This window comes from Pygocentrus nattereri, chromosome 27 (assembly GCF_015220715.1).
Source record: "Pygocentrus nattereri isolate fPygNat1 chromosome 27, fPygNat1.pri, whole genome shotgun sequence".
NCBI lineage: Eukaryota > Metazoa > Chordata > Actinopteri > Characiformes > Serrasalmidae > Pygocentrus > Pygocentrus nattereri.
The window spans coordinates 4,058,652-4,202,830 of NC_051237.1; the positions used below are offsets into that span (position 1 = coordinate 4,058,652).

The following is a 144,179-nucleotide window of genomic DNA, read 5'->3' on the forward strand; positions in this document are numbered from 1 at the left end:
TAATTACTATGTTTCTTAAAAGTTAATTAGTGGAATGTCTGTCCTTAATATATTTCAGCCAGTCAGGTGTGTTGTAATAGGGTAGGGCAAATAGTTCTGGCTGGAATAATTCCATATAAACTACAGTTTTGAATATTACTTTAAAGTGTAGAAAACAGTAATAAATAAATAAATAAACACAATATTTTTCCTTGAGTTTTATTACAAGTACTTGCTTTTAAATGCATCAATAAGTATCAATCAATCAATATAATATACAATCATATTGTAAGATATTCTAACAGTCCAGCATTTCTCCTTTTGCTTATTCATTTTAGAATTCATTTTCTTTCATTCTGAAAGCTTGTCAGAATTCCCTGGGCCTACTTACGGTTGCTAAGCAATGACTGGACATTGGTGTTTAGGGAATTATATCAAACCAATCAGACTATGATATAATTGAGAAAGTGCATCATATTCCTTTATATTGTGTGAAATCTAGTCTTTACTACATAGTATCTTGCAGAAAGTGGTGGATTAGGATATTTCACTGTGAAATGTAATTGCTGCCCACCACTCTGAGTGTGTGTTTCCTTATAAGTCTATATAATAAAGTAAAGGCACTCATTTACAACTATCACAAAAGGCTACAAGCTGTCAGTCATTCTCATTGACCCTAATATCAACACACAATATTAATAACTAACAGTCTGCACACTTATCATTGTGATATGATGCATACAGATTTCTGTAATGATAAATCTGAGTCTAATTACTAAATAAACCTGTTCGGTATGATCACTATTTTTTGAAATGGTAAATATCTTTCAGATTCAGCCAGGGGTGTGTAAACTTATGAGCAGGAGTGTATATGAGATGGAGTGAAATGAAATGTGTATTATTCCAGAGAGCAGATGTTTGGTCCTGCAGCAGCAGGGCTGCCTCAGGCTCTGTCTGGTGTCAATGCGTGTGTGTGTGTATGGATGCCTCTCTTCTGTATCAGACCTCTTTATTAATACAGAGCTCAGCGTGCTCAGAGCTCTGCGCTCTCTCATTGTTTTACTGGCCTCATACGCACCACTGTTGTTGTTTTCATACATCAGTGTTCCAGGAATACTGCAAAGAGCCAAGTGACTGTGATCCCCCATACGGGAACGGCTCTGCCTGAATAAAGAATGCATGTTTTGATTGACATTAATGGCAACGTAGAATAGCCGTCGTAGGAAAGGGTACCACACAGTGGGGGGAAAAAATATATGGGGAGCGATGCATTAGTACATTCTGAACATGTATGCCATATGTTAATTAGAAAGTGTGCGCTAATATAATTACTGAACGGCTTCATAGCCGTTGGTGAGTATCTCTGCTCTACCTCATGGGGAAAGCGTGGAGTGATAAAGTAGCTGTGCATACATTTTAATTTACTGAGCTCAAAATGGGCAGCATGATGTTGGCAAATTCACTCAAGATGATCTATTGGAACACTCCGGCTGTTCATTACACCTCTCCTTTGTTACACTATTTAGGCCCCTATCAACTTCAAGGCCGGTGCTTGCAGGGGCCTTTGGCGACTACGGTCGAGGGAGGAGGTTTCAGATCCATATTTCAGACAAATGATTGCTAATAGCTGCCATTAGTTGAGGCTCAGGGCCATTTGGGAATAGTTATCTGGGTGTCGTAGTCATGCTGAGCAGAAATATGTTTAATTGGTGTGAGGACTGATCTCCTCCAAAGGTACGCTTAACTGCATGTAGCCTACAGGTAGCAGGACCGTGGTGACATAAAATGAAATGAAATAAATGAATGAGTTAACACAATAGATATGTGTTATGTGCAAATAAAATAAAATTTAAATTAATAAATGCACGAACAAATACATAAATAGAAATAAAATACAGTGAAAATACATAAGTAAGTAGTCAAATTAAAAATGCGTAAATATATGAATTAATACATGAATATAAATGAAATCAATGTAAATTAATGAAATATCTGAATGAATGAATAAAATGAAGTTATGCATAAGTAATGAACTTAAATAAAAAAATGTATTTAGAGCATGCTTTTCTAGTAACCAAAGCACGACAGGTAATAATTTGCTAGTTGTTTGTCTTAGACAGTAAATATGGGTGATGGAAGCCTGATGTCCAGAATTATTAGGTAATTATGTGTATATCCTGCATGCCTCATGTTTGAGTAACATATTAACGCATAATAATCACAACCCGTCTTAATAAAGGAGATACAGTTCACCTCATGGCCTTTATTATCTCCAGACCTTGACTGAGTAAAAAATAAATTTATCACGCCACATGCAACATGAACGTAATCCGAATGGCACTGCTTTGTAATTACTGCCTGAGGCAGTGAGCGAGGACTCTCTGATAAACCCACCCTGCTGCCCCACTCACCACGTCCTTGAGACCGTTTGGCTTTGCTTAATTAGAGCTTGAGCTTTGAAGGTGTGCTGGGAGCCTGATGCGCCGCCATTGTTTGCTTTCTGCATCTTAGGTTCTTTGTTCTTCTCTGCCATTGATGATGGATGTTATAAATATGGAAGTTGAGATTCGTTGAGTTTTCGTGCAGTGTTCGTACGATCATGATTACAGATTGTTTAGATTTACTTGGCTGTAAACTTGTTTACTCAGAGCATTTTAAAGAAATTGCTGTTTGTATGAGGCACAATACAGAAGAGCAATCAGAACAGAGGTGTTTTACACACAGTACTGTAAAAGTTTTATGCGCCTGAGGAATTTTTTATTTAAAAGCCTATTTTTCTGGTCAGTAGGTATTTACATTTTTACTTTAACTTACATTTGCTCATCCATTTCCTCCCCTCTCTTTAAGGAAGCCCAGTGTTATTGGTGGTTATCATCCAATGCCAAGTTTGGCTCAGCAGTACGTCATTAAATGAAATAAAGTGTGCTGGTGATGGAATTATAATCAGACATAAATAATGTGATAGCAGGAATGCTGTGATTGCAGGAATCTGGAGCCAGACTTTGTACTAGCTCACAAGATACTGATTACTGTTTATAAAAACAAGATATTCTTGTTTTTTATTGTACGTGTGTTTACTTTCTTTAATTCTAATGATATATGGTCTTTGTAAAAACTACATAAGGGCATTTTAAGAAAAGGAAGTGTGTAAAAAACATAATGTGGGTTTTTAGGAACGGTTGGTGAATGAGGCCCATTGTGCTTAGGTGCCTAGAACTTTGGAAAGTACTGTATATCAATCTAAAGGCACACTAACAAAAACAGCCTGTTCAAGGGGATGTAGAATTGGCAAATGGCCATGTAGTGAATTATGACCATTTTTGCTACATAAAAACACAAACATCATGAGAAAAATATAATACTACATAAGCCCTTTAATAAGTCTATACGTAAAGGTTCACTATTCTATAGTTAATATTTCGTTTATTCCATTGTTTTTCCAGTTTATTTTATTGTTTTTATCCTGTTCATTGTTGTCTAATTTGTTCTAAGAGAACCTCTTTGTTGAATAGAAGCACTGAAGTCTCCAAAAAGCCCTGAGATGACTTCAGTTCTAGAAAGTTACAGCTCTCCAAGTCCGTGTGGAGTGGATATATTAAAATGAGGATCATTGATTGGTGTATTAAAGGCCTGCGTCTGAGAGGGAGAAAAACAGCTACTCAGTGGCACGCAGAGCAGCCCTGTCTGACTGTGAAGAGCACTCTCCAATCAGAGGAATCTATTGTCTCACATCTTATGCTGAATGAAGGATCTCCTATTGAGCTGCTGGCACGGCACCATGGCTTTGTCAGCGTGATGGCTGCACAATCAATTCCCTTCTGCCTCTCTCCTCGACCGGGCCCCTGGAGCTGCCACTAGAGGGCACTGTGCCTCTCCCGTCAGCCTCAAAGCAATAACAAAGGGCCGTGAAGCCAAACGCACATGAGTAGAATCCCCTTAGCTACAGCAGGCGAAACATCTGAGGATAAAAGTCAAAATGCTATCAGCCTCACTGTGGAAAATGTGAATGATAGAGTCTGTTTGACATTTATCACAGTGAGCACAATTGACATTACAGGCCCAGCCAGTAATTGTTCAAAGTGCACTATGGATGGAAAACCTTTAGCCCTGCTCTGTTTGATGTGTTTATATAAGTGCTGTATCATAGCTTTGTTGGTGTCCATAAGCCACCATTCATGCAGTACCAAAAACAGTTACAGTCATTTTCAGTCACTCCTGATTAACAGATAAAGGCATTAAACAATGGCAAAACAATAGGTTAGTGGGAGCGACGCCATAGAAGAACTGAATATGGTCCCTAAAGAGCATTTCAAGTGATGGTTCTTTAAACAAGCATTTTGTAATTGACATGCAAAAGTGTAATATTTCATGTCCAGTTGAAGTACACATTATTCATTTTTTGTTGATTTATATGTTTCCTGATTTTTTTTCCTGTGAAGAACTGCGTGGAACTTACTTATTGGCAGTTTTGACTGAAAATGTTATGTGTGTATAATATATAGCACAGCAGTGACACTGACTGGTGTGTTAGTGTGTGTTGTGCTGGTCTGAGTGGATCAGACACAGCAGTGCTGCTGGAGTTTTTAAACACCTCAGTGTCACTGCTGGACTGAGAATAGTCCAAAAATATCCAACCAACAGCGTCCTGTGACCACTGATGAAGAACCAACACAAAAATGTGAAGCAACAGATGAACTACCCAAAAGTCTCTGACTTTACATTTACAAGGTTGACCAACAAGGTAGGAGTGTCTAATGGAGTGGACAGTGAGTGGACACAGCGGATAAAAACTCCAGCAGCACTGCTGCGTCTGATCTACTCCGCCACCGCGTCAGTGTCACTGCAGTGCTGAGAATCATCCACCACCCGAATCATAGCTTTGTGGTCCTGTGGGGGTCCTGACCGTTGAAGAACAGGGTAAAAGGGGGCTAACAAAGCATGCAGAGAAACAGATGGACTACAGTCTGTAATTGTAGAACTACATAGTGGACATACTTGGAGCTGATAAAATGGACAGAGTGTAGAAACAGTGAGGTATACGTAGTGAAGAGGCTGGGCAGTACATGTCAGTATATGCAGCTAAAATCTTGACTAAATTCTCCTGTACCACTGATTATTTTTCAGTGTCATTCACAGCTCATTATCTCCAGTGATAAAAATGGACATGCATGTGTTTCAGTTATTCAGCGTATTTAATAGGCTCAGCCATGGCTCACTGTAAGAGAGACGAAAGGAAGACTTTGTTGCTTGGCTCAGAACAAATGAAACTAAATGTAACCATAGTAAAGCTCGGGGCCTTCGAGGTGAGAGCGAGGCAGTGCCATTATTGGTCTTCTGCTCATTACTGGAGTACAGAGAGAACAGCGCACCCTCACATGCACCCTGAGTGCATTTTGGCAGTTTTGGGTCATTCCTCTTTTTCCAAAGTACAAAAACACTGTGTTGTTAAGAGCAAGAAAACACAGAAGAAGCAAAAACTTCAAAGAACAAATAAGCTTTAATCTTGTGTTGTGCTCTTCGAAAGTTTCAAGCCCTCGTAATTACTGAGGCGCATCTACAGGGAATGATGAACCTGAGTTTTTATGTTGTGGAGGGACTTTGTCTTTTCAGCAAAGTCTGATTTAAAGCAAAAATCAGAAGATGGAATAAAACGCAGTAAGTTCACACACTTTAAGAAACAAAATCACCATAGTAATATTAGTTTTTGTAGGATATATTTAATCAATCTAACATGAGGGAGGGAGTTATAGCAAATAAAATCATGGTGTTAGTCACGATAACCAGGGCCTTAAGTCTTCTATTGCTTTTATAAAACTCTTCTAAAAAGAAGGAAAACAGACGAGCAAAGAAGCCCTGAACATTGTATCAAACGTGCTTTGATGTCAACGATTTCTTCCACCTGTTATGGAGAGAACCATAAAACTGTTATAATATCAGGTTCAGCTCAGCTTTTCAACACACTGCTTCATTTTAATGGACAGTTCACTGGGGGGAAAAATGTGAGCTGTGCAAAAGTAATATTTTAAGTCTAAAATATGTTAAACTCAGCCAATAAGAAGCAATTGTGCTCTTTTTTTGAACACCCAATTTAAAAGTGCTCTCAGTAGTTGTAAACGTAGTTGGACGTGGGATATTCTAACTTTTGCATTTGACTGTATCTGTAGTCATATATCCTACCTAAACCTAAAAGCTATTTGAAATTACTATTCATATTTCATTATTTAATAATATTTTTTACTTAATAATGATTTATATGTAAAACCATATAATAGCTTCATATCTGTTTGCAATGAAGAATGTGAGGGCTCGCCTCCCTCTCGTGTTCACCTATAGCAGTGGGCCTATAGGACTGAGCAGATGCTGCAGTGGTTAAATGGCACTCGTGGCCGCTGTCTCTCCATGCTCAGTGTTACTGGGTTGTGTTTGGTAGGTCACATGGCCTGTGGCGAGCATGCTCAGTGAGGGAGGCAGCTGACACCAGCACAGCTCAGGTAGTGGCATCTGGACGGCAGGTTTTTCTGGAACATGCAGTGCCTGTGGCATCCTGCCTCCACTGGCCCAACATCTGTCTCCCACACAGGGGCAGGAGGAACGTCCTTGAGGAATGTGTCCATTAGTACTGTTAATCTCTCTCTCTCTCTCTCTCTCTCTCTCTCTCTCTCTCTCTCTCATGCTTTTTCTCTCTCCTACTCTCTCTTCCACTCTCTCTCCATCAAAGCATTAATCATAACCTTATTACATGTCTGAGTGGTTCTATAGCAGACTTTTCTCTAATAAAAACATTCACAATTAGGCTTTCTCATGCTAGAGAGCACTTAGAGGATATTAAATGAAATCATGCTTTTTGATACAACATAATGCTCTGCAATACGGTCACATCATGAACTATTAGCTTTCTATTTTTTATTTCTACCACTGAAGCATTTTTAATTAAATATCCACCATTCCGTGCTGTAAATCTAAACTTAGTTCTTAGTGAATTCATCAGATGTCATTCCTGAGGGTTGTTTGAATGAGGATTTACATGATCAATCAACTTGATTCACTCAGAACATGCATACATGTTATTATTCTGCTTATTTTTGATTAATTTTTTTTTTTATTTTAGTTTTGATGTCTGAATCTTAAGCAGGGCAGAGAGTGTCCTCAGATTCTCCAGCAGCATATGGGGAGGCTGAGTCCACTCCAGCAGGTGCATGGATGGGGAAACAGCCCCAGTGGCTGCTGCAGTCTTATGTGCTGGAGCTCAGCCAGCCTAATTGGAGCACCTGGCTTAAGTCAACCCTCTCAACCCAGCCACTAATTCTACTGCTTAGTCCAATGTGGAGATCTAAAACAAGAGGATGAGGAGGGCCAATGGCGCAGCGGATTCTCCCAGAGCTGTGTTTTGGCTAGTCTGATTAGGCAGTGACTGACAACAGGAATTCCTGGGAAGAGTGATGTAGAAAAACATATTAAAACATATCACACTGACCCAAAATTCCTCTATCCAGCCTATTGGTGTGAAATCTAAAAGACATTAGACTGGATTGTATTCAAATTGAATTGTTCATTTCTGTGAGAGGGACGGTATTAGTGAGTGCTAACACTGATAACCCTATTTGCACTCACTCAAACTCATCCTCTAACCACAGAAGCACTATTGGTGGGACATATCGTTTTAGTTTTACTAAATTATAACTTACTAAAATGTACTAAACTACATCTGTCTTAGCTATTGCACTCGCTAGGTAGCATACCTGCAATAGAAATGGCAGACTAATTAACCGTTTAAGTTGCCGCATGTATTTAAACACGTCAGTTGTTTCATGTAGTGCATCAGTTCCATCCTTCAGACTAAAGGTCTGTTAATTCTGTAATAAATCACTCATTACTTGAAGCTGTGCTGAACCTGACAGGCCTCCCTGTAAAGGATGTTAAAGTATTTTCACCTCGAAATCAACAAAACATGCAAACGTTCAAACATTTGCATATGTCTCTACACATATATGATGGATAGACACTGAATGGGATACAAAGTAGGGTTTCCGAATAAAGTGGATGGTGATGGTTCTGTATGGGTTTTGCTGTTGACTTTAACTTCCTTGGCAATGTTTTCCATTCTCTTAATATTTGAAGTATCTGAGCATGTTCAGATAAACCAGGTCACCATCTCGATGCTGCAGGCCAATGGCATCTATACCAGAATATTTCTCATCATTCTCATTTGCAAAAACGGATATCTCTGTTTTAATGAATTTCCATAAATCGTTTATATATATATATATATATATATATATATATATATATATATATATATATATATATATATATGTATATATATATATAGTGCATTCCAGGTAAAATCAATTAAACTGCTGTTGTGTTGTTTTGAGTAAGTAAAAAGAAACTCAAACACATATAACTTTTAAAATGAATCTTTTTTTTAATTATTATTTTTAATTTTGCTTTTTGGCAAACGCAGATAACTCCAGTGGTCATTTTATAGTTTCAGAGTTAAACAAAGCCATTTAACGGATTCAAAAACAGTCCAGTAATGGTCAAGTATTTAACGTCTATAAGATCAGTCCTCGGAAAATCCTAAGGCTGACTTTCAAGTGGCTCACTGCTCCCTATATTAGTGCACTATGTGAGTTATGAAATTTTGGCTTTTACAATTAAATATTGCACTTAATGTCCAGTATGGAACTGTGCACACAGGGCTGAACCCAAACTGGTTCAGGTTAGACACACTGTGCTCTGTTTAGATGCAGTAGCCATTATTATAAGACCATTTTGCAGGAGAAGGGCGCTAATTGAGATTCTGCCTAAAACAGTTCATGGCAGTGTTGCATCACCAGACCTGAATACTGTGCGCTGATTCGCTGAACAGATTTATCAGGTTCTGCTCAAGAACAGCACTGGCGTTTCACTGTGAACTTGCAGTACCTTGACAATGGACAATAATGGCTTTTGTGACGAAACCTCTTTAGGGTTCAGAATGTGCTGTGTGTTGTGAATAACCTACCACAGTCAGCTTGTTTTTAAATTATGGTGTTTATCGTTTTTTTGCAAATGAACTCTTCTTTTAGTCTTGTGAGCCCAGACAAGGAACTTCCCCTCTGTATCCACCAGCACAGGCCATTATTTCTCCAGAAGAGAGAGACTGAAAGAGCCCATCTGTAAATATTTATTCAGAATTTATATGATGAAACGGGCGAATGCATCATGTCAGACATGTGGGATCCCTCACAGAGTTGAATAATACAGTGGAACAGCTCGGTCAAACATTTGTTTTGGATGTGAGAGGCTTTGATGGCTGAGGGTGGATGGATGACTGGGAGAGCGTGTGAGGAAATGGCTCAGAATGTGTGTGGGGCTGTTACTGCTCCAAACAGCAGCACCCACCTTCACACTGGCTGGTGAGGAAACATATGTTCTTAAAAAAAGGTGGCAAAATGCAACAAAATACACTGTATGTTCAAACTGCTCCTGCTCAACCATCATTTCTGCTGAAATCTAAGGTATTGATAGGGACTGGCCCACTTTTCTGCAGTTACCTCTACTGGGAAAACTTTACACTAGATCAGGGCACAGCTACATGCGACTCTTTTACTGCCCTGTTGTGGCTCCAGGGCAGAATCAGATTTTTAGGTTAAAGTAAAATAATCCCAGTAAAATAAAGTTCTGCTGATCATTCAAGCACAATAAATGGTCCTAAACGCTGGAGTTAATGTGTAACTGCTAATTCACCCTTTAACCCTGAAGAATGGCACACAGACAACAATCTTGCCTAGTAGCTAACGAAACAGCTGAGACAAAGAGGTAAGATGAACATTGATGATTTGCAGATGAATACATTTATTTGTATTTATAATCACTCCAGCTGATTTTCTGATACGTTTAATCTGCAATGAGAAAGTCACAAAGCAGAAGTCAGCTTCTCATTCGCCAGCTTCTTATTTGATTCTTCCTGTCCCACCTTAAATGGTGTCTGCTGCAATCGAAAAAGCTGTGAATCTGACGTTAGCTTCAAAGTCGAACATTGAGAGACACTTTGCAAGAAACTCTTCTACTTTTGCAGAAAAGTTTCCTGACAGAGATGCGAGAAAAGCGGCTACAGCTGAGCTAAAGCTTAAAGCAAAGTAAAGTCCGCGTTTGCGTTTATATTTTTGACCTCATCCTAGTACATTAGCACACACTGAGACGTATTTTCAGCCAAGATGGTAAAACATTGCTTCAATAAAATGTGGCTGCCAAGTTGGTTTGATTTTTGCTGAAAGGAAAAAACAGATCTTTTAACATTTGGGTTACTGATCCCTGCTGTCAGAACAAAATCTCATATCTCCATTTTTCAGTTTTTGACAAAATTTGAAAATGCCTGTTGCCTTTTACATTGTTTTTTATGTTAAATTTTATTATGAAAGAATCAAAAGAAATGGCTCAAATTTGCTTGGAAAACAATCTCTTTTCCATTGATTGACAATTAAAGTGTTTTTTTTCCTTCTCCTGTAAAGTTATCATTTTGATATTGAGATTATTCCATGATTAAAAATGTTATTTTACACACACACACACACACACACACACACACACACACACACACACACACACACACATATAAATAAATAAATAAATATATATATATATATATATATATATATATATAAAATACATTGAAACTTTGCTGGAACAATGATTACTCACCTATGCCAGATATGGGCTTGTAAGGTGATCCAGGCTGTAATCCCTGCATTATGATTCATTACAAACCACTGTTTTTGATTGTTAAACAGTGACTCATGCATTAGGCCTGATTTTCTATGTCTGTGTTAAAGTCAGTGGAGGATGGTGTGATGGGTCTAGTAGTGTGCAGGTGAAGATGGGAGTAAGGTGGTCTGGGATGCTACTTTGTTTCACAGGGTGTTAGCTGCAGATATTGAATTCAGTGAGTGTGGGTGTGTGAATAGGCAGATGATGTGCTAACCTTGACAAGTCTTGTTCATCTTCCTTCTGTGAATCTGTAGGTTTTTGTTAATGTGCTTTGGGAGGCCCCCGTGCTCAGATACATATTTCAGTGTGATTGTAAAGCATCTGGCAGGCCTGGGTGTGATCCTGGTGTGAAGATAAAGGTGTGTTTTAAATTTCAGCATTAAACACTTCAAAAAGTCCAGCGACAACTAGTTTTACATTTTGAGAATCTCCTCTATATATTAACATTCCAGAGAGGGTTACTGTTATCAGATCTCACACCTCAAGTGTGACTAAGGTAAGCAGTTTATTCACTTGGTGGAAATCCATATACTTTTTTTTTTACAAGGCTCCAAGGCATGAAATCTGACAGCATGAAATATGATTTTGCAGCCTATTAAACCCTTAAACTCTAAAGGGCTGTGGCCTCTACAACCACACAACTTACCTGTAGTCTCATAATAGACTCTGAATAGTGAATAGTTTATAGTAAATTAGTATTAAACAGTAATTATAGTAGGTACTGCATAATTTGTAGTAGATACTCAATTACTGTACAAGCAAAAGAATATGTTCTTATTTCCTATTTGCTGTCATTATGCTTTGTTATTTAAATGTCATTACACATTTAATTACAAAGTAATTACACAATTAATTCTGAAGTTTTCTACATTGAATTACATTCACATTCAATTTGTATATTCTATTATTTTGAGTCTGTTACAGAGTTTAAAAATTACAAAGACATAGAAAAACTGTATGAGGCAGTCATTAGTAATAAGATCACATCGTAATGAAATCTCTTCTACTTATGAACATTAATATGATATTCACTGAAAGCCTTGAATCTGCAGTCTGGAGAGAATTTCTCTGCGTGTCATGCTTTACTTCAAATGAACTGCTGTTACCTTTAAGGCTTAAGCTGCACTAACCCAGGCCTGGGTTTTTATTTTAGTCCTCTTTCTCCCCTGTACCTCCAGAGAGCACCTGCTGGGTGCAGCTCCTCCTCCGCCCCTCCCCTGGTGCCCTGTGAGAGATGGATAGCACGTCTGTCTCCTGGGCCCTCATCCAGGTGTGGAACAGCTGGGGAAGACCGCGTTGGGGGGACAGCGGGGAATGCAGGGGGAGGGGGCGCTCTGCAGGAGCTATAAATTGCACAGGAACTCTGGGTACTTAACACCGGCACGGCTCCGCGCTCATATTAATCATATACAGGTGCTCAGGTGTGTCCTGTCACTCCTCCGGCCGTCAGCTGCACTTATTCACCTCCCCTCTCTTTCTCTCTCTCTCTCTCTCTCTTTCTCTCTCGCTCAGTCTCTGCTGTGGAGAGAGGTGCACAGGGCAGCCGAGGCCAGGCCGAGCCCTGCTGATTTATGACCTCTCTCAGGTCATTTATTCGGTGGGATGAGGTGCTTCACTAGCCTCTCCACATGACATTTCTCTCATCTTCCGCCCTCTGAGTGGAATTGCTGCCACGGTGTGCAGGAATATGAGTGAGAGGAATTTCACTGATAATCTGCTCATACAGAAGAAAAATATGTGTGTTATGTATTTCCTATATCTACAAAAAAATTCTTGAAAATATCACTCCCAAATGATGCAAGCATCATCGCAGCCAGAACAAAACCTTGTATCTCCAAATGATAATGTTTCAGAAAGCAAAGGTTATTCTAATTTAATAATAACTAAATTAGTAAAATGTATAATAATTTATTATTTTTGTTGGACCATTTGCAATGTTTACACAATGCAAAGGGCAACTAATATTTTCGAATGGTATAAAAAAATTATAGATAGATAGATGCACAGAACGCTCTCCACCACACTTCTGTAAAATAAGGTGAGGACTGAGCTCCCGAGTCCAGCACGCCTCAAACTTCTGAGGAAGTAGAGGTGGTGATGTGCCTTCCTGATCAGGCTGGAAGTTTTATTACTCCAGGTAAGATTGTTACTTAGGTATACACCCAAGTACCTATAACTGGAGACCACTTCCACTGCAGATCCTCCAATGTGTAGAGGGAGGGGAGGGATGGTGTTGCCCCTTCTGAAATCCACAATCATCTCCTTTGTCTTCTTTACGTTGATGCAGAGATTGTTCTCACTGCACCAACTCTCCAGGTGTTCCTCCTCCTGCCTATAGCCAGACTCATTACTATTTGTGATGCATCCAACCGCTGCCGTATCATCCGTAAACTTTACAATATGACAGCCTGGATGGATGGCTGAGCAGTCATATGTGAGCAGTGTAAACAGGAGGGGGCTCAGCACACAGCCCTGAGGGGAGCCGGTGCTGAGGATGATGGTGGAGGAGGAGATGTTGTGTCAGACTGCGGCCTTTTAGTCAGGAAGTCCAGGACCTAATTGCGGAGAGAGGTGCTCAGTCCAAGTGTGTGGAGTTTGTAAGCCAGGGTCTGGGGAATCATGGTTTTAAAGGCCGATGTGAAATCCACAAAGAGCATACGGACGTAAGAAGGTGGGTGAGGGCAGTGTGGACCACAGAGGAGATGGCATCCTCTGTGGATCGTTTTTTTTCGGTACGCGTACTGGTGTGGATCCCCAGTGACGTCAATGTTGGCTTTGATGTGGGGCAAAACCAGTCTTTCAAAGCACTTTGTGACTATCGGGGTGAGGGCTACTGGCTGATAGTCATTCAGTCCAGTCACTGTGGAGCTCTTAGGGACTGGGATGATGGTGGCGGCCTTCAGGCAGGTGGGGACAACTGCCTGGATTAAAGAGGAGTTGAAGATATGTGTCAGCACCTCGTAGAGTTGGTCTGTTATCCGGGCCAGCAGCTTTGCAGGGATTAATCTTCTTCAGGATCCTCCTCACCTCAGTTTGGGTCACGCTGAGGGGCTGTTCTCCAGATGGTGGAGTGAGTCTGGTGCATGGGGGTGTGTTTGGGTTCTCAAAGTGGGCATAGAACTTACTGAGAGCATGAGGCAGTGAGGGGTCCCTAGGGCACTGTGCATCTCTGGTGTTGTAGTCTGTGACGCACTTGATGCCCCACCACATGCTCCGTGGATCCTGGGAAGAAAATGACCCTGGTTCTTCTGAGCTTATGCAGCTTTGGCCCTCTTTACGCCTGCTGTCAGCTCTCGTCTAGCTCTCCTGAGTTTTTGTGAATCGCCAGACCTGAAGGCAGCATCCCTGACTTTCAGCAGAGATCGGACCTCTGCATTCAGGGTTACTAATTCGGGTAGCACGTCACAATCCTAGTGGTGGTGACATCCTCAACCCACTTGCTGATGTATCCGAGGACAGCAGATGTATAATCCTCTAGGTCCAGCTCCCCGTCATGCATAGCAGCATCCATGAACACCTGCCAGTCTGTACACTCAAAGCAGTCCTGCAGCACAGAGTCACCATCGCTGGGCGGGCCACACAGTAATGGTCTTCTGTGTGGGTCTGGAGTGTCCCAGCGAGGGATGGTAGGCAGGGACCAGCATGATTGATATATATATATATATATATATATATATATACTATATTGCCAAAAGTATTTGCTCGTCTGCCTTCACATGCATATGACCTTGAGTGACATCCCATTCTTAATCCAGAGGGTTTAATATGATGTTGGCCCACCCTTTGCAGCTATATCAGCTTCAACTCTTCTGAGAAGGCTTTCCACAAGGTTTAGGAGTGTGTTGATTGGAATTTTTGACCGTTCTTCCAGAAGCACATTTGTGAGATCAGACACTGATATTGGGCAAGAAGGCCTGGCTCACTTTCTCCACCCTAATTCATCCCAAAGGCGTTCTATCGGGTTGAGGTCAGGACTCTTTCCAGACCAGTCAGGTTCTTCCACACCAAACTCGCTCACCCATGTCTTTATGGACCTTGCTTTATGCACTGGTGCACAGTCATCTTGGAACAGGAAGGGGCCGTCCCCAAACTGTTCCCACAAAATTGGGAGTATGAAATTGTCCTAAATCTCTTGGTCTGCTGAAGCATTAAGAGTTCCTTTCACTGGAATTAAGGGGCCGAGTCCAACTCCTGAAAAATAACCCTACACCATAATCCCCCCTCCACCAAACTTTACACTTGGCACAATGCAGTCAGACAAGTACTGTTCTGGCAACTAAGATTGATTAATTGGATTGCCAGATGGAGAAGTGTGATTCGTCACTCCAGAGAACATGTCTCCACTGCTCTAGAGTCCAGTGGCGGTGCTTTTCACCACTGCATTTGGTACTTTGCATTGCGCTTGGTGATATAAGGCTTGGATGCAGCTGGCTAAAGAAACCCATTCCATGAAGCTCTCTACGCTGTTCTTGAGCTAATCCGAAGGCCACATGAAGTCTGGAAGTCTGTAGTGATTGACTCTGCAGAAAGTTGGCAACCTCTGCTCACTATGCACCTCAGCATCCGCTGACCCTGCTCTGATATTTTACATGGCCTACCACTTCATGGCTGAGTTGCTGTCGTTCCCAACTGCATCCACTTTGTTATAATACCACTGACAGTTGACTGTGGAATATTTAGTAATTTCACGACTGGACTTGTTGCACAGATAGCATCCGATCACGGTACCATGCTGGAATTCACTAAGCTCCTGAGAGCGACCCATTCTTTCATAAATGTTTGTAGGAGCAGTCTGCAGGCCTAGGTGCTTGGTTAATTAGATGCTTGGTTATACAACTGTGGCCATGGAACTCACTGGAACACCTGAATTCAGTGATTTGGATGGGTGAGTGAATACTTTTGGCAATATAGTGGATATATAAATGTATTGTTGCCCTTTACATTGTGTGTAAATTTCATGATGAATGGACCAAAAGAAACAGCCCAAAATGACTTGGAAAAAGTTCTGGTTCCCATGGTTACCATTTTGGAGGTTTTCTTCTGACAACAATGACATATATTCACCATTTGTTATTAGAGTAAATAAAAAGAAACAAAATAAATACATTGAAAATGAATTTTTTAAGTAAATTATTTTTTTGTAAGCTATTTTGAATTAAAGTTTGGTTTCAGATTTGTTCTTGACGCCCCTGTCATCACACGGATTTGCTCAATTCCATCATGTGATTTAGTTTAAAAAAGCATTGATTAGCTGACGCAGGTGTTGGATGATATTACAGTTATTATGGGGGGGCATGAGGAAAAGTATGAAAGTGTTTAAACGAACACATTAGTATGTGTAAAAAAGTGCTTAATGTATTACTGTTATATATATGTTTTCCACTATTACTGTAAATTTCTCAGGTGCTTGAAACTTTTGCCCAGTACTGTATGTTCTCATATCTAAAAATATATGTGCAGTGTGGAGAACCTGCTGTACTGTTCACAATGTGCTAAAATCAGACATGGAGGATGAACAAGCTTGGAGAACACTGCTGAAGAAACTTCAAGTTCTTCAAGTTCAGCAAGTTCACACTGTTCTGAAGAGCATGACATACACTGCTGAAGACAAGATATGGAGAACACACTCTTCTGAAGAACAGACATGGAGAACACACTGCTGAATAACAGGCATGGAGAACACACTCTGTTGAATAACAGGCATGGAGAACACACTCTTCTGAAGAACAGACATGGAGAACACACTGCTGAATAACAGGCATGGAGAACATGCTCTGCTGAAGAACAGGCATGGAGAACAGATTCTGCTGAAGAACAGGCATGGAGAACAGACTCTGCTGAAGAACAGGCATGGTCAACAGACTCTGCTGAAGAGCAGGCATAGAGAACCCTTTACTGAAGAACAGACAAGGAAAACACACTGCTGAATAACAGACATGGAGAACACACTCTACTGAGGAACAGGCATGGAGAACACACTCTACTGAGGAACAGGCATGGAGAACACACTGCTGAATAACAGACATGGAGAACACACTCTGTAAAAGAACAGGCATGGAGAACACACTCTACTGAGGAACAGGCATGGAGAACACACTCTACTGAGGAACAGACATGGAGAACACACTGCTGAATAACAGACATGGAGAACACACTCTGTTAAAGAACAGGCATGGAGAACACACTCTGCTGAAGAACAGACATGGAGAACACACTCTGCTGAAGAACAGGCATGGAGAACACACACTGCTGAAGAACAGTCATAGAGAACACTTTACTGAAGAACAGACATGGAAAGCACACTCCTGAATAACACATGGAGAACACACTCTGGTGAAGAACAGACATGGAGAACACATTCTGCTGAAGAACAGGCATAGAGAACATTCTGCTGAAGAACAGGCATGGAGAACACATTCTGCTGAAGAACAGACATGGAAAACACACTGCTGAATAACAGACATGGAGAACACACTCTACTGAGGAACAGGCATGGAGAACACACTCTGCTAAAGAACAGGCATGGAGAACACACTCTGCTGAAGAACAGACATGAAGAACACACACTGCTGAAGAACAGACATGGAGAACACACTCTGCTGAAGAACAGACATGAAGAACACACACTGCTGAAGAACAGTCATAGAGAACACTTTACTGAAGAACAGACATGGAAAGCACACTCCTGAATAACACATGGAGAACACACTCTGGTGAAGAACAGACATGGAGAACACATTCTGCTGAAGAACAGGCATAGAGAACATTCTGCTGAAGAACAGGCATGGAGAACACATTCTGCTGAAGAACAGACATGGAAAACACACTGCTGAATAACAGACATGGAGAACACACTCTACTGAGGAACAGGCATGGAGAACACACTCTGCTAAAGAACAGGCATGGAGAACACACTCTGCTGAAGAACAGACATGAAGAACACACACTGCTGAAGAACAGACATGGAGAACACACTCTGCTGAAGAACAGACATGAAGAACACACACTGCTGAAGAACAGGCATGGAGAACACACTCTGCTGAATAACAGGCATAGAGAACACTTTACTGAAGAACAGACATGGAAAACACACTCCTGAATAACACATGGAGAACACACTCTGCTGAAGAACAGGCATGGACAACAGACTCTGCTGAAGAACAGGCTTGGAGAACAGACTCTGCTGAAGAACAGACATGGAGAACACACTCTGCTGAAGAACAGGCATGGAGAACACACTCTGCTGAAGAACAGGCATGGAGAACACACTCTGTTGAAGAAAAGGCATGGAGAACAGATTGCTGAAGAACAGGCTTGGAGAACACACTCTGCTGAAGAACAGGCATGGAGAACAAACTCTGTTGAAGAACAGACATGGAGAACACTCTGCTGAAGAACAGGCATGGAGAACAAACTCTGTTGAAGAACAGGCATGGAGAACAAACTCTGTTGAAGAACAGGCATGGAGAACACTCTGCTGAAGAAAAGGCATGGAGAACAGATTGCTGAAGAACAGGCATGGAGAACAAACTCTGTTGAAGAACAGGCATGGAGAACACTCTGCTGAAGAAAAGGCATGGAGAACAGATTGCTGAAGAACAGGCATGGAGAACAAACTCTGTTGAAGAACAGGCATGGAGAACACTCTGCTGAAGAAAAGGCATGGAGAACAGATTGCTGAAGAACAGGCATGGAGAACAAACTCTGTTGAAGAACAGGCATGGAGAACACTCTGCTGAAGAAAAGGCATGGAGAACAGATTGCTGAAGAACAGGCATGGAGAACAAACTCTGTTGAAGAACAGGCATGGAGAACACTCTGCTGAAGAAAAGGCATGGAGAACAGATTGCTGAAGAACAGGCATGGAGAACAAACTCTGTTGAAGAACAGGCATGGAGAACACTCTGCTGAAGAAAAGGCATGGAGAACAGATTGCTGAAGAACAGGCATGGAGAACAAACTCTGTTGAAGAACAGGCATGGAGAACACTCTGCTGAAGAACAGGCATGGAGAACAGATTGCTGAAGAACAGGCATGGAGAACAGACTCTGCTGAAGAACAGGCATGGAGAACAGATTGCTGAAGAACAGGCATGGAGAACACACTCTGATGAAGAACAGGCATGGAGAACAAACTCTGTTGAAGAACAGGCATGGAGAACACACTCTGCTGTCGACTAATGGCTGGAGGTGGTGCTGCCTCTCTGAATGTTAAAGTTTTATTGCACATCATGCCGACTCTCATAAACACAAACTTTGCATTTGAGTCAGCAAGAACAGGACCCACACGTCTACGGCCCAAGCTGTGCTTCTGAAGAGGGGGATCCCTGCAAAGCATCAATCACGCCTTAAACACACAGTGGGTGCCATGCGGCCTGCTCCTCACTCAGCCCTCATCAGCCATCAATCATCTGAGCTGCGCAAACCCCAGAGCTGTGCATGCGTCGGCACTATTGGCCCTCACCTGAGCTTCAGGGAGAGCCAAAATGGGCCCAAAGCAGATTGAAGAAGAGCAAGAGATACACCCCCTCCCACCCTGCCCTCCCTGACTGCTGCTGTACATGATCCATCCATTAGAAGAAACCCTATAAGAAGAAAAGAGCTTTTTGTTCCTTCGTAATCTTTGGAATCCAGTCTCCATAGCCCACGATAAATGCATTTATAACATGTTATATGGCTTTCATAACAACTTGCATTGTGAGGCATAAGCTTTTATAATGTCTCCTAAGTAGGTATAATTTCATGCATAACACTTCATAAAGCAAGAGCATGTGACTTCATAACGTTAGGTTCTCTGTGTTATCAATTTACTTAACTGCTACAGACTAACACCTGTAGCCAGCTTGTCTTCCATTACAGTTCCCAGTTAGTTAGTCAGTACCAGATCCAATACCTACAGTCTTAAGTAGCTATTGTCTTAATCCATACATTTACTTGGATGTATGTCTGGTCACGTACCACAACCTTGTTATAGTATGTTGTGCAGTACTACAATATTCATGCTTACAGGGATGTTATGAACAGATATTATAAAATGTTATGAAACTTGACATTATGAAGGTATATGCTCTTATTTTGTAATATGTTCTGCATGCAACTATACAAGCTTGCACTTATAAATGCACTTATAAAACTATGAATAGTGTTATCTTTTATAGTTTCTATCTATCTATCTATCTATCTATCTATCTATCTATCTATCTATCTATCTATATATAAAATTCATTTTTCGTCACGTCAAATGGTCAAATGCAAAAGTTTTGGCGCCCCTGGTTGCACTTTTTTTTTGTTGATTTTACTAAGTGAAAATAAGTTCACATGCCCTCTCCAGAGAACACACCTCTACACATTTTAGTGCAATTGCAATTACAGTTTTTTTGTTGACTGTAACATATCGAGGGAAAATAAAATGTGGCTTGTTTATATTGTATTTTTATGATTTTCTTCCAATATGTAAATTTTGTGTGCTACAATTTGCATAAAAATGCCATGTATCTTAATTCAAATGCAAGATATGTAGCAATCAATTATTTTCAGGCCTTACAAGTTGTACTAATTGCCAGTGATAACAAAAGCATAGTATAATTTGAAATGAGTAATTTCTCAAAAGCAGCTCATAGAAACAAGCAGAAAAACTGAAAATGCAGATTTTAAACTTTCAGTTGATGCCACGTTTGTTTTTTAAAGTAAAAGAGGAGATATTTTATGATTTTTTTTTTACGTTTTTGCCATGTTTTAAATCAATCCTGCCGACGCAGAGTAAAAATCTAAAGTAGCAGGTCTCTAATTGTCTGGAACATAGATGAGTTTCACTGCACCTCTGCTAGCAATGGACCAACTCAGTTGTAATTAGAGAGAGATGGGTAATGCAAATATTCAACTTACACAGACAAACAATTCCGAGGGCATCTTAGCTGAGTGTGGCTGACCCCAGCCCCCCGGAAGAGTTATCAGAAGTTGATTAAAATGACTAATACAAACAAAAAGGGAAAAAATAATAGCATGACAATTATTATAATCATTATATGTATTAATAAATTGTTACTGATGTGCACAGTGTTAACAAATTGATCAAACTCTCATTTAAAAGGGGACTCTCCCAATTTTTCAAACTTTTGACATAACTCAATCACACAGATGTAAAAGAAATGCTCTGTTTTAGAAAAACATAGTCAGAACTGTTCAGCGTTGTGGGTAGGAACCAGGCGTCTGAAGTATTTAATGCCTCTCAAAGCTTCTTTACAGAAAGAACTATTACACAAAAGTTGCAGATACTCAGCCTGAGACTTTGTTTTGTGATAGTTCTAGACAAGGTTTTGGCCTAAAACATTGGCCTAATCATAGTGGAAAGCCAAAGTAGTATGCAAAGATATTTTTTCTATCTTACCATAATCAACACGACATATAAAAGCTTGAAAAGAATATGTAGGTTCACTGGTTGTTTGGCATAATAACTAAAATGATATATTTACATATATTTACTTGTGATCCCTGGTTTCTATCACCAGCACAGTAAAGAAGTCTGTAAGCTTCTTTACAATAAAGCACTTCCCATCAAAATCTGAATGGCTTTGTTTACATCTCAACAACTGGATTATGCGGAAATAGAAAATATATGAAAAATAAGGTGTTTTGTTTTGGTTTACGGTTGAGCGTTAACTAAACTACTGAAGTCCATTACAAGGAAAGCATCTACACTGGATTATCCAACTAAAATGCTACCATTGTTTTTATGAATGTTAATTATAAATATGAATAACTATTCATTAATCATTTAATGAGCAAATGATATAAAGTCTTGATTGTTTCAGAACTTGGCAGTTGATGATAATGCACTGTTTACCTGAATTTGCTGTAGTTCTATATATGATGAATAGTTCATAACTGAGGTTTAGTTGAACTTAGAGTTAGAATCTGTCTAGAAACTGAAGCATCTGTTGCTGCGAACAACTTTAGTGCATTACATGTTTCTGCAGTACAGTAGTGCCCAGAGGAGTGATGTAAGAGAGAGGAGTCATTCTTTTCCTCCATATAAATCTGGACCTGAGCTCTACTGGCCACTAGAGATAAAGGGACAGTCTTCTTTTGCTTTTTTTCAGCCTTGCCCTATTCATCTGCAGGGCTGCATGAGGCCATTAGCTGACATTTAAGCAGAGCTTTTGTCCTTGCCAAAGCAGACACACTATCTCTCTCTCCATTCTGTCCACCTCCTTCCCTCTCTCTCTCTCTCTCTCTCTCTCTCTCTCTCTCTCTTTCTTTATATTTCTCTCTCCTGTGTGGCCTACATCCATTGCGAACGGCTCTGTCTGGGATGATGGAGAGCCAACCGCATGCATCATTCAGGGCCCTGTGCAGAGATGTACTGCCGCACTTCCTTAATAATGTCATTTTGGCTGAATGGTATTAACAGATTACCCCGGCCCAGGGCAGTGCAGCATGTGCTGGAGAAAGATAACCTTGTGTTCTGTAATTTAATAGGAAATGTTTTTCCCACCACCTCACTGGAGCTCCAGTGCAGCTCTTTTTTAACACCCACGTTAGCGCTGGGCGGTGATGTTAAAATTCAATATTTCCCAAATGTATCACAGTATGATGATATTTAAGGGTGGTTTTACATGAGAATATTTTCATGCAACTTTCGTTGCTTGAAACCTACATGAAAATAAATCGCCCTTGAGTTGCATAATGTGAAGTGCCTGCAGCTCACTTGAAACTTACTTGCAACAGTTGTGAGCGTCTCAACTTTATGAAATGGCTTTAATGAAACAACCAATCAAAATAATCATGCTGAACGACTTACTTTAAAACCATTGATTTCTAGTCCATTCTACTACTGTATAAAGAGTTTGCTAAGCTGACATAAGCTGGTTGGAAAGCTAAGAATATTAGCAGTACAGGGTATTTGTTGCTCATATTTTCACATGCAACAGAGAAAAACATAAACGTAGCTTATATTGTTGTTTCTTGTCAGCAAAATTAGTGTTAAGCTATAGTAAGATAGGTATTTAGCCAAATTAGTTGATTTAGAGTAGCATAAAATGATTGAATTGATTGGTTTGATTGAATTGTTGGTTGTCATGGTTCCAGCTGTTCAAGCAGGTGGATAAAGGACTGGTTCTGGTTTGGGTCAGTTCTTGTTTCTGAATGTACACTGGAAAAAACTGTCCTTAGAATCCTGACATAGTTCCTGTTTAGTGGGCTGTGTCGATCTAGTGTTTCACTCAAAATTACACCAAAATGAACCTTACACTGTATTGCAAACATTAACCAGACAGAAGTAACATCTCCAGACAGTAAACTGAAGCCATGAAATCATCTCAAAATGAGAGTAAATCACAGAAAGTTTACACCTGCGTATGTATTGTGCATAAAAGGCATCATACCACAGCGGTAACAGCTGAAATGTTAAGTATTAAGATTTGTCAGTGATGCCAGAAAAATGTAAGATCACTCTGAATGGCTTCTTGTATGAATATCTCAAATATGTCAGTGAAATCTTTTATATTCATGACAGCTTTGGTGAAAATACTCACAGCTTCATGTCACAGACGTCTGTGTCAGTGGTCAGTGTTACTCATGAGACATTCAATGAGTTTAAAATTGCAATAAAATAACAACATTAATGCAATATTTGTCATTTTCTACCTACAGTATGACTTTAAATCTAAAGAGGCAAGACTGTATTTTAGAAAAGCTCAGATTTGAGTCATTTAGTCCGGGTTACAGTCAGCTGTGTTACAATTTTACTGATCAGACTATGTTTCACTGTTAAATTCTACACATAAATATTCACTCCCATTGCTCATTATTGCCAAAACTGAATATCAGTATAGCTGGATATCAGTGGTGGTGCACCAGTGCAGATGATACATCGCTCAGCACTACCACTAGCCATGTTCCTCTGATTCCTCTGGAGCTGCTGTTGCTGGTGTTAGCAGGGCGGGGAGGTGAAGGCACATTACACGATAGCCAATTCCCCAAGGTTTCCCAATGAGGTGTTAGGAATTACTTCCACGTCTCGTGCACGTACACGGAAGTGTAAACCGACTTAGCTCCAATCAGCCAGCACATCAAAGAGGCACTCTCACTTAACTCCCACAGGAAGAATGCGCCTTTTTTCCTTTCAATCTCTCTTTCCCTCGCCATTTTTCTCCTCCGCCGAAGGCCTACAGTAGTAATGTTCCTCGCCACATATCTCCGGCTTCATGAAAGCGCAGCGAAAATTCTGCGACGTAGTTTGATTTAGAGAGAGAGAGAGAGAGAGAGAGAGAGAGAGTGAGAGAGAGAGAGTGAGAGAGAGAGAGAGAGAGAGAGAGAGAGAGAGAGAGAGAGAGAGAGAGAGTGAGAGAGAGAGAGAGAGAGAGAGAGAGAGTGTGAGGAGGGGGAGAAAAAAATGTAAACCATTTAGAGGCGAACTCTTTATGGAGTTTAATCCCGCGTTCCATCCCTGGAAGCTGAATTTATATCCCGCATTAGCTATCATCACGCTGGAGTATTGCTCTTCTTCTCCCTCTGTGAGCGTTCCAGGGCCTGACGATGGGCCTATCACTCACTCGCACGCGCGCGCTCTCACACACAAGGCATTATGGGTTTATCTCATCTCGCACAGCCTGCGCGGCTCAGTCCTCCAGGCTACTTTACTAATAACGTATTCCTTATCAGGCACTCTGCACCTCTGCCTGTGATCAAAGACCCAATTAATGGAGCAGGGAAAGGTGAAGCATTCAAATAATGGAGACAGCTGTTTTTCTCTGTTTGAGAAAATCCATTTGTATTGTTATCGGCCGAGAGCAGTTCTCCAGACCGTGCTTATTTCAGGCGCTGTCTATTCTGGCAGCGTGATAAAATAAAATAATAATAAAAAAAGGCTCACAATGTGTCTCATTGGTGAATGGCAGAACTATCTCGTCGTTCTAACTCATCCCTGGCTCTATCAACTTCTAAGTGGTAATAAAGGAAGATAAAGAGTGGACACGGTTCACAACAGAGCCTCTTTAAAAATGTTTTTTTGTCCTCTTCAAAGGGCTGATTGTTAATTTTTCTGAAGGTTGAGCGATTGTGAAATATGGGGGTTAATTGTGATGGGGTCCGGGCAGCGGCAAAATGCCACATTTACAAAGCCGTGCGCTGGGCCTGGTCTAATTGCCATGTTAAATGTGTTGCCCTGTCAATGCTGTCACCTTTGAGAGGAAACGGGGCCGAACACTGGAAATTTCACACATTAGGTAAAATATGAAGGGGAGTGGGGGTGGGGAGTCGGAGGGGGGGCAGAATTAAGTGACAATTTCAAATATAGACCTTCCCCTCTAATAGCCTCCTCTTAGGGAGGGCAGTTAAAAACCTGAGGTCATTATGAGAGGCGGACAAAAGCCTGCCCTGTCTTTACCGTAGCTGTTATAGCTCAGCCCTCCAGCTGAAGACTTACAATATAGGTTTGTTCATTATCACTGGGTTAAAGGTTGAATACAGTGAAATTACAGTAAAGAATGGATTGCAAATTGGAAGGCGAGTTTAATGTCACACCTGGCGCTCTAAGCTTTTATGACCTTGCTTCAGCTCTCTTTTCACATCTACGTTAAATTTCCTGACCCATGGACAGGACAAATGCATTCAATTCAATTCAGGCCAAATGCATTGAGTTTGATGCAGTCGTATGGAAAAATGTATGCCTACACTCACTGGCCACTTTATTAGAAACACCTAACTGCTGGTGTGAGACTAAAGCTCATCTGTTGCTGTTTTACTCCTCGAATGCTTCATCACTGTACTGGTCATCTTATAACCCTTCAGAATTACATGACAATTTCGACTTAAATTGTTGGACATTCTGCAGTTATCTGATTATTCAAATGGTCATGTATACACCATACTATGATCTAGAAATCTGTTTATGAAATCTGATAAAGAGGTTGGATTAGAGGTCAATAATCACAGAACAGTGCATGTGAACTCTTACTCCAATTTCTTTCAGATTCCTCAGTCTGCGCATGTGTGAAAACAGATGGCGGTACCAGAAATAAGTAAGCAGTGTTGCTGTGAGAGGCATCAAAACGCTTGTGGAGCAACGTTAACCAACTTAATGCTTGACGAAATGTAGATTTTTTTCTAAAAGTTATGTCAAAATGTCCATATTTTCAGGTAAAGTGGTGCAATGTTTTAAAAAATGTGGCATGAAGTTTCATTACATTCACGTCACGTCGTCTTCTGTGAGTTTATTGGCTGGTTGTAAAGCAGAAATCCGATTTCTGCCTGACTCATGTAAACCAAGAGTTTCCCATTATCTGATTACTCCACTGCAAGTAAATGTGTTGATCAGATTACTGACAAATTCTGATTTTCTGGTTATTGGATAATTGAGTCCTTGTAAACGCACTCAATGACGTGTATAAGGGTCTAACTTTGGGAATACTGGAGTGGTTGAACAGGACTTTTTATCCGTTCTGGGAGTCAAGAATCCAAAGATAAGACATCTCAACAGCTAGCAAGCCTTTGGAAATATGCAAAAATATAACAATCTAATCTCACCACAAGAATTCCAATCTAAACATGTCAGAGTTTTAATGGTTGGTTTTACACGTTTAGAGAACCAACCCCTTTTATCATGTAATATAATGGAGTATATTAACAATTATTTCTACTGCTTTGACAAGATATGCATATTAATGCTTTTATGCATAAATTACTAAAAATATACATTTGAATATTTTACTTGTCAAAACTGCATAAAAGATCATGTTGTTTTATCTGAAGCCCATATTTATTAAAAGTACAGAACTTTTACAGTGAACAGTGTAAAAGAAGTGAAATACAGGCAAAGAGCCAATTTTATGAACATTGATTATAATATAGCTGATTTGATCTCACATCTTTCACTCTCTGCCTCTTTTCTTTTTGGTGTATGACATAAAAACACAGTTTTATTGTTAACACAGAGCTAATGTCAGGGTTCCAGTTTCTGGTCAGGGGGCAAATAAATGCCTTCAAATTAAAAAGAGATCCATAATTACTTCACAATATCTCTAAATATACATTTTATAAAGACAACACGACAGCCACACTATTGATACAGCTCATTCCATATATTACACGGCAAAAATAATAATCACAAGCCTAATAATTAAAACAAGGAATATGGTATATGTCCTTTCTGACTCATGTACAAGCCAGATGTGTTCAGAGTTCAATACAGTTTTATTGATTTTCTAAGTAAAAATAAGTTACACATCCTCTACAGAGAACACGCCTCTGCACGTTTTAATGCACAGTTACTATTTATTTACTGACTTTAACATATAAAACATCACATGTTGCTTGTGGTACATTTTATTATTTTTTTCCCCAACATCAGCAAATAAATCTAACCGAAAAAAGGCAGATATAAGTGCACTCTCTGTAGGGGATGTGTTATTTTCACTTAAAAAATCAACAAAAACGTGTAATTTCACCTCATTGGGGTGTGCATTAATCTTTTTATTTACTAATTTGCCATAATTGTTTATAATAATTAAAAAATAAACCTGTGGAAACTTGTCGGGGGTCTGGAGGCTTAGAGGCTTTCTAGGTAATTTAATATTCCTACTTTCTAAGTATTTTAACTTTTTTAAAAACCTATTGCTTATCATGTCAAAGTCACAAAGTCAGTGTGTCAGAAATTTTGAAAAGAGATTTTGAGATCTGTCCTTAACAATTACTATAAGTAGTATGCATCTCCACATAAGTCACATTTCACTGGACGAGTGAGTGGACATACAAGATATGTTGAGTGCATATTATAGTTTACAGCATCGTCAGCCATTCCTGCAGCCATTCAGAAGAACAGCTGGGCCAAAAATCAAATACACACAGTTTTTAAACCAAGGCATGCTTGGTGTCTGAACCCTGCTCCTTTAGTTCTGCACTGGGGCTACAAGGCTAACATGAGCAAATGGAAGTTTATAGATCAAGCAGCTTCTATACTGAGCAAAATTCTAAATGCGGCACTTTTTACTGAAAGCATTTCACTGAGACCCTGCGAAAAACAGGGCAGCTCGTGAAACAGAATTCCCACATTAGTATCTGGTGTGACCACCATTTGCCTGCAGCAGCGCAACACATTTCACTTTTTTTTATCAAATTGCTGGAAAATGCATAAAAAGTGTTGTTTTTATTTTTGTTCAGTATGAAAACTGCATGCGCTAGTGCCTCAAACCATGTCGCTAAGTAATCTCAAATAGACTAAATTAGTTATAACAAAGTAATAAAACAAGCTCTGGATAAATAAATCAATACAGTCACAACAAGTGCCCGGCGTAGGGTTCTCCTTTAGCAGCTGTAGCCAGTCAGCAGCCTGTCCACACACTCTGTCTCTCTCTCTCTCTCTCTCTCTCTCTCTCTCGCACACACACACACACACACACACACTAACAGCAGGCCATGTAGGAGGAGAACAGAGTGAAGTACACAGCACCTCCACACTTTTATTCCCCGTGGGTTCAGCCCAACACCATATGTGTAATATAAATGTGTAGCAGGTTTACAGTGTGAAGTCATTGAAAATGTGTTATTTTATGTTATTCACAGTAAATGAGCAAAGACCAAGGAATCTGGGGTTGAAATGATAATAAATAATATTGTTTTCCATTGTAAAAACATTGAAAACGGATCCCACAGAAAAAACAGATTTTTGGCTGAACTGTTGTCTTCAATGGCTGATTACACTTGGGGTGAAATAGAAAATCTGTGCAAATCTGATGAATGTGATACTAAGAGTCAGTGTTACAACATTTAGGTGGTGTAATATACTGTTCACGGATGCTCTCTGGGTCCCACATTGCATTGAGTCAAACAGAACCCACACGCTTTAGTGCAGGTATTAACATGTTTATTACACAGTAAAGAGTACAACAATACCAGAATCATACTGCAAAGATTCACAGACTGACAGACCATTGATTATAGCCCCCCAAAAAAAGAAAAAAAAAAAAAAGAAAAAAAAAAGAAACGGAATAAACAAGAAACCACAGTTCTGACATAGTAGACTCAAAAGCTCAAGAATATACTGACAAAGAGTGATGAAAGAGCACACCCCCAGTGTCAGTCTACCATTAACCTGTGGATCATGTTTCAATTAAGTATTGCACAACGACTTTCATTTATTTTTGTTTTTTTTGTTTTTTTTCCTTTTTTTTCACAATAAAAATTTCTTAGCGCCCTTAAGCCCACCCCTCCCTGCGCCCACCCGGCTAATCAATTCGCTCTGTTTCCTCTGGCCTGTCCGTCAGCCAAATATTTAAATCACTTTACAAATTGCAAAATGCATGTACAGTCCCCCCACTACCGCCCCCCCCCCACCCCCTTACATATTGGCAAAACAGGCATGCGCAAAAATGACCAGCCTTCTTCTTCTTTTTTTCCCAAACACACCTCATGTTTAGTATGATTCTAGAACATGAACCTAAACGACACTGACAAGCGGCCTAGCGTTTCTTACAACAGAGGAAAAAAGAAATAAGGGGGGGAGGAGGGGAGAAGGGGAGGGGGGTTAAAGGACTATATCACGTATCTCACTCGACCACTTCTTGAATTATACTGTATATCAAATGGAGTCAAAACTCTGAAATCATTTTTTTTTCACTTTAATTTCTTACTTACAAATCAAACTCAGCGCGATCTGCATGTGTGACAAGCATAAAGGAACGTAAAAAAAGTTTTTTTTCTTTTTCAGCATATTTATTCTATTCATTAGTTTTTTTTTCTCTTTATGAGGTCTGCATTGTTACCAAGTAGTGATATGGTTTTGCAGCTGTATGAGCTTTTAACTTTGGATTTTAGTCCTGTTCTCGCGTGCCCATTTGGTTTGACTAGACCAGTTTCTGCTCAGCGACTGGTGCTCTAAACATGCTGTCAGAGGTAGAGTGAGACTTTTTGCCACAGAAGAAAAAAAGGTCGTAGCAAAACAGACATATTGGAGAGAGGGACGGAGGAGAAAGAGCTTTCTAAGGTTTTTTTGTTGTTGTTTTTATCTCCCGCAGTACATATAGTTTGCTTTACCCAGCTTGCCCTGAATACGCTGACCACACTAATTGTATATACTTTTCAAATACAATACATTAGAGTGTTTGTAGACAGCTTGGCTGCCTCACAGCTTCTGTGATGTGAATGGGTGTCAGACACCATTGTTAGTTTTGTTTTTTTGGATCGTTTCACCTCAGCAAGTCTAGAGAGAAAGAGTAAAAGAAAGAGAAGAAAATGAGAGAGAACTAAAGGAGGAAGGGAGGGAGAGAGAGAGAGAGAGAGAGAGAGAGCGAGAGAGAGAGAGCGAGAAAGCCCAGAGACAGCTCAAATCCAGCCTTTCTCCAAGACGTTTAGCACCATGGTTTTCGGGGAGAGTGCTCCCAGTGCCGAGGGATAAGTGCTCATAAAGCGTCCCCTCTTCTTTCTAAGCCATTGACGAGGTTTTGTTTTGTTTTCGTTCCTTTCGTTTAGGTTCAGGCAAACAGTTTTGAACTTCAATGGTCTCTTACTATATTACATGGCTTTACTGTATCATATGAGCTGATACGCTTCAATGTTTGGATATGTTCTTCATGAATGTGTGTTGCTTTAGTTGGACTATTCCAAATCCCCCCCATTGCCATGGCCATGTACCCTTCTGGGGTGATACTCCAACCAGTTAAAGCTGATGAAGCCAAAAAAAAAAAAATAGCTGAAGGAGAACCTCATTAAGGTGGGGGTTTGTGCCACCTTCTCTATTATTGCTCATTAGGTCAGACCACTATCTTCTAAACCTTCAGCCATAGCTACGCCGGCTTCAGTGGCTTTGTCTCCGTACGAGCTGAGCAGGGCTGGTCTTGGCTCTGGACAGGAGAATGTTAAAGGTTTTCAAATGGAAAGGTGGTTTCCCCTGATGAACACTCGGATAAAACAAAGAATAAGTCACGGTGCATTTGAGTGAATCTCTTTTTTCTATGTTTAAATATTGGATAAAATCAGGTTTTGGTCCTTCATGTCTGTCTTTGGCTGTCTTCCATGTTAATTCTTTTGTAATACTGTGTAACCTGGTGCTTTGCAGTGTTAAAGCTGTCTGTTTTACACCTCTGCATTTGGAAAGTTAGTTTCGTAGTGTAATTTTTTTTGTAGATTTTTTCTTCTTTTTTTTGTATAAAACAAAACAAAAACCAACATATATTACAACATTCAGTAATGTGCATGCACTGTAACTATTCAAAGCAAAAGTTATGACTTTCTGCTATTGTGTTTAGGACAAAGAAACATTACTAACAAAAGCAGGTTGTGAAATTGTTTTCCTGTTTTTTTTTTGTTTTGTTTTCCTTTTTACAGAAAATAAAAAAAAAATCACAGAAGCACTACAGAGAAAATCTGTGACGTAAGGCTCTCTATCGAGAAACTCCAAAAAAGAAGCATGCTGAGAGGAACTCTGTGACAGTGCAAATACATTTATGTACGTCCCATGTACAAAACATTTATGTTAGCATTCCATGTAACATGCTAGTTCTCAGAAAAGATCGGCGTTAGACTGAAGCAGCAGCTCTGAGAGATAGCTTTTGTCTTCGAGGACAAATGGGGGAAAAGCGTCCTTTTTTCTTCTTCTTTTTAAAGAACTACTAAGAAACTACCACAAACACTCACAAATAGGAAAGCAGCTCAAGATAGAATGTTATTTTGCACCAGCTAGAGGGATGAGCCTAAAAGGTATGACCGTGGTTTTAAGCATCACAATTGTCCAACACGTACAATAAATAACCATTGGAGACAGTACAGGACATAAATGTTCAACACAATGAAAGCTAAGAGGGGGAAAAAATCAGAAACGAAACGAGGACTGATGGTAGCGCTGGAGCTGGGCAGGACAAGGACGAGGTCTGGAGTGGCTCCAGGAGTGGAGGAACTCGCCTGCGATGTACTTGTGGGACATTTTTTTTAGCCCTTCGTTCCAAGCCGCTGTCATAGTGAGGATCTGACAGTCCTGCTCGGGTGGGCTGACGACTTCACGTCCTGTTTGGGGGCTGATGGAGTGGAATCGAGACCCCAGGTGCATCTTTCGCTGTGGAGCCGTGTGACGTTCCGCCAAACACACGGGCTGCTCAGTCCTCCGTGTCTTTACATTCCTCCGCGAAACAGACTTTTATTTCTCAGACCACTGACCTGGATTCGATCAAATGTCTCACAGAAGTTTCAGAAAAACAAGGGATGAACATCTGTGTTCCTTTACAATCTGCTGCACATCTGCACACTGTGCTGAGGGTCTGCAGAGTTCAGTAAGTAACCCAGAGATGCCATCCATCTTCCACTCCATGGTGTCCTGCCCTAATGGTTTTTTTTTTTCCATTGTTTTTGTCTTGGAATACTGTCTTTTTTTCTATCACATCTTTGTGTCTTTGTTTACAACAGCTGTGAAGTAATCCCTTGGTTTGTTGTTTGGTAAAGTGTCTTTCAATGAGGTCAACTAGTTTCATATCCCAGCTACTGGAGAGGGGAAGGAGCATTGAAAACAGAAAATAAACAGAAACTAAATAAAAAAACAAAAAATAAAAAAAACAAAAGGGGAGGTCAAATGTGCTCATCCAGAGGTCTCAGCTGTCTACTCAGTTTCTTTTTCTCATCTTATTTACAAGAACATAAGAGAGCAACGATGACAACGGTTAACATTAACGACAATAATCAATAGTAGCTATAGTAACAATAAAGGACACTGAGAATTTTTTTAAAACAAAGAATATCTTTGCGTTCTCTATCATGGCAAGTCAATATGACCTGATATGGACCTCCGCTGGGTGATCGTCACTTTTTCTTTGTTAGCATGTTATCTTTACCATCTTTGAGAAAGCGAGGCAGAGAGAGGGCAGTCCCAGAGGGCTGTGAAGGTAGGTGAGGTTGCCTCTGGCTTTAGCGCGGCGTGGGCTCTATGGTGGAAGGGGTGCCAGGCGTGGCTGAACGGGGCGTGGCAGCGGAGGGAGTGTCTGCTGGGCTGCCTGCGCCGCTGCTTGGGGTGGCTGAGGAGCTGACAGTAGCAGGGGTGTCTCCCTGCTGCTGGGCCTGCAAGGTCTGGCCGCATACATGGTGGTGCTTCTCCCAGTCCTTGTGCTGGCAGAAGGAACCGCAGTAGCGCGCCGTGTTACAGCCGCTGCAGGTTTCGCTCGCTTTGCGCCCGCAGTTCCAGCAGCTCTGCGAGAAGAGGGGACAGGCAGAAGGTTAGAAGTACAACCTGCAAAAACAAAGCTTTAAGTCTGTCATAGGAAATTAGGAAACAATACAGATGAATGGTGGATGTGCTACATCTTTTTTATTTCAGAATTACAAGGAATTTATTTTCCCTGACAAATGACCGCTTTGAGGGTTCAGAGGTTGAAAAAGTGACTCATGATGGCGTCATCTGACCCTGTTGGTAGAACATAAGGACACATTTGTTACAGGTTAACTCCAAAATGCTCCCAGATTCCAGCGCTACTCAGGTTCCAGCAAGGGCCTCTTTGTGTATGTCTTCAGGCCAAATAAGAGCAATTATGACAAAGTTCTGAATGTGGAGCAGAAACAGGAAGCCAGAGTTATAAACAGCTACCGATGCGATCCTCCGGGGAGATGTGTGCATAAACACAGCTCACGCAATTAAATTCAGATGTGTGCCGCGTTTCCCCCACTAACTGATTAAATGAGCCGAACCCCCACTGTGCTCGGTAACGGCGTGCTTCTTTCCTCAATACCCTCCCTGACAAAATCAGTACCACCTTAAGTGTCCAAGTGTCTTATTCAGGCAAAGGAAGGGCAGGCCCTGCCTCAGGTGAAGAGTGCCATGCTGTCTTATTCTAAATGACACCAGCCTGCATGAGGAAGTATCTAGGACATGATTTAAATCTACTCTCATGTTAGTTTTCTAACAATTTCCATGAACAAAATCATTCACTGAACAGATTCCTAAGGACATAACTATACCAACCTGGAACACAGAGCATGGTAACTGGTATTAAAACATGTACAGGAGTTTGGGCACAACTGGATGTTGAAAGGAAGGTAGTATTATTATTATTATTATAATTATAATCAGTTCTGCTGAACCACCTCCGGTCATAGTAGATTAAGTATAATCATGCTGCAAGCTAAAATACCAAATCTGTTTTGGACAGTGTGCATCAAGAAGGAAAATGTGATTACACAGTAGCTACACTTCTTTTGAATTTCTGTGCAAATTGAAAGCATTGAAGTTAAAAAACATAAAATTGTTTGCAATTTTCGCTGCCCAGCAGCTTCTTGTGCACAAAAATCAGCAGGAAAAAATGCCATAATTAAGTTTGTCCCATGTAGAGGATGTGCACCTATATTCCCTCAGAAATGTAATGAAATGCAGTTTGACCAGGGGTGTTCAAAATTTTGCATATGACTTTTATATTTACTTCAAAAAATACTATTAATATTATTTTTTCATCAGAACCATTACATGGGAGGCCCCATAGAGCTGTGTTTTAGAAGGATTTTCTAGATATCGCTCTCTGTAAGAACTGAAAAGTGAAAGCGTTCCTTTAAAAAATGCTCGTCTCCTCCTCAGACCAGCTCTGCATCCCCACCATGCTGTTTGTGGTTTGTAAGAGGTAAATCTGTCATACGGCACTAAATTTATATATTAATGTGTTGTAGCTTTTCACACCATTTCACTTTAATGGATGTTGCCATTTTTTTTTCCAAAACATATTTCTATTTCCATAGCTTAGAGTTACAACCTTTTTGAAACAGTAACACTTTTTAAGTGTTAAAACATTTTTGAAGCCTTAAACTGATTATCTTGTCACATTTGTTTATAATTGGGCATTTTACCTTTAAAATCAGGTATATATTAGGTAGCTGTTAAGTAGGTTAGATACCTCACTTGAGTCCTCCTGTTGGTTGATGACGGACAGCGCATCCTCAGCCGCTTGTCTCTTAGCTTCAGCCACAGTGCGCTCCATCTTTGCGCGCTCGGTGCTGATCATCTCGTGAGCTTTGCGTTCAGCTTCGGCTACAGCCTTCTGCAGCTCGGACATGGCCTGCCTCTTCACCTCATTCACAGCCTCTTCTGAAAGAGAAACCACAGGACCGTGAAATGCCTTCCCCTACTCAACCTCTTTAATGATACTGCCAGACACGGACATCAACATATAGCTGTTGCCCTCATAATTCAGTATAACAACACAAACTCAAATGAGATTTAAGTAATTCATCTAGCCAATAGACAGACGGCTACTTTCAAAATGTACATATCTTAAGAGTTACTTATTGAAGGAGGATATAATCAGCCCAAAAAACATTGTGTAATTATTTACTTTTTTGATCCTCCATCTCATTAAAGTCCTTTTCGAAAACTAATTGCAGGATGTTTAATTGAAGTATTGGTCTGATTTGTGGGAAAACTGACAAAGGGCATTTTGGGATTAATTAGAAACATTCATTTTTGTTTGAACATCACTGGGATTTTCTCTGTTTGATGAAGACAAGTAAACAAGGAAAATAGGACAATTGTTTTCATCTTGCTTCAAAAACAATTAACTGAAATAAATAAAATCTCGACAACACTGCCTCAAAAAACAGATTACAGGAAGGGTAATCAACTTATTTTTCACCTACAAAGCATAAAGAGTTTTTTTTCTGTTGACTGACACTTTATTGGTGAATTTTGCATTGTTATTGCATTGATGCTAAATACTTTTGACACAGAAATTCATCTGAGCGGCAGGACCAGGAGTTTTTTTTGTTGTTTTCAGCATTCAAAACTGCACCTTGTCTAATTATATATGCAAATCAGGCAATTTATATTTAAATTATGCATTTCAATTGTGCTCCCAGAGGCCCATGCAGTACAGGATATGAAAACTGGTAGGACACTGCATGGAAAGAGTATGAATATTCATTGCATACTGTAAAGAGTTGGTCTAAAACAAAGGGTTGATCTGCATCCACTCACTTTTTAAACCAGAACAGGTACTTGCAGTGTTCTCCACGTGATACATGTTCAATCACTATAAATAGGGATGTGCTAGACTTGAATTCCATGTTCATAGTGTATATCCAATAGCAAAGGAGCACAGAAGGGAAAAAAGCATGGACATTGTTCAGCTAAAGTGTCTGGACGCATTTGAGTGTCGTTTACGGGCTAAATTGTCATGAATTAGATTGTTATGTAGATGCGTTACTGCGTTATGGTCGCGGTCACACAAACCCTCCTCCTCAATCATAAATGTGATTGCTGTGTGATTGCAATGTCGGATTACAAAATGGGGACCAATTTTCATCCGGACTGGACTGAATTGTTAAACCACGGTGGTTTGGTGCATCGAGTCCTCTGTTTGATGGGTTGAGGTCACGGAAAATGAACCATGTTCCCTGGTACGTTTTACTGTGATTATATTCCACCATTCAAATGGAATTTCAATCTGCAGTGATTCGTGCAGGGTGGTACTACAATGTTGTGATGGCAATGCCTCAACCAAAATGAAGACCAGCTCATAACGTTTTTCTTAGACTAGATTAGCTAGATTGCCCTTATGAGGCCTTCAATTAGACCACAGAGCAAAGATGCCAATTGCTTCAGCAGATGCCTTTAAGTCAGCAGAAGCCAGTGTAAACAATCTCCTGTTAGAGTATCCATCATCTGCCATAGTTCACCCAGAACACCTACTCTTTAAACAAAGCCTTTTAATCACGCTATCTATTTTTTTAACTGACGCTCAGATAAAATGGTGCCGCTGAGAGAGGAGAGCCAGCCAGATCCTCCTGCTCTAATAGCAGAAGTAGTTAAGTGCTCTAAAGCCTGGGAGCACTAACGCTCTCTGATCGCTTGCTTTATGATCTAACGTCACCGCTGGAATGTGTACAGGAGCCCTGCTACAATAAAGTCTCAAAAGGCCACTCACTGTAGAGCCTGCACACTCTTCCAGAAGGTAGGAGGAACTCCAGGACTCAAAAAATATTCCAAAAGAATATTCCAGAGATCTGGGAGTGTTCTAAAGTGCAGCATGACACAAATTCACAAATTTCAGCAGCACTGTGCGCTGACTGCGTGATAAATTGACTAAAAAGCTCCTCATTACTAATGGCCCAAATGATTTCCCCTTGAATTTCCCTATGCATGTGCGTAGGAGTGTGTGGGGGACTTGGGGGGCAATAACAATGGGACAAAGAGGGCTTATTCACCTGCTTTCTTCCAGATCTCTTCGGGAACGTAGCCGGATACTGGCCTGTGGAGCAGCTCCCGGTGGATCTCTGACACACAGAAAGAGGAACAGGCTCTTCTGTTATAACTCACCTCTATAAATCACCAGAATACAGTACTTGAGAATGTATTCTATTCTCTGTGTATTTTAAAATGCCAATAGTTATTAATTAAAGGGCTCATATCACATAAACCCAATTTCCTTTGCTTTTATAAAATATGAATTTGATGCAGCATGTAGACATCGTTAAGTTTCAAAACATATTATTCACTAACCAGTGCATTCAGTCTATATATGGAAACTATGCTGTGAAAACAGCTTTTCCTGAATGGACTTTTTCTGTGATGTCACAAAAGCCAACACATTTAGGTATATTCACCTATTCAGACTACAGCAGTTTAACCCTAACCATAACCCTAACCCTAACCCTAACCCCACCTATTTTCGAAATATGTTAAAAATCTGGAGATGAGAGGTCTTACACACACATACACACACACACACACATACATGTATATATGCCTTGAAGGATTAAGAGGTATCAATAAAAATCAAGACTGCTTCTGCTGCAGAGCCCTTTAATAATTAAAATTATGTTTTAAAAAATAATATTTTTCTGTCTCGACACCAATTCTGATACGTGTACTCAGTGCCGACCCAATTATTGTTTTCAGCTTCTCCAAAACAGTGCACCTCATACAGTGTGTTTTACAACTGAGCTCATTAAAAAATATGATAAATCCATTTAAAGATTTTTAAAACTGGCACACTGGACAAGCATTTCATGTTTAACAGTATTCTTTTTATTTATTTTGCTGTAAGGCACAACAGAATAAGGAAAGCCCTCCTGCACAAGGCTTTTACACTGATGAGCTGGCAGAGGTGCTTTTATTTTGACAGGCTGCAGTGTTTTGTACAGAAATACATGGTACATTCATGTTTGAAACTCTACTTCTTAAGAAAACAACAGTTCGCTTGGATTGCTATTCATTCATAATTATTAGCTGTATGTCGAACATTCAGTTGTATTAGTAAAGACACAAACTGAGAATTTAATGTATTTCGTGTTTTGGAATGCACTCTTCCATTTTAAAGCTTTAGACCTTTCATGTCTGGCCATTACCTCAGTGCTGAAACTGATCCAGTGTGTCACATCGGTGCATCATCAATAATTATTAAAACAAGAAATATCTCAAGCAGTTTAGTCAGCTATGCTTTACACAGTGGTTTCCTGCGTTTGGACAGTGCATGGTATTCAGACATTCATACTGTTGTGTTCACTGCTGCTACCTGTGGGGTTGCTGTCCTGGCTGGCAGGGCTCTGCTGTCTAGACTGGCTGCTGCTGCTGCTGCTGGAGCTCTTCTTTAGGTCCTCAGCATCACTGTAACGGCGGATCCAGTAGTTGAGTTCCTCGCGGTCTGCCTCCTGACACCGCCTCAGCACGGTCAGAGAGCGCCGGGTCTTCTCCACCATGTCCATGATGCAGTTTAGCAGCTGTGGACCACAGATACGCTGAGTACAACAGCACAGTGCAAACAGTACAAAAGAAAAAAACTGGAAAAAACAAGAAAAAAACAAATGCTAGCTGTAGCTTAATATAATTCACAAACTTTACTTGGAGTTCACGGTATTGAGCTATTTCAGTCGTAGGAAGATTTGATAAAAATATCTGACTGTTATCATCAACGTCATATCAACATCTCGGAACTTTTTGTTTGTTTCAATTATACATCATTTGAAAACACCATTTTCCCTTTATATTGCATGAACATATTATGTTGAAAGAAATGACTTTAAAATAAAACCATGGTGCAGCAAAGGACCCATGGAAAACCAAATTTTCCTCACTTTTTCGGAATGACGCGTTTTAGCCCCAACAATGCAGGACAGCCAATAAGAAACACTTACTTATATAAGTCTTAAAGGTACAGTAACAAAAACAGTGTGTGTAATGATAAAGGATAAAAAGAGGATATGGGCCCTTTAAAACACATGAAATATTAAGAATACTCTCCTGTAAAATGACCATTTCAGGCATACAGGTTTTGTTACAACAGTAACAATATGCACACAGTCATACAAAGACAGACATCAAAAACGCTTTTCCATTTTGATTAAATGAAACATTAAATCTCTACCTCTCTCCCACTCACAGACACACATACACGTACGTGCTTTGAATAGTAATAAAAAAATGTTATTACTTTTCTTACATGGTCAAGGTGCTTCCACTCCTCTGCCCATTCTCTGTCTGTAAGTCTGTGATCAATGACCTCCTCCTGACGTGAGCCCCCATGCATCCCTGGAAGACAGAGACAGAGAGAGAGACAGAGAGAGAGAGAGAGAAAAGGAGAGAGATCAGAATGAGAAAAGACCGGACTCATTGCTATTTGTACCATGATTTCCCATTTCTCCTACTGGCCCTCAGCAGCGGAGTCGTTTCATAAAAACCCGTCTGTTTCAGCGCTATCACTCAGGTCCTTCATGACACTCACCATCTCTCACACACACTCACACACTCTTCATCGCTCCCACTCTGCCCCCCTGTCCCACCACCCCCAATATACTCTCATTCTTCACTCTTCTCCACAGTGCTGCCCTGTGGGCACAGTCTCTCTGTTGGTGGAATTAGGCCTGCCAGGCTCAGATATATCTCATTCATACATCATAGAGAAGCACGCTTATGTATTTTTAGCACATTTTTAGCCCTATTGGGCTGTGATTTGTCAAGCTAGTATATATATGTGTGACAGATCAGCTTTAAACGATGTTCCTTATTCCACGTGTTTTAGGTTTGCCTAATTTCATTTCTAAAAGGACGTGGAGTATATGAGGCATCAACCAGAGATCGTTCTGCTACACAGGCTGTATCTATACATTTAGCAAAAACTTTTCACAGCATCACAAATAGAATATTTTGAATATTTTTCAGTGTAGGGATGTACATGATTAACAGATTAACCATTAACTGATAAAAATAAAATTGTTTGACCAAATGTTATTGGTTACAAAAGCTAATTCTGTTTTATTTCCAATAAACAACAGTTTCTATCTGAATATATTTATATATATGGGATTTTCTCTTTGACATACAATTCTGTTTCTGTTTTATATGCACTGATAGTTTGATAGGTTGCATCCTTAATTCTAGGCCTATGGTTAATGTGTAATTGCACACTAACCATGGTTGGTTACTGGCCAAAAGAATTCACCAATATTTATATCCCACTGATTTTGGACTGTTAAAAGTGATTCTTTTGCGTTTCAATAATATTCACTGGAGTATGTGCTCCCTCTCCTTGGATCACCACCTTATCGTGGTGGAGGGGTTTGCGTGCTTGAATGATCTTAGGAGCTATGTTGTCTGGAGCAAAAGCTCCTGGTAGGGTCTCCCATGGCAAACTGGTCCTAGGTGACAGGTCAGACAAAGTGTGATCCATAATAACCCCTACGAAGACACAAAAACTGGACTTGTGTACCCTGCCCGGAACAGGGTTACCGGGGACCCACCCTGGAGCCAGGCCTGGGGGAGGGGCTCGCCAGCGAGCGTCTGGTGGCCGGGCATTTACTCATGGTGCCCGGCCGGGCCCAGCCCGAAGGAGTTACATGAGTCCCCCCTCCCATCGACCCACCACCAATGGGAGGGGCAGTAGTAGGGGTTCGGTGCGTTGTGGATCAGGCAGTGTCCGAAGGCGTGGGCCTTGGCGTTCTGATCCTCGGTTGCTGAAACTGGCTTTTGGAACTTGGAACGTTACCTCACTGGCGGGGAAGGAGCCTGAGTTGGTGCGCGAGGTTGAGAGATACCGGCTAGATATAGTCGGGCTCACCTCAACACACAGCTTGGGCTCTGGGTCCAATCTCCTTGAGAGGGGCTGGACTTTATTCTTTTCTGGAGTTGCCCATGGTGAGAGGCGGCGGGCAGGTGTGGGCTTTCTCATAGCCCCTCGACTCGGTGCCTGTATGTTGGGGTTTTCTCCGGTGGACGAGAGGGTAGCTTCCCTACGCCTTCGGGTTGGGGAACGGGTCCTGACTGTTGTCTGTGCTTATGCACCGAACAGCAGTTCAGAGTACCCAGCCTTCTTAGAGTCCTTGGCAAGGGTGCTTGAAAGTGCTCCTCCTGGAGACTCTATTGTCCTACTGGGGGACTTCAACGCTCACGTGGGCAATGACAGTGAGACCTGGAGGGGTGTGATTGGGAGGAATGGCCTCTCTGATCTGAACCCGAGTGGTGTTCAATTTTTGGACTTCTGCGTAAACCACAGTTTGTCCATCACGAACACCATGTTTGAACACAAGGATGTCCATAAGTGCACATGGCACCAGGACACCCTAGGCCGCAGTTCAATGATTGACTTTGTAGTCATGTCATCGGACTTGCGGCCATGTGTTTTGGACACTCGGGTAAAGAGAGGAGCTGAGCTGTCAACTGATCACCACCTGGTGGTAAGTTGGATCAGGTGGTGGGGGAAGATGCCGGTCAGACCAGGCAAGCCCAAACGTATAGTGAGAGTTCGCTGGGAACGTCTAGCAGAAGAACCTGTCAGATTGATCTTCAACTCACACCTCCGTCAGAACTTTGACCAGATATCGGGGGAGGTGGGGGACATTGACTCAGAATGGGCCATGTTCCGTTCCTCCATTGCTGAAGCGGCTGACTGTAGCTGTGGCCATAAGGTAGTTGGTGCCTGTCGGGGCGGTAATCATCGAACCCGGTGGTGGACACCCCAGGTGAGAGATGCCGTCAAGCTGAAGAAGGAGTCCTACCGGGCATGGTTGGCCTGTGGGACACCAGAGGCAGCTGGCAGGTATCGACAGGCCAAGCGATCTGCGGCTTCAGTTGTCGCCAAGGCAAAAACCCGTGTATGGGAGGAGTTTGGTGAGGCCTTGGAAAGTGACTTTAAGTCGGCTCCGAAAAGATTCTGGCAAACCGTCAGGCGACTCAGAAGGGGAAAGCAGTGTGCCACTAGCACTGTATATAGTGGAGATGGCTGCTGACTTCAACTGAAGACGTCATTGGGCGGTGGAAGGAATACTTTGAGGACCTTCTCAATCCCACCGACACATTCTCCAGTGAGGAGGCTGAGTCTGGGGACATGGGAATAGGCTTGTCCATTACTGAGGCCGAAGTCGCTAAGGTAGTTAAGAAGCTCCTTGGTGGCAAGGCTCCAGGGGTGGATGAGATCCGCCCTGAGTTCCTCAAGGCTCTGGATGTTGTGGGGCTGTCTTGGCTGACATGCCTTTTCAACATTGCGTGGACATTGGGGGCGGTGCCACTGGATTGGCAGACTGGGGTGGTGGTGCCTCTTTTTAAAAAAGGGGACCGGAGGGTGTGTTCCAACTACAGGGGAATCACACTCCTCAGCCTCCCTGGCAAGGTCTATGCAGGGGTACTGGAGAAGAGAGTCCGGCTTATAGTCGAACCTCGGATCCAGGAGGAACAGTGCGGGTTCCGCCCTGGTCGTGGAACACTGGACCAACTCTTCACCCTCTCCAGGATTCTGGAGGGTTCATGGGAGTTTGCCCAACCAGTCCACATGTGCTTTGTGGATCTGGAGAAGGCATTCGACTGTGTTTCCCGGGGTATTCTGTGGGAGGTGCTTCGGGAGTACGGGGTACATGGCTCTTTGCTACGAGCCATTCAGGCCCTGTACAAACAAAGCTGGAGTTTGGTTCGCATAGCCGGCAGTAAGTCAGACTCGTTCCCAGTGAGAGTTGGACTCCGCCAGGGCTGCCCTTTGTCACCGATTCTATTCATAATTTTTATGGATAGAATTTCTAGGCGCAGTCAAGGGATGGAGGGTGTCCGGTTTGGTGACCTCAGGGTCACATCGCTGCTGTTTGCAGATGATGTGGTCCTATTGGGGACATCAGGCCGCGAACTTCAGCTTTCGCTGGATCGGTTTGCAGCCGAGTGTGAAGCGGCTGGGATGAGAATCAGTACCTCTAAATCCGAGACCATGGTTCTCAGGCGGAAAAGGGTGGAGAGCCCTCTCTGGGTCGGGGATAGGCTCTTGCCTCAAGTGGAGGAGTTCAAGTATCTCGGGGTCTTGTTCACGAGTGATGGTACAAGGGAGCGGGAGATTGACAGGCGGATTGGTGCTGGGTCAGCAGTGATGCGGGCTCTTTACCGGTCTGTTGTGGTAAAGAAAGAGCTGAGCCATAAGGCAAGGCTCTCGATTTACCGGTCGATCTACGTTCCCACCCTCACCTATGGTCATGAGCTTTGGGTAATGACCGAAAGAATAAGATCGCGAATACAAGCGATCCTCCGCAGGGTGTCTGGACTCTCCCTTAGATATAGGGTGAGAAGTTCAGTCATCCGGGAGGGACTCGGAGTAGAGCCGCTGCTTCTTCACGTCGAGAGGAGCCAGCTGAGGTGGTTCGGGCATCTGGTTAGGATGCCTCCTGGACGCCTCCCTCGGGAGGTGTCACAGGCGAGTCCACATGGGAGGAGACCCCGGGGAAGACCCAGGACACGCTGGCGCGACTATATCGCCCAGCTGGCCTGGGAGCGCCTCGGAATCCCCCTTGGAGAGCTGGTGGAAGTGGCTGGGGAAAGGGAGGTCTGGGCTTCATTGCTTAGGATGCTGCCCCCGCGACCCGAACCCCGGAGAAGCGGAAGATAATGGATGGATGGATGGATGGATGGAGTATGTGCTCATTTTTTGGACAAAAGTCTTAAAAATCCCCAGAAAATAAAAAACAAATATTGTGTTTTGTTTTTAATGCCTGCATTCTACTACTGTGTAAATAGTCCCTCCAGCCATATCTGTATATTCGTGTGTTTCTAAACATAATTATACATTAAAATACTTAGACAGAACGAAATTATAGTGAAATCTGAGGAGCACTGAATTGTTTCCTAAGGAACTATAATCAAATCTAATCATGATGTCAGTTATGTACAGAAGCCCCTCCCTCCCTGAGCATACCTAGTGGCCGTGGGCGTTCACGGAGCTCCCGGTGGTTGGGGTGGCGGTAGGTGTCTCTGTAGTGGTGGGCGATGGCCATGTCATCCAGGCGGTAGTGCTGTGGCGGGGGTGGTGTGGGGTGAGGCAGGCCGTTGGGCTGGTAGGAGAGCCCATTGGAGGGACTGAAACGCTGCCCGGGGCTGATGGTGCAGGGCCGTTTGCTTGGGTGCTCCGGATGAGGTGGCTCCCTCTCAAAGCCATTCTCTTTGGTTCTGTAGGGAGGAAAAAAAGAATGAGAGGGGGAAGAATGGGTGTTATGAAAAAGGAGAAGAGTAAAGGAGAAAAAAGTGAATGTTGAGCACTGATGGTGTCAGAGAAGGTGACACTGAGAAGGATGCCTGTGAAGACGTGGTGTTGTCTTCGCTGTTCTCTAGTTTAGGCAAGAGCATGTTTGAAAACTGCTGAAACTGCTCCTGAGGCAACATGGCTTTCTGTCATTCCTACCACTGAACATCACGGCACATTACAAGCAGAGATGGACAGAGAGCTGTATTTTCACTACAAAGGATGTTTTGTTGGTGTGTGTGGTCTGAAGACCTTAAAGGATGTTCGCTTGTATGAGTCACAGCACACTTGACCCCACACAACCCTGCTGCATGGAAACCCCTGGAGCTTTGGCACTGCAACGTCCTTCACTCCTTTCATGTGTCATTGACCATGAGTAAAGTGTGCACTTGTTCTGATACCTGCAGGTGTGTGTATGTCTGTGTTAGGACTGAGAAAATGAATCAATTAAATCAAGAACACAGATGAAAACCTTGTAATCAACTAGCTTTTGGTTAAGCCTGACAATCCTTGCAATTAATATGTAATGTTCCATCACTTATTACGAACACAGACAGTGGAGACGGCTGTGCAGGGCAGTGCATGAACAAAAAATATGGAAATAATCCACTTGTCTAAAAAGATCTTTTACCTGTGAAGTGTGGAAAGTTGAGCTCTCTTGACATAAAGGCATGAACAGAAAACACACAGGATGATGAATAACTATGAAAATATGTTACTTAAACCGTAGTGAAAAGTGAAAACAGAGTCTCATTGCCAGCTTTTCAGCTAGTTCTCTTTAAATTAAGTAGAAAACTAGACAATGTTAACTGAAGGAATTAACTGTATTTCAGTGTCATTTAAATTGCATGGCTGCGATGCTATTCTGTTACCATAGTTACTTTCTTAAAATATTCTTTTTGTGCTCTGTGTTTTGGCCTCCTGTTCACACAAATACGTTCTAGGTCAGTGAATACTGAGCTTTTGGCAAACGCTCACTTTAGCAGAGGGTTTTTAAAACATTTTCTGTCGTATTTTGTGTAACTTCTCTTTTTGAAAGCACTGAACTCGCTTCTGCTCAGTGCTGTTTTGCTATGTTGAGCAGGTAAGTGTCTTGCACGTGGTCAGTAATACCAGGTTTGATCATTATCCAATCTGTTTCTATAACCCCATCCTCTATACTTACCTCTTATTTTTCTGTGAGGATGATTTAGAAGACATGGCAGGTTTTTTTATGTTTTAAAGAGCATTGTATAAAAAGAGAAATTATTTTGTAAATGAAACACTGTACATAACTGTAATTATTTAATGCTAATTACTGACAAAGTAATAATATTCTTTTCCCCCGATTAACTGATTATGGAAATAACCAGCAGCTCCTTGTAGCTCTACTGTGTGTAGGATGTGTGTTCTGAGGCTCTCCTCCCCATGAGGTGAAGCTCCCTGTGTTACTGCGCAAACAGACTGAACTTCCTAATGAGCCACTTTTATGGACTCCTAATGCTCATCCACCGCACTCCATATGCTTCCTAGAGCCCCCTTCCCCCCAACACACACAGCTCCACACCTATGAAATATTACTGCTTTTCTTCTACCTGCCCCTCCTCCAGTTTCACACACTGTAGCTTCCAATTCAACCTTCTTCAGCTTTACATCTTACAGTATTCAAAACACTGCACCAGGCCTCATATTGACCATCAACCAAAGATATTTCAGAGCTACCATGCCTAAACCTAGGAGCAGTGCACTGGACAACTCAAACACTACACTTGTAATTCCATTCTAAGTATCTATTAACATATTGACCCAAACTGAAGGAAACAGTCCTGGTGATGACTGAACGATTAACCGTAAACCAACAAATAAACAACTATTCAACTAATGCTATCGGTTAAAAAATATAACTTAGTTTAATTTCATTTCCAATAAGCATTATCTTCTTTTAGAGATTCTAAATCATATGCATGAAGGTACAGTAGCCTCGAGGCCTTATTATTATTTAAGCATCCAGAAAAGATAGTGCTGTTTGGGATCACTATTTGGGAATATAGAACTTTTAGTAGCCCATCATATATTTATTCCAGTCATTTAGTCAAATTTTAGCATGTGGTATTACAATTATGAACCAAGGAACACTTACACCTATATACATTAACACACAATTCAGCCGATGTGTGCGCTCGTAAGTGTATATATAAAGTATTTTACTACATAGCTCAGCCAATCAGATTGCAGAACTGGAAGTTCCTGTTTTATAACTGATACTGTGAATGAGTCGTGTCATTTTAGGCTTGTTAGTTAACGATTAATCACTGACTAATGACAGTTGGTTTCGGTTAAAAGAATTCTCAAAAAAATCTAATTCACTCCAATTTTCTCCCTCATTTCTCAAAGCAGGATTTTTTCCCTTTATTTTTTAAAACACAACAGTCACCTGGGGAATTGCAGTAAATAGCCTAAAAGCAGGAAAATTATTTAATAATTTCAGACAGCTTGCAAAAGAAATTTCATCTTCCTCTACATTCAGATATTTCTGTTGCATCACTAGAGATTCATTGAATCTAAGCCAAGCTCATTTAAATTCAAGCACTTTTTTCCACCTTCTTTACTTATAGACGCCATGCAGCACAATGGAATATTTTATTCAAATAGGTGTCCTCACACATTTCTCTTTAAAATGAAGAGAAAAGCACTATGCATGCATTCTGGGGAGCTCTCTCAACTCTGTAGGCGTACTTTCCAAACCTTTTGATATTAATCAGACTGCACTGGCCCTACATTGTACCGTGTGATTAAGAACGCAGTAGATCCCATTCAAATTCCAATATTACGTTTGCTCTCCTCTCTGCTCATAGTGCAGCGAGGCGAAGCGAGGCGTGCAGAGCTAAGCAGAAACAGAAGCGCTTAGCCAGCCGGATGGGAACTCTGCCTCATCTGTATGTGTTATCAGCCATTCCCCCAGGCTCACCTCACCAGGCATTAGAGTTCCCGCAAATACGCAGGTATTATAGAAAAAAAAGAGCAAAGGAGGACCGCATGCTTGGTGCTTGTAGCCACTGGGACTTGGGGTGATATGTATTAATATCAGATCCTATTTTTTAAATAAAAAAGTACATTTTATTTATTTTTTTGCACTGAAAAACAGGAAAATGTGCTTTTCATATTAAGGTAAGAAGACATTTTTTATTAATTTTTTCTGTGCTTTCCTATAAGTTTAAAACAGACATGCAGACTTGAGGCTTGCTTTGGTCTGCTAACCCAAACTGGCCTGCAGGACTCGCTGCCTCTTTACTTAAGCTGCATCCAAAACCACACTACATATCATTGCTGTCCAAAAGATTTTTGTCATCATCTGAAAACAGCAGTGGCCTTTGCCTTGATGATTGGACCAACAGAAATCCTCTAAAATCCCTGCATTAATTTTTGTTAAAAGTAATGATTTTTCTTGCCCTCTCCTGTAAAGTTACCATTTTGGAGATTTGGACAGGGACAATATACTAAACACACTACAAACAAATGTGTACTCCCCAGATGTGTCTCTCTCAGACTCTCCTCCATCAGAAAGCAAAGTTCTGCCTCATTAAGGTGAGCTGCAGAGAAAGTCAATGGTCCATGATACTGCAGTATACAAAGAGTGACTCACTCTAGCAAACACTAGCCAAGCTCATCTTTAAACATGTCCTTCTGATCCAGCAATTAGGGCTCTAGTCTTCTAGTGCCAACCACTGACAGCAAAGGTAAAGGCCTGACTGATATAGTTACTGGACAATAATACTGAGTGACACCAACAATGTTAATTTATCGGTATCTGCAAAAACCACACCAATAAAGCACAGATAACTACTTTGTAACAAACAGACCACACTGATGTAAGGAAAGCCATTCGCTTTTGAGGTGGTGTCATTATCATCTGTCACACTTTTTAGACACTGCTACAATTCCAGTCACCACCTGCTCATCTTTACGTCACCAATACAGGCTGTCAAATGATGACACAGGTAAAAATAGCAAAAATGTGTATTGAGCCACAGTGAAGAAGCCAACATGTTTTTGTTCATTACAATTCTATCTTTGTTCTCTTCGGTCCCAGCAGAGCAAACTGACCTGTCTGGCGTCCTCCTCTTGCCATTCTCATTGACGTCCAGCAGCAGCTCGGAGGAGTCGACGGGGGATACGATGCTGGTGTCCAGCAGCAGCTGCTCGTGCTGGGCCAGATACTGCGCCGGGTTCTGCTTGGCCAGCCGAGCGCAGTGCAGCAGCTCCCTCTGCAGTAGCGGCAGGTTGGCCTGTAGGGGGAGATAGCGCTTAGCTCTGGCAGTGCACCAGTCAGACAAAGACAGCATGTCACAATGCACTTGGCCACATTCCAGTGTTTTTACAAGCATTGTTTACCCATTACAGTGATTGTGGGGAAGCTCTTTGGAGGTAAAATCTGCGGAGCCACGGGCCTCACTTTGGTGCTTTCTTGCTTAGCGTCGTCTCGCCTGTGACCCTAACCATGCATTAGTGCTTTCAGTCTTCCCGCTGCCTGGCACCGGGGCATGTAAAAATCACAGTCAACATGGAAAGTGCCATCTTCAAAGCAGGTGGTTTAAGAGTGGCCAGCATTATCTCTTTTTCTCTCTCTCATTTCCTCCATGTCTCTCTCTCTCTCTCTCTCTCTCTGTGCTGATTACTAGGAGGTGAGCTGGCTTTCTCCAAAAAGCACTCGGAGGCTTTGCCACTTCAAAGCAGTGCGAAAGAGGAGCATTTTTACGGCAGATGAAAGGTTTTCATAACTCCCCATCCAGAAAACAGTGTGGGCATTACAGCAGCCAAACAGCGTATAAGGCACCTGCACAAGTGCACTCTTTCTTTTTCCTTTCTCTCTGTGAAAGTAACCATAGTGCTCCATTTCAAAGACATCATGCTACTAGGAGCTGTGAACTGGACAACCCTTTGAAAAATATGCGTGAAGCGTACTTCAAACTCCATTCCATATTATTATCTAGGGTCTATTATGGAAAATAAACTTCAGTGGTGATAGTGACACGAGCTGAGAAAAGGCTGCCCCTGGTCACTGGCTGGCTGAGGTAATGGTGCGTTAACAGCTTACGATGGTAATTACCAGAGGGGAGAGAGATTGCTTTGACTCCAGTGACCTCAGATTTTCATTAACTGAAGGTCATCACAATTAGTGACAGGTCACCCTCAGTGGCAGCTCATGTAGTGAATTATGTATTTAGCAATTATGTGCACAAAATGTCCATCTATTAGACTTCGAAAGCCTGTTCAAACAATTTATGGTTACTCTTTACTGAAGGGTGGCATTCATAAGGCATAAGACTTTATAAATCTGTCATATCAGCTGAAATAAACCCATATGAACCCATTTATGAAGGGTTTTTCCACAAGAGTCACATGGAAACACTTTCTGAGGGGAAAAACGAGGCTTGTTGGAATCAGCCTTTATGAATGGTTGTGTAGGTTTATGTCAGTTGTCATTATGTATGCAAATGTAGGTGTAGGTGTTTAGAATTTCAAATGCTATCCTTCAGTAAAGTGGTACCCCAATTTGTTTAGACACACTGGCTAACCACTGTACACTAGAGGTGGGCGGATATTTTATTGTTATTTTATAGTGATACAAAATATGCTTTTCTGACCATTTTATGGATATTTTCTGTATATGAACAATGCATGTTTCATTAAAAAAGACAACATAATCAGTCCTTTTTAACTGGTTTTCGTGCAGAACAGTATGTGAAATGTTGAACAAAAACCTAACTTTATTTTTTTAAGGATTTACTTTATGTAAACTGCTCAGTTTTACCCTATTTAAAGCATAAAGGATATTGATCAATAACAACATTGTATTTTCTTTTTTACTTAGTAGAATTTTATGCTTTCTACATTCATTTAAAAGCAAATAAAACAACTTTCAGTTTTTAGTTTTCATTCTCGGTTATCACTTTCATAATTAATAATATACACGAAAGTACTTTCTGAGAGACTGAGGAAATATACTGTTTAAATGGTACTTAAAAGCTCTGTGCAGTCCTCTGTTTTTGTGTGGTCCATTAGCACACAGCTAGTTGTTCTAACTACTGTATCAAAGACAAACCACAAAGCAATGAGCCACATATCTGCGTAATCCTCACTTCCTCCCACTGCTAGCATGTGGTAGAACACTAACCCTGCCCTGCTGTGTGAGTCCCAGAACAGCCTGGCTCTGTGCTTAGGAGAGACATGTAGTAAAATCTTCATGTTCCAGCTCAAGTCTGACATCTAAGAAAACAGCCACTTAGAAAAATCATACACAAAAAAAAAAACTATCAACACAAAAGCAGTCAGCTGGTATTGACTCCAGATTACATCATTAGCATGGTGCGCATTGCCCTTCCAGTAAGCACTTCTCCACAAACCCAACACTGAAAGGAGGGTCGTTAGATGACATTAGCCTAATGAAAAAACGCCTCTAATGCACATTGTTGCAGCTGCGCTTCTGTGCACTTATAAAAGCCCCTGTTCCCACAGCCATATGGTATTTGTCATTAAAGGCTCCTTTGAGGAAAAGCACTAAAATTAGATGAGAGAGAGAGAGACAGAGTGAGAGAAAGAGAGCGAGTGAGTAAGAGACAAAGAGAGAGAGGGAGAGGGAGAGAGAGACAGAGTGAGAACACAAGTTGCATCTTTGATAGCACCCCTCCTGACTGCATGATACAGTAACCATATGGCGCGGCGCGGAGAGACGGAGCGGGGGGAAGTGTCCCTGTATGCTTCCCTGCATCCGTCAGCGACCAGCACAACCCCTAATGGGACCAATTTCTGCAGTGCACAGCCGCCCAGGGCTGCCAGTGGACAAGACGAAATGCCGGAGAATGCCACTCGGCGTGAAAGGGGCCATGTTCCGCTCTCATCGAATGAAGGGACCCCATTCCATCATCCTCTTGTGTAGTAAACAACTTGGACTCGAGCCATTTCCAACAACTGCTTATTTCATTGTTAAAGTGAGAACGCGTGTGCGAGTAAAACAGACTGAGAGTGCATGCAAAAATGTGTGTGTGTGTGTGTGTGTGTGTGAGAAAGCGAGAGAAAAGGAGGGATAGTGAGGGGGGGAGGGTATGAAGGTTACACAAAGAGGGAGGTGTGCTGGTGTGCTGTATAACAGCTGTCATTTCGAAGCAGATGAGGATGAATGAGTCCAGGTTAAGAGCGGTGGATTTAGCTATATTCAAACAGCTCATGACAAGCTTATCAGCATCTACACACAATCAAGCAGTATATACATTACGGATGTAATCATTTACAAAATGTATTATTTAGTTCGATATGATACAGTGGGGTGTTGATTCAGTACATATTCTGTATCGTAGAGCATTAAATTGTGCCTTATGCTAACACCCTTTTTTACAATAGCTATCAAATGCAATTGCTCACTAGCAGCTCAACACAACATTTCATGCACAAAGAGCCAACAGTGTTCTAGCTAAACTGATAATAGTTAATTGAAAATATCCAACCAGATTTCTATTTTACCATTGGAATGGCAACTAAGGGGCCTGCAGAAATGATACTATTTCCAGTCTTTATTTATTACAACATTTACTAGTATAAAAGTGCAATATTAGAGACTTACTTACTCCACTCAGGCCTGTTTCTTAGCAAAATAGAAACAATAAAACCATGCCATCCCTGAGTTAAAGTAGCCACAAGCTAATGCACAAGCAACACAACAAGACGATAAGTTAAAACATAATATTGTCATCTATTTGTAAGTATTGCTTGCCCAGTGTAAATACTTCTTATCGCACAACGCCATTTGACATTATTAATGCTTTACAAAATCAAGCCTAAATGCGATTTAACCCATTTGCACTCATGATCCATTTATTTCCCTAAGCATTTCACTTTAAGTGGCCTAACATAAACAGACACAAACCACTCTGAGCTGTAATGAAATAAGTAGCCTAGTGACAAATGGAGTGAGACCAAGGCACAGGCTGGTGTTCTTTCAGAGCGGTGCAGCAGCTCATGTTGCTCTGCTAATGGTTTCAAACGTGCGCTCCCCTCCAACATCTACCATGTGAAGAAATCGATTACCAAACAGGGGACTCCATCAGGCAGTTTGAACAAAAAAGAACGCATTGTGCTGGGAGCCAGACCGCACTTGCACTATTACACTGGGGGGCTTGTGTGGGTTTACATCCCTCATTTCCACATAAAATATTACCAAAAAAAGGAGAAACAAAAATTAGGTCCCAGTGAACAGGAAATTCAAGGTCTTTCAACTCATTTAGGGAATTCATGTATCCATTTATGTCGGCTCCTTTTCCTCCCTGAACTCAGAGAAAGGGAGGGATAAAAAAGCAAAAAAAACAAAAAAAACAAAGATAAACTAAGAGAAAAATGCACATCTGCGTCTCAGCTCCAGAGCTGTTTAAACGCTTTCCAGATCGTTGGCTTGTGCAATACCTTCAGAAATGGGATGACAAAAGGTCGGAGCGGGAAGTTCGTCGCTTCTTGCAGCTTAGAGTGGAATTCCTCTATGGTTAAAGTGGAGTTCTAGAGAGAAAGAGAGAAGAAGCACACGCATGATTACATGTGGAAAACATTATGTGATAATATTACTTATTGGAGGCCAAACTATATCCTGCTGCAGATTGAATTATTTGAAGGGTGAATGGGAGGCATATGGAGGGCCATGTACGTGGATGTCTGCCATGGCTGCTCCTAACGTGTGCAAATATTGACTGCAGCCCAAGTGTGAACACGTACATGCACGTATACCCCGGTAATAACAACAATGTCAATGTTAAACCTTAAAAGTTAACTGCGCCTCTGGCGTCTGCCTAAAAGATACAAGATAACGTACATCTCACAACACGTATGTAGCAGGCCGACGGCTGCTTTACATGGGGATGGAGGAGAGGCGGTTTGATCTGTTTAATAAGGATATTGCTTCTCGCTAGTCTCTGATCTCTGCCGAGCTGGCATATATCGCCCCTTCCAGCTGCTCCATGCCTGCCGTGCAACTCCTATCGCAATGAAAAAAAAAAAAAGAAATGACTAATTTCTATCTCCCACTCTCACTGCTCTATCTCATTTTAACAGACTGACAGGATGGTGACACTATTTTCAATTTTCAAGATGTTATTTCCAAGAAGGAGCGTGAAAAAAAAGAAAAAAATAGGGAAGCGTGAGAGAGAGGGAGAGAGTGCATTGGAGAAAAATACACAGCTTTTTCCTCATTTCCCAGACCTGAATTTTGTTACATTAGGCTTACATCTGTTCGCCCAGATTGCAGCGGCCTGTTTTGACAGCCAGAAAGCCTCCTGAGCTTTTCTCCAGCATCGCCGGCGCTAATTAAGTGTGTCACTCTTTTCAATAAGGCAGAGAGGGGAGCGTATTAAAGAGAGCTATGGAAGCCAAGGGGACACAAGGAAGCCTCTGCGTGTAGACACTGTGAAAAATAAACAAACATACGCCAAAAAAAGAGCCTTCCTTCAGAGAGGCTAATTAAAGCGGCCCTCCTCTGGTAAAGGCACGGTTATTTTACCACTACTTACTTCGTAGCTAGATATTATTCGTACAAATGCTTTCTAAGCTGGAGCTGCATATTCCAGCAGCTGGATCTGAGACCAGGTACTGTATGTCGCTGGACCCAGCTGCAGACATCTATATCCAATTTGTTGGATGAGCTACTATTTTTTCTCATAGCTTTTGCTGCAGACAAGACAAAATCCTTAAGAAGTGAAGGAATAACAACACAAGCCCACTTTTGTTGTCTGTATTCGCCTCTATGAGACTGCACATGGCTGTGTTAATAAGACATCTCTTACAGAAGCCTGTTTTTTAGTAGGCGCATAGAAATAAGATGTTTGAGCTCAAATATGTGATGATCCTGGTCCCAATCCCTTGTAATAATCCAGCCTATTTTGCATAAAGATTAATTTGAGAGTTGCATAACGATTAATGTTGAGAGTGACTAATATCACTGTTACCCCTATCATTAAATAGGCTCTGCGGTGCATTCAGTCAAGCTCACTGGCTTGGATGAGATACAGACATTAGGATGTAACTTAAGGCTAACAGTTGCTTCCTATCATTTATTAGTTTGTGTTTTTGGTCCTTTTTGCCCAAAAGAAAAGAGCAAATGTTGATTGTTCAGACTTTTGTCCAAAAGTCTGAACCATCCACAAAAGTTTTCACACTGCAAACAAACCGACACATGGTTCAGTTTGATCCGGACTGTGGCCCAAGGCACCTTTCACACCTGCTGTTATGATTCGGACCAAACTGCAGTTTGTAGGTACAGCAGGTGTGAAAGCAACCTTAAATTACAAAAATTATTATTTGTAAATCTACTCTGGCACGGAATGTTACACCACATACGTATGACAACACTGATTGTTAGAAGGGTCTACCACCTGGCCTGAATAAGGAAACACTAAATATAATTCATTAAAAATTGTGTGGACTCACCACGAGGCCCAACACCAGCGTGCGGACGCGCTCGCCAATCTCGGGTGAGATGTCGTTGCCAAACTGCTGCAGTGTGGTGAGAAAACGCTTTAGCTTGCTCAGCTGCCGGGCTCCGCAGGCTGGTGGGAGCTGCTGATTGGCCAGAGAGGAGGAGGAGGATGATGAAGGGCCATTGCTGAAAGCATTGGGTGGAGAAGGGGCTCCATTCAGCGCGGTAGGAGAGTGACTGGTGCCATTTGTTACTAAAAAAGCCAGAAAAAAATAAGTCATCATAATCAAGTATGACAACCAAGATGAGTCCAACATCCCTGATGCTTTTAACCCAGTCTATTAAAGGGCCTACATCCAAAGCTGTAAAAAGCACTGTAATCAACTGCCACTCCATGTATGACTGGGACCCACTGATAATGCTTCCTCAAATCTCTTGCAACACAGCAGCATTTGCTTCCAATCAGCCCTGGTAGCCTTAAGGGTGTAGCCATGTGCTCTTGTACTGCAAATCAGACATATGAAATGTAGCAGGGGAGAATGCATGTGGTCAAACGTGCCCAGTGTGATGATGTGAACCATACGCGAGGGGGGATCCAGCATGGCGTCAACGTCTCTCTAATGAGATTAGGCTGTGTGATAGCCTCGCCTGCCTGGCCTCTCTCCAACAGCACAGAAACGAGATACTTCAGCTGCATCTGGTAACAATTACATGGGGGGAAATCAAAGCGCTTGCTTTGTTAAACCTTCAGCATGTGTAATTAGAGTCTGCCTTTAAAAGGCTCCTCATTGCTTTGGAGCCAGCTTGCTGTTTTTTGTTTTTTTTCATAAGCGCTAATTGCAGAGTCCGAGTGATCTGTTTTTTAGGGATCTGGCACCAGAGAGGGAGAAAGGAGCATGTTAGCACTGCAGACAGCACAGCACTACTCAATTACCCTCAGTCAGGGTTGTGAGGGAGCAGTGAGCCTGGCTTTGATACGGAGTCGCTCAGGCAGTCCCCTGGGTTCTCATGCGTGATGCTCTCTCTCAGACACCAGTCAGCAGCCTGCTGGAGACAGCAGAGAGCAAGGCTGCTGCTGCACAGCCCCTCAGTACTGTCCAGTACATTGTCTGCATTTAACAGGTGGAATTTTTGTGATGTGTGTTATGTATGCAGGTGAAAAATGTCGTTCACCTGTATTGAAATAAGAAGAATCCTAATAATCATAATCACTTATAATAATATTCAATAATTAATTTTTTTAACCAATATAAAATTTTCAATTCATTTTCCAACATAAAACTTGGTTTACAGGGACAAGGAAAAGCTGGGAGTGCTAGAGTTTTAACCAGGATTTATGTAACTTATACAGTGACACAGTGTAAAATGATATGCCAGTTTTGCTCCGTTTAAATTTTTTGTTGAATTTGCATACCAGAATGTGTTATAGACCAACTGTTGTTCTGGACCAACTTCATGCAAATGATCCGAGTGGCCACCACTCAGATTGTTGATATGTGGCGTGGTAACTGCTTCATGCCAATAATGAAGTTACATGCTGAGATTGAGTGCTCAAACACGCCAAGGCAGAGATATAATAGTTGAAAAAACAATGTATTCAAAAAACGGGGCACATTATTGTGGTAGTTGATTTTTTTTAATTAAATGTTAGCCTGTTCTAAATTTGCTTGTGTTGTAGTGACTTGCCTCCCAAAGTGTCGAACAGCTGGTGAGGGAAGTGAGTCAACTGGCTGTACTGAAAATACAGCGTTAAGCCTTGAATAATGACTGCAGGTTTTGAAAATATACATTAAAAAAACTATTTAGTAATAATAATCATTTGCTTTGAATTAATAATAATTTACTTTAAAATATTTTTTAAAGGATTTTTTAAAATAATAAATATTTTTTCAGCATTTAAACCACATTGAAATCTGGGGATGCTGCAACCTCCTCAAAAACTCCACTTCCCACATTTCTGTCATTGTTTTTATGATCTATATTCCACCATAGTGTAAACAGTTCCTTCACTCATTCAGGCATGTCTATGTATTCAGTGTATTTTTTTTCTGAATTTATTTTGAAAATTATCAAATAAAATAAGATTTCAGACATCAGATTTCATGATGTACTGAACTGTTTAATACAGAAATGTAATCTGGTGAGTAAAATTAGAGATTCACTTCATGCCTGTGTGTGCGTGTGTGAGTGTGTGGTACTCACATGTGGTGGGCGTGAAGGAGCTGGTTCTGGGAGCTCCTTGAGTGCTGGGGGGAGGAGGCATGGTGGGTGGAGTTAACCTGGACTGTGTTTTCACATCGGCAGGTGAGTCGGGCATGGTGGAGCGCTTCTCAGTGCGATCTGCAGCAAGAGCGAGGGCAGAGAGAGCGAGGGCAGAGAGAGAGAGAGAAAGGAGAGAGTTAGCACTGAACTGTGATACCTACATTCTCTAACATTATCAACCTCAGTTACAGGACTTGTGAACCATCCACAGATAGGGAGTAAGGAAGGAGAGAGAGAGATGAAGAAGAGGACAAAATAGAGCAAATACTCAGCAAAAGAAAACATTTTAAATCCAAGACTTAACATGGACACATACATGTTGATTCATACTGGTCAATATAAAGGTCACATATGTTAAATCAAAGCAAACTAAGAGGGGTCACGATGGAAAGATGCTTCTACCTAAGGTGGGTGGCTGGAATAAGAGGGGAGGCAGCCCCCCCCCCCCTCCCCCATTCTTGTGCGCACACACACACACACACACACACACACACACACATACACTCTCTTCCCACAAGCAAAACCACATGTATGTGTGTGAGAACATGAGGGCATGTGGATGGGGCAGTGCTGTGGCAGACAGGGGGGACAGAGGGGGCTGGAGGAAGAGTGCAGTGAGAGAGGCAGCGATAGCTTAAGCCTGTTAGATAAGCAGGGCTTTTAAAGCTCACTCTTCAAGCAACGCAACAGCTCCATGACGACTGCTTTAGTCACGGCCCTCTGGAGCCAGTCGTCTCAGAGAAAATGGAGATGTCACACTCAGGGCCTAAAGTGTGTTGTCATATTTAGAGGGTGGATTTCTGGGTCAGTGGTGATGCTCCTGAGCCATGTGGGAATCAGCCAAAGGATTGATTAGTTGCTACACATGTATGTTACACAAGTTTAGCATGTTTAGCATGTTTCTTGATCGATCCAAGGTCTTCTTGCCAAAAGTGCAACGCTACTCAGGAAATGAGAAAACAGATGCTACATTTTAGCAACATTCACATCTGGACTAAAGACCTGCAGACTAGTTCACATGCACATGACGTCATAAATTCCAACATGAAATGGCAAACGTAATACATTCCAGTTGTGTGTTATAAAAATAGTCCGCTGATTCTTTAACAAAACGTGGTGTTGACCACATGCCCTCGGCGGCCAATAGTGAAGATACAAGACATTCCGACAAAATTAATAGTGTCTTTGAGCCCTTATAAACAGCCATGCAAACTAAAAACAGAGGGCCCAGGGGGACTTAGCGCTCTCTTTCCCAAAGAAAGGCTGTTCCCTTCAGACCAGCAGACGCCTGCTAGAGCAGAGCAGACGAGATAAAGAAGGTGGGAATTTCAACTCTGCATACCTACCATTTCTCATGAATCTCGTCTGTGCATCTGCGTGTGAAGTTGTGTACCCTAAACACATATGAGTGCGCACAATGGTTAATCTGGCTCATACCTGCTCCCCAGACAGGTCCAATCCTCTCCGTTGATAACAGACTTAAACAGGCAGTCAGTAAAAAAACTGCTGGAGATCCTTCTCTCCCTCTCTTTCACCTATTTGCGCTCTCTCGGCCTAGAAATGATGATCATTGCATTCCAGCTTACATGAAGAATATTAGGCCAGACTTTATTTGAAGGCTACCTTCATAGGGACTTTATAACACATGCATAAGCATTGAATGATATATTTATAACACAAGACTTGAGTGTACAGTACTGTGCAAAAGTCTTAGGCACCCAAGACACATTTTCAAAATCTATTTATTTGTGTAGTTTATGTTTATTTGCTGAGAAAAGTGTTAATATTTGAATAAACTAAATGTATAGAATATAATGGATGTTTGTGTGTTTCTTTAACCATTTCCAAGCCTCTCCTTGAGGAAGCCCAGTATTATATGTAGTTATAAAGCAGCTCCTGGTTTGACCAATCAGTGCTCAGTAAACTGCGCTCATGATGTAATTGATGATATTAACGAGTCTCTGTGGCGGCTGTGAAGGTGTCAAGGAAAAATATGGACACAAGAAATGCTTGTTACATTTTATTGTTTTTATGTTTATTTGAATTATGAATACGACTTTATTCTAATGTATATTGTGATAAACTCACTGCTGAGGGAAATTGTTAAAAAATTTGCTTAGATGCACACAGTGCTGTATATATGAATAGCTTATACCATTATTCACTATACGATATAAAATGTTTTGTGATGCAAGATCTCTTAAAGGTCTCTTACAGTTAAGTGATGGACATTTGTTCCATTTACAACACTCTTACGAAGTATTATTCCCAAAGAATAGGACTCATATGGCAGGGACCTTGTAAAAAGTCCCATATATCAGATGTTTGTAAGACTTTGATGCCCTTAAATTTAAGTCATGATTTTCACACATAGTTTCCATATTCCTATACAAAAATCCTACACTTGAGTAAAGAGATAATTGGTAAAATTTTGTCTGAATTATTTAGTATTATTTAAAAGTAGAAGTCCCCCTGTCTTTCTACTCGAGTACAGAAGGACAAAATGAGTTGTTTTTAAATGTAAACGTATCAAAAGTAAATGTACTACGAGTTAGTGCAGTTATTGCAACATATAGGCTGCAGACATGAAAAACTTAGATAACTGTTCTGCAGCCACAAATATCTTTTTAACAGAAACTGTACTTTTGTTCTTTGATTAAAATTGATATATAGTGTTCTTAAGTAGGTGTCTGCTGTATAGGTGGGAATGATGCTTCATAACAGTATTATAAATAGATGTCTGTCACTTTAAATCAATGTTAATTACTTCATAAAACATCTTGTGTTATCTTGTGACTACTGGAATAAGCTGTCTATAAATATACAAGCTTTGCTTATGACATATACATTATTCATACATTATTTAGTGCTTAGGCATGTTTTAAAGTCCAAAAATAGCCTTCAAATAAAGTGTTATGGATTATTCTGTAAATAGCACTTATAACACTACATGACACTTGCATAAGCCTTTCATAAACATTTACTCTCATAAAGGCTCCTTCGTCATATCACTGTAGTAAATGTTATGACAATAACACGTTGATGCTTGATGGAATGAGCCTTTATAAATGTCTATGTAGGTTTGTGTCAGCTTTCATGAAAGGCGTGTGTGAGTGTTATGTAGCCTTATGCCTTATGAACAGTGGTCTTCAGTAAAGCGTTACCCAACATTCTTAAACCCTCTAGCACCAAGCAGCATTGCCTGAAGATTTTGTACACAATAGCTGTTAACTCATTCATGTCCAAGTAAATTTAGTATGATAAGCAAAAATGCTTTAGAACTTGTTCAGATTGGTTTATAAGTATGAAAAGACTAATTAAATATGACAAACGAATGACAAAAACAAACTTGTTAGCTATGGTTTGACAGAATTTTAGATTTATGCTCAGGCAAGATGAAATGAATGGAAATCATAGGTTAAGGAGCAGTTAGACTAGGCTAGACTACTGTCAGCAAGAAGCGCTTAAATTCACATTATTCCATGAGGAGTTACTCCTATGAAAGGGACCCTAAGAAAAGTCTCTAGTTAAGCTTTGGCACTCACATATTCCACGCTAAGCCAGGGACGGATCAAATGATCTAATTTTGGCTGTAGTGAGGCAAGAACACAGAGCATCTGATGAAAGATCCTAATTGGGGTCTAGAGGGACTGGTGATGGAGAGGGACAGGATGCAGCACTGAACCTTGATTTAACATTAAGATCCCAGCATGCGGCCAGTCATTTGCACTAAAATGTTAAAAACATGACTAGCTCTGACGTTGATGAGTCACTCGAGCTGCCACTGTGACAGTTTCGAATGAATAAAGGCGAAACACACAGAAACATTTAAAATACCAACAGCTTGTGTGATTACTGTTATTAGAAGGCCTCATCAAAAGATTCAGCAAAGGAAAGATGACAGAAAAGGCTGCTAGAGATGGACGAAGTCTACGGTTTTAAAGAATCAAGCTCAATTTAGCTTTGGACCAGGCAGCAGCCCTGGGCAACATCAAAAGCTGCTTTTGCGTACCCATGTGTAATTGGGGATTAACACCTGGGTCAATGTTATGATTGGACTGCGGAGCAGAGGAGGCAAACACAACCCCGAAGCACGAGAAACTCATCCCTGCTCTACGCTTGACAGAGATGGACGATAAAGTAATGGGTTAGGCTTTAATCCACACAACCCAGCACACATACAAAGAGAACGTAGAATGGGAATCAGACCCCATGGAGACACAGGGCTGAAGGAGAAATAATGAAAAAAAGAAATAAAATAATGGTGTGAATTTACAATTTGTTCTCCATCAATATCTGTCAGCCCCGCAAAGCTGGAACACATGGGACTGTGCAACAATGTGAAAATTACATCTTCCCTTTATTCAGACATATTCAGCCCAGCATAATTCCTTCAGCGCATTCACATTTAATATTTCATCGCAGAGGGTTTAAATGTGATGCGTGCGTACAGCGTATGCTTTGCCTTTGTTTGAGCGAAGTTCTAGTCATCATAATACCGCTCCCTTTTCAGCAGATACACCACTAGCATGTGAAATAAAATCCACAGAAATTCAAGGAGAGAAAGAGAACGGAAAAATGCACCGCAACATCTGCTCTCTTCTCGCAGTAATCTCACTTCATCTCCACCACAGTAAGTGCAAAGTGCAAGCAAACAATAGAGCAGTAATGATATGACTCATTCTCAACAACATCTCACTAAAAACTCCGCGTCTGACAAAGAATGGCTCGTGCAAACGCAGTCGCACTTATGGCTTTCATTACGCTCAAAAGAGATCTATCAAATAACATCATATAAAAAGGCTTCTTAAAATGCTTCTGAGGTGTCCTGTGTGCAGATAGCTACCTACTGCAGGTGCAGAGGCATCTAAACGAGCTCTCTCTTTTACAGGCACTTTAAACAGGCTCAATCAAAAACTAGAGCGTGCATCATCCCTCACTGATTTGACAGAGTTAATCACTGGCATAGAGTTAACGTGCACGGTCTGTTTGTCTGCCCGTTACTTTTCCTTTAAGAATGGGAAATCGGTGCATGAGCCGCACAAATGAATATTAGGTGGCCTGCGATGGTTATTGATGCAGCGAGAGATTTAATGCGGCTCCCAGGAAGGCCGATGAAGTGCTTTCCATTTTCCTGTTCGCCAAGGTCTTTTATTACTTTTCAAAAGAGCGCTAGAGTAATATAGATCGCCTTTAAACGCCACAGCGAAAGGAGCCTTAAAAAGCACAAACAGCCTCATCTTCACTCCATGCCTTGTCATTTTTCATGAGCAGTGAGTGCCAGTCAATAGCTGCTGCACTCAGGAGCCACTGGGTACCACAAACAGGGCGTCTCTCCTCAGCAGACCCTACAGCAAAGGTGAAAAACAATACACCAGAGCCTCATACTGTCCTTGTCAAACCCAGACACCTTGTTGACATGTTGTATTGTTTACCTAGCATAACATATACAAAATCCTCTATCATGGGCACCTGATGGGGGAGCAACTTTCAAACATCAGTCAGCTATTTTGTCTTCATAAATATTTAATTATATAAGGGTGTAATAATGAATGTTTGCTGGGAGCGTTGAATGTGCGGAGACAAGTAAGATTTATTAAGTGCAAATCCAAAATCAGGGTCAGAACAATCCATGGTCAGAGAGCCAATACATAGAGCAGGAGGGACAGACATGACAAAGGACACAGAAATCCAAATACTTAACAAAACACTTCGAACAGAACAAGCAAAACATCCAACACATCAAACATATCCACCAAATCAAACAGACCAGCAACCACACAGCGGAAAACACAGGGCTTAAATACATCAGGGTAAACGAGGGACAGGTGGAAACAGGTGGAGACAATCAGGGGTGGAGTCACAAAACAAGAGGGCAGGACTAAAAAACCAAAACAAAGCACACGGACAGGACTGGGAAGTAAACACAACATGAGCACATGGACAGGACTGGGAGGGGCTAATCATGACAATGAACCAGTGTTATGTTTATTGTTTTTGAAATTGTGGAAGTTTCCTGATGTAAATAAGACATATTAGATTAGAATGTAATTACTTGTAATTTCAAATTAGCAAGCTTTTATTTCAACATAAGTCAATGGTAAGTATCTTGACAAAATAAGTTGTTTTGAAAGAAGTAGCTATACCTTGAGAACATGAACTGTAAATTCAACATAATCAGTAAAAATCTCAAGAAGAAAAAACATTATTTTGACAAAATCAGTCAAAATCTGAAGAAAGCAATCCCTTATTTCAAAAAATAAAAATCTCAGTATAACTATAAAATACTGCCATTATTTTGACATCTCGAGAAAACAAGCAAAGAGTTTGTTATATTCAGCCATAACTGGCCACAATTCAGTAAAAATAAGCCATAATCAGTCTGTCATTCACAGTCAAAATCTCAAGAAAATAAGCCATTATTTTGACACGATCAGTCAAAATCCTAAAGAAATAAGCTGTTATTTCTATATAGCAGTCAACATATTCAAAAACTTAAGAAGCAAAGTCACAGTTTGAGATAAATTTTTGACATTGTTTCCACTGGAATACAGTTTCCCATTAGAATGCTGGCAGTATATCATCTGTACTAGTATAGCAGGTTGGCGTCACATAACAATACTGACTTTTAGTTTCAGCAAAAGAAGAAAAAAAAACTTAAAAAGCAGAGCAGGATTTCACAAACGCTCATGTTTTCAGACATTTTCAGCTTATTTTTGGGAGCATAAAGGACCCAAAACACATACATAAGTACACATTGTAGAGTATATTCAATGCCTCTGACCTTTAAATACTGATATGTGGTGTGCTGATATAAGAAGCTTTCGTTCGAACAGATGATGATATTTTAGCTAGACTAAAGAAAACACCAGTGATGTTTAGCGAGTTCTTGTTTTAATATTATTGTTTACTAACTCATGTGGCTTTACAGAGGCTGAACGCTGCTGGAAGAGCCACAGGATTTCTCCAAATCAAGTCAACAAATTCTCTGCATAACAAGGACAAATTGGACAAAATGTTTAGTATGTTCAGAAATGTTGTAATAATCTCTCCCAAATTTCCAAATTCCATAGATTTCCACACATCTGACATCCACTTTTTAGCCTCAATTCTGCCACTCTGTTTCCCGCATTGCGGAAATCACAAGGCCCTACAATACAGTTTAAGGTTCAGTTTGATGGAATTTTAAGAGAGAACGCGTTCATTAACTTTATTCTTTCTAACTTAAATCACATTTTATACTCTGATACTGCAATATGTTTGGAAAATACTGTCCTACTGAATTTTATCAATGCTCCCCAGCACTACCCCAGCTGAATCATCTGAAACATCCAATGGTGTGTAAATTAGCTAGTCTCATACAGGACTAACCGCTCAGATCTGGAAGAATGTTCTAGACCTTCTGCTGTGTTTGTTATCTGTCCCTTGCAGTCGTGTGTGGATGGAAATCAGAGAGGAGCTGTGAAGGCTGCTACTGAATGATCCTCCTAACAGGATTTGAGCTGCTGGATCGGGCCTCTGCTATCTCTCTACCTCAACATGGACCCACCGAACGATTGCGTATCTTCACTTGAGAATCGCTGGAGTGAGGAGGCAGTTCAAACAATAAACAACAACAAAAAAAAATGTTCAAATTCAACCAAATTCTATAGCAAGAACTGTGAGTCATTAAAACAATTATTTTTACCTCCTTTCATCTAAGGCGAGACACACCGAGGGCATCCCACAGCGAGAAACCAATGCTTTCAGTTTCATCATCCTCCACCAGCCCGATTTGGTCCTTTTTATGTAACCAGTCAGCGTCAGATGGACCTTTTTCCTCTCTAACATGAACAGCTAAAGCCCAGTGCTGCTCTGTTTTTCTTATGGTCTGATATCGCATGCTTTGCCATAGTTGCATATCTGTTACATCACTCACCGCAGTGACTGCACTCAGTGAATTCTAGGATAGTTAAAATAGATGTCGATGTGCATAGAGTACAGAATGAAAACTTCATAAAGTTCATAAATAAAGCACTATGATCAATTTACTCAATACATATTAAAATGTCGGTACAATAATAATCCAAACTATCTTGAATAGGCACAAATTCGAGATGGATGGCAAGGAGCCAGTTCCTCCTAACTGCATTGTCATTTTGAGAGAGTTAGGCTCAAACTAGATTTATCCTCCCACACAGCAGCTCCTGCAGTATTCACTCATCTTCAGTAAGTTAGTGCAGGAGAAGCTTTGTGTAATCTAGTCTTCTCTGATAACAGTGGCTTATATTAGGCCCACTGTGAACACCTTGCACACATCCGCTCTGCTCAACATGAATTAAGATTTCACTCTCCTGTAAAGCCCGTCCTAACTGCTCTATGCAGACATCCACATCGCTGCATCCCTGTAGGTCAGTGCGAGAGCTTCCTCAGAGGAAATGTGTTTCAGCGGAAGCAGAAGCACATTGGCTACACTGGTATTCCAGTATTGGTGGAAATACCACTTTACAAAAACTTAATTGCAATGCATTTTATTTAAATGGTTAAAATACAATACTACATAAAATCTGAGACCACCCCAGTCAAAGCAGACTTCCCAGTCAAAGCGGACATTAAGTACAAGGTATTCATCTTCAGGAGAGATTTCTGAGTGCACAATATATAATATAGGGAAGGGGAAAGTCAAAGACAAATAAATGAAAAAAAAAAACATTATCTCCAAACCTTATTGCAAGATGACATCAGCGCTACGATACAATGAAAGAATCATAGTGCTTTCTGCCGATCCTTCCCCTGTGAAAATACAACTCAACACTATGGGTCTGAAAGGATATGCAGCTGCCAAGAAGCTGTTAATGAAAAAAGCAAATAGACAAAAAAGAATGAAATCAAACAAAGAAGATGCTGATGTTCTCAGAACAGTGGACTGACCGCCCCAGAGTCCAGACCTCAACATTAATGGCTGTGTTTAGGATTACTTGGATTGTCAGAAGCAGAAAATGCAACCAACTTCTACGACTGAACATTGGAGATGTGGAAAAATATCCCTGCGGATTTCTTTGAAAAACTGAAAACAACTTTCTGGGAAGAACAGAAGCTGTAATGAAGGCAAGGATGGACAAAATATATACCGAAAAAACATCAGCATTATATTTAGTCATTTTTCTTTATAATATTTTGTTAATAAATCTGCTTTTCAAGACGCCGAAAAATGAAAAAACTTGTAATTAATGAGCATTTTCAAATAAAGGGCTGACTTTTTCACATCACTGTACAAAACTAAACAAACGTTTTCATTCTGTAAATGGTGCTTCTGTCTGGTTAACACTGACAAAACTATGTACGGTTCCCTTTGGTTTCATTTTAAGAGCTGAAAAGTTAAGCAGGCTATGTAAGACAAATCTGTAAGACATTCTTTAAGAATCAATATGATGGAAGCATGGATTCAGTGACTTGAAAATGATTTGATATAGAAGTATATTCAGGAAAATATAACCATAATTAACTTTATCAATATTGTCCAGTATCACGTCTTGCTGAAGGGAAAAGCATGACACATAAAAGCCACAGGGAGCCAGTCAACTGCGCGCTAATGCCGACAAGATGGCAGCGGTTCAGCGAGGGGCCGCTGCCGGCGGGCGCAGCCTCACACTCATCACAGAGAGGTCAGGTGGTGAGAGAGGGGGAGATGGAGGGCACCTCTTGCAGGAAACGCTTCACAGAACACAACCAGCAAATATACGAAATGACATGACAACAGCACCGTTCCAGCCAGGCGCTGCGCCTCGACTCGGCGCAGGCATGCGTTAACAGACGTACAGGATGGTAGGATAAGGCAGGGAGGGTCTCAGATAGATGGAGGAGATAGAAAGATTGAGGGGTGTGAGAGGAACATTGAGTCGTCAGATAATTGGAATTCAGATGCTGTTTCGAGTATCTGAAGCTCAGGGTGAAGTTGGGGGAGCTGGAGGCTTGCATTGGTATGCAAGTGCGCTCTTCCCCTCCAGAATACATTATGAACCTGCCGCACGCCTGTGCACCATGCAATCATCTCCGCCAGATGGAACAGCGCGCCGAGCGTGGCCCATCAAACCCCTTCTGCTTGTCAGAGAAGATGTATGAACGCCCCCGCCGTCCTGGAGCTCATTCCCCACACTTATTCCTCTCACTCTCCCTACAGCAAGGCCTGTCCCCTTGGACCTCTATCTAACTCTGCTCCAACCCCCCCCCAACTGTCTCACTTTCTCTCCCTCCACATCCCTCCTCCCGCCTTCCCTCTCTCTCCCCAAGCCCTCGCTTTTCCAGACCGCTCCCCAGGCACGCTTGTTTCCTGATCCTCGCTTGGCCGGCGCCAGGTGGTGTGCCGTCGTTCCATTCCGTCCCATCAAATGACGCGAGGGCTGAGGGGACCTTCATCAGCCTGTGCTCACTCAAGAGTTACCAACCCACCCACTGCCGCAGCTCCAAGCAACCTGGCCACTTTAATATTTAAAGCGCCAGCATGCCTCCGCTGCCAGCCTTTATTTCCTCCTCGCATCAAACTCAGATGCTCATAATGTTTATAAATCCTGCTAATGCAAACTACCTCAAAACTGTAGAACAGGGACCACTGCTGCACTGTAAAGAGTCTGCACCTTTCAATCCTTCACTACATAACTACATAACAATATCTATTAGCACTGGCTAAGATATTACATTTGTAAGCATCTATAAACAAATTTATAACATGTTATAATGCATTTATAAGGTATTACAAACATTTATAAAAATAATTATACAGATGACTTACACTGAATGACACTTTATAGCCATTTTCCTTATACGCTAAGAATTGTTAATATAATGCATTATAAATAGTGTTAATGTTATACTGTCAGTGGCAAAGAAGTCAGCGTAAAGAAAAATACAGAGTTTTTTTTACAGGATTTCCTGCTTTTAGGGCTGCATCTTCAAGGCTTCAGTCCTGAATATTCAGATGCTCCAAACAGTGCTAATTTCTGCTAGTATTCTATTGGACATGGAGTGTTAAGTTAGCGCCAAGCTAACAGTGGTGAACATTGACTTTCCCACACTGGGTAAAACACTGATGGCAGCACTAGTTTAAAATCTGATATTTGAAGCATGTAATGCGTTTTATAGTGTGTGTTTAAGTGCTCCAGTAAATTCTTCAACTTGAAGCCTCACTCTTAACACTGGAGGAGGCTTTAGTACTGTACACTTCACTTTACTTAGACAAATACGACTTATGAGCTCTTATAATTTGTTATGAAAAGTACTTATAATGTATTAGGTTAACAATTCATAATGCATAATAAGCGTGACTATAACTTGTAATGCATTCTGATAAGTATTTATAGCCACGTTGATAATGCCTTATGAATGCATTATAACATGTTATGAATGTGTTTAGACACTTACAAACATGACATTCATAGACAGTTTAACCGATATTGTAACTATCCCAAAAAACATCTTTTTTTTCATTTTTTGACATAATTTGAGAAAATCAGCTTCCCTTTACAATGTGTGAAAATGTCGTGATGAATGGACCAACAGAAACGCTCCAGAATTTGCTTGAAATGAGATCTCTATACACTGACCTACTCTGAAAATTAGGAATGTTTATGCCTTCCCCTGTAAAGTTGCCATTTTATGTAGTAGAGGTAGGTGACATGGCAAAAAATACAAAATCACAATACCTGAAGATACTTTCACGAAATGTATCATAATATTTCATTCACAAATTTTTTTTCAGAGGTTTGACAAAGTGATGCCATATTGAAAACATACTGTGAACATACTGTGAGTACAGTGCGTGTTTGTAATGTGTTGCATATTGTTCTGCAGACAAACATAAATCACCAGAGAAGCACAGATATGGGAACTGTGGGCTGATATCCAATATATTTCATATGTATGTGCTGATGCTAACATATAAACATTTAAAAAACTGGTACTAGATCCACTTGGATTAGCTTTACAGAGAAATGTAACACTTATAGCTGTTGGGTTACAAATGCAGTGAAATGAATAAAACGCAGACATTTTAGCTCATTAGCTCAGACGTGCCTAACTGTTTTGATCTTCTAGAGTTTGATAAATACATCAAATATCAGTTTGAAATATTGTCACATCTCAGCATCTGTTCGATATGTTTTTGCACATCTGCCAACACCAATGTGATTTCAGTATCACTATGGATCTCTGCTAATTACGCTCTCTTAAAATGAAACATGCAGTGGGTCATTGTTATTAAAGTACTGATGATATCCATGATGTTCTCAGAAAAGTATATAGTGATGTAATTTATCATTGTAATGTAAAAAATATCATGTTGTCCACTTCTGCCCAGTATATTGGTCTCTTTTCATTCAAACAAACGTATTTTTTCTTGACAACGTTTTGCTAATAATCTTGTTTAAAGCAATTTGAGATATTCAAATTGCGAAAACTAAAACAAATCATACTACCTAAATATTACAGTAATTCTGGAATCATTCATAGTAGACATGATAGTAGATGTTATATCAGAATCAGATCAGTATCTACAGACATTTGCTTTAATGAATTGTTCATCTAGGTGGATCTCGTCCCAGTTTTCTAGATGCTTGTTTGTGTATCGGTGTCAGCAGATTTGCAATTTGCAATATACCATCCCACAAAAAGGGATGCATCCCCAGTACTTACTGAATAAGTCTGAATACGATTAATTTCTGAACAGCACACTCAAGGTTCAAGGGGTTAAGGCTCAGATACACTAAGCAGATGTGACAATTAAATACGTTGTTAGAGGTCTTGTGACAATGTGTTGAAGAATATGAATGACACCTGCCATTTCAATGATGTAGTGCAAAAGCAAAAACCTGCCTCACTGCACTCTAAATTTCATTCTCATTCCCTTATTCTACTCCTCGCAGTACCAAAAAATCACTGAGAGGGGGCAAAATCAACACCTTTACATAACACTACATTTACATAATGGTATGCCTGCTTCTTCTGAGGCCAGTGCTGGTGTGAAGGAAGTGGGCATCACTGAGTGGACATGCACTGCAGGTCCGTAATGTGGTGCAACATGCTCCCAGTGCAGGCACACAGGGCATTGACAACATAAAGACTTCTCTCTGCCATAAATACGGACGATGGAGAACCATCTGCTGATACGCTTCAAAATAGAGACTCGTGTCTGAAAATGAAAGAAACTGACCAATAAAACAGATGCAGCGTTTAAGGGCGGAAGTCTCTCTCTCTCTCTCTTTTTTTTGCTCTTCGTCGGAATGGATTTATAGTAACGTCTGTTTTAACCATCTGCTGAAATAAGACCCTATTGGCATGAGGCACAGAGGAAGAAAACAAGTGTTGAGGAACAATAAAAGTGATTCACAGTCCCCGTTATGCATCCGTTGAAATCTCAGAGATTTGTGCTGTATCTTGTTGCCAGGCAAAAAAGGGAAAGAAAAAATCTTTTGAGAGCTTTGTAAGTGTAAGGCCTCATGGGGGAACTTACAAAAATGAAAATAAAGACGGCTTGTACTGTAATCTTCCCCCCTCTCTGCCTCATCTACGAAAAGACACATAATTGAAATGGGAATACGACTTTGCAATCACTCTACAAGCGGTCCTGCAATTTCCAACGTGTTTTGAACAAATAGAAAATAATTATTTACTAACTTCTTATCTGAAGAGGCAGAATTGGAGCATTTGTCAATAAAAGAGCTTTTATACCAAGATTAGTGCTTTCAAACGCTAATCTGAAACTCATCCAACTCTCAAGTCAATGACTCACTCAGCTTCCTGGCACCAGCAGATGCCAGCTGAAGATCGTGAGAGGGAGAGAGAGAGAGAGAGAGAGAGAGAGAGACAGAGACAGAGTACATGCAATGTGCTCTACCTAGACACATGGCTTAGTTTGGCTAGGCACCAATGTGCTGTTTGGCCTTTTTTTTTGTTTTGGACCCCATGAACATTCATTAACAAAGCAAAGTCAGACATTCCTGTCTGTGATTTACTCACAATTCAGGAGTGACACAGTGTCACTGAAAGATTTTATCACTGCTTACTAGGAATGTGAGAGTAATCGTATCGGTATCAGCAGATATTTGCTTTAAAATAAAACACTGTAATGATTTTTTACATTCAGGAAGAGCAGAACATTCAGGCAACATTGAGCTATTGTCTGCAATTTAGTCATTTTACTGCATTCACAACCCAATTTCTTAGTAATGCTGTTTGTACATTTTAGAAATATTTATGCATCAGCAGATTTAACATAAAAAAAAAATCAGATATCAGCATCGACAATTCCCATATCGGAGCTTGCAGGGTACATCCATAAAAGTATATTCTTTAGTATATAGTTGCCTGGATTAACAGTGCCACCAAACGAGCAGAATCAGTGGGATTTCAGGGCACAGGTGTATATGATCCAATCCGTCGCATAAGGAACTGATGCCTTTGTTTAATGAAGCAGCTTGAGACCACCCCAGAGGTTTGCCCTCTCTCATTACTAGGGGTGTAACTATACACATCACTTCAGGTTTGCCATGATTTTCAACTCAAGATTTAATTCAAGTTTTGATATTTGTTTAATCTATAGGTTATATCTTCTTTGATTATATTCTGCACACACTTGTTTGGATCAGAAAAATACACACTTTTACAACAAAACTAAAGATTTAAAAAGTAGCAAAGTAGTGCTACTGAGTTATAACAACGTCCTTATCGGAAAGTCTGTCCACTCAGTGGACATCTTGGCAACACTGCCGAGCAGTTATTTCCAGTCATGTGACACCAGACTTCAATATCTTTAAATGGGGAGAGACCTAAAAACTGAAATCCAAATTACTGTTTAAAAAATTTGAAATCTCTTGTAAAATCTCACCAATGGTCTGTAGTGTATGGCTTAATAACACACAATAATGTGCTGTCTTGGGTTGTTGTGGCTACAGATCTCCACAACTGAGCCCAAGTAGATGGAGGTTTTTCCCGCTTTTGGTGTAACCAGCAAGCCGAATGACTTGGGTTACTGAAGGGCTGACTTTCACTGTAAACAGTTGCTATGTTGAGCGTTAGGAGCTTTCTCATTAACTTTCCATCCAATGACCTGTCTCCTCCTTTATAACATCTCTAGTTATAAACATACAGACAAAATGCACTCAGATGCCTAGTTTGGATCACAGAGAGTGATTTCCTTTAAAACGTTTTCCTTTCGGGGATAGTTACACGGGGCTCATATCCAACACTTGTCTGGTATTTAATTTCACTTATTTTCTATGTATCAAAAATAGTCATCATTCATTTTCACATAACCATTTTCCAATCTCTTCTCATGCCTTTAAACAGGCTGTTTTCTGATGGATGTTTGTAAATGACCTCTGTTCTGATTGGCTGCCTGCCCTGGCTGAAAAACTCCTTATAACTTCAGTGTGAAGGTGGGGAGGCAGGCGGTAAACTGCTGTAAGCTGAGTAGATGGATATATGTAAATGTATTGGTTTTCATGATATCACAGAAACAACTAATTCAGAACAGTTGTTTTGGCAGCTTACTTTCCAGACATGGACTGGAAAAGATGTTTTGAAACTTTAACCATGTTTATATACCAATGTTTACATACTACATCAAGCTATTTTATGTTTACAAAAGTGAGAAAAGTTCTGTTTTCCATGATATGAGCCCTACAAATTGACACACAATATCAGATTGAAATCGTTAACACTCCTGCTCATTACCCACCTCACTGTATGACCGTGTGAGCTGCTGACCTTAGTCTACTGGGCTATCCTCTGTCCTTATGGTGGGCCACTGTGATCTCCTGGCAACAACTGCACCGCTCTTACAGCCTCTGATGTTAAGACAAGTCATGTCCACGGCAATAAATGCCAAATCAATTTTCGACAGATAATAAAGAGGCTCATGTTTTACATCAGGGAAATGCTATTTTACTACACCTAAAAATGTGAGCTAATAATATATGGCCCAGCTAACTGAAAACACAGCTATGTGATAAAGAAAAAATAGAAGGGAATAAAATGTGAGCGAAAGAGTCTGAGAGAAAGAAGGGGAGGGGAGTTAAAAAAAAAAAAGGAAAGAAAAAAAGAAAGACCTGGCGGCAGGATGACGGTATATTTCTGCCGGGACCGGGGTCTGCAAGTGTTTTGAAAATATCACATGACAGAGGCCATGTGTTAAAAATTAGAGCGAGTTAAGTCCTGTGCTCAGAAAAATATGTAGACAATTTATGAAATGCAGGCCAGGATGGAGATTTACTAAGTAGAACCAGATTGAGAAAACAACTAGCCCTGTTCACCCCCCCCCCCCCTCCACCCCCTCACCCCCCTCACTGTGTGCACACAAAAAAAAAACCTCTCTCTCTCCTTCTCTTTTCCCTTCTATCTCTCTCCACCCCTCCCCTCCATGAGACCTTAAAAAGGATCTGAGTCACATCTGGCAGGCTGGAGAAGCAGGAGATGGTGGTGGGTGACCTAACATCAGGGCACTTCCACCGTGAGTGCTTTTGTGTTTTTGTGCTGGGAGGCAGTGGCTAGTTGGTTTGCTAATGGCTTGGAGTGGAAAGGATTGAGGCATAGCTTTGGGCAGTAGCTGCACCCTAAACATGCTGGCTGCCATCACAGCTCCTTAATGGCTAAATGCACTCTGGAGAGGTTGTCTGTAACACTTGAACTTGGGGCAATGGCCTTGTTTTCATTTGCTCTGTCTATTAAACTCAACTTGGAGAGTTGGATACTGTCTCTTACGACTGTCTGTGAACTCCATTTGAACAAACAGCCGTGCTCATGCAGTATGTTTGTTATGGCTGCTGGAGACTTATGGACAACAACCTGGTCTAATACAGCTCAGAAAAGTGAACTTTTGACCTATAGCATCTACAGTGGCAGGAAAAAAAATGATGCACAGTTTTACAGCTTATGGCTGACTCAAAAATGAAGCTATTGCTGCCATTTAACTGCTGTTTTTCTTCATCAATAACATGATTTCTTGGATGCTATTACATTTATTATATATATTAAACACGTGACCTTACAAAGCCAGAAAATGTGTAGACTTTTATGCAGTTTCTGTCACAAACTACAATTCTGAACAAAAAAAAATTGCATGAATAGTAATGTACGATGGGCATCAGTTTGATTTCACTATTACTCTGATTAACCAGACTATATGAGCAAACACAATCTGAAAAAAAAAAAAAAAAAGCCATCATACACACCAGTTAAGGTTAGGACTGTAGCCCCAAGCCAAGAATCATTTAGGATCCTTTATTTTACAGAGTCTATCCACTTCACAGAGACAGACTGAAATCTGTTTACGCTAACTGTATAGGCAAATCTGCAGTAGTGTTCTGGCTAATGCAGAAAGCACAGGCAGAGGGAGCTCTGAGAGCTCCAGTCCCTGCCACAGATGGACGGCACTGAGTCTGGCGCGGCGCCAGTGAGCAAACAGATTGTCCGTCGCCGAGGCCTGGAGGAACGGTAGCTCCAGTGCAGATGGGTGTCCGAAATAGACCAGTGTCAGTTCTGCTCAAGTGTCCCTGACCTGGCACACGCTCTCTCTCCCAGCTGCTTCCTCCAGACCCCTCCAGCACGCACACACACACACACACGTACACACAAACACACACTCCAACTGAATACAAAGCCATTCATATGTTTAGAAAAATGCCTTTTTGAGAGCTCTAATCGAAAAGATGCAAAAGCTCTGACTATGAAGGAACACAGAGTAAAATGTATAACTGCAACATTCAATTTCACATGTCCTTAAAAAGTATCTCATTTCATTCTTTGTGTTTTTTTTTCTCTGGGGTCTATATATCATTACTGTGTGGTTTTATGTCTCCAATAGTCATAATTCATTTGGAGATGACCATTTTCCAACCTCTCTTGAGCTGGAAAATGGTTGTCTAGAATGTGTCTTTAAAAGACAGATATAAATGATCTATTTTCTGACTGGATGTCCTGTAATGTGCTTCATTCAAAAAGCAGGATACATATGGTGAATGTATATGTTTTAGTCCACATATGTGCTATTTATGGACTGGGGAGTGAATATTTGTTTTGAGACTTTAACAATGTTTGCATACTACAGCAAATTTTTAAAAAGTGAGGAAAATTTGTTTAACTCATTTACTGGAGCTTTTTTTAGCTGAATAAATCTATTGAATAGGCTGCCACTCTCTGCCTCTCCAGTCTGTTTTTTGCTGAGCCTCAACCTCATGTTACACTGATATAGATAAGGCTCTCTATGATATAGACTAACCTTTTTTAGGCGTGAGAGAAATGGGAGACAGATAAAGAGAGAGCGAGAGAGGGTGAGTAGCGGGTGGGTAGGCTCAGGCTGGCAGAGTCAGAGTGCCCATGGCACACAGGAGAGCAGCATGGCGGGCAGTGCCAGCAGAGTCTGTCTCACAACACCATCTGTGAAGACCAGAGAGCATACAGCACTCAGCGCTGCCTACAACCTCCATATACACACAGACTACCAGCTGCCCTCTCTCTCTCTCTCTCTCTCCCTCTCTCTCTCTCTGCCCTCTTCCTTCTGTCTCCCTGCTTCCCCTTCTTGCTATTCCACTTTGCTTCTTCCAAATGCAAGCATTTCATCTCCACCCATTATCCTCCATTTGTAACTATTATCTCATTCTCCAGCATCCATTCTGACAGCAGTGTAACATGACAGAGCATAAATAGGGCCAGGAATGTGAATATACATACAGAAGCACAGGGACATACTGTAAGTACACCTATAAAAGGGGTTCGATGAATTTATTTCCACATTAACTATATCCAAAACTGAAAGATTCAAGCTTTACACAAGCAGAAGCAAAAATGCTAATAGCAAAATCTCAAGGGTTTCAAAGGGAGGTATGACCAGTTAGGATATTTGAATACATTAAACAGAAAAAATATTAAAAATAAAAAAAGGGCAAATGCGACGTTATCCAACCAGGAAATGCCATTCATTCAAGCTTAGTATATTCTGAGTCACAAAACGCTGCTTTTACCAAAAGGAATAACATAAATGACCATATCTGTTGGCACCTATTGAATATTTTAAAGGTTAAACTGAGATATCAGTAGCAACACCAGCAGTATTGGTGTCATTGGATGGGAAAAAGTGGTATCAGTGCATCCATAATTTGAGTCAAACTAATTGAAAGCAACATTTTTTCACTGTACCTTACATAACTGAGCTAATCCATCATGTTTTAAATGATACCTCAGCATAGTTTGTAAGTTGAAACAGGCAAAAAAACAAAAGACTATTGAAGCCTCTCAGCATAAAGAAGTTCCTCTAAGTTATGAAGCAAAATAAGTACATGAAAGAAAACAAGGACTGAAACACTCACACAAGTACAGTACAGCCTGTATGGGAGTTAAACAAGAGCAAAGGCCAAAATGCCCCCACAATGGATATTTTGCTTCTAAAAGATATAAAATAACAATGTTATAAATGTAATTAAAATACAGGCTGCTGTTGTAGCAACTGATACTGACTCCAAGTATTCTGAAAAATTTTACACACACACACACACACACACACACACACACACACACACACACACACACACACACACACACACACACACCTCACACCTCACCTGGCATGCTGGAGTGGTGATAAAGCCTGCCTGGAAAACCCTGTATCCAAGTGCCCTCTCTTTGGCTTTTTCTCTTCCTCCCTCTACTCTCCTCTATCTCTCACTCTGGGTGAGGGGCAGATGGAGAACTGCCACTAGACTCTCTCCTGTCTGAGCACAGGGACGCCCAGCACTAACGGGGGCACGTGTGGCCACAGGGGCCTCGCGCTAACACACACATGCTCACACATACAGAGTCCTGAGGCTGAGACAATGACAGCCAGCACACACACAGGCACTGCCTGCCTCCTCTACTGTCTCCTCCCAGCTGACCTGAAACAGCCATACACTACCGAACATGATCACGTGAGAAAAAAAGAGAGAGCAGAAATAAGGGAGGAGAGAGAGAGAGGGAGAGAGAGAAACAGAGAACCCAAGAGCAAGAAGTTGTAGACTATTAAAAAACAGTAAAGTCAAAGAAAACAGTGGAGGAACACGGGAACATAAGGGTGGCTCGAACTGGAAGGTCAGAAAGAGACACATACATGATTAACATTCTCTTTACTGTAATATGTCTCATTGTCATGAAAATTGTTATTCTTCATCAGGCCAGCGGCTCTTTACATTGTGTTAACATTTCATGATGGATGGACAGAAAAGGTCTAAAATTATACTGTATATTTTAAAAGATTACAATAACATCTTGTTATATTAACCTATCTTTAATTTCACATGTAAAGCTGATTTAGAGAATTGAACCAAACTGAATTCATCAGAATTTAACTGATGACTAAAACTGAACTGAACAGAGCAGAACTGAACTGAACTGTATCCAACTGAACTGAGCTAAACTAAACTGAATTTATCTAACTAAACAAAACTGAATCAAATCAAAGTGAAATTAACTGAACCAAACTGAACAGAACTGAACTGAACTGAAGTGATCCAAACTAAAATGGGTCAGAGGATGGAAGAATGCAGATAAAGGCAAGGCTGCTAAATGTTGATCTGAAAGCTGAGGTTGGGACTAAATCCTGGGTTAGACTCTTCTCTCATATGCTCCACATTAGCTGTACTGCTCCAAAAACAACAGCATTCAGGCCACTTCTGTGATTTCACTCACATCTGCTCCTGCTTACGCAAACTCAGTTCAAATTTTTACTACTACACCCAGATAAAGCAACATCTGATGCCGGTTAATATGTGGCATGCTTGTATCTGTAAGGGTAGTCAACTCAGACATAAAAGAATGGATCTTATATACCAGATTCGTACATTAAAATGAATACTGCAGTTACCGGAGTGCATCATTTGCAAGGCCTGCCCCACTGCCTATATATCTGGGCCAAAGAAAATGTAGGCACACTGCGTTCCCCATCTGTAAGACCTGAGCGGCATCCTTCCTCTAAAACAACACCCTCCTCCCCTGCCCCCGCTCCCCCTCCTCATCATGTCAGTAGCAGATACAGCTGCAGAAGCAGCAGCCTCATTAAAAAAAGAAAAATCAATTTGGAGAGTCCTAACAAAGGCATTCGTCTGCTGCCGCTGCTGCTGGGTTTTAAGTCTCTAGAGTGGCACTGCCCCCCTCCTTTCTCTCCCCCCTATCACTCTCTGCTCTCCTTCATTCTCCTCTCTCTCTCTCTCTCTCTCTCTCTCTCTGCCTCTCTCTTTCTCTCCTTCTTCCCAGTCTGCCATCACTGCATGTGATTAACATATGTCTGGGCTTTCAGTCCCTGTCAGCTTGAAGGCATTTCTCCCAGCCGCCTTAAACAGCAGATGAGCTCCATGTGGAGAAAACACTACACACACAGAGAGCGAGAGAGCGAGAGAGAGAGAGAGAGAGAGAGAGGGAGAGAGGGAGTGAAAACGAAACGGGTGCAGGGTCTGATTTTTCCTTTTCCTCTGTTTAATAGCATCTCACTCTCTCTCGCTCTCTCTCAAACCTTTCTTTCCCTCAGCCATTCACCTCAGCATCACTTCTGTCTCCCTCGCTCCCTCCTTTTCCTCTCTCCATTCTTCTGTCTCTCTTCTCTCTCCCTTCCTTTTTCTCTCCTTCTTTGGCTGGCTGAACCGTGTACATTAGAGAATTAAACAGCAGAAGAAAGCATCAGTGGTGTTGGTTTGGTAGCCTAAATGTCACACAATACAATATAATGGAGTAAATAGGAGGCAAATAAGTGGTTCTAATTAGAGATGCTTATGATACCCAATGTTCCCCGCAGCTGGGGGTGAAGTTAGCTGCAAATGAAGTTAATTTGTAAATAATACCAAACATGACTGAGATGCAACCTGTAAAAATAGAACACAACAATGCTGTATCAATTGCATGCAATGCAATATGTCTAAGCCATAGCTACACATAGAAAAAAATAACCTTTTTGAAAAGTAGTACTAACATTAAACACAGAAGGCAAGTCTAACATTGAACGCGGTAGGCAAGTGTAACGTTAAACATGGTAGGCAAATACTAACGTTAAATACGGTAGGCAAGTCTAACGTTAAACACAAGTCTAACAAACACAGTAGGCAAGTCTAACGTTGAACACGGTAGGCAAGTCTAATGTTAAACGCGATAGGCAAGTCTAACAAACATGGTAGGCAAGTACTAACGTTAAATACGGTAGGCAAGTCTTACGTTAAACACAAGTCTAACGTTAAACACAAGTCTAACAAACACAGTAGGCAAGTCTAACATTGAACGCGGTAGGTAAGCACTAATGTTAAACGCGATAGGCAAGTCTAACGTTAAACATGGTATGCAAGTACTAACGTTAAATACGGTAGGAAAGTCTAACGTTAAACACAAGTCTAACATTAAACACAGTAGGCAAGTCTAACGTTAAACACGGTAGGAAAGTCTAACGTTAAACGCGGTAGGCAAGCACTAACGTTAAACACGGTAGGCAAGCACTAACGTTAAACACGGTAGGCAAGTCTAACGTTAAACGCGGTAGGCAAGTACTAACGTTAAATACGGTAGGCAAGCACTAACGTTAAACACAAATCCAACGTTAAACACAGTAGGCAAGTCTAACATTAAACACAGTAGGCAAGTCTAACGTTAAACACAGTAGGCAAGTCTAACGTTAAACACAGTAGGCAAGTCTAACGTTAAACACGGTAGGAAAGCACTAACGTTAAACACAGTAGGCAAGTCTAACGTTAAACACAGTAGGCAAGTCTAACGTTAAACGCGGTAGGCAAGTCTAACGTTAAACACGGTAGGAAAGCACTAATGTTAAACGCAGTAGGCAAGTCTACTGTTAAACGTGGTAGGCAAGCACTAACATTAAACGCGGTAGGCAAGACTAATGTTAAACACAGTAGGCAAGGCTAATGTTAAACACGGAAGGTAAGACTAATGTTAAACACAGTAGGCAAGGCTAATGTTAAACACGGAAGGTAAGACTAATGTTAAACACAGTAGGCAAGGCTAATGTTAAACACGGAAGGTAAGACTAATGTTAAACACAGTAGGCAAGGCTAATGTTAAACACGGAAGGTAAGACTAATGTTAAACACAGTAGGCAAGGCTAATGTTAACCATGGTAGGCAAGTCTAACATTAAACACGGTAGGGAAGTACTAATGTTAAACACGGTAGGTAAGTCTAACATTAAACACGGTAGGCAAGACTAATGTTAAACACAGTAGGCAAGTCTAATGTTAAACACGGTAGGTAAGTCTAACATTAAACACGGTAGGCAAGACTAATGTTAAACACAGTAGGCAAGTCTAATGTTAAACACGGTAGGTAAGTCTAACATTAAACACGGTAGGCAAGACTAATGTTAAACACAGTAGGCAAGGCTAATGTTAAACACGGAAGGTAAGACTAATGTTAAACACTGTAGGCAAGGCTAATGTTAAACACGGTAGGCAAGACTAATGTTAAACACAGTAGGCAAGGCTAATGTTAAACACGGAAGGTAAGACTAATGTTAAACACTGTAGGTAAGTCTAACATTAAACACGGTAGGCAAGACTAATGTTAAACACAGTAGGTAAGGCTAATGTTAAACACGGAAGGTAAGACTAATGTTAAACACAGTAGGCAAGTCTAATGTTAAACGCGGTAGGCAAGTCTAAGAAAATCTAGCTACAGATGCAAACCTTTGCTCAAATGCAACTGACAGTTGAATAAAGCCAAACCCTTCACTTACCATGACACAAACACAGACCGGCCGCACGTAGTTATGTCCTGGCATGTGAGTGTTTAGGTTAGCAGTGTGTTAGCATGCGCGAGAAAATACTCGCTACATTCATGCGCGTTCAGCACTTCCAACTACACACACCTCTCTTCAGCACAGTACAAAGCCTACAAAGCCTGAGGCTCCCCTTTGCCCCTTCCTGCTAAATGAGTACATTTCTAAAAAAGCTGCCACACTGTTGTCTTTACTTAGAAGCAGACATGCCACGCAAAAAAGTCAAGCCTTTTCTTAGTCCACTCTGCCAGTATGCCTTTTTAGAGGTCCAGGGAGGAGTGGAGAGTGCATATTCGGCCCCAGCCTGATAAACGGCTGCTTTAAGCAACTGGCTGCATTAACAGACTGAAAGAATAATAAGAAGACAATGAGAGAGGGAGGAACAGTCGACTAAAGAGGTTCCACTGAAGCATAGTATTTTTTTTCTTTAACTGGAGGAGCTTGCCTTTACCAGGCTGAATGGGAGCTGGTCTGTTACTTTTGTGTTGAAAACTTGACGACCTGAATGACTGTGGCGCTCAAAACAGATGACCCTAAATGGCCAAAGAATTTCACATAAACATTGGAGAGTAAAGAGAATGGTTTTGACTCAAGCTGCTTATGATACAAGATAAATGTGTCTTCAACCATACATTTGAACTAAACTGCAATAAATATAACAATGAGATGTAAACAAAGTCACTCAGAGTGGTTTACAATGAGCCATTTCACATTAAACACATTAATAGTGGTGACAGAACCCAGGGGTCACAATGATGACTACGTAAATATAATCATTTTATTTACTATCCAAAATGGCCAGTGAACCTGCACATGTTTTTATGCAATACTGATAATGGTAAAACAGCAGTAAGTCTACTTTTTGGGGTACTACTTTGCCTAACAACACCCTGTATGTATCTCTCCACAGTTTTAAAAATAATACTTTAAGCCAAAACTTTTTCAAAACAATTGTAAAGCAATGTTACAGACATCAGGTAGTGTATTCATAACCGTTTTGTAATAGCCTTCTGTGGGCTTTTAGACACGCTTTTAGAAACTATTTCAGACGTCTGGTTCCTATCACCACCATTGTGAACAATTTTGACTAAGTTTATCTAGAAAAAAGCATCTCATCACATCAAACCACTCTGAATGACTTTGTTACACCTTATCAACTGAATTATGTACTAATTTAGAAAAATAACAGAATTCCCCCCTAAGCACTGCTTTAAGCAACTTACTGCATTAACAGACTAAAAGAGTAATAGGAAGACAATGAGAGACGGGAAAAGTGTGGACTAAGGGGATTCCACTGGAGCGTAGTGTCTATTTTTTTCCTTTAACTGGAGGAGCTTGCTTTTACCAGCCTGAATGGGACCTGTTCTGTGACTTTTGTGTTGAGAACTTGAGGGCCTGAATGGGCGCTCAAAATAAGGAGCCAATGAGCTCTTGATGAATGATGGTTGACTGCCGCTGCTTCTCTTGGCCCTGATCCCATGAGCTGGGGTCCGGGTGGGTGGAACGGCAGTGTCTGCGTGCCCCCCATCGTCCCGCCTCCAGATGCCCTGTTACAAACGCACACATTTACCCCACATATCCACACACTTGCTTGACCTGTGCTGGAGGGAGACGCGAGAGGGCTGTCCTTTGTGGTCTGCTGACACAGAACAAAGGGGCCGAATTAGTCTAGCCTTTCCTCTGCCTACTCTCTGCCTTCGCCCGGCCCAAAGGGCCCGATTTTCCACACAGCTGGAAGCCATTAGTGCTCTATGACGAGAAACCCGCAAGCAGGGCGGCCAAAGAGTACAGCACAATGATAGAAAGAGAGAGGGAGAGGGTGGTGGTGGTGGTGGTGGAGATGGGGGGAGCGGCCGTCTGTCTAACCGAACCCCTAAAGAGCACAAGTGCCCATTAGGAAAGTGAGAATCGCAGCGCAAATGGCTCAGTTTCAATCATGGCCCCAGCACACTCGGAACACACCGTGGTATACCCAAAGACCCTGACAGTCCAAATAAAGGAAAAAACAGGCTTCTTGAACTTAAAATTGAAGGACAGACTTTTGTATTTGTTAATTTGTCTGTTTATTGAACTCACAAAGCAATCTCAAAGGAGTGCAGTATATATGAATTATGTCTTACTCATAGCTCAGAGCCAAAAAATTCTGTCAAACTACAGATTTTGTGTATATCACAGTCTACACCACATTTGTGTTTGTAAGTAGAGCAGGAGACATTTTATTAGATAGATGGATCACTTTATTAATCCAGAGGGAAATTCTTCAATTATTAGGACTGTAACAATATACTGTATTATATTGTATTCTTCAGTATAAGCCAACTCAGTATGCACAGGTACCAGACTGGAGCAAATAAAGAGCTGTTTAACATTGAATGAAGCATAATAAAAATGACCCAAGTAAGCCCGGAGACCCTCCCACCTCTTCTTTACATCAAATTCGTGAGCAGGGCAGGAAAGTACACTACTCATAATCTTGTACATGCTTACGCAATGTTCTAAAATACTGTACTTTTATAATGCTGAACTGCTCTAATACAATTTTGTATATTATTATAATAAGGATTTTAGGCCCTCCTTATCTTTGATGTTTTAAAAAAATGCATCAAATTCATGAATCAAAACACCATCTTATCAAATCAAATAATGAATTTTGTGAACGGTGACACGCTTATTTAGCATGATTCAAATTTGCTGAAAAGTTATTGCTGTATATACAGTTTGTTTTTTTGGAAACAAGTCAGACGTCCATATTTGGACCAGATACAGAGAGCAAGCTGAATGTAAACGTGGTTCTTTACATAGCTATATAATTAACAACGTAATTGTGTTACTATATTTAGCAAGTACAATAAAATGGTCATAATAACTCTGTTCTTATAAGACATAACATTCAGTAATTTACAGCAAAGGCTGTGATGTTTCATGTCCTGTTTATATTTCTGTCTGATATGCTGATGGCACCGAAAGACAGAAGGCGGGAGCAGACTTGCGTGTCCCATTGGCCGGTGAGAGGCCGATGAATAGTGCTGTAACTGAGGGTTTGAGATGTTGAGCCATCTTTTCTAGCCATCCGCTCTTTTTTCTCTCTGCCCATCCACCGTGCTGCACTCAGTGTGTGTAGAACTGAAGCAGTAAAAGGAAGATAGGGACAGCCTGTGTGTGCGTGTGTATTTGTGTGTCCAGCTCTTCAACCATCTGTCCACTCTGGTGTCCCTGGGTCTCAGAGCAGGCTGCGGATGAGGGCTGTTACACTCGCTCTCTCTCTCCACTCTCTCTCTCTCTCTGTCTCTCTCTCTCTGTCTCTCTCTCTGTGTCTCTCTCTCTCTCTCTACCTCCTCCACATGGCCTTGCTAATCAGCCCTGCCCTCATTCCCTCCTCACCTACAGTCACCCTTCACTTAGTGCTGGCTGATATTGACAAAATTCAATATGACGATATTTTCCAAGGATATCATGGTATCAGGTGATATTTAAGACTGTATTAATAAAGTGACACCATGCTATCAGAGCGCTACTATCCTGTGCTAAAATAATGTGTTACACACCTTGTATAGCTTGTTTTGAGTGATTTGACTGATTTATTTTGTTTGGCTTCTCTCACAATTATAACAAAAGGAATCTCATGCAGTATCATAAACTAGGGATGCATGATGATACTGTAAGTATTATCATGTATCTGTATCAGCAGATCATTGCTTAAATAAATGATCAGTATTGGACAGATAATGAGATTTGACTGATGTTTGAAACTTCTGAAGATTTCATTTCATTTATTCATATAATTACATGTATAACACTATAGAAATAAGCCTTAATAAATTTCTTCCTACTGCTAATCCAGGTGGATCCCGTTATCAATCTCACCATGTCTATGTATCAGGAAATATGCACAAGGCAATTAGGGCAGTTGTGGGCTGGAGGTTAGGGAACCAGCCCTGTGACCGGAAGGTCGCCGGTTCGATCCCCTTGGCTGACAGCCCATGACTGAAGTGTCCTTGAGCAAGGCACCTAACCCCTAATTGGATAGGGCTGCCCACTGCTCTGGGCAAGTGTGCACACTGCCCCCTAGTGTGTGTGTTTACTAGTGTACATGTATGTGGGTGTTTCACTGCATGGATGGGTTAAATGCAGAGGTCTAATTTCACAGTGTGCAAACACAGTGACAAATGGTTGTAAATTCTATTCTATTATCGAGTGTCAGCACTGGCCCGCAGCTCCCACATCAGTGCAACCCTATGGAAATGTTACCTAGATAGGAAGCAGCTTTCCAGAAAGTAAAACAAGAATTTCTTATTCCAGTATAACAAGAGCTCCTCATTTATCATTACTGCTATAACTAAAAATCAATATGGCTGCACAGCATTAATATCGGCATGGATGATTTATTGCCCAGCACTACCTGCGACTGATGCAACAGTACACCATTCAGCGTATCTGCATTTGCAACACTTCTGAGTTGAGTTAACTGTAGCAGAGGACGCAGGCAGTTGTGCTAGACAGGGCCGATCCCTCTCTTCTTCTGCTGATTCATGAAAGCCAATTATCTCATCAGTCACAAATCAGCTCTCTCGTTTGAACAGGAGCCAAGTCGTGCTCGCCGCGCCGCCGCACTGCTGCCTGAGGTGGGCTGAGCACCAGCACTCCTCTCTCAAACATGCAGCACAGCTCATTTATCAAACCACCCTCATGTTTGATACAATTCAGCATTCTATCTATTTTTTATAGAGGATGAAATAGAGAGAGAGATAGAGACATGGCTCAGTCCGCTAGGTTTGCTCACTAGGTGGCGCTAGTGGTACACACTTCGCTAGGTAAACCTATCCTGAAAAAAAAACACACACACTGACACCCACACCCACAAACACGTACACAGTTTCATTGTATTATAATAATTCCTACATACACATCATGCCGCGTGCACACATGCGGCGCTCCGCTTCTCAGAGCATTTACACACTACAGCGAGGCTCAAAGAAATCCACCCTGAAAAAAACCATACACACAAACAAGCACTGGAATTTCACTGAAGTGTAAAAATTCCTACTTAAACATCTTCTCTCATCCATGTTATTGAACGGGAGGACTGCTGCTTAGGCCTGAACCAACTGATGATGATACAGGGAAGTAGGGAAGGGCATTTCAGTCAAATTTGTTATTTGAAATTGTGAGGTATTATATGAAAAATATTCTAACAATAATATTAAAAAGGGCATGGAATCATGGAAGAGATAAATACTAATTGTCTGTTTAAGCTTTGAGTTTGTGAAGAGTTTCTGAGCTGATGCCAAACCTGATAAATTCCCCGATTGATTTTAGTTGTGCTTCAGCTCAATCTGATGTTCCTCAGTGCTTTTCTATGATGCTTATTATGTGCTATAGCTGTGCTTTGTATCTGTTACCTGGCATCAGATGGCACAGTGTGAAGGTTCTCGTCCTGTGTGTGGTAGGTAGCCTTTAGCTGACTGTAGTAGTGTTTCTATTCTTACTTCTTTGCATTAAATTGATGAGAAACTGACTAAATCATAAGACGCAGGCTCTTCACTTCCCTCTGGTGGAGTGTAGAGTTCATCATAATTTACTCCTCAAGTTCTCAAACTATTTGAATTTTCGGACTCATTTCTATTGGGAAACGATGACTACCAAGTGTAAATGTCAAAAAACGCACCTTCTATGGCTTAAAGTTACAAAAGCACATATGTCTCATAATCTATTTCTTTTTTAATGTTTTTAATATTTTTTAATGTGTGGTCCATGTACCTGATAAACTGTCAGACCTCAGAACATTCTTTGGCAGCACTAGGCAGCATTTCTATGCTATGGTCATGCTTGCTAAATGGATATAAGTGTGTTACTGCCTTCCACAAACGGAACATGAGGGTACCAAACAAAGTAAGAACAAAGGTAGCTTAGCAAGTTAGCCAATTTCTGACAAGAAACGGAAACAATTCCTCGGTTTAAGCAGCCTATACTGTGGTGTTACCGCATTACTTGCTGTGCTGAAATGGATTAGTGTAAAGGGTGCTGCAAGGCTCCTCCATCTATAGGTTAATAGCAGCCTCTCAGGCAATACCTGTAGCACCTTTTTCCTGTGTGTGTTGGATAACAGCTTGCCTTCCACCACATGTGCCTGCCAACCCCCAATATTATCGTCAATCAGTGATGGCTAGGGGGCGTAAATGAAGGATGGTATACTGCACACAGTCTCACAAGCCTAGTGCTGCTGTGACTTGTCAGTTATTTCTTTTAGGTTATCTACAGCACACACTGAAGCGAGAGGAAAAAAGGGAGCAGATAAGACCAAAAAGTCTCATCAATCTGTTATTTTTTCTTGATATCCCCATCACTAATAACAAAAAGAGAGCAAAAACAAAACAGGAGGAATCTGTCAGTAGGGCCAGGGCTGGCTGGGGGGGTGGGGAGTGAGCAAGTCCAACAGGAACAAGCCATTCCTGGCCCAGCCCTGTTCCACACAATGGCCTGGAGAATGGAAGGAACCGCGGGCCCGGCAGAGATAGGCTGCTGTCAGGAACCAGGACGGACAGGGCCAGGCCTCGCCGGGCAGGATGTCGCTGCCGTGGGACCGCGCGGCCCCTGATATCCCCCGTTCACACACTCGCTCCTCCAGGCCGGGATGTTTTGATCCTCAGGTAATTAAAGTCGGAAGCCCCAAGGGTGGGCAAGCTGGTGGCCTGACCTCCACTGTCCTGCCGGAGAGGCCGGACCCTCTATCTGTCTTCCGCAAGCCCTGCCTGGGGCATCAACAAGCCTCCGCCAGCCTGCCCTCTCTCTCTGGTACTCGCTGTCCCCATCAAGGAAGACCCAGTGGAGGAAAAGCACTGTGCAGTGCTCAGGAGTTCCCCTTCATGCCACTACTCTAAAAACACAACACTGACCGGAAGAGATACCCTCCCACCCCACAGTACATGAACCAAGAATGTTGTTTGACCTGAAACTGAAAATACATCAGCATTAGCTGCAAGTGCAAGTTGAGTAAACAGTCTGTACGCAGACACTACTAGGGGCAGGCAATATGATGATATTTATCATTACTATGACAAATTGCTGTGGAAACATGATAATAATGGAATCATAGAAGTATTGGCAGATAATTACTTTAAAGATTATTGACATAATTTTGACAAATCCAGATTACATTTCTCTGTAATTTTAATAAAGTTTTTGTGTTGGCATTGGTAGATATGTGAATGATAACACAGATCAGATCGGTCTACTTTCAGTACTGGTGCATCCCTATAAATCACATCATAACATGCTTTTTGTCATATCATCAGTGCTTAAAAACATTTTTCATTGCAAAGGAAGTATAATTAGTCCTGTTTTACTGTTTAAAGCATCATGTTTGTTGCAGCACAGTAGGTGAAATTCATTGCACCAAAATGTTTTTGATAGTATTTCTTAAGTTTGGTGCTATTGGTTCTTTTCGTCTATTCCAACTTATTAGACCTCAAAAAAAAAAAAAAAGAAATATCACACTGCATATTGTAAATTATTATTATTATTATTAAAATATGCATTGTAAAATCAGCACTCACCCCAGACTACTTTAATTGACTGTATGGAAATATGTAGCATTAATTAAGCTACTGCAACTATATTTTAGGCTATTGATCCCACAGCAATGCTTTTTCATTAGTCTTAAAAATAATACTATCATTAGAGCTGCACAATGTTATCTGTTAACTGATATTGCAAATCAGCCCTTGGGATTCCATTATCTGCAATATGCAGATTAAAAATGTATTTAATTGTATGCTGTCAGCACTTATTACTGACAGTGCTTCTGTATGAGTCAGAATAATGCAGGCCTATCCTTTATATTATCACATCAAGGAAAAACAAGAAATATTTTAACATATAATATTTGCAATATGTTTTGCCCTTGTTTATCATGCCCATGTTGATGTGTTATCACAAGCAGCATAAACTAAATATTGCATATCCACAAAACCAAAGGCATGGATCTGACAGGTGACATAATAAGTAAACAAACTTCACTCATATAAATAGGTTATACACCTGCTGCCACGGCAAACACACTGAAGGTCAGCTGAAAAGTATCCCTAAAGAGGAGAAGATGAAGGCTTGTGGCAAAACTGGCCCACTGACCCGACAGCCTGGCCAATGCCAGCTCTGGCCCACTTCACCTCGCTCCACACCACATAGCGCCTCCGGCCGCCCAGCCCGCTGCTGTTGCCATGACAACAGGCACTGCAGATATGTGGTGAGGTGAGCAGCCCTGCCGAACTGCAGGAGCACCCACAGAGCCCATTGTGTGTGTATACAATACACAAAATAAAGTTACCCTCTTCCCCCGGCGCAAGAGAGTGAAAGAGAGAGAAAGAGTGAGACAGTTAACAGTTGCACGAGACGAGTCTCAGAATCAGAGAAATGTATTGCCATTAATAAAATATGGCAGCAGGCGCAGCGATGGATAAGTTATGTTCAACCTCGCCTGAATCAGAATCGCCTCATGTCTGACTCGTAAAATAAAACACTGTCTCACAGCATATGTGCACCATTAGCATCCCTCGCCCACTGCTAAGAAAGCCTCTTACCCACTAAATCAAACCCGCAGACGGCATGGGGGCTGATGAAGGTGGGGGGAGGGCGAGTGAGGAGAAGAGGGAAAGAAAGAGAGAGAGATGGGCCATGGAAAGGAGAGGGGGGGGGGGGGGGGGGGGTGAGTCACCACACAGATGATTTCTGGTTTTTTGCTATCTTCCACTTCACACAGCCATGGGAAGCCAGGGCTGCAAGGCAGCTCTCCACAGCTGAGATAAAAACAAAACAAAACAAAACAAAAACAAGACACAACACAAAATCCAAAGTACATAACAAAAAAAGAAGACATCGCTTCTCATTTTGAATTCACTGTAAATCACACATAGCAGCCTCTCCATCTTGCTGACATATGAAGTAGTGAGCGTCTCCTGACTGTGATTCCACATCAATGCAATGCTAATTCTGCAGGAGGGGAAACAATAAAAGTGCTGGTAAGGGTACACAGCACACGTGTGGCTCATATGGTTTCTGTTCTTTGAACTGCAGAGTAAAAAAAAAAAAAAAAACATAAACACATGCTGCAAACTCAATCTGCTTTCCTGTAGACATACGGGCTGGAGTAATAGATAGAAAAAGAAAAGAGAACAAAAGGTAAAGGTCTAGACTTTTCTAGGGGTGTAAAGATGAATAAAATTGATAATTCAGTTCGACACGATACAGTGATACATTTTTCAATCTGCGATATATTAATACATTTAGGTTTTCATTTTCAGTTTATTACAGCATTCAACACTATAAAAGCACAACCTTATATGCGAGTATGCTTTTTCAGCCTACTCTCAATTTTAAAGAGGATATTTACAGGCGAGGCATGGTCTGCCCTTGGACCATGTGGACTTACTTCTTTGACTTTTATTATATTTACTGAGTACTTTATATGTTCCAGTCTGTTGAAGGTATTGTTTAATATTTGCATGTACTGAATTGAGATTCTACTGAATGACACATTGCACTTTTTCACTCCTCAGTCTTCCTACAGCAGTATTTGAAAGGAATGCTATTCACACATCCAGTAAATGATAGAGATCTACCTGAATGACATGTTTCTCAAAGATACCCTGGGCCAACCAAGCTCTAGTTGCTTCAACATTACTCACAATGCAGATTCTTTGCTTCAGTCACACCACTGCACCAAATACAGCAGCCTTGAACCCATTGACACTGCATTATTACATACAGCGGGCCTTCTAAACTGTCGCTGAACCATAAGTCCAGGAGAGAGTCTTAAAAACACATTACAGTGCTGAATATGGTATACAACCACTGTGTCGTCCACTCAGTGAAATTAGGGAACAAACCCACACATCTACACATGATCTCATGTGATCCATCTGACTTCAAATTCTCCCTTTTCCATTCCTCCTCTGCTTTCTCTGCTCCTCCCTGCTCCTATACTTCTGCGGCTTCTGGCACAGAGGCTGTATGTCTGTTCAATAGCTCTCTCTGTCTCTCACACAGACACACACATAAGCGTCTCTTTCTCGTTGAAACGCTCTCCTGCCCCATGCTTTCCTGCTCCTCCCCAGTTTCCTCTGCTGTGTCCAGACTAGTCCTGGCTGGTGCTGATACAGACCCAGCCATCAATCTGTAGCCCATGTCAGTTTCACACAGTAGGAGGCCCCACCTAGCTACATGTACCTATCTTTTAAGGCTCTATCTCTGTCTGACCACTCACACCTTCCACCCTCCCCATCAACCCCCTCACCCAAATTCTCCTAGGCTCATACCCACAAAGCATCTCTGAGTAGGGCTGCTGATCTAAGATCAGACTTATTGTATATGTCCAAAAGTTTCCACCCATACCAATTAGTGAGCAGACTCTCATTTGAATGGGATGCTCTGAAGCAGCCACACATGAGCCTAAGGCCACCATGCCCAAGGCCAAACACCAGCCAGAGAGGCATAAAGTCCGGATGCAGTGAAATTACGAAAACTGAAAGATTTTTAGCCAAAATGGTCCAACAGGACACTTTTCAAAAGGGTCAAAATCACTTTGCAAATAATTTAATGGCAATGAAAGTCAGAGCCAGGTAATGAAAATGCTCTTTTTTCATTCTCTCTTGGACAGTTTGAACCGTGAAAATGTCGGCCATGTGGAACCGTTTCATGGTACAATGGACCTTAGACAAGCAATTTGTAAACACCGTTCATGCTGAGTATCAAGAATTTCTGTTAATCACTACTATAACATGTTCTCTGGAGTGATACAGCTCCATTAAATATCTCTGGGATCAATCAGACTGGAGTTTGTGATTCAGACCTGATCATCAAACATCAGTGCCTGACCTCACTAATGCTCTTGTGGCTGAATGCAGTCAAATCCTCACACCAGTGTTTCAACACCAACAGGCTAAAGAGGCTGCAGCAACGAGAAGCAAATTCCCTTTTCCATCCCTAATTCCCTTGATTTTAGAAGAAACGTCAGATGAGCAGGTGTCTGCAAACGTCTGGACGTATAGTGTACATGGTCATCTTAGTCAAAGAAAGCAGTGCTAGGTGCTATGTGAATAGCATCCCCGGGGTCAGCTCCAGCCGTATTTAATCCCCTCTCGCTCCCATCTACATTTCACACGCTGTCATGCGGTTTCCAGTCGGATCAATGCCTGGCTCAGTCTCTTACAAAGGCACTAAACACTGACTGAAGCCCATTCAATAATCACACTGACCCGCGTGTGTGTCTCGTGCGGGGACTATAGTCCCCCTGTCTGCCGCTCAGTCCACTCCTCATCGACCATAATCCACTCTGCAGCTTAACTCTATTTCCATCTCATCATGTGTGATAGTGCATTCCCAGAGGCCCTCTAGCTCAGTCACAGCGAAAACACTTCCCTTTTCATGGCACCGAGGAGCTCCCCTCCCACCCCTCCAGCCCCCAACCCTCGCCCAGAATGCAGATAAATAATTGAAAACAAGTGTGGGGATTTGCCAGATTGTAAGCTTCCTTTCATATGTTAATTACGCACAAACAGTTGTTTTGAATAAAGGCATTCTTGTCTCTCCCCTCCTCTTCGGTCCCCAAATCCTACAAGGAGAGAAATATGGTGCCAATCGCAGATAAACCCCAACTCTACATTTATAGCTTTCTAATCCATCACACGCACACACACATACACACAAACAAACACAAACATGTGAGCGCCTCCAGCACTCAGCTGACGCAAAGGGCCTTTTCAGAGAGTAATGCTTGGTGCCGCGTGGCAGGAAGGGACCAGGCAGGAGCCAAAGGGATCTTAATAAGCATGCCCCGTGTTCGTCTCTTCAATCTCTAATCAGCCGTTGACTTTTCCGTTTGCCTCGTCATTAAAAGCAATAGCCCGAGGCCACATGCGCCAAATGCATTTGTCTCTTTAGCAACGAGGACCTTGCGAGGCTGTGGCTGGAGAGCGAGGCGCGTGTCAGCGATGCGTGGTGTGTCCCTGCTCTAGGTGACACATGAGGACAGCGGCTTTATCTGTCCCACACATCTGCCTAGAAACTGGCATTCAGCAGGCTGCTGCTGTATAATAGCTGCCATGTGGCTGTTTAGAAGGATTAAATGAGTGAGCAGTTCAAATACTGTGACTTGCACGGCTTGTTTTGATTGCTGTAGGACAAAATTTCGAAGGTGATGCAACAGAAATATAAGACAGTTGGCACAATCTGCAGGCAACACTGTCCAACACTGAGATAACAGATGTCTCACATGCACACTGACATTATAATGTAGGAGGAGCTGATGGGGTGATAGTAAAAAAAAAAAAGTTTAGCATACACAAAATTGCAGTTGCGCCGTTATATTCTATCCCTGTGCAGCTGTGAATTATTATGTGGACAATTTAATACTGCCAAAGAGGAAATAGCAGATTAAGATCATATCTTTGCAACACTGCCAAAGTGTGCGCACGTTCCTCCGAGAAGGGGAACAGCTCGAAACAGACGCATCCTTTCATGTGCCAAATGAGACGGCTGTGAGCAAAGCAGAAAGAAAACTGCTGTCTTCTCTTTCTCTCTCTCTGTTTAAAGGTATGGGAGGCGCAGACGGGGCCGTGCTTAAAGGGATGAACTGTTCCCATCACACTTGTGCACCCCTGAACGCCCTGAGAGCCAGTCATTTGTCCAGTCTCTGAGGGAATATTAAGACCAGACCGAAAAAAGTCTTTACAGTTATGGAAAAAATGAACCGAAAAGGAAAACACACAGCGATGCACAAACTCACCCTCTCCCCGAAAGAAAAAGAAAAAAAAAGGTTATTACATTTTGTGAATGGTATGGAGTAATGGCAAGCATATGCGGAGATCTGCGCTCAAAGCGGTAGTCAAGTCTAAGCTAATCGCACTAGCAGAGCTGGGAACTCTTGTCCTATAAAGAATACTTGTTACTGAAGTATTGCACACTAAACCAGATGTTGATAAAGAGACATAAAGACAGATGGAAAAGCAATTACTGGCACACACAAGACACCCTGAAACAACTTAAAACATTTCTGACCTTATAAGGCAAGATAGATTTATATGCTCTGCCATTTTATTGCTTCATGAGAAGCCCTTCCATGTTCGGAGTATGGTCTTAATCTTGACTCCGCAGTGCTGCTCACCGCAATCTGCACTTATTTAAACACTGGCACTGGAGTGTATTTTGGGAGGGATAAATCAGAGAGGGACTACAAGGGCATGAAATAACACTCACTGCAAATTCATGCAGCAGGCACTCAGAGTTCATCTATACCTTCCTCATCTCTGCACGTTAAAACACGTTGGTCAGCAACTTTACTAGTAGTGCACCGCTCTGCAAAATCATTGGAAACTTACCTGATGCAAAACCTTAACACGCTTTACAATGAGCAACAGCAATTCAGTGATACTTAGCTGTGACAACTGCTCTTCTTATGGTACATCAGACAACTCCTAAATCATTTCTAAATGTGTAATGGTGAGTAAAGCTGTTCTTACTAACAGTTAATTAATCTTTTAAACTGCAAGTTCCCACATATAAGCCATCAGTTTAAAGGGGTTAAAGCCAGCTTTCCTACCAAACGCACAATGCTGTGAGGAGGTAGAATGGTTCTATGGGTCAGGCAGCAGCCACAACCTCAGGCCTTTACTGGCTGTGTCACGCACATAAAGGTTAATTGATACGCTAATCCTCTTGGTGGGTCAATACAGCATGGATCACTGTCCTCCACTCACTTCATCGAAATCCCTAATGATTCTCTCCTACTCAGGAAAAACTGCCTCTAAAAGTGGAACTGCTGGATTGCTTATAACAATATTCATTTGGTAATTCTGATGTGATTTGTTTCGGATGTCAATTCGAGATTCACAGCAGGCCTGGAGACAGTAAACATGGTTTAAGCAGATTATGACCTTTGGCCATGACCTTTCAAACAGTAGCTTATACAATTAACAGAAGGCAGCTGATAGCTCCCATCTTCACAGTGTTTACGGTCACATTTTTGCATTGCAATGTATTCTGCCATGATATATTGGTAGAGCCATGTGGTCCAGGGGTTGGTGATGTGGGCATCTTAGCTAACTGAGGCTGAAGAGAAGCTCCATTTGGTTGAAGCAGTCAAAGAAAGCCCTGGGAACAAATCAGCCAGCTTGTTAACTCTCTTCTCATGTGTGCAGGGCAGTGACTCGGTGCACAGCTTGTGCCAGAAGCCCTGACCATCCTGGCAGGGGGAATTCCTTCCAAGCAGTTTAAAAAAAGGCACATGAACAACCGTAAACAGGATCCAAGACTCGCTTTGCTCTCCATCTCATGCTTTCTATGAAGTTCACACACAAGCCTCTGAGGGCAAGCACTTAAGATCTGTATCATCTTCCTTCATTCTCCAGTGCAGTCTCACATTACCAGTCTGGAAGTGATCCCACCTGCCTTGTCTACTAGTGTGTCACTACAAAACACAAAGAAAAACACTAAGATGGTATTTCTTCTGCAACATGGCAGTGCATCACCATTGGCGGCTCTTTTTGATGGCTGACATGCTGTTGTGTTAAAGCGGTCTCTTCAGTCTTTCATGGAGAGATGGTGATAACATAGGGAGATAATGCCAAGTAATTCACCACAATTCCCTATTCATCCGAATACACTTCTAATGCGTCAGGGGTCCTGCTCCATTCAACATCAAGCTGCAACAGCCGTTTAACAAAATGAACCCACATTGAAAAGAAGAGGTCCACCCCCCACACCCCAAACCCCCCAACTCACCCCCACCTGCACTTCTCTTTACTGTTTTCTTCCATCCTCCATACCTCCTCCTGCCTCTACCACTTTAGGACTGTTTTATGAATTGACTCTGGTGCAAAATACTTGACGTTGGGCATTCATTTCCGAGGCGCCTGCTGATCGTTTGCCAACACTCTTCCTGTGAGCTCCTCCATATTGCTACTGTCCCACCACAGTGTCTGTGACACTACCTGCCAACTGCAGATAGGCCCCACAGCACTCTCAATCCATTTTAAACTAAGTCAGTCACAGAAAGTAGCAGGCCATTGAAAATGGGCTATATATAAATATATTTTTTATTAGGAAGTTATTCAATAGCAATTTGATTCTCTAGCACTAGAAGAATTTTTTGTGGGGAGTTTTAAACATGGTATAATGCTTACAGACCATAAACTCTCTATAAAAAATGTGTACGACAATTGTGTTCCATTTTTTTGCCATTTATCCAGAGCTAGTGAGTGATAAGGGCAGTTCTATCCATCCATCTTGTTCTCTTTCTCTCTTTCTCTGTCTCTCTCTCTCCTTTTCTCAGGGCGCTGTAATTGACTGAATATGTCAATACGTGAAGTGAAAACACAGGGACCTACTGTCTCTGCTTATTGATCCAGAGCTCTTGAAGGAGTCGAGCCTCAGGGCACAAAACAAATCTTAATTACACTCCTCTTTACTGGGCCACAGAGGCCACCCTTTTCATAAAATACATATCAAAATCCATATATCACATTTATTGTACAGAACAGTACAGGTGTGCTGTATAGAATAATAACACTCTAATATGATTGTGAGGGCAACGAATGTTCCTAACTATCCATCAACAATGCATAAGTGAGCAAGTGAGCTGTACCTACTATTTCTGTTGCCTCCTCTGCAGCTTGGCTGTGGTTCTCAGTGACCTTTGCAGAAAAATAAAAAAAACACCCTTTTTATGAAGGGGTTTTATGGACATCCAGCAAGAAGCTTAGTCCATCCCTCAGCAATTGTCACCTCATAAAGAAAAGAAAAACCCTAATCAAGCCATTACACGGCCCATATTCTCCACCAATCAAGCCTTTACACAGATATACCAATACATAATGCTGGTCATCTGCCATTCTCACCTTCTCTGTGACTTAAAACTGCCCTGGATCCACAGACCAAACCCAATTACAGATAACAATGTGCTAATCTCTGTTCCCAGGGAGCGAGGAGCCGGGCCTGGAGAGGGTTAGAAACTGCCGCAAGGCTGACACGCATGCCAGATACAGCCTGAACGACAGACCCTGTCTTTCCTCGCTCTCTCTGCCCTTTCTCACACACTCAACCCTTCTATTCCCCCTTACCCAACACATTTGCACGCCTGCATGCCCATGTGCAGCCACACGCACACGCCCCTGCCATCCTAACACCTTCACCATCCTGAATCTTTTACCCTTTTACAGCTAATCTTTAAATGTAAATTCTGTGACAGGAAAATAGAGGAGGTGCGAGATAACAGGTTACATCTTCACTCCTGCACTGTTATCGCGTTCTGCATCACTGAAAAGCACCTATTCAATAAGATTAGCTTCTGGCAGAGTGCACGGCGACACACCGCGGCTTTGTATTCATTAAACACACATCCCCGGCTTATCTGAAATAAAAAAGGGGCTTGTCAGGATGGCACATTGTGTGTGAGTCTGAGGGGAAGGCAATGTGCATTAGGGCGATTACAATATCAGCCTGGTCCAGATGGAGGCAGGAAAATAAACAGAGAGAGAGAGAGAGAGAGAGAGAGAGAGAGAGACAGAGCAGAAGGGGAGAGCAAGAGAGAGAGAGACAGAGACGGAGAGAGGGAGAGGAGGGGAAGACAGGGAGGTGTTTTTTTGAATGTGCGTGACTGTGTGAGAGAGATTGTGTATATTATGTATGGATGCGAGAGAGAAAATGTGTGTGCGTGTGTGCACGCACATGTCGGGGTAAGGACGATGGAGAGAAAGAGACGTTAATTGGTAAATGAGTATGGGATTAACAAGAGAGGAAGAGAGTGAGGGAGTGAACGAGTGTGCGTGTGAGAGAGAGAGAGAAAGCGAACGAGCAAGGGCAGGCAGCCAGGACACCTGTCAGCTGGAGCAGTGGAGCAGTGTGTTGTTTGGTTAACCCTGGACCAACGCTGGCTCCTCACTAGCTCACATATAGTCTGTAGCCCACAGCCTCTACCACAGCCTCTCTGCTCTACAACCGTGCAGGAACAGCATTTCCTCATTGTTTTATCCAAACCAAGCAACTGTATTTTTTCCAGTTTCTTTTTTTTTTTATTTTTCCGACACTATATAAAAACAACTGCTGCCCTTAGAAATGATCAAAAATTACTTGGAGTAAAACCTTGTTCTATTAGGGTACACGTTACCATTTTGGAGATAAAAGATTAAGTTATGACAGCAATGTCTTGCTTTTGAAATCTAGATCTAAGAATCACTTTGTTTGCCTCAATGCATTTATTAATTCACTCGTTTTCCATAAATGACAATACAAATTATCCAACAGTTAAACAATATATCGTTTCATTCACTTGGCCTGAGCTGCTCTGTAAAAATGTAAACAATGGTGAAAACATGTATAATCATATTGTATGGTGTTTATTGTGCATTTTATATTTAAAATTCCATCCTCACACTCCTTCACTCACTCATCTCACTTGACATCGGCACGTGATAAAATTCTATAACCAGCGGTCTAAATTCCTCTTGCGAATAAATTTGTAACCCATCAATGCCTCGTATCGATCTGAAGCATAGGTTCTAGGAGATGGCATCCACATCAATAATTCATCGCCTGCCCTCCGCAGCAACTGATGTCGAAGCAAATCGACAGCCCTCACAAAAAGAGGGCTTTATCCCTGCACACAAAAACATCTCCCAGCCTTCACTTCCAGCCGTGGGTCGAGTGTGTCAGCAAGTCCGAATGTGGTTTTCAATGAATATAAAGAGCCTCATACATGACAAAGCTAAAAAAAAATCCAGTTTTTTTTGCAGTGTGTACTGTTTCTAAGGTGAATTCCCTAAAAACACAGCCCACAGGGTGAACAGGACTTTAATTTCAAACAGTATCATTCTTTTTGGATTGTTACAACAGCTTAATCTCGCTATTCATACTCTCAACCTACAAACCACAGTCAATACAAAGCATTTCTCATTGCCAGATTTGCTCTAAATGTAAACTTGGCAGACAGCAGTTTGACTGCCTGTTTTCACAGTCAAAGTGGACAAAGACAAATAAGCAGACCGATTAAACAAGCTAAGTGTTGGTGTAAGAGTATGATGGGAAAATAAGTTAGTTTATATAAGGGGTTAACGATTGGGTGACATTACTAATGAAGTGAGTCTCAGACTGCACTGATAAGATACTTGGCTTTTGGCCAGAACGTCTGTAGTTTGTCACTTAAAAACACAGTAATTATTCAACAGCAAATGTTTTGGTGTATGCATATAAGGCAAACAAAAACCATGTACCCCACTCCAGTACAACAACTAATATGATTTATTGTCTTAAATAAACTTATTGACTCAATAAAACACTTTTCTGGATGATGCAAAAAAGAACATCACTTTTAGCACTGCTTCAATCTAGAATGAATGAGAAAATAAACAGCTGTTTTTCTAAATAGAAATAAATGGTTCTTTGGAAACTGTATTGGTTCCCTAATCAATTCAAGGTTCTATAAAGTACCATTGTTAGAAATGAGATGAGTGGGCATGAAGAACCTTTTGTAAGGTTTAAAGACTCTCTACGTTAATATAAGGGTTCTATATCAATTAAACATTTTCCTAGAATGATAGAAACCAAGAAACATTCAGGACCCTTCATTTTTAAGTATAACCATAAAATAAATATGCAGGTATAGTCACACTTTAGCACACCTACAGCAATATGCACTGGTGTAGGCACTGGACCAGCAGGATGACCCTCTCTTCATTAGGCCATGGCCGTGTCTGGTTTCATGCGCTTGACCCACATGGGGCCAGTGGAAGCGGGGGAGAGGGGAACAGGTGTGAGGCAGGCCGGCTGGTGGCTGTGCAGATGGCCTCAGCCAGAGGACGATGCTGTCTGCTTCTGCTGCCCCAGCCAAGCCTGGCCTTGTGCTGTTTAAACAGCCTCATGGCCAGATAACACACACACACATACACACACAACACTTATTTACTGAATACTCACCTCCAGCCAACCTGCTTCATGTTTGACTTTAATTAAAACTGTCCCTCCGATCTCAAAGGAGAAAAGTGGACACTGACAGCACTGACGTGGTGACCAGCCTGATATTGAGTTCATATCGTTCCTGTCAGCACTGATGTACATAGCGCATCACGATCTGTCAGAGCTATGAGGTACAACACACAGGGTACGAGCAAAGAAAAATAATTCTTGACATGACAGCTTATCTACAATGTTATACAGGCACTTATGGACTTCATGTCTAACATTAGTAACTGCCTAGAATACGAGGCTGGCTTTTTCAATGTAAAATAAGGGACTTTTACAAAACCCCAATGATGCATCAAATGCAAGTCTAGCGGATCATTTTTGTCCATGACTCAAACCGTGAGAACGGTTATACAGTTTACAGACAAAACTCTCAGCAGCCTCACCAAATACCCAAGCTTCTTTTTTCATCTGAAAAGATACACTGATCGCCACAGCGACCAAGTTCCCAGGGAGACAGAAAAAAAAATGAAAAGCTTTTAATTCCAAGCAGCCCAAAGCCACGTCTCGCTTTAATTTCCCCATCTCCATCTCTCTCCTCAGTCACGACGGGAAAGTGGAAATAAAGACCAGGGTGGATCAGAGACCACAGTTGGACGGCTGTGAGGGCAAAGAGCCGTTTGCAAATGCGGATGGTCTGAAGTGGAGGCGGCAAACTAACCAGCAGTGTTTGTAAAGCTCCTTAGTGTCTCTTCTCTCTGTTTAGGACGCATGAGGTCATATTTCCAGCGTTCAGAAGAGAAGGCTGATGGCAATATAAAAGGCGTTCGGCTTCAGTTACTATGGATTACAGTCGTTGCAGTTGAAAGTGGACGGTAGTCTGTCTAGTTTAGTACAGTCCTGGTTACAGAAGGGATGGATACTGATCAGCAGACTCATTTGACTTACTGCACTACCATTAACACAGTGTACTGGAGATTTTACGGAAGAATATTCACATAAAACCCAAAGTGTGCATGTAGCCCTGTGGCACTACACTAAGAGGATTTATTGGCATTCGACCTCACTGCGGAGATAATTATTTACATTTTGGTATTGGATATATACTTAACATACAGTTTAAATCACATATTAATATGAATTCAAGAGATTTTAAAAATATTTTTGTTCCAAAATAATGCACACGAGAGAAGGCAAAGGAGACATTTCTAAAGAACGTCAGCTGCTTTATGGAAAATGGTAAAAGGAAAACACGATTTTAGCTAGTTTTTGCAAATCTGTGGTCATTAAATGTGTTATGTGTAACTAGTTATTTTTTTCAATGTACACCTCGCCATTAGTATAAACGTGAGTTACCTTTCACCTTTCAGTGAATGAAAGTTACAACGAATGAAACCCGTTAACCTAATAAAGAGCAAAAAGCTAAAAAAAGGCATTAGCGAAAGCTAACGTTAATTCAGACTGCTAACTAGCATGAACAGTAACGTTAGCTCTTACGGCGAGTTAAATAAAGCTCATTCACTCCTTCACGTCTCTCACACTTTAACCCCAACAAAGACGGTTAAAAATGCAGGATTAAAGATGTTAAAGTGAGCAGAGCCGTTAGTGCTGCTCCGGCTGAGTAACACAGGATTAGCTCAGAGATGAAGCGAGAAAACACCGGCGCTACTTACACTGAAGAGAGGCTGAAATTCCCACCATGCGTTACGCCGTTAACGAGGGCAAAAATATTAATCCCCGGTCCAAACGGTCCGGTAATGTGTCGTTGTTTGTGTTAGGTGAAGTAAATGAGCGTCAGTCCCGCCGGCTGGAACCGACTTTAACGGTAACGGTTCCCTCAGACGCGTCAGAGCGGTCCGTTAAACTCCAGCGAGGCGAGGAGCTTCGTGCGCCGGTCCAAACGGCCCGTCTGGTCGTGCTACTTCGCGTTTCTCTTCGTTTCGCTGCGCTGGATGAAGCAGACTGAGGCTCAGTCCGGTCACTGTGAACCGTGTTTGACGCTAACGGTCGCGCTTTCCTTCGACACGTCACAGATGTCCGTTAAACTCCAGCGAGGCTCGAGATTCGAGCTCCAGTCCGCGAGCGACAGAACGCTGCTGCCCCGGTGTAAGGGTGAGTAGGTAGGGGGGGCAGGTCGGTGTCTCGCGCGCGCTGGTCTAGTCCACTTTTTCCCTCTTCTGCTGTCCTTTAGCGGTGCGAACGAAAACAGCACGAAGCGGCTTCCTGTGCTGGACGCACGAGCGGTCAGATGCACGGCTCGCAGGATGCGCGCGAACGGAGAGTGGCTTCGTCCGTGGCGCGCGGGCGCTTTTGCCTCCTGCTCAAGTCCGCGAGCTCCGGGAAGCTCCAGGTGCGGAGTGGGCGGGGCTTCGCAGGGAGAGGGGCGGAGATAACAGGGAGCAGCTGAGGGGGAGCAGAGAGAGGGTGAACTGAGGGAGAAGAAGAGGGGCAGAATGAACAGAGGAGAGATTATAAATTACCCCGTTTCTGTTTTGGGGAAGATGAACGTGTGTTTATGTGTGCTGCACGCGCTCACTTTTTCTCTGTCTCGATTTCTTTCTATTATCTCCCTTTCTTTTGCATTCTCTCTCTCTCTCTCTCTCTCTCTCTCTCTCTCTCTGATCTCTCTTTTCGTCTTCTCCCTCTCTCGCTTCCTTTTCTTTCTACCTCCCTTTCACCCTCTCTCTTCCCCTGTCTCTCTCTCTCTCTCTCTCTCTCTCTCTCTCTCTCTCTCTCTCCCTCTGTCTCCTGCAATAACTCAAGGCAAACACTTTCCTCTTCCATCTGGATCTCATCTCGTCCTGCCCAGCCAGGGAAAGCAGAAGCTTCGTTTACAGCCTGATGATAACAGCCTCTTTCACACAGACGCTATTGAAGTTAATGCATCACAGACTCTCTCGCCGTCTCTCTCTTAACCCTAACTTAACCCATAAATTGTATATTCCAATTTAGGACAAGCCACTTTCTTATTTCCACGGTGCTTTCTGGCTCGCCTCAGTGTTTGTCTTTATAGCCTATTTCCTATGCGACAGACTGCATCCCCAAATATGGTCTCTATAGACTTCTGCTTAGTGTATTTTCCTTCATTTAAACTACTAGGAGCTTTACACGACGTGTGAACTGAATAATACTGAGAACGAATACATTATATGTCTAAAACATTTGAAGACACCAACTCAACCAGCGTTTCTTCTGAAATTAAGAGTAATAAAAGAGAATTCATCCCCACTTTGCTACTCCTCTGTGAAGGCTAGAAGACTAGATGTTTGAACACTGCATTAGTGAGGTCAGGTACTGATGTTCGATGATTAGTTCTGCATTACTCCAACTCATCGCAGAGGTAGAGAATGGAGCTCCATCACACCACAGAACGTTGTTCCACTGCTCCACAGGGATTTATACCCCTCTAGCTGACAGTTGGCATTGGGCATGGTGAAATTAGGCTCCTGTTCGGCTGCTTCAGAGTCACATTCTCTTAGTGTAGTGTAGTGTCACTGCTTTTCTATTGAGATTATACAAGCAGTTGGAAGGCATGTCTCAGCAATGAGTTCACTTTAAAGAAGGGAAAATACTTTGCACACATAGAGTAGTTTAACACACTTTTGTGGTAGTATTTGTCCAGAAATAAGAGAAACATGCTGGCAGAAGAGCAGGCCTGTCCACTATAATCATTTCTGCTTTACCCTGGTCCTCTAATCTGTTTGTGACTTGGCGTAATGCATCCTGGGAGACCTGCAGAGGGACCATACCTGCGAAACTGACATGAGCTTTCTTCTGAGAGTTTTTTGATGTGCCACTCATATTCTTTGTTCTTCTCAGACAAAGCCATCTTGGTGAGTCTCCTCTTCTCTGAGCTGGTGTGCTGAGGACAGAGAGAGAGAAAGAGAGAGAGTGAGAGAGGAAGAGAGAAGGTGAGGTCAAAACAGCACAAAAACACACACACACAAACACACACCCCTACACTGCGTTATCACAAAGACTCACTCTGCTCCCTTTTGTACCCAGTGTGCGTCTGAGAAAAGCTGCTCTCGACAATCAAACAGCAACATCTTGACACCGGAGGCACAGGGACGGTGGTTGAGGAAACCTGCAGGGGAAAGGACGGGGTTTGAGAGGCTGCCGCGGACACTGATAACACCACCGGAGAGCAGGAAACACACACTGCGCTGTTTTTGCTGCTGGTGGAGTTCCTGGAAGTGGGCCGCCCAGGGCGATGGGCCATGCACACACAGGATACCTCGCCTACACGGGGGGGACAAACACACACACACTCGGCCATGCAGGCTTCCTGCACTTCCCCATCTACCGGAGGGCCACCTGCGACCAACATGCACACACAGACTTGTTTTTATACAGTGCAAGGACATGGAGTCATACCTATACCTTACATGTGTTGTAAATATGTAAGTACCTATATGCACTAACAATATGACCTATATGTGTTATATACTGTATATTTGTTTAATTTTCTCGGCCGTTTACCACAAGTTATTTATTTTTGTGTCAGAAGAAAAGGTGGAAAATGTATATTTAACATAGAATTACACAAAAGACTCAACAACTACATATTTGAGCATTTGTTTCAGTATTTAATGTGTCCACTGTTTGCCTTTATTACAGCTTCTATTCTTTTCAGGAAATTCGCTTTTTTCCAAAGAAATCTGAAGTTTTTCAAAGAAATCTGCAGGGATATTTTTTCCATACCTCCAAAGTTCAGTTGGTTAAACCTTCTGCTTTTCACAGTCCAGTGAAGGGTGGGCTCTGGGTTGGTCATTCCATTGTTCTGATGTGCACTAGCAGTTTCTTTGTCTGATTTGCAATCAGACAAAGTTGTCTGTTTGTCTATTTCCTTTTCTCAGTAACAGCGTTTTGAAGCTACACATCCTTTCAGACCCATAGTGCTGAGCTGTCTTCTCACAGTGGAAGCAAGACTGGAGCTTGATTTTCACCTCTCTTTCAAAAATGTAACCCTTGTGTAGTGTTGATGCGTTTGGTACTCAGTGGTCAGGTGGAACCACAACATCTTATATATATATATATATATATATATATATATGTGTGTGTGTGTGTGTGTGTGTATACATAATCATTATTAATTAATATTCTATACATTTTGTTTATTCAAATATTAACACACACTACACAAATAAATAGATTTTGAAAATGTGTCTTGGGTGCCTAAGACTTTCGCACAGTACTGTATATATATATATATATATATATATATATAATCATATAAATAATAGTGATTTTATGGATGTTTAACCATTTTCAAACCTCTCCTCGAGGAAGCCCAGTATTATATGTAGTTAAAAAGCAGCTCCTGGTTTGACCAATCAGTGCTCAGTAAATTGCGCTTATGATGTAACTGATGATATTAACAAGTCTCTGTGGCGGCTGTGAAGGTATCAAGGAAAAATATGGACCCAAGAAATTCTTGTTACTTTTTATTGTTTTTTATGTTTATTTGAATTATGAATATGACTTTATTCTAATGTACCTTGTGATAATCTCACTGCTCAGGTAAATTGTTAAATAATTTGCTTAGATGCCTAAAACTTTTCCACAGTACTGTGTATCTTCAATGAATTAGAATGATCAATTATGCTGTTGTGCAAGTTCATTTTCTCGTAACTAAACCTCAAATATTAGAAAATTGATTGTGGTTGTTTTGAAGGGCGTCATGCACTTTTAGTCTAACTATAAATGAAAAACGTACTGAAATGTAATAAAATGCACTTCATAAAATTTGTAGGTCCTCTAAGTTGGCCCTGTTTTCCTATGTTCAAAGTCACTTTTGTCACTTTTGTCAAAAACAAACAAATAAACACACACACACACACACACACACACACACACACACACACACACACACACACACACACACACACACACACACACACACACACAGTCAGGACCCCTATCTCGGAACTGTTGATGATCTGTTGATAATAACAACAGAATGACGCTGGCCAAATGGGTGTGTTGACAAAACAAATCTTAATCTAGGTTAAAAGAGGCGGCTGTGTGAGGCAGCACAATAAAACAAGGCCTAACTCTACAGTATACTGCTCCAGGCAATCATCACAACCCTGGTGACATCCTCTGTATTACACAGACAAGCACATCATGCAGTTATCATAATTTGTACTCTTGGAAAAACATCCATCCAGTATGTTAAATTACTGTCTGCAAATATACAATATATCTTACACTGTTGTAATATGAATCAAAGAAACTGTTTAATTACTTACACTTATCTATATTAAATGTACATCTGTCTGTATTTATCTTTATTTGCTTTTTTCAGCTCTTTCAGGCCCAGAACTGCATAGTATGTGAGGAGGTCACCCCTTACATATTCTGCAGTTCTGGGCCTGAAAGAGCTGATAAAAGCAAATAAAGGTAAATACAGACAGATGTACTCAAGGTTTTTACATCCTTCACAGCTCCAGTGTGTGTGGATTCTTATTGAGCTGAATGTATCCTTGATGTAAAAGTCAAAAGACCCAGGTTTATGGTTGTGTTTCTGCATCTGCTGGAATTTCAAAGTACTTCCATACAAAGCTGCCCAATATTTTTCAACTAGGTCATTCTTGCTCTCATGGGCTCACAGTATACATACAGGTACAAAGTATATCCTGTGAATAACTTCCCAAAGCTCAATAAATAGCCAATGTATTTTGCTAAAATTCTCCTCTTTTGAGGTAAATTGGGTTTAAAATTCAGTAGAACTTATGAAAGCAAAAAAACTCAACTATGTTTTTGCTGAAAGAAAGCTAACAACTGAGCGAAAACTAACCTAGCAAGCGTTATTGAGCTATGTAGCTAGTTGCCTGTCCACCTGTCTGTCTATATGTTCTACAAGCCACACCAAAATTCCTGGACACACATCCAGCAGTAAGGTTAATAAGAATCTTGGCATCTTTAACACAAGAAAGGCCAAAATGGTCATTGGTTATTACTGTTGTTATTAGATCAATATTACAAAGCACAAAAAAGTGTGTTTATAGCTAACAAGGCCATTACCGGTCTGGAAATATCTGGAAAGAACAGGCAAATAGTCTACAAAGCACAATCCAGAATGAAATAAAACAGTAATAATACAATGGAGATTGGACATTATAAGCTATGTCATGCAAACTCATCAAATCTTTAAAATACGCTATATTTCCAAAATGTATTCACTCACCCATTCAAATCATTGAATTCAGGTGTTCTGATCACTTCCATGGCCACAAGTGTGTAAAACCAAGCACCTAGGCCTGCAGACTGCTTCTACAGACATTTATGAAAGAATGAGTCGCTCTCAGGAGCTCAGTGAATTCCAGCATGGTACCGTGATCGGACGCCACCTGCGCAGCAAGTACAGTCTTGAAATTTCCTCACTACTAAATATTCCACAGCCAAATGTCAGTGGGATTATAACAAAGTGGAAGTGATTGGGAACGACGGGAACGACAGCAACTCAGCCACAAAGTGGTAGGCCATGTAAAATGACAGAGCAGGGTCAGCAGATACTGAGGAGCATAGTGCGCAGAGGTCGCCAACTTTCTGCAGAGTCCATCGCTACAGACATCCAAACTTCATGTGGCCTTCAGATTAGCTCAAGAACAGTGTAGAGAGCTTCATGGAATGGATTTCCATGGCCGAGCAGCTGCATCCAAGCCTTACATCACCAAGCTCAATGCAAAGGATGAATGCAGTGGAGTAAAGTGGACTCTAGAGCAGTGGAGACGTGTTCTCTGGAGTAACAAATCAAGCTTCTCCGTCTGGCAATCTGATGGACAAGCCTGTGTTTGGTGGTTGCCAGGAGAACGGTACTTGTCTGACTGCATTGTACCAAGTATAAAGTTTGGTGGAGGAGGGATTATGGTGTGGTGTTGTTTTTCAGGAGTTGGGCTCGGCCCCTTAGTTCCAGTGAAAGGAACTCTTAGTGTTTCAGTACCAAGAGATTTTCAACAATTTCATGCTCCCAACTTTGTGGGAACAGTTTGGGGACGGCCCTTTCCTGTTAAGACAAAACGTCATGTAAAAGTATTTAACAGTGTTCTCTGGTACTTTAAACTTGGTCTTGTTAATGGTCTTGTTATGGTGACTAATGCACTGATAGATTCACTGTTGTTTGGAATGAAAATGTTTAACCCAAAATCCTTAATGATATTAGCTGTAACAGCTAATTGTGGCTCTGGTGTAGAGAAGCAAGGCCTTTGGAGAGAAGACGTGTTTCGTTTTAGATATTACTGCAAACCGTATGGCTGCTCCAGCTAAAGGGGGGAAAGCTAAGTGGCAGGAAATTGACAACAGCGTCTACCTCGGCGATAATGTAATTAGTGGGCCTTTCTCCAGAGCCTCTGCCTAATTCACAAACCAGCCCCTGTCTGCAGCCTGTATATTATGGGATCATTTTTCACACTTTGTTCCATATTTGATGCTGCTGACGTGAATCAACAAATCATGTGATTTACAGTGGCCACGTTCACCTCTTTCTTCAGAGAGGTAATAGATAAAAACAGGCAGACCCTCGGACACGGCCCAACAGAGCTTGCATTGTGCAAATGAAAAGCAGGGTGAAAACAAAACGGAATCATGTTTCCCCACTGGAGCTGTTGCGAGGTCGATAGGCCTAATGTGGCAGATATATAAGTCTGGCAGTGCTGTAGTTTGGGGCAGCTGTGGGATTTTGGGGGTGTGTCTGAGTATCCGCTGGGTTCGGGCCTTTCTACAGCTCTTTTTGAAGTGTTCACATGTGAAAAACATCTCACAGTAACACATACACGTCTGCCTCCCAACAACCCTGTTCCCCTTGGCGATGAAAGTTGACAGACAAGACACATGAAGTGTAACGTTGCTTTGCTTGTCAGTCTCTCTCACACACACACACGCAAAAGAGAAGCAGTCTGTCTGAATCATGCTTGCTGAAATATAGGGCTCTAGATGAGAGACGGCAAATTAAATTGCCAAGACCTGCCTTGTTGTAACAACTGGAAGTGCACTCAATCAAATGACTTTTCCATTTGTAGCAGGAGGAACAGTGTTTGCAGAGCAGATGAATTAAGAAGCCAGATACAGTTTTACACACCACACACACACACACATACACACTGCGCAAATACTGTTTAAGAAGGTCAAAGAGCTTGATGAAGAAAAAATTGCTTTCATCCATGGCACATTTGTCAATATGAGGAGGATTTGTGAATATAAACGAAGAATAATCTCTGCAAAAACCGACAAAAATAATTCATTTATTTATCATGAAGACATTATACATTTGCATAGGACATTGTGCTAGGGAAAAACGAAAGAAATAAATAGGTATAGTAATTGCCTACGCTAAAAAGAGATAATAAATAAATGCTGCAAGTTCATCAGCTTTTGAAAATTGTGTATGAGGAAATTGTTAAGACGCAAACAGAAGACCTATTTGAACTGGAGTTTTATCTGGGGAGGTGCTGTAATTTAAGTCTCATCAATGAGATCTATGATTTTATTCCAATAATAATCTACCATGTACAATTTTTTACAAGTCTGATGAATAACAATTCCAGAGTGAATCACCTTCTATAACCTGCTGAACCTGGAGCTCCTTCAGTCGGCAGTACTGGTCTTTTCCAGATAAACTTCACAGTAACGTAACAATAAAAGCTGTTAATAGACATTGGCAACTAAAAGGCAAGGCTTAATGGAGCTTAACTTGGCACAGTTGGGCAGCGTGTGGTAAGTTGAATAAGCTACTGTTATTAGCCTAATAATCTTCTGTCTAAAATTAACAGGATATTTTTGTTGTTTGTTTTTTTAGACCCAGTTCATTTTAATTGTAATGTCGATATGAACATATGATGTTATCATACCACAACCCGAGCACTTCATCCTGTATTAATCGGGATCACCAATTCCTTTCAAATTACATCAGTGGACCTCCACTGGTAAAACTAATCCAGCTAGAATAGGGCAAAAAAGACGTTATTCTTCAGAACAATGGGCCTCATTCACCAATATCTTATCTTACGTTTTTTCTTAGTTTTGTTCTTGAGAAAGGTAAGAAAAAGTTTACGTCAGATTCATGATGTGTTCTTAAACTGCAGAACTGTTCCCACTTTGTTCTCTTGAGTGTGTGCAGATTCTGGTTTTACCTAAGAAAAAAATCCCAAATAAGAAAACATTGGTGAATATCAGAATCTTTGTGAAAACCATGCAAGTGAGTTTTAAGAGAAATTTTCTTCTTAAGGACAGTTATTGTATGATTGTATGATGCATATTGTAGATAGGAACCAGACACCCAAAGCCTATAGTTACAATTACATTATGCAATGCCTGAGACATTGTTTTGTGGTAGTTTTGAGAAGGTTTTGGCCTAAAACGTATTATTTAAAATCTATTCATGGAAGAGAGCTACATGTAGGGTGTTGTAAGGCAAATCAGTGCCGAAAGAAAACATGTTTTCTGATTTACCATTATTTTACCATCGTTTACACCAACTGCATATCAAACTCATTTGGATTGACTCATTTTTTGAATAGCTAATAGAATGGCTGTTTTTTTGTAGCAGATGTTACAACCTCTACTTACTGTCACCACCACTGCAATGAGTCTAATCCAAGCTTCTTCACATTTCACATCTAACCTCTTTGTCTTTGTTTATACCTCAACCATTGAACTATATAAGCATTTTGAAAATTTGAGTGTTAATTCCTTTTAGTTATACCACACATCTACATTTAATCAAATAGATAGCATTTATACACTTTATCGCAACATAATATGCAGTTGCAATAAAATAACATTGCATAACATATTTTCAACTTGTCAAACATCAGAACTGTTAGAAGTTTTCAGGTTATGGAAAAATAAATGAATGCGATTCAGGGCATTCTATTTAAGTATACAGATATACACAATAATAAATACTTCACATATTATATTTGATCTATTATACTATGGTTTTATGTGTAAGTGCCAAGAAAGATAAACAAAGCGAAGCTGAAGAGAACCCACTGTGTAGCAGAAATGCCGGCAATAAATACATGCAATTTAATGCCACGAGTGACTCCATGTTGAGTAAACTGCCACATGCAGCATGCAGCGTAAGAGACAGTAACTAAGTGCCAGATCCTGCTCACGCTCTGTGATGGTGGTTATACACAGTAGCAGTTGGGGAGAAGGGAGTCCAGCAGACGAGTCATGTGCACAATACATCTGACTTTCAGAGCGCCTGCTGGTGCCCTGGGATGTCCCACAGCTGAAAAGCATTCTGTGAGTGCGGTGGTAGCGGAGCGGTGGGGGGCAGTGGGGGGTCGGTAGCGATGGGGTTGTGGTGGGGGGGCAGTGGACGGGGGAGATGGGGGGGGGGGTGAGTAGAGAGAAAAAGAAATGAGAGAGAGAGATTAAATTGAGACAAAATTAAAATAATTTGAAGGAGTAATAAAAATACTAAAAAAAGGAAGGAGAGAAAGAGAGATGGAGAGAGAAAGAGAGAGAGAGAGGGGTAGAAAGAGAAATAGACAAAAAGGAGTGAGAGGTATACAGAGAGATTAGAGAGGGGGAGAGGAGAACAGAGAAAAAGAGAATGGTAGGTAAAGAGGGAGAAAGCAAGCAAGAAAGGGAGGCAGAGTGACAGAGAAACAGAGTGAGTGAGAGATATTGAGAGAGAGAGAGAGAGAGAGAGAGAGAGAAAGAAAGAGAGCGAGAAAAAGAGAGGGAGAAAGAAAAAGATATTGAAACTAAATAAAAAGAATTTGAGAGAATAATAAAAGTACAGAAAAGGATGGATAGAGAGAGAGAGAGAGAATGAGAGAGAGAGAGAGAGAGAGAGAAAGATGGGAAGAAATGAAGAAAGAGACATACAATAAGAACCTAAGACCTAAGTAAAGAGTGCAAGAGAGAGAGAGAGAGAGAGAGAATGAAAAAAGACTGTAGAGAAAGGAATAAAAAAGAGAGAGAGAGATATAGAGAGAGATAGGAGAGGGGAGAGAGGGGAGGAGAGAACAAGAGATTTGTAGGTAAAGAGTGAGAAAGCAAGAAAGAAAGAGAAGCAGAGTGAGGGGGAGAGAAATAGAGTGAGAGATATTGAGAGGGAGAGAGAGAGAGGGAGAATGGAGAAATGATGCCGCCAAAGGTTGAGCTGATTGGCAGTGTCGCTTCTCGCCATTCATCAAAGTGCGAACCACAGACTTCCAGAATCCTTCAGCAGATGGAGCGGCCACTCAGTTTAAACACCTGATATGAAGCCATCCGTCATGCTGTAACGCGGCAGTTGGGGCCGCAGCTGGGCTCCCTGCGCAGCTCTGGCGGGACGGGCGCACAGCCTGAGTGCCTGAGTGCACCCGTGATGGACTGGAGCCAGGCAGGCTGCACCGCACCACACACACTCTCCCCTGATAGCGTTCACACAGCCCTCCACTGGACCATGGAACAGGTGGGAGAGAGAGAGAGAGTGTGAGAGAGTGAGAGAGAGAGAGAGAGAGAGAGAGAGAGAGAGAGAGTGAGTGAGAAAATAAATGCATAGAGGGCTGGGGGATGAGGCAGAGCAGGGGATAGAAAAACACACACAGCTCTCTCTCCTGAATACCAATGATACTGAACCCTCTGTACTGCAACAACAACAATATATCCTCACAGTATCTTTCCTCTTCAAGAAATAATCCACACTGTAAACAGTGACTCATTGATTTACTTGATTCAAATGTGTACATCATGTTTACATTGATAAAACATAAGGACAATTTAAAGACAATTTCATCTTTCAGTTTACTTACTTTTGATAATCGTGGTGATTTTATTTGTGTGGAAATTATGTATAATATTGTGCAAAAGTCAGAGATAAAAAAATGTATTTAACTTTCACACAAATGGTACAAGATATACATTTTTGAGCAGAATGCAGGAAGGCAAAATATTGCTTATAAGTGTCCTGTGGTCTGACGAGTCCACATTTCAGATTGTTTTTGGAAATCATGGACGTCGTGTCCTCCGGGCCAAAGAGGAAAAGGACTGTCTGGATTGTTATCAGCACAAAGTTCAAAAGCCAGCATCTCTGATGGTGTGGGGGTGTGTTAGAGCCCATGGCAGGGGTAACTGGCACATCTGTGAAGGCACCATTAATGCTGAAAGGTACATACAGGTTTTGGAGCAACATCTGCTGCCATCCAAGCAGCGTCTTTTTCAGGGACGTCCTGCTTATTTCAGCAAGACAATGCCAAGCCACATTCTGCACGTGTTACAACAGTGTGGCTTCATAGTAAAAGAGTGCGGGTACTAGACTGGCCTGCCTGCAGTCCAGACCCGTCTCCCATTGAAAATGTGTGGCACATTATGAAGCACAAAATACGACAGCGGAGCCCCCGGACTGTTGAGCAACTGAAGTTGTACATCAAGCAGGAATGGGAAAGAATTCCACCTACAAAGCTTCAACAATTAGTGTCCTCAGTTCCCAAACGCTTATTGAGTGTTGTTAAAAGGAAAGGTGATGTAACACAGTGGGAAACACGCCCCTGTCCCAACTTCTTTGGAACGTGTTGCAGGCATTAAATTCAAAATGAGTGAATATTTGCAAAAAACAATAAAGTTTATCCGTTTGCACATTAAATATCTTGTCTTTGTAGTGTATTCAATTGAATACAGCTTGAAAAGGATTTGCAAATCATCGTATTCTGTTTTTATTTATGTTTTACACAACGTCTCAACTTCATTGGAATTGGGGTTGTAATTTTGGACCACTTTGGGTGTTCTTCTTATCATAAGATTTTGTCCCAACAGCAGCGATCTATCTATCTATCTATCTATCTATCTATCTATCTATCTATCTATCTATCTATCTATCTATCTATCTATCTATCTATCTATCTATCTATCTATCTATCTATCTATCTATCTATGTGTTGCCTTTTCTTTCAATTTTTTGAAAGAAAAATCATCTGCAGGGATATTTTTAAGGTGCAAAGCTACATTTTTCTGCTTCTCACAATCCACATAATCCCAATTTCAGCTTTACACTCTATAGTCTATAAACTCTTCCTCCTCATCTCACATGTCCACTTTCGTTGTTCTAGTGCTAATGTTCTTCCTTTTTGTTTGTTACACAGTAAAGTGCATCATTTGTACTCTGTGGTATTTTTTCACATGCTCAGCTGCTCTTTGTCTGTGTGTCTCGCTCCTCTCTCTCCATATATAATATATGAACACGCGCCCACAGAAAAGAGCAGAATGCGAAAGCTGTCATTAGCCAGAACTCTGCTTCAGGCTGTGCGGAAGCCTTGAGTCAGAGACCTAATTTGTCAGCGAAAACAATTAGTGGGGAATGATCCGTTACATCGGTTTTAATGAGTACAGTTGGGTCACTCCACTAAAAGTGGCAACACAAAAAGGTCACAGTGACGCCACTCTTGTACACCCCCCCTACACCCCAACACAACGGGGGGCGATGAAGGAGGAAAGAAGTAGACATAAAAGCTGTAACTGCTCAACTTAACTACGATGTTGTGCGTGTCGAAAAATTCATAACACTGTTTCAGATGTGAACTGCACTATAAATAAATTAATAAATACATAATTAAATAAATAAATGCAACTGCAGTCCTTCGTCTGTGAGCAATCGCGAACGTTCTCAGTGAGAGGTTTGCTTGTCAGTGCCCTTGGCGAGGCCTTTACAGCACGGATGATAGAGACGGTGGGTGCTGTAGCTATGGTAACCATGACTACCATTAGACTACATCGGATTCTAACTTTTGTTGCCACTGAATGGGATTTTCTGCTTTTGGTTATGTTGTTTTGTGCCAGGTGTCTGAAGGAAGCCTTTTGATTGTCCTTGTTACAAATGAAATAGATGGCTTATATAGAGAACAGAAGCAAGGATACTTGTACACTGGGAAAAGCGATGGGAAAGTAAACTCTCTAAATAAACAAATATACAAAAAAGGGCCTTAAAATCCAGGTGGCAGATGTGTATAAAATGCCTTCAAATTCAAGCCATCAAAATTTGCTTTTGGGCAAATCAATATTTCATGAGGTTTCCATCCTTGGAAAAAACACGGGCTCTGGCTTGCCTAATTGTGGGGGTATTTTAGGTCCTCTTTTCTTCTTGCCATCCTTGCTAACATTAAAAGCCTTCTCTGCTTTTAGAGATGGGGACGGTTCCTTCAGCTGCCTGTCTCTCATGGTCTGTGTTGCCCATTAACCGATGTCAGGCCTTAACTATACGGAAAAATGTTCTTTATGTCACGGATCACTGCCTAACCTTTATGAACGCAGCTTGTCTCGGGCAAGTCTCATAATCACTCCATCCAGGACCTTCGTCTTCTTCAACCCTGCTGGCTGTCTGAGGGGGAAAATAGCACAGAGTCACACTTACTCTCTCTCTCTCTGCCATCACCCAATATCCTCGAGAAAGGTTTCTAGAATGCAAGTTATATCAGAAACAGCTTTTTTACATACGGACCCAGTTTCAAAAAAGTTATCACAGTATGTGAAATGGAAATTAAAACTGAAAGCAGTGATTAGTAAATCCACTTTGACCAAAACAGTACAAAGACAAGATAACTACAACTTCATCATTTTTGTAAATATATACTTCTCATGAAATTGTTGCCTGCAACTTATTCCAAACAGGGGCAATTTAAGACTGGAAACATTGTTAAATGTTGAGGAAACAAATGAATATATGTGTGATGTAGTCAGGCTTGGTTATAAAAGGATCATCCTGGAAAGGCTTAGTCCTGAGCAAGGATGAGTCAAAGCCCACCGTTTTGCCACAAAATGTGTAAGCAAGACCGTCCACCTGTTTAACAACATCCCTTAATGAGCATTAGGTATTTCATTTTCTATGGTGCATTATATTATCAAGATTCAGAGAATTCAGAGAAATCTATTGACACACAAAAGCTAAAAAAAAACAACAGAATGTCCATAATCTTTGCTGTTTGGGCTTGAGCTCATCTGAAATGGACTGATGCACAGTGGAAATGTGTATTGTGAAATGTGAGACCACCTTTGAGATTTTTTGTGGAAATAATTGCCGTTTATGTGTTCTCAGGTCTAAAGAAGTAAAGAGCCATCAAGATTGTTACCATTGTAAAGTTCAAAAGCCAGAGTCTGTCATGGCACGATTGTGTAATACTGGGTAACATGCTTGGCTTTTACTCTGCCTTTTAGACATCATCTTCTTCATGGACTTCCATGCTTACTTCAACACAACAACACTCAGGCATGTTCCACATAAGTTACAACAGCCTGGCTGCATAATCAGAGAGTGTATGTGCTAGACAGACCTGTGTGTCTCTTATTGTAAATGTGCTAGACCCGCCTGCCTGCTTACTATTGTAGATATTACAACAAAGGCCCAAAATGGTTGCATAGCTGAAAGCTTATATAACAGCATAATGGCAAAAAAATCTGCTTTCAAAATTGGATCAATTGGTGTCTTCAGTCCTCAAATGATTTTTAAGTGTTGCTAAAAGGAAAGGTGATGTAACACAGTGGTAAACATGCTCCAGTCCCAGCTTTTTCAGAATGTGTTACAGGCATGAGATCTTGAATGAGAATATATCAACACAAAGCAATAAAGGTTCATAAAGTAAAACCTCAAATATCATAGTTTTGTATTTCTTCAATTTAATACAGGCCAAACAGTTAGTTAACAAATGAACTAACCTCTGTTTCTGTTTTTATTAGCATTTCACAAGGTGTCCAATGAAAAATTGTGTTTGTAAAAGAATGACAACGATGTGCAGAAACAGAAGTTTTATTTGATGGAATTAGATACGAAGGTCATTTTCTTATTCAGTAAGGTGAACAAAGCAAATCATGAATCACAGCTGAACCATGCAAATTACAGGCTGTGCAGCATGTAAACTATGACAATATAGTGAAGGAGCAGCACTTTGCATGAAATAAACTCTGAAAACCCAACATGAATCAATACCAATGGGCATGTGTCCATCAGCGCGTTCAGAATAATCAATAACAACAAAGAGAAGCTCAAAGAGGCTTTAAAATGTCGCCTGTGGTTGCCATGGGAGTTGTACACTTGACTTAACACAGACAATGTCCTGTGATTGCTATTACATTGTGAGAAAGTACAAAACGGTGAGATTCCACTTCGAAAACTGATTGCGCTTCAAAAAGTTTGTGACGTTGACAACAATACGGATCAGAACGTTGGGAGTTCAGTGAAGTGAGGCCATGTCGAGTGAGTGATAGCACGCTAATGAAAGAACGGCTGCTTCGTCTGATCTGGGATGTGAGCAGACTGACTAGAGCTGTCACACACAAGCTCTGGCATTTTTAGACGTGTGGCCGCCGATGAAAGAAAATGTCACCGCAATGTGTGAGAAGCCATTACGTGAGAGAGGTGGAAAGTGCTTGATGGTAATAACGCACTCAGTAATTAAATGAATATGACTGCCAAGTGCCCATGCCACTTTGAGAACAGCCAATTTTTTTTGCCCAAAGAGATCACGCAATTATTATCAAATCAACGTGGGGGAGAGCTGGAGAGTATGAAAAATGAACTGCTGGTGTAATCAGGCATGTCTCATTGACTGGAGCCATTTCGTGGTTTGCCATCCAAGGTGAGGGTGACCCTCAACACTGTAGCTAAACTACAGGAGAACAGTAATATGTATGCTGTGGCACAACAGGTATGGATAATGGTCAATTTTGATTTTTAAGAAGTTAGGATTCCAATAATCAATAATGCCTATAGATTATGATCACACTGATACAACATATCGCCCTGTCGTCTATTGACATCTTTACTGGAGAGGGCAAACATACTACTAACTTTTAATATAAGTTCTTGTAGAGAGATTTTATGCAATGTGAGTTTGGAGCAGTTCTGTTGGTCCTTTCATCATGAAAATTTACAAAACTAAAAATAAAGGACAGCTGCCACGTTCCAATGATCTTGAAAACTGAAAATCAACAAAAATGTAGCAAAATATTTGTTTTGAATAGTGGTAATATGTACCATGGATATTAGGTGATATCAGCCAATTATTTTTGTAAATATTTTTGCAACTAAAAACAAATATGCTCTACAAGCAAATAAAGAAAATAATGCTATTTTTATGCTAATATTGACCGAACAAGTAAAAAGTTCTAATAATTTTATTTAAACAGTGCTGTTGATCATTGGTAAACTGTGAATAGTCAAATGTGATTATCATATTTCACCCACAGAGTAAAATTTTTGAACAAATTTGTATGACATGTATCATATTATATTTGTATTATATTTAACAACCGTGAAAATTAGAATAATAATAATAAAACAAGACAGAATCTGAGAACAGTCAGCACATGGTTCTACTACTGTAATAAACATGTTTGATTGACGACCTAATGTCCATAATGGACGCATAAAGGGATTAACAAATGAATATGATGATGGAATGCTAGCATGACCGACTGGACAAACAAACGAACCTGACGAACCTGAGAGATAGATGGGCTAGCTTAATAGTTCAGGTATGCTGTTTAAATGAGCTTTCGCTTGGTTGTCAGCTTTTACTTACTAAGTTGCTCAGACTTGACCAGAGAGGGACAGTGGTGAGCACCCAGTTTTATTAAAGCTTTGTGGCAGGACAAGCCTCATCAGCCTTATGACTGGTGAGGGTAATTAGCATTAGAGCCATCTCACAATCAAAGGGGTGAATTCTGACAAAAATGAATCCATCAATTATTGGACAATTGAACATTATTCATAAAGAATACTTACATACACAGTGTACATAGTACATGTGTACTGTGTGACCACAAGATCAAGTCTGTGTGACTACAAGTTGAAAGTGGGTCCAGTGGGGCTTTAAAACTCACATAATCAACAGAAACTCACAAAGTCTTAAAAGGCCCATATCCTACATATTTATTATATTTTATATGCCTGAAGTCTATTTATAACCTTTTGTGTGATTTGTTTGCACCATAGATTTGTAACTCATTTTACGTGACCTGTTCCCAACATTTCAGTATCCAACAGTATTAAACAAGCTGTTTTTGTTACTGTGTACTGTGCTTTGATGTTCTGTTTTCTGCCTTATTAAAACAACAGCACAGGCTGAAACACTCTTTATAACTTCCGTAATTCATTGCATGGACTGTATAGGCAACAACATTTACATCCTACATCACAAGTTTATTAAAAAAAAAAGAAACTATGCTTTTCCCATGATATATGCCTTTTAAATTATTTAAATACTGCAGCATAAAGGGTGGGGCTTCCCCTTATGCCTTAGAATGATGAATGCTTTTATTATTAATTAGCAGTTTTTTTCTTTTAATTCTCAAATAAAATCAGAGCTGTGTCTTCATGACAATATAAAATGAGTCACTAAACAACATTTTTTTATTAGCAGAATTTACTCCAGTTGCAATAAATTTGCAAAAAATATCCCCAATATTGACCAATTTTGTCAAATCAATGTATTGGTTGGACCCTGCTGGGCACACATGAAGATTCACAAGAATAAAGACAGCGCTGGCTATTCAGACCAGCTCGAGGATGGACGTTTCTGGCTGTCATCTGATAGCTCTTGTCCTCTAGCTGCTAGATCAGGCCATTTCCCGCAGTGAGAGCAGTGGAGAGAGGAGATAAGGAGATGTTCTAACAAAGAGCCGTATTTATGAACTCAGCCAGCGCCCGACACATGCAACAGTTCCTCACCTCATTGTGCTGCTGCTGCTGCTACTGGATGTTATCTGTTATCTCCAGAAATATTATGGAGAGAGAGAGAGAGGGGGGGGGGGGAGTAGGAGTGAAACAGAAAGAGAGAGAGAGAGAGAGAGAGAGAGAGCGAAAGAGAGCGTGTGTTAATGAACGGTACTCACAGTTGGACAAAGCCACCCCCCCAGTGGGATAATTTCCACTCAAAATCCCAATCAAAGCTCTAGAAACACTTCACCAACAATAACCCTATCAACCATTAACTCATCGGCTCCTGGGGAGTGCTTTTTTATGCCTTTTGTTTCTGCCGCTCCATCCTTTTGTGTAAGCTGTTATTCAAAGTGGCCTGTCAATATTTTAAAAAAAAATGACGTCTTATCACTCTTTCAAAGGATGTTGAACAGAGATTTGTGTTGGGAACAATAAACACGTTACAGCACCTCTCATAACTAACAGAAGCATCAGCAGAGCCCTCAGCGCTAGCGGAGTGGTCAGGTAGGTTGTTATATTTTCTCTTTGGTCTCTTTGTCTACAGCAGATCTGTTAAGAAAAAGAAATATTAAAAGATACATCTCTTATATATCTCTGAAAATTCACATGCAACAGAAAATAGTTCCATCTGTTCTCTAGAATACTGAAATGTCTTCCATGGCTCAGATAAACAAGGCAACAGCTCAAAGGTCTTGGGTCCTCTAACCCCTCAAAGATGAGCAGTAGCTCCATGAGGTCAGGCTGTTCTTTCTGACATGTAAGTTATTTGATCTTTTTTGGGTTTAGACTTCCCTCGCATATTAAAAAACGCTGTTGCATGAAGCATCTTGCTTTAGTTAGGTAAGTGAATTTCTAGGTATTTTACTGTAGTTTTCTATTATCATCATTGTTGTATTTTTATATCTGCTGTTGCTATGGTGACAAATAATGAAAGAAGTGTAATTTGAGCAACAATTTAACCGTTTTACTTGCCAACATAGAGGTTGTCAAAATCTTTTTGTCTGTTATTCTGCGCAGAATATGAGTAGGGGTCCTTTGAAGTGGAAGAAAGGTTTAGCTACACTTAAGGTATGTGAAAAATGAAAAATGAAAAATGAAAAAAGAAGATAATCTTATTAAATGCTACATTGTGTTGTAACTCACTTAATGGAAAACTTTATTAAAAATGTTTTATTCAAAATGTAAGGAAATACTAAGTTTATAACGGCATGCTTAATATATATTAAGGCCAAAATTCTGTATTGGTTTTCTGATTATATTATATCATATTATATATTAATATAGAATTGAGCAATAATAAGAGACTTTGGTCACACCATCACTGAGATTCAGCTTGCAACCTATCAATCTGAGTTTTCAGAAATGGTAAAGAGATACAGGCAAAATGGTACTCCTAACAACCACCTGCAAGACTTGCTATACCATCAAAACGGTCACCATCAGAAAAACAGCACTCAAAGTTTCATTCATGAGCTACAGGGACAAAATCAAGCTTACTCTTGCTTCAGATCTGAACAAATCCGCAGAAGTTTCTGTCTGTCCTTCCACTGTGAGAAGACAGCTCAATACTAGGAGTCTGAAAGGATGTGTGGCTGTCAAGAAGCCCTTACTGAGAAAAGGAAATTCTGCAAATCAAACAAAGAAGCTACTGGTGTTCTCAGAATAGTAGACTGACCACCCCAGACTCCAGACCTCAACATCACTGAATGTGTTTGGGATTACTTGGATGATGAGAAGCAAAAAATGTAACCAATTTCAAGGGCTGAACTTTTGAGGTGTGGAAACAATATCCCTGCAGATTTCTTTGAATAACTGAAATCAAGTATCCTGAAAAGAATAGAAGCTGCAGTTTTGTTAAAGGGGGTGCACATTAAATACAGAAACAAATACATTTTGTTGTTGAGGCTTCTGTGTAGTTTTCTGTTATGTTCTATGTATTGTGAATACATAGATCCATAAAAAATCCACTCTGTATAAGTCAAACATAACGATGTCAAAGAAATCGAAAATTTAACAGCCACCCACAAAAATTCACTTGCATGAGGATTAGCCTTTCATTTGATTAACTGACATCACTGTTTACTCAGCTACAAGACTAAAAGTTCATAAATAAAGCACTTTAAATTGGCCCTTGTGGCCTGTATTAAATGATCATGCTAATGTAATACCACAGGCTGTACTGAAAACAATACTAGAGGCTTATGATATTAAAATTTAATATCCTTTTGCTGCCGTTGCCAAGACTCCATTGAATCAGTCTCTCACTACAGTTCTTCTGTCTTTAGATCCTTTATTTATTGCCCGTTGACCAACTGCTGTTAAATACTTAAAGGGCACATATCATGGAAAAAAGTAACTTTTCTCGCTTTTATTTATATAAGTGTTTAAATTACAGATGTAGCACATTAAAATTAACATACCATTGACTCCCCAGACCATATTGGCCATATGTAAACTATGGCCACATAAACTATTGCACTTTAGCTCAATTAGCAGTAAAGTTCACACTGAAGTTATAAGCAGTGTTTGAGGTACAGAGCAGCCAATCAGAACAAAGCAAGCATGTAACTAAACAGCCTGTTTAAATCTAAGGGATGACAGAGGAAAATGGGCCTCAGGGGAAAAAGAAAAATACAAGTAAAATAGGAGAATTTGACATACAGAAAGCCATACACCATGAGCGAGAGCTGTGTTGGAGAAGGTGCATGAAAGAGAGCCGCCGTTTTCCCTTCCGCAGTGTTACAGATTTGCTCTGGCACTCTTTCTCTATACGGACAGAAGGTACAAGCGTAGCCGTACCTTTGAAGGTGACAAGTAGAGAAGTCGTCAAAGGCCTCCATTTGTAGCTAGTGCTCTATTTGTCATAATTATGTGGTTGTGGGGGAAGTCTGGAAAAGGTCTAATCAATCTGATTTAATTAAGTGCAGTCAGTCATATGAAATGAGCAGAATGGAATTAATAAGCATATTTAAATCTGCATTTTAAACTCGACTAATTATGCCAATTCAAGGCACTTATCTACTTACTATTCTAGGAATCTTTTTTTTTTCATAAAACTGAGTGAAAGATGTATTTTTTTCTTTGCTCCTGATTGAAAAAAGTTAAAGTATCTGTGACTTACAGACAGTCCATTTCGCTATAATATACAGTGGTGTGCAAACGTTTGGGTGTCCGTCCCAAGTGAAATAAGTGAACATGTTCCTGACAAAGAACACACTTCTTGACATTTTAATGCTCAATCTGCTGAAAACAGCAGCCTGTGGAAAAGTTGTGGCACATTTTATGCAGTATTTTAAGTTTTATGCTTTTTCATTATGCAAATGAATAGAAATGCTCCAGTGAATTTAGCAGAAATGCAATTACTTGTAAGTACCTACAAGTAATAATAAATCTCATATGTTGATGTCTTAATTTGAGTCAAATACATTTTTCAATACAAAATAAAGCATAATTACAGTTAATTTGCTTGAAAACAATTTTGTTATCAAGCCACATTTTATAAGCACATCAAATCAGCCTCTGTCCAGTTTCATCTTCTGCAGGCTTCCTTACCCAGCAGCTCCCCATCCCTTCAGAGGCAGCTAGCATTAGAGCTCTGTGGATTTGAGGTGCGGAGGCTGGAAAAGGGCGACGGGCAGGAGGGTTAAGAGCTGCAGCCAGCATGACTAACCTGAAGAGACAGAGGATCATTAGAGGGCCCTGAAGCCAAGCGCAGGCGCTCATGGAGAAGGGAAATGCTCACTGGCTCCTGAGCCGAGCAGAGTCAAGGTGACTGGTGCAATATTGCCCGGTGTGTGTCTGCCCTTCAGCACACTCTCTACTTTGTCTGCCTCAGCTGCAACACAGGCCATACTCGGGGACGATGAATGTGTTTACATGACAGCTGCAGAGCTGTGGAGCAGTTACACAACACTGTATTCTCTAGAGAGAGGTCGCAGAGAGTAAATGGGGCATAGTAACCTCTCTTTAAAGTTTTTACAGATTTTCTTCTGCTTTGGTGTCTCCAGTATATTAAAGGGGTCACATCATGGGGTGCCTTTTTGAAGTAAAAGAGTTTAAAGGGCCTTTCCTACATCATTTTTTATATTTATCATTATTTCTTCTCTGACATCCAACTATATTGTGTCGTTTTATACACCAAAACAATGAGCCAAATAATTATGAACACACACAGATGAAGCATATCATAATGATCATCTCGTTATCTTAAATGCAAAAAAGCTATCCTGTGAAGACTGAAACAACCGAAGGAAAAAGTCAAGAAATGTTTCATAGTAGTTACAGGAGGAATGTGTCACAACACACAATGCATTGCACCCTGTTATGTATGGGGCAGTGTGAGTGACCTGGCTGTGTGAGTGACCTGTCAGGGTGACCATGCTAACATTTGTCCTCCTCTGAAAACTACAATGACCGCACAAACGTCAGAGCTGGACCTTGCAGCACTGGAAGAGGGTCGCCTGGCCTGATGAGTCCCACTTTCTTTTACATCACATGAACGACTGAGTTCCTGGGCAACTGATGGGATCAGGATGCACTCTGGGAAGAAGCCGGTGGAGGGATTATGATGTTCTGGGCAATATTGTGCCGGGAAACCCTGGGTCTGCACATATGGATGTCAGTTTAACATGTTAACTACCTAGGCATTGTTGCAGACGTGACAGTGGCTTTTTTCAGCAGGATAATGCACCCTGCCACACTGAAATTGTGCAGAGTAAAGCAAATGCTTTTCCTGAAATAAAATCCCAATTTAACTTTAGCTTATTGATTGTTCAATATGCAATTTTAAAGATTTACGATTAAGGTTAAAGTTATTATCTAACATACACCCAACTATTTATAAGATAAAACTAATTCCATTGGTGTGCCCAGCAGTGTGCAAATTTGTGATGCAAAGATGATCCCTGTGTTACATTTTTAGAGAATATTAAGAGAACATATTCTCTTTTTTGACCATTAAGAACTAGCCTTAGCTTAGACTTTGCAGAACAGACACAAAGGGCAGAACAATAGATAATGTGATCATCTCCAAAAGTGCTTATTAGCATTTAGAATATTTTTGCAGCATTCATTAATGTATGTAGTAAAAAACAGAGGCCGCAAAATGGAACCCTGTGGCACCCCACCCTTCTCAAACCAAAGATACATCAAAGAGTACATGATGATATCTGTTACTTAAATCATTTCTGAAGACCTTATAGAATTGTCAGACAAACTAATGCTAAATTACTTACTACTATCAAGAGCATTCAGAGGTCATTTAGACATGTCAATCTTAAAGGCACGGTAACAAAAACAGCTTGGCTATTCTAAGCATTAGATTGACAATTTGGATGTAAATGTAAAATATGTTTATTACTATAGGTGCATAGATTACAAAAACATATTTAAAGTGAAATTTAATTCACTTTGTGATGTTCTTTCACCCAAATAAATGGAAGCAATTTGCCAAGTGAATTTGTAATTATATTTGAATGCAATTTAAAATTCTTATTGCTACATTCATAGTGCAATTTCAGGGCCTTAAACAGCTTCTCCTTGTCATAACCTGTCATTTTTACATATTTACACATCATAAAGTGAATGTATGCATGGGCTCTTATCTGCCTGACCACCCACGGCCTACATGCTACACATTCACTCTGGTATGTGAGCTTTTCACTGACCTGATGTGCTGCAACTGTCACATGTCTAACCCAGTGAGAGAGATGCTCATGACAAACGTGGGTTATAATGTAGAGAGAAACTATGGGTGAATAGCAGATACCACAGTGAGTGTATGCCTGCCTTACAACAAGCAGCTGGGGGTATGCATGCTCATCTTTTTCTCTCATTCTGAGCTCTCTAATTGGTCGTGGCCTGAATCAATTGTTCAATTACATCACTGGACATCTTGCATTACAGGACTCGTGAACGTTTTGAGTCCTAAAAACCAAACAAGTTTGAAATAATTGGCAGGTGGCTGATACCTCCGACAACCATGCTGTCAGTAACACCCAAAGTGTTTCAAATTGTGAACATCAGAACGAACACATCAAGGGGTAAAATGGGGTAAAAGTGTGTGGTGAACGACCCAGCTTAAGTTTGTATGATTCTTTCTTTAAGAGATGTGACTAGTTCTCCAGAATTTGTGGTAAATTACTGTCAATGCAGTAGTGTGGGTGTAGTTTTCAGAGGTGAAAGACAAAATGATTCAGAGCTGCTTTTTTATTGTATTGCTCTACTGTTTAAAATTGCATAAAACATGATAATAACAGCTTTGGTAAGACATTCTCTCATGCCTGCGTTGTTGGAGTGTTGTCGCTTTTATCCACAAAATTCAGCATTGGCCCATTTGCTTCTTATATAAGTGAGTTTCGAGGCAACACATTTTCTGGACACTCCAGAAATGTGTTGAAATTTTTGACTGTGGAAATTGATGGTATGATACAGATGTGGCAGATTAAGTTAAAAAGTGCTGGAGGGTTGCTTTAAAAGAAGGAGCAGGTGATCAGAATCAGTCAGAGACAGAGCAGCTGGGGGTCAGTATACCGGCAAAGCCAATTTATAATAAATGGCATTTCAATGACTGTCATTATTGATGCTGGTATTGATGCTGTAGAAAACGAGGACAAAAGGAAAGCAAGAACAATGTGGTCTGAATATATTTGTTGCTGAGGATGGTTCTGCAATATTGCATTGCTCAGACTGAAAATTGTGTGAACATTGCTCTGGAGAAAGTTGAGGTGTTTCACAGCTCACTTGTGCAGCCAGCCCCCCTGCTATACTCACTCACTCGTTCACTGAATTATTGAAAGGAGTCAGAGTGTGCCAAGATTCCTGTCAACAATACTATGTTTGCCAAACAGCCGTGTAGCAGGCTTTTCCATTATGAACCTGCACACTCTCCACAACAATCAGAGAACAACCCAGCTTTACTCTTTTATGGAGTGCACACTCAAAAGAAAATTGAGTGCAAAATCTGATTAATCACATTTACATACAGGGCCATAAATTTCCCCTCCCTTTAAAGAGAAATCATAAAATATCCAATAACCTAAAGGGCTCCTCTCTTCCTCTTGCTCAGGACCCTCAGTGGCTCCCTATTCCCAGTCATGTGGTTCCTCCTCCCACCCCCAATCAGACTGAGATGGAAATAAGGTAATTATCCCCCAAGTCCTGGAGGGGATGCCCAACTCTGCAATGCTTATTAAACACAAGTTCAGTATAAGCTCCCCACACTAAATCAAGTGATGCATTATTGGTCCTCAGAGAGACATTCCCAGGTCGAAAGGAGCTGGAGAGTCAGATGGGGCACACCGAAAAGAGCTTGTCCAGGAGACACACACACGCACACACACACACACACACACCTACACACACACACACACACACATGTTTAATACAATTTCAGTACTATACTGGTAGTACATTATGTACTATCTTATTGTTTTTTTTGTCTTACAGACATATTTTTAAAACAACAACTGACTATAAATTTCATGAGAAATGGAGAAAAAAAATATAAAAGTAGCCCAAAAGAAAATCTCATTATATTAACTTACATCAACAGTAATTAACATTTTTACCTCCTCCTGTAAAGGTTTCATTTTGGAAACACTGTTTTGTTTTATAGATATTTGTCTGGGAGCATTAGTGAAAATGGTTCTATTTTACATTGTTTCCACAAGGTTTCATGAAGAATTATATTGTCAGCAAACCAATTTGAGTGAAAAGCAGAATCTTTGAAGTAGTTGAATTTCAGAATTTCGTAGTATTTGGTATGTCTCTCATTTTGCTTTAACGGCATCATGCACTGAGCTGGAATAGACTCCACAAGTTGGTACAAAAGCCTTGATAAGAAGATCAAATCCACCTGAGAGTCGTCTGAACACGAGCTTCAATACAAGAGATAAGACAAAAAATCTGACCTTTTTTTGTACAAAGGCTTAAACATGGTTGATGTCACAAATTGGCTTGCATTTGTATAGTGATTCAGAAAAAGTGCAGAATTTTGCAAATTCTAAAACTTTATGTAGTCTCATATGATATTCATTGATATTATCTATATGTCTGAGATGAAAGCCATAACTGTACCCAACTGTACCCTAGTTTTGCTGTTTGTTATTTTTTTCCTTTTTTTGCTTGTCTGTCCTGTTCTTCTCTGTTGCTTTCGGCTTTTTAGACCTGAAACTGTATATAACAAGCACATGCCACTCAAGTCCACACAGTTGAGTCTAACCTCAGGCTCCAGCCAGCCTGTCATACGTGAGGTGCATATCTCCAATCAATACATACCGGGTGAGAGAACACAGAGAAGGATAATGAGGACGGTGCAGAGACAGAATGACACTATGGCAACTTCCTCCTCTCTCTGTCACATAAACATCTCCAAAATGAACACTTTAGAGACAAAACTGTACAGCTCAATTCCCCCTTGTTCAGGCCTCTCTTTCTCTTCAGCATGTCAGGGCCGTGAATGTGTAAAACCATTTTTGTGTCTTTTGCTCTATGAGACTGATTGTATATTCGCTGTTTGCGTTTATTGAACATGGTTCAGTGAGTGCAAATGTACATTTTCCATTTTTTTTTTTTCCATTTTTTATTCAGGCTTTTTCACTCAAGTGCTGCATTTCTCCTGTTTGCACTCATTTCACTGGTGCTGAGGCATCTGGACTCATTTTTCCGGGTGCTGATTGTTTCTGCAATAGCTGGCTGGCTCATAGCAGCTAGAGGATGCGCATTAATATTTGAGTGCATTTAAAACCATTAGACTGTTTGCGGCAGACACAAGAGCATGGTTTTAACTCTGCTGAGTGGTAAGAGGTTATCATCATCTGGTGTCCTGGGATTCCTGGAAATGGATAAAAAATGGCAAATACATGCCAGTTTTAACAGGATACTGATGCTCTTTATTGGGCTTCAGTGTATATTATTGCAATTTCCTACATCTATTACTGAGAATAAGGACTTGAACCAGAAGAACCCAGAGCCTCTGTGTGTACAAATGTGTGTGTGTGTGTGTGTGTCACGAGATCTGAGTTTTCTTGGCCTCTAAACGTGCACATCTGCAGTCAAGGCTCCACATCTGTTTCTCACATTTTCCCTTCACGCTGCGGTGAGAGAGGAAAAGAGAATGAGAGACAGTATGAAAAAGAGTGGGAGAGAGAAAAAAAAGTAGGGGGGATAGAAAAGACTAAGAAAGAAAGAAAATCAGAGGAAGAGAGAAAGGGGAGAGAGAAGATAAAGAAAAAGAGCCACAGAATGAAAGAAAAAGAGAAATAAACAGACAGAGAGAGAGAAAAAAAAGAAAAAGAGAGGAGAGAAAGGAGAGTGAGAGAAGATAAAGGAGGAGAGAGAGGGTAAGAAGAAAGAGAAGAGAGAGAGAGAAGGAGAAATAGACAAAGAGAAAAGAGAGAAAATAAAGGAGGAGAAAAGGAGGGGAAGAGAGAGAAAAAGAGAGAAAAAGACAAAGAAATAGCAAGAAAAGAGAATCAGAGACAGAGACAGAGTCAGAGAAAGAAATAGAGAGAGATAAACAGAGAGAAATGAAGAGAAATGAGGAGAAAGAGGAAGAGATAAAGGAGGAGATAGAGTCATGGAAATAGAGAGAGAAAAATCAGTGAGAGACAATAAAGGAGTGTTGAACTGAAAGCAAGTTAGAAAAAAGTAGTTTGAGAAGCACAGAGAGAGAGAAGAGGGTGATAGAGGGTGGCTGCCACTCAAGCAGGGAGAAAACAGTCTTTCCTTTAGAACTCCCTTCATTCCACCCTTCTTTCCTCTGCTGCTGCCCCATATTTCGGTCGGTTCCACTCATCAGTGTGGCAGCTCCTCCACCACTCAAATTTATCGGTCAAGGAGTCAAGCGTCCTCTCGTGGGCCGGCCGTTTGTCCAGGGCGAGGCTCCAGCCGCATTTTCCCTCCCATTCCCGCACAGCAGATGTTTTGAAACTCGGCCTGGCTGATCCACAGCTCCCCCGTCCAGGCCACACTGACCCCACGAACCCCGTAATTGGTGGAATGATTTGCCCTGGTTTACATAAATACTCCCTGAAAGGTCAGTTCAGTGGGGATCCGCTGCCGCTCTCCAGGAGACGCAGGCCATTCCACAGATACACACTGTGGGAGAGTGAAAGAGCAAGAGAGTGAAACTCCAACCCTCCAATGACATGCACACTCTCTGACTAATGCAATAACAACTGTGTCTGTCGACACCCGTGGCGAAATGCTCCGCAAGCAACATTACAGACATGAAAAAAGACACTTCTAAGGATGTTATGCGGTGTTTAGTTTCAATTGTTTCTCTGTCTTGGCCATTCTGTGTTCATTAATCTTTCAGAGGTGGGTCCACAACATACTTCACAGTGAACTTAAAGCAAAAATTTGGCCAAAAAATCACATTTACACAATTCTCCACTCAGCCCAAAATGTGGTGTTCAAAATTTTGCACTGGAACTACAAAGCGAATGCAGCTAACAAGGAATGTAAGCTTATGGATCAATTAACATCATGCAGGCATCATGCAAGCTGGACTACTGTTTTTAACAATGCAACTTATGGTTATCTGTTTTCTAGATAACACTTTGTGAGTTCAAACCATGCCTTCAACATGTGGTGGTACTATGAGGAAAGACCTATTGAGGCAGGGGGGGAGAAAGCTGACAACTTGGGCTGGAGTTCTGAGCAGCTTCTGCCTGTAGCTAGAAGGCCAGACCCTCCCTCATAGCTGTAATAGGACTGATGCAGGACTGAGGACCAGGGAGGAGATGGGGTGACAGCAGGGATTGCAAACACTTCATCATGAAAACAGAAGATGATGATGTGAATTTTTATGGAGTTAAATTGGAAGAAGGAGGGGTTTCTGCCATGTTCTTCCCCCCAAACTTCAATTACAACATAACTACATTATGCAGTGGCAAATTGTGACTATTACAGCTAGTTTTCAATTCGGGCCACACATGTCAAAACTCTGTCAAAAATGAGGACAAAACATCTCGACAGTAAGGCAAATTTTTGTTAGCAACTCTATGGGATTCTTGTAGTTTGGCAGTGTGAAAGTATCTTCAATTGAGTTCCTGAAAGCCTAACCAATGGAAGAGCTCGCTTTGCTACATCTCCCTTGATACCACAGAGAAAATAAATTACTTGCAGATTTTAGTTCCAATGGATAAAATTGCGACATTAATGACAGATATATTACTTTTTAGTTTTTACAGAAATCAGTAGGACTTCTCTGAAGAGCTAGAATGCCCTGAGGGTTCCTCACTAACAGTATGTCATCCAGTGTTATAAAAACACATAAGAATGTCTGCCTTAACAAGTTCACACTGTTTGGATGATGTTAACCTGGCAGCAATATGCTTCCATTACCTGTTAGCTTCATTAGCCACATAGCGCCAGTGAAATACTAAAAAAAGGCAAACCTTGGACACCCCACATGTCTTGGCTGATCAACTGCACTTGTGTTAAGGGATAAATTATTATACTGTTTAACCCTAAATTTGGAGTTATGGCTTGTAGAATGCATAACAGTCCTATGATCTTGAGTCACAGGTGTCCACGTGGCTCAGCAATCCAGCGGTCATTGTCACCACGGCTCAGTCCAACTCTGTCTGCCATTTCCAGAGAGTTGAGCAGAGAGTTCTGTCAACCTGCCTGCTCCCACCATTTCAACCCCACCGTCTGTGCCAGGGCACACAGTCAACCTGCTGTTCTCTGATCGGGTCTTTTGGACATGTGTTAGCATTTGAATTGATTGGATCCCATATTACTTTTGACAAATTTCTGCAAATGGGCGTGAGCAGCTTTGAGGCGTGCAGGCATGGCAGTGCTGAGAATGGGTTCCATATGGAGCTCTGGGTCCTGCAGTTCCCCTCTCTCTCTCTCTTTCTCTCACTCTCTCTTTACTCTAATTATGGCAGTCATACACAGAAAAGCTCTCAGCTGGCAACCAGGCCACACTGACAGAAACATGGAAATTATTACTTTTGGGTAGAAAAATGCAAAAAAAAAAAAATTATATATGCCCTCTTTACTGAGTCTAGCTATATTAGATCCTCCAAGAAAGAAGGTTTTTTTTGTACATATATAATACTGTGTGAAAGTTTTAGGCATCTAAGCAAATTTTTAAACAATTAATCTCAGCAGTGAGTTTATCACAATATACATTAGAATAAAGTCATATACATAATTCAAATAAACATAAAAACAATAAAATGTAACAAGAATTTCTCGGGTCCATATTTTTCCTTGACACCTTCACAGCCGCCACAGAGACGTGTAAATATCATCAATTACATCATGAGTGCAATTTAAATTTAAAATGAAGCACTGATTGGTCAAACCAGGAGTTGCTTTTTAACTGCATATAATACTGGGCTTCCTCGAGGAGAGGCTTGAAAATGGTTAAACAAACACACTAACATCCATAAAATCACTATATATATATATATATATATATATATATATATATATATATATATATATATATATATATATATATAATTATTATTATTATATAATTATTATATATAAAATCATTATTAGTTTATATTCTATAATAAATATTAACACTTTTCTCAGCAAATAAACACATACTACACAAATAAATCGATTTTGAAAATGTGTCTTGGATGCCTAAGACTTTCGCACAGTACTGTACACAAGACAAAATATATTGGGTTAGAAAAGCATTTTGTTTCCTACAGGAAGCAACAGTAGCAAGTGTTGCAAATGCCTTTCATTTTTTCCATGGAAAAAAAACTGCTTACAGGTCCTAATATGGGCATGACACTCACTACAGAATCAAAATATGAATTCAGAAGTCTATGTACACGCTTGTACCAGATCTAATAGCCTTCTAAACCTAATAGTATATTACAGTAGGCCTACATACAGTAAAAGCAACAGAATGAACCATCTTTTCATTTTGTGCTAACCAGTTCAGGAACATTATGTTGGGGCTAAAACACAAAAATGGAAATGTCTAAGCATTTGTTCTGCTTGACAAGTTTATATTACACTTCTGAGCCTTACTTGTTGTATTTTCTATATATTTTTTGGCTGTATTCAAATACTCATGGAATTTTCTTTCGAAAAATGAGTTCATTCAGTCTTATTTCCTGTTTTCTGGTAGTGGAAATAAAAGTGGACGCTCGCTCCTCTTTTGTTACCTTTTTCCTTGATTACCCTTTTCTACTTCTCACTGCTAGACAGCCTCAGCAGCCAGTCCATCAAATATTAAAGAGCAGTAGTGTGTATTATTGCTGGCAGGCCAGGTGAAATATGTGTGCTAGGCTGGTGGCGTCTCACTCAAAGCTCCCCCGAGAGTTCCCTCCAGCTGTTGAAAGCCCGCCTCCATCACACGCGGAACGGGCCAGGTCAGACTCCTCCAAATGTCTTCATCTCTCTCTCTCTCCTCCTCTTCCCTTCCCTTCTCCTTCACCCGCTCCCCTCCCACCTGGCCTAATGGTTAACGAGGGACTCTCGGTAATAATGCTAAAATGCACACGTTTCCAGTCTCAGAGGAAGGTCAGAGCCAGTAGAGGAGAGATTGATTGGGCAGCTGACAGGAAAGCTTCACGTCATTCACTTCAGCACTGTGTGTGCTGTATATACAGTGCATGAATATTCACATTACTTTAATTAAATATGGAGGTTTATGCCATATCAACAACTTTACCTTAGATTTATTTTTTACATAGGCCCATATGCTGTGAGCATTTCATGATGAAGAGCCAATAAAAATGGTCCAAAATTAAATAAAGGTTTTGAAAGATTTTCTCTCTCTTGTTTTGAAGATGCAAGGTTTTCCTACAAAAAGTGGCGATAAATTCGCCTCGTTCTTTTATTGCAGATACCATTTTTCCATCAAATTAGATGGAATGAGAAAAGAATCATGTTCAATTCACAATACATTCTATTAAACTTCTGTTTTGAAATGTCATGTTACACTGTGCCATTTGCACCTTCACAGCTGCGTTTGATCAATAGGACCTTTGTGATTTTCATAGAGGCTGAATATGAATCCAAAAACACAGTCGAGACAAGCAGATGCCAAGGCAACCGAAATCACTGGCAATGGATTTGTAGAAATGACTTACAATCATTTCTTTAGTCAGGGGGCTCACATGCCTTTTATGGTGTGGCTAGATAGCATTTCTTCATTGAAACATAAGTGTGCTCTCAGAGTGGGGGCTCGCAGCAGGTTTCTGGCTTCACTGTTATTGATGGCAAAACCATTCTTGGCTCTGAGTGCATTGCGGATTGAGGGAGTACAATTGATCACTGGGATAAGTGACAGAGCAATGCAACCTGCCAGGAAAGTGAGACAGAGCCGCAGGGACAATGGGCTTGACTGCCCTTTGTGGCGCTTTTGCAAACACCTGTATAGTGCTTGGATTACATATGAATTTACAGGGGATTGGGTTATAAAAGCAAGAAAAAATAAAAGCAAGAAAAGCAATATAATGGAGCATATGCTTTTGCCATTTTTGATTAGAGTACTTTCTGGCTGCCAAATGTCAATCATCTTTGGGTTCTCACGTGGTTTGCTGGTTTAGCTGTTAAAGGCTGCGAGGAAGTGAAATCCAGCGTGTTGACAGAGGACAGTGCCGGAGCTGCGGCAGTGCCTCGGCGGAGCAGAACGCGGAAGGCCATGGCAATTAGCTCCCATTGATTTAGTGCCGCCGCCACGCCACCTACACTCACCGTGGCACAGGAGTCGAGGCTGCCAGCTGTGCCAAGCACCAGGTTAATTATGGGTGTGTGTGAATGTGAGCGCTAATAGAATCCCTCTCTCTTTACAGATGGCGGATGTGCGTGCTAAAATGGATTCAGTATTAAAATGATTGTTCAGCCAAAAGTAAAACGTACAGGGTTTTCCCCCTTAGTGCAAGTGAAGTCAATCAGTGGAGACAAGTTTTCTTCTTTTGTTTCACTGTGAAGTTCTGCTAATATAGTAGCTAACAAGGAATGAAAGCAGCATGTTAGCATTATGCAAACTGCAATGCTAACTAATCACATTTGCCTGCACTGTTGGACAAAAGTATAGAAAAAACTAGGCAAAACTACGGAGAAAATTCAGGCTAAGTGATGGCTGTTGCTACTGTCTTTAGCTATGAGTTATTTTTTTGAACTGCACGTTGTACAGTGGCATGACTGGGGGGGCCTGGTGTGTCACTGGCCCTCCTCAATAATTCCAGTGGCCACCACGGGTGACCCACACTGAAGCTGACAGTTAACAATTTACTGTATAAGAAAAAATGCAGCATGGTCTGCAAAGTGGAATTTTTCAGCAGGACTGTGGCATGATGCTCACAAGCGGCAAAACAGACAGTCAGAATAAAAGACTTAACTCACTGCAATGAGACTTTCCACAATTTAGCTGACTAAGTTAACCCTTCAAATTCCTGACTTATCGCACACTAATTAATCAGCAACCATAGGTACTTCAGTGCAAACAGGTGGAGCTATTCTTAGCTTATAAAAGTGCATAATAAAAAAGGGATTAAAATGTAATTTTGTTGTTTAAGGGGGCCCTGTTTTTGTTTTAACCTGTGAAGAAAGGCTCATGTTATATGTATTGATTCTATATTCAAATGAGAAGACTCTCATGGCACAACTCTCAGGGGTAGGCAGAACACGTTCAGGGGTAGGGTTGTACTCATGCTTCCCTTTTAATAAAAATAAAAACTTTCAGCATCTTTTATCATGCTTGGACGCAGTTTACTACCTTTAAAAAGTAGAGGGTGATGCTCTAATTTTCTGTGACATAGAAATGAGAAGAAAATCTCAACAGCCTTTTGAATCACGTCTTTATGTGAAAGGAATATGTGCCAAAAGCACAGAGACTTCATGTCTTACTTTTTTCTTGAATATGGAATATAAATAAAACATCTTAGTTATTGCTATTTTAAATGCTATTTATCACTTTTTTATCACCCCTGGTCATATTACATGCTTTGCTAAATTGAAGTAAAAAAGTTATCATTCTTTACAGAGAACACAATTCTGCACATTTTAACGCACAATTACTGTTGATTTGCTGAATGTAGCACTTTGGAAAAAAATTAAAACATAAAATGTGGCCTTATATTTTAGATTTTATTGTTTTCAATAAGGAGTTTGCATGTTCTCCCCGTGTCTGTGTGGGTTTCCTCTGGGTTCTCCGGTCAGACCATTTGGACATGCTAAACCCAATGTGTGAATGTGTCTGTCTGTCTGTCTGCCCTGCGATGGACTGGTGACCTGTCCAGGGTGTATCCTACCTTTCGCCCAATGACAGCTGGGATAGGCTCCAGCACCCCTGTGACCCAGAAGGAGAAGCGGCTTAGAAGATGTGTGTGTGTGTTTTCAATATGTAAGTATAAATAGAAATTGTGCACTAAAATTAACAGAAAATGCCACATTTAAATCTGTAGAGGAATATGTTAACTTATTTTAGTTAGAAAAACAACAAAACATGGAATTTGACCAGTAGTGTTCAAGCTTTTGCATATTGTACACACTAAAAAACATCTTGTAGTTTTTCTTTGAATGCTATAGTTGTTTGAATGCTTTACTTGTTAGCTACGTTAGCCCTGTAGCGCCAGTGCAAAATTAAGGAAACTAACTTTAGCCACTAAACATGTATCAGCTGATGTTAGATGTTTGGCCAAACCATTGCTTTAGTTCTGCATGACCCTCCTCTCAGCCCCAAGCAGCCCGGTGTCCTTTTTGCTGGGCAGAGCTGCTGCACCACCCCTGGGGTCAGAAGCCTATGTCTGGGAGGAGGGCAGAGAGACAAGAGCCCCTGACACTCCGTAATCACAGGTGTGCAGATAGGCACATCACTCCTCGCCTGCTCTCTGCTCTCGTCCCCAACAATTAAACCCCCATTTCGGATGTCATTAATCAGCAGGCTGCATGGCAAGATCCAATTCATATCTGTCAGATGCAATGGGCAGAAACTAATAGGGGAGCAATTACCCTAAAGGAGTTGTATACTGCCAAGAGGTCTATGACAGTGTGTTTTAACATGAAACCCTTACCGCACACTAAGGCCCGGTGCCAGAAAGCCCTTATTTGTGTTCCTCCCCAGTGAGAGCAAGAGAGGAGAGAAGGGTTAGAAGGGTCCATGAATAACAGAGGGATAAAACGGATCAAGATGTTTTCCCTCAGACAATGTCCAAGAGCAGTTGGAGTTAGAGGGAAAGCAGCTGCGGGTGGAAAAGCAGAAATGACCATCTTTAGACCAGATCTGAACCTCGTTTCGTTCCGGAGCCACTTTCACCCCTTTTTTTCTCTGTGGAAAAGGCACAAAAAAACCAACTTAAGACAAGCAAAGAAGCCCAGGTTATGCCGCACTCAGAGTCCAGTTGACAAATGATTAGTGTACCAGTATTTGCTCTCAGTTTCTCATTGCTAATTTAATCGTTGGGGGGAGGGGTGTGCGTCCGAGCTGTGTGCTGTGCAAAAGCAATACGCTCCAGTGATGCAAGATCCCAGCTGAGTTGCGAGGGATTGGAGAGAAGAGTGATATAATTGTGGCCATATGTAAAACAGTGTAGAGCAAGTATCCCATTACAAATAAACAGACCTTCTGACTCACTCTTAATAGTGGTGAGTGCTGGTTTCCTTTGGAAAACAAATAAATAATGTGAAGAGTTCCCCCATTCTTGGCCGGCTTGCGCATAGTAGCGTGTGGTTTTTATTAGCATTGCTGAAGGAACAACATAAAATGTTTCTCTTTCCAACATGTGGTCCCCCTCTCACTCTGCCAGATGTGCATGGCAAAGAGATGTTAGATTGCACACAGATGAGAGCTTAGAGATATACATAACAAAAGGAGCCATAATTACCACAAATCTGATTCTACTTATTCTAATTCCTTTCTGGTGCTAATTCATAATTCATTAACATACATTGTGACGAGCATTAAACATGTCTGAGCAGGAAATGATGGACAGATGCCCAGCTAAGTAAGTCCATACAGTTTGATTAGAATTTGCAATTTTCAGTACAAAGGTCTAATTCAGAGTTGAGATGCTTGTTTTTCACTTTTCAAGGATGCAATAGCTGTGCAGGCTAGGCTGGCTGACTGACTGACTGACAAACTGATGTTTACAGTAAGGGATCAGCTGGCAAGCTCTACTGAAAGGCAGCGACTCACTCAAAAGTATGCTCCACCAAATGTATGTGTTTTATTTAATCATCACTGAAATCTGTCGCTGTATTTGTGTCATTTCCCCTGATTTTTACTTGCACTGACAGGGTTGAGAAACTGAGAATTGTTCCAATTAGAATAGAAATGTACCAACTATCAGCACCGAGATCAGAATTGAGTCCAATTTGAAAAGTCTTGCGTTTGAAACTTGCTGACGGTGCTGGAACACTGAAAGCGATATGTCCATGAACATGGATAGAAATGTCAGTGAGATTAAATTGGACTTACTGATGGCTCCTCAACGTTTATGCTCGCTAGGAAATAAGTATGGAAATGGTTTTATAAAACTGGGTTTCTGAGTTCAGACCATGCCTTTACCATGGTGGTAGTATGAGGAAAGACTGAGGGAGGGAGAAGAACTCTGGGAACTTGGGCTGGAATTCTGGGTAGCTTCTGCCTGTAGCTAGAAGGCAGTATTACATCTCTTAGCTGTACTAGGACTGATGTAGGACTGAGGAACAAGGAGGAGATGGGGTGACAGTGGGGATTGCGAACCCTTCATCACGGGAACAGAAGGTGAGGATGTGAATAAGATGATGATGATAAAGGTCCATAGTTCCAGGGACAAGTAATAAGAACCAGTGTTCTAATAGTACTTGTGTCATGTGTCACAGTAAAATTTGAATGTTGTGCAAAGATTAAATCCCAGACTGAAGTGTATTAGTGTATATAAGTGTATTCGACTTCATAATCAAAACCTCCCCAAGCAGAGACTCAGACACTCTCTGTCATAAACTCACTATGGATTCACACCTCACTCTATCATAATGCACTCTATCACGAACACACCACATAGACCTATATATCTTATCCTACCTCTAATTAATGTGCAATATCTGCTGCTGACAGAATGGTACAAGTGCAATATGTACAGTTCTATGCAATATCTGTAATTATTACTGTGCAATATCTACAATTTCTGTGTAATATCCAGTCATTACCTGCTCAGAAATGTGCAATATCCATACAATTGCATGTGTAAACTGTAAATTTGTATAGTTTTTTTTAATTCTATTTTTATTTTTTATATTTTTCTGCTAACAGGTGCCTTGTTTATTTATTTATATATGTATTCATATATTTATTAAAATATTAATAAATATATTTTTCCCTATATATATTTATTAATTATTAATCTTATCTTATCTTATCTTATCTTATCTTATCTTATCTTATCTTATCTTATCTTATCTTATCTTATCTTATTAGCATTTTTGCATAGATGTTAAGTCTGATATGCATGTTGAATACCACAGAAATCAAGCTACACTCATTACACATACTGATATTCCAAGAGTATAGTAAATAATGTCAATTCATAATTGTGCTGGAGTATTTTTTAGCACTGAGCCCTTTGCATTTTGTGTTCTATGCACATTTAATGATGAAATAATCATTCTAAGCTTTAATGTCAGGATGGATATATTCATACAGAATGAAGGACGGAACTGTTGGCTTCCATTCAGCTCTTTCACTGCTGACTCATAAAGATGGAAAACTGGTATTATTTTTTTCTGCCTGTCAGTAAGTAGGGAAAGTGTTTAATTGCAAATAAACCATAAGAGCACTATGATATTTGGTCTTCATAGATTTCCACTAACTCAATTTGGAGGCACTTTATTAGGTCCTCTTTTATACGATATGGCAGTAATGTTAAGTGATTGCCCTCTGCAGCTTCATCTTTGTGCTTTATAACTCAGCCGCATATCCCTCCTCCACGCTCACAATTACCCACTCAAAGCCGACTGCCATTAGAGAGCCTTTCCTCAAAACATGTTCGCCTTGAGGAGGATGGAGGAAAAAAACACATTCAGAAAGGCTTCCTATTGGATTACTGGGGTACAGGCTCTTTTCCCTATTGCTTGGCACCAGGAAAGATTTTAATAATAGGGAGTAAATTGCAATGGTTCCTGTGCGGATGGACAAGTTAATGGTGTTGCAGAGGGAGGGAGGGGAGGAACGGAGGGGAGGAAAGAAGAAGAGAGGAGAAGTGTGACAAAAGGTCATTTTCAGCACCTGGACTCTCACAGGGAAACGGCAGGCTGTTTCAGCTCTCATGTGCTCAATTTGCACTATATTCTTACACTGTGCACTTTTCGAAGTAAACAGAGTTGTTTTGCACTAAATAGAGATGTAAACTCATAGAGTTTTTAATTTAGAATATATTTAAGAAGTCCATAAATTTCTTAGTTGTAAATAAGCCGTACCTTTAAGATTCTGACAGTATATATTGTACTTCAGGACATAGTTTCTGAATGTTTTGCAGTAATTTCATCTCAAATTGAATGCTAGAAATTCATTCTTTGATAATCAATGGGATAATGAATGATATTGAATTGTGAATGAATAGCCCCCATATAAACAAGCACAAATTCTAAAATGAAAATGTTCAGTCTTTTTACTTTTAGTTGGCAGCAGTGATCTTTCTTGATGTGCAGACCATTTGAAAAAAAAAATCAAGCTGCTTCTCTTCCTTATGTACAGTCACTAAACATTGTGTAACCTACACTTCATTTCTCATGATTCTAGAACACCATCATGGTATTAATGGTCAGTGGCAAACCACAATGATTAGAGCTAGGCTTTCAGTTCAGTTCAGTCAAAAAACAAGAAAAAATTCTACCTCTACAATGGAGACTGCATAACTATAGCTGCCAAATTTCTATTGTTTTGAAACACACACCACATTCATATACTATAGTAAAATGATAGTACTAAGCTAACAGCGATACACATTAACTTTTTTTTGCTGTTCTGGATCAGACATGGACATCTGAAGCTACTAAAAGATGCAACTTCAGCCATTTGAAGTCAGAAAAATGGATACTCACAGTAACCTAGTGCTTCTTTCACAACTGCTATATAAATAGCTCTTTTACATTGGAATAAAACAAAGGTTTGGTTAGTGCTTCTTGCATTTTAAATGTGGATGTAGGCTATAGTATTTCTCTGTTAATAACATGCTGAAAATTACATATAGCATGCAGTTTGATAAAGCATATTTCACAGAATGGCTTACTCTTCTAATTATCTAAGTCTCCCTTGCATTTAAAGATATCATGTATAAATAGCATCTTATACAAAAGCATACAAGTTAAAAAGTTCCCTTGAAAATGCTCAAAACACACAGTTTTAGTTCTATGGGCAGTGCCATGTTCAAGTGACATAGTGGAATTGAAGTCAGAGCTCTTGAGGAACGTCCAGTGCAACTTTTGTTGGGAATTTGAAGTTCAAATGAACTTTTCCCACTTGGAAATTGGAAAATTCAGTTCCTACTTGGTCATGAATGCAGCATTTGGCCTTCTGTTCAGCTCCTGAAGTCCTAACCAGTGAGAAAGTATCACCTAGCTGTTTCCTCCACAGAGAATAATTCCATATAAAGCCAATGTTCCATTGGGTGGTCAAAAATTTTAACCCTTTTTTCCAAGCAAAATATAACAATGAAAAATGAATATTTCTACAACCCTTAAAGAGTTTAAATACAAGATGCATGATGATTCTATCACATGCAAATTAATTGAAAATGATAGACATTTTCTAGTTCCCAGAAATCTTTAGAACTTCTTTAAAGGCCAAGAAGACCTTGAAGGTTCCTCTCCATTAACAGTACACTAAATTCTCTTTTTTTTCAGTGTAAACATGCTACCTGCGCTAACACTGGCTAATAACCTACAAATGAACTGTCATAATTGCTATATGCCTTGTGATATATATTAAAAACACATCAGTGAATCAATGTAGAATCGTGAAAGACTTGCATGCTTTTTTGCATGAGTCTCTTGAATAAGTAAGTGAATATACTAAAGCTTATCATTTAATAATGTAAACTACACTACAACTACACTAACAACTGTGACTAGTGAAAATGCTCAAGCACAAATTACATCAATTAGATGCTCTTTTGCATATTAGATCCAACTACAATATCATTATTTCAAAGGTTGATATCGTGGGAAGAGTCATCAAAATTGTATTGTGCAACAAACTGTCCAGAGCAGATAAATAAAGCAGCACTGTCACTGGTGGAGGGTTTAAGTGTGCCTGCTCAGGAGCCAATTGCATGTCCGTTAGTGATGTGCAGTGCACCCATACATCAGACTCCACACGCAAGGCATTAAAGCGGCTCGTTTGGCCCCCGCATGCTTATTTGCAGGTCAGGCCAGGGCATGCGCTATAACTCACAATTACAAACTGAACACAGATCAGAGCAGTGGTTTCAACTGTGCGAGGAAGGGTGGTTAAAGATTCCAAACAGTATGAAGGAAAGTAAAAGGGGAGAATAATGAGGATTAGTGTGTGTTTCTGTGCCCTCTTTCTGCTTTGATCATGCACCTCCAAATAGGCCGCTCCGCCGAGGCCACGTTACTACAGCTGCCAGACAATACATTCCTATTACTGTGAAAAATGCAACACATTCATATAGGCTTCTGATCCTACAGAAGTCACAGAAGGCCGCAATGGAAGTGGTCGAGGCAATGCTGCAGCAGAATATGACAGGATCTCATCAGGAAAACGTGTACTGCGGCTGTTCACAGCCAATAATAGGCAGTGTCAGAGACAGGCAGCAACAATACAAAGAATAATCAGTGTCAGAGAAAAAAGCTGCTAGAAAAACAAAGTGATGTCTGCAGAGCGCTTCAAAACAAACCGACTATTTTGTACAGGACAGGTTGCAGTATTAATGCAAAAACAACAATCCTGACCATTCTGACACAGAATACTGTAGAATGCTGTTAAATGACATATTGGGATGCAGTAGTACCATAATTTAGACAGTGAAAGAGCCTACGACCAATTTAGTCAGTAGCACTAAAACATCCTATCATGTTTTTACTATAACAGTATTAGAGCTCTTCTCTTTGACTTAGACCATATTTTCCTAACCCTAGTCCTGGGGTACCAGGCCCCGCCTTGGTCAGGGGGTCATTTAATTATGCAATGCTTCAGCAGCCAATCATCATGTCACACTAAAGTGGCAAACGGGGAAAAAAGTGAAACTAAAGTTTGTGTGCACAGCTTCTGTTTGCTGTATGGAATCACATCAGACCTTGAATTCATATGGACTATAGTGTAAAATTCCTTTGCCTTGAATGATCAAACACCTTAATAAGGTTTATCTCATTAAAACAAATGAAAATTCCATCGCCACTGACCCTCCTGATGATTTAATCACGTTGCTTCTCCTGCTTTTCTCCTATTTTCTGTATCTTATGCATATACTGTTTTGCTATCCAGTGTTGACCAGAGCAGGTTGGGTTCCCCTTTTGAGATTTTCCTCGTCACTGTCTCCACTGGCTTGTTCATGGGGGCTCGGGTCCAGATGTTTTATTTATTTTATTTATTTATTTTTCTGTAAAGCTGCTTTATGATAACTCCTGTTGTACAATATAAATAAACTTTGACTTGACTTGATGTTGATATTTTGTCACTAACAATACAATGAAACCTCAGAAACATTATCAAATCTTTATCAAGTCTGTAGTGTCTGTTTTGGTAATGATAATTTTAACTAATGGTACAATAATTCAAAATGCCAGCCAATACAACACGAGAAGCAAACACGCTAGTCATCTTATGTTCGGCTTTGGGACAGACACTTCCTATATTATATTCTATATTATATTGTATTCTATAAATGATGATTTTTTAATATACTGTATATTTAGCTTTGTCAGTTGGCTTAAATTTAAATAGATTGTAGCATTATCCTTGTAAATATCTAGTTAAGGTCTGTATATCTATTTGTTTTTTTCTTTGTTTCAAATGATTTGAACTATGGAATGGTCCATATATAAGACAACATTGATTAAGATATGAGGTTTTATAAACATGTAGATTTACTGGCTGCATTATAGGGATGTGCTGTATGCTATGGCTTGTTGACTTTCTGTAAATGTTAATTTCCTGAACAACTGACACTGAAATTTTTGCCAATCACTACAGTGGAAAAACATGAAATACAGTGCATAAAACATCACTTTTCTATAGCGACATGCAGAAAACACACCAAAATGAAAACCAAAACCTCTACACATTGCTTTCATGTTGCCTGACCTTTTGACTGAAAAACTATACATGTAGATTTACTGAATTTGTGTCAGAACTGAATATAATTTACTTTCAAATGTAATGAAGGCACAGCTATTGCTTTCCACATTGCAGATTGGTTGGTTTACCATGTTTGCTACTGAACGTTAAACACAGTGAATAATATATGGACAGCACTGTGGCTGATGCTTAATAAAGTGTTCTATTTACAACAAATGTGTTTAGAGATATTATGAGATAATCATGGAGCTCTTTGAATTTCAAGCATTTATTTTGCCTCTAAACAGAAATGACAGCCCCACCTAAAAAATTAAAAAATTTCTACTGCAAACACTCCAGATCAACCCATGCCCTCGTCCACTCTTTACCATTTACAGCACACCAGCCCCTTAACCTTGGTTAACAGATAACAGCCCTATGACAGAGTCCATTTCAGAACAGATGTTATTACCAACTATAGGAACCAGTTCGAAACCTGTTTCTTTCCTACGTGCAAATACATTTCCTGAGAAGCCTTGAGCAGCAAAATATGATGCAAAGAATTCACACAATTCAAATGGGAAAATGTTGTACATGCTTGAATCAAGTGCATCACTTTTTAATGGATGGAAGCCATAATGTAAAGGTTTGGGCACTCCTGGCCAAATTACATGTTATTTTCGAAGTTAAAATAAGTGCACATTCTTTACAAGGAACTCATTTCTGCAAATTTAACATGTTAGGGAAA

At 40.9% G+C, this 144,179-nt stretch overlaps 1 protein-coding gene across 4 annotated transcripts; it reads right to left on the bottom strand.

Annotated features, from left to right (window-relative positions):
- Positions 1-29,464: 29,464 nt before the first annotated feature.
- On the bottom strand, positions 29,465-102,052 carry runx1t1 (RUNX1 partner transcriptional co-repressor 1). Of its 4 annotated transcripts, none has more exons than XM_017693228.2 (11): positions 101,246-101,994; positions 56,799-56,936; positions 54,608-54,849; positions 52,598-52,687; positions 48,248-48,429; positions 43,841-44,091; positions 39,113-39,210; positions 38,198-38,402; positions 36,888-36,956; positions 34,583-34,773; positions 29,465-32,894 (listed from the first exon to the last, which is right to left on the bottom strand). In XM_017693228.2, the coding sequence occupies exons 1-11, from the start codon at positions 101,271-101,273 to the stop codon at positions 32,616-32,618; spliced, it is 1,773 nt and encodes a 590-aa protein (XP_017548717.1). In that variant the 5' UTR covers positions 101,274-101,994; the 3' UTR covers positions 29,465-32,615. The 4 variants fall into 4 exon arrangements, with proteins under 4 accessions (XP_017548717.1, XP_017548725.1, XP_017548734.1 ...); XM_017693236.2 differs by having other exon boundaries at positions 32,616-32,894; positions 34,583-34,770; positions 101,246-102,052; XM_017693245.2 differs by having other exon boundaries at positions 32,616-32,894; positions 39,122-39,210; positions 101,246-101,996.
- Between the last annotated feature and the right edge of the window lie 42,127 nt (positions 102,053-144,179).

Bases quoted from the DNA above. Each gene is read 5' to 3' on its own strand.
- runx1t1 (XM_017693228.2), bottom strand. From the start codon at position 101,273: ATGGTGGGAATTTCAGCCTCTCTTCAGT. The intron at 56,937-101,245 runs GTAAGTAGCGCC...CTCTTGCTGCAG, and splicing joins AATTTCAGCCTCTCTTCAGT to ATCGCACTGAGAAGCGCTCC. The intron at 38,403-39,112 runs GTAATAACATTT...TGTGGTCCACAG, and splicing joins ACCTTGACCATGTAAGAAAA to CTGCTAAACTGCATCATGGA.